A 136,446-nucleotide genomic window follows, 5' to 3' on the forward strand; every position below is an offset into this window, starting at 1 on the left:
TCTTCCTTGCTAATTTTTGTCCTTTTTTTAAAAAAAAAAAATAGTTTTGCATTTTTGTGCATGTGCGTTTCTGTATATGTGTGTACCACATACACGGGGTGTGTCGGTACCTGTAGAGCCTAGAAGAGGGTATTGGATTCCTTGAAGCTGGAGTTAGTTATAGGCAGTTGTGTGCCATCCAACGTGGGAGCTGGAAACTGCACTTAGGTTCTCTAGAAGAACAGGAAGTAGCTGTTAGTTACTGAGCCATCTTTCCAACCCATATTTGGTAGTTTTGTGTTTTGAGTCCTAACATGCATATTTAACGAACGCATACAAGAACCTCCATGTAGGTAAGAATACAGCCGTCACTTACTGAGGGCACATTCACTAGGGCAGGCAGGGAGAAGTTGGTCCATCTGCCTGACCTCAAAACCTAAACCCATAACCCCGTCATAACAGTGCATCCAAGCCTTTGCCCACGCTGGCTGTGTTGAACGGGTTTGCAGAGCCAGAGAGCATTTCTTGCTGCAGGATTGCTCTGAGAAACGATGACAAAGGAGGGTTTAGGTAACGGGTGGGTGGGTGGGTGGTGGGAGGGGGGAGGAGAAGCTGTTAATTTTGGATCTGTAATTCAGACTGCTCATTAAATGGCAGAGATGTCACTGTGCCCATCCTCTCCATTCACCTTCTGAACTGAAGAGTCCGAAGCTGGCATTCCTAGACAGGAAGAGCTCTCCTTCCCATGCTTATGAACCCTGGGGACAGTGGGGCTTTTCCCAACTCACCAAGGAGGACTCTGGCTTGTAAGCCTCCTGTCGTTCAAAGGAATCACCCCAAACCATGTCCTCAACATCTAATCAAGAGTTTCATAAAGTGGGAGGATTTACCAGGAAGTGTCTTTTAACCCAGGCATTCTCCCAGGGACTAGAATGATAGGACCTCACTGGTACCTCATCATCTAGATGCCTCATTTCTTCTTTCCAGGTCACTCAGACATCCTTGGCAGTAATGACTGCTAGTTCCCAGCCCCTCATATACTAAATTCCTCTTCTGTAGTTAGAGTTTTCCTGCCTGACCCAGTCAGGACAAATCTCTCTTACCAGCCAGTCCCACAATCGCTCAGACCCAACCAAGAAAGCACACAGAAACTTACATTGTTTACAAACTGTATGGCCGTGGCAGGCTTCTTGTTATCTGCTTTTTCTATCTTAAATTAACCCATTTCTGTTAGTCTATACTTTGCCACATGCCTTGTGGCTTACCAGTGTCTTTACATGTTGCTTTTCATGGCGGCGGTAGGCGGTGTCTCTCTCCAGCCTTCTACTTCCCAGAATTCTCTTCTCTCTTGTCCCGCCTATACTTCCTGCCTGGCCACTGGCCAATCAGAACTTTTTTTTACACAGAGCGATATCTACAGCACTTCCCCTTTTCTTTTTTTTAAAGGAAGGTTTTAACTTTTACATAGTACAATTACATATAACAAAACAATTATCTAGCAAGAATTACAGTTACAATATTAAAGAAGATATCCTATCTATCTTATATTTGTGAGTCTAAGGTTTTATATCTATCTTATCTTGTATCATAACTGAGGAAATTATAACTATCTAGTCTTCAACCACATCAAAGACCTCAGAAGGATATAATATTACCTGAGAACCGGGAGAAGGATGTAAGCATTTTTCAGGAGTCTTGCAAGAGTAGACAGAGACAGCTGGCAGCCTGGACAGTCACCTAATGTTCCTTTGTAAAGTTGGGGCATCTGTCTTCAGCCCACAGGGCTAGAGTCTCTTGGTCACTTCTCTCAGTGTCCTGTAGAATGTCTGGCCGTTTCCTCTGCGAAGCAGGAACCTGAAGGACCATTTTGTCAAGCAAAGTTTAGTGGTCACCTTTCTATGGGTCCTGCGTGTCCAGTCGATCAAGCAGTCCAGGCAAGAACAGTTTCTAGCCCAAATGGCTATTTTTGCCAAGGTGAAGATAAGATATGAAGTGTTTTCAATGCCCATCTTCCTCTCTGAAGCAAATCGGTGCTGCCAGGAGCAGACATGTCTCACTGTCCAGAAAGTCTAAATTTTAAAAATATTTTAAATGCCATATTCTGTAGGTCTTTGAAGTATTTGAAGATTACCTATCTATCTGAAATATCTCTGTGTATACCTAGAAGACTTAACTAACATGGCTACGAGTATGATTATCATAGATGACTAATTATCAATCTATTTTTAATTATCCATTACAATTTTAAATGAGCTATATAAACATAATACCTTAAACAAGAGTAGAAATATATACACAATATAACAAAATTAACTAAGTTTGTATCAATAGACTAAAATCTAAACCAATGTAAAACATTTTAAACAAGTTGTTGCTCTTTAGAAGTAAGTTCCCTAATCTACCCTTTCATCCTATTATATCTATATCATATCCCCCTTTCTTCTTTAGAAAGAGATCTCATTTATAATCAACCTGCTTTAAAGAAAAATATTGGTTTTTCTCTGTCCCACACCAGAGGGCTCTTCTGATTTGGGACACAAGAATCTCTTAACCATTTCTTTTAGCAATATGTCTGGGTTTAGAGAAGGAGTGAGCCAATTCCATCTCCAAAGCCAGCTTGATAATTTGGGGAATGTGGGCGTAGTTTCTCTTACTACTTCCTGCTGGAGGGGGGCGCTGTATCTTATGGGGATACAAAGAAAATTTTAGGATTATAGAGTAGTCTATTAGGGTGAACCTCTGAGCCAGTTGCCTTGAAACCATTCTGGATGTTGGATCATCTGGGGCATGGTGTCATCGGAGACCTTTCAGGTGGTCTTGGCTGATGAAACCTGATGTATCTTAATGTGGAACAAATCCATAGCCTCTGGCTTTCTGTGGAAACAAAAGCAGAGACTCTTTTCCAAAGTAACATATCCTTATATGCAAATTTTGAAGTCAAGGTACCTTTAAAATTTACATATTTGTTTAACTCAACAGTTTTTACGATCAAATCTTTTTCTGTAGTTAAAAATCCCAAAGACAACACAAACCAGATTCTCTGTGTAATATCCATCTTTGTAAGACTGAAACGCCACTGTGGCTGCTGGCTCCACCCACCTCAGCTTCCCAACATGGCGGTGGTACAGTTTACCGCCAGCTCTGGGTCTGAAGCCATGTGTACCATCAAGTATCAGAAGCAGTTCTATCAAAGCAGCACATAGCCTAGAAATCTTTTCTTTTAACTGGCAAAGGCTAAATCCACCATGCAGCAGAGCAAAGTGCTGCTTGTAGACTCCTCATTTCCGCCACACTGCAGGTCAGACGCACACGCCAGGAACCCACCATAGTAGCTCAAACTGGCACGCTGCCGCTAACTTGAGAGAAACAACTAGGAAGCTGTTTTTAGCTCTGTTTTAGAATCTTTTTTCTCAGGTTTTAGGTGGAAACTCTTGCAAACACGTTGGACGCCATTTGTAGTTAGAGTTTTCCTGCCTGACCCAGTCAGGACAAATCTCTCTTACCAGCCAGTCCCACAATCGCTCAGACCCAACCAAGAAAGCACACAGAAACTTACATTGTTTACAAACTGTATGGCCGTGGCAGGCTTCTTGTTATCTGCTTTTTCTATCTTAAATTAACCCATTTCTGTTAGTCTATACTTTGCCACATGCCTTGTGGCTTACCAGTGTCTTTACATGTTGCTTTTCATGGCGGCGGTAGGCGGTGTCTCTCTCCAGCCTTCTACTTCCCAGAATTCTCTTCTCTCTTGTCCCGCCTATACTTCCTGCCTGGCCACTGGCCAATCAGAAATTTATTTACACAGAGCGATATCCACAGCACTCTTCATCTGCCATGTTTGTGTTAGTTCTACCTAAATTGAAAATCAAATGATTAGTTGCACAGCCAAATTAAAGTCCCTAAAAATCAGTATTCGAGTTAGATACTGTATCTACACCTATGAAAGATTATCACATTTTCTCATGCCAGGAATATTTAAGTGGCCCTGGACCACCATATCAAAATCACTTGACAGCTGGTTAGCGACACTTATTCCCAGGCCATGCCCAGATACTGAGTCAGAACCCCTGAGCATGGACCCATCAGTGGAGACCTTAATGAAGCCTGTCAAGAGATCCTGGTGTATCTTATATCTGAGGCCCAGGTCTCACTGTTGGACGTTGCTGCTTACATTTTACAAAGGACTCTAAAGTCTTACAGATTTGGAGTGAGCTGCCCACCGTGAGTATGAGTTCCAACCAGGTGGGAGCACATCCCAACCTTTCCTATTGGTGGAAACTTGGCACAGAGAATGAAGGATACAAATGGCTGTTTCTATGGAAACAGCAGGAGAGTCACTTCAGTTATTTAGGAAGTCAACACTCACCAAACTTGAGTTTTGTGCTAGTTGCCATGCATCAAATGTCAGTGTCTCTTCAAATGCTTACATGGAAATTCTAATCCCCACAGTAGTGGTGGCAGGTAAAGGGGTGATTGGGGCACCAGCCAGAGCCTTCATAAATGGGGTGAGCGCCCTTATAAAAGAGCTACTCCTTTCATTTCCTATGGACACCAAGGAACATCACAGACAATCAACCAAGAAGCAGCTGCCTTTTGACGCCAACATGGGATCTGCTGGTGCCTTGATATTGGACTTCTAGCCTCCAGAACAGCAGGCAGTACATCTGTGTTGCTTATAAGCCACCAGTTTGGGAGACTAAAGGACTCTGCATAAATATGTCTTCTCATTTCTTGCTTATCATAGGCCGTGCTAGGGAAGCATTCTGAAAATCAGATCAGGTGGGATAAGCAGCTCTCACCATCAGTAAGTTCCAGAGAAGAAGCCGAATCCTGCTAAGTCTTTCTCTAAACCCCTCACAGCTTCCCTGGGGCACATGTACACACTCAGCAATTCTACGCTTCCTTGTGGCAGAAAGACCAGGAAACCAAGGGTGAATTCGTGTGCATCAGCAAATGAAATCACTCTGCTCCAGGGCTGAGAGTCCACCTCTACAGCTCACCCAACACCCCAGATCACTTCTCCCTCCCCTCCCTCTCAAAAACCACCAACTTTCCCCTTTCTCCTTCTGAAACAGGGAAAACAAGTTCTTACCAAATTGGACATGTTGAGTCTCCTTCTTTTAATACCTTTCCAAGGAAGCAGAGCCCTAGGTGGGTTGTGATGCCAGGAGCAAGATGAATTGCCAATTGGAAGCTTAGCAATATTCAATGAGGATTATCTTAATGCTATGGATGCCTTCAGCCAGCTCCCCACACAGAACATGTACACGCCCTCGAAACTGGCTTGGGATTACCAGCAACCATCCAAATCGATGGCTGAGTTGATTTGCAGGCTCTGGGTGACGTGTCGTAGAATGTCTGTGAAGTCAAAAGCAGAAGGTGAGAGTCTGAGATTCTTGGTTTGTAGGTTATCTACAGTTTCTCAGCTATCATTGTATACTTTGTACTGGTTAAATATTTTGCTATTTCTTTTCACTTAAGGACAGTTTTTTTTGGTTTTTGTTTTTACTACTTGATTTACAGATTCAAAGAGCTATAAGGTCGATAAGATTGTCCTAAATCTAAAGGCAATCTATCACTCTCCAGTTTAAAACCTGTGATTGGTTCTCAGTTGCTTTTAGAATGGAGCCCAGAGGTCCCAGCCTAGTTTACAAAGCACTCTGTGGTTGACCATGATCCAGTCCCAATGTCTGGTGCTCCTATACACCTCTGCCTAGGTTAGGCAGTGCACAACCAGTGCCCAGAAAGTCCCAGATCTTTACACACTTCATCCCTCTGCAACTGTTAGGTTCCCAGCCTAAAATCCTCCTCCCACCCCCACCAGGATTAACCATCTTCCTCTCATCCCCCCAAAACTTCTTTGGGAATGTAAACCTTGACTTTCAATGAGCATTTTCCAAAGCTGACACTACTTTTCACACTGGTTCACAACTATCTACTTACTTCTGGGTCAACTCTGAAGACAGGAGCTTCATGAGTGTCTCATCAAGACCAATCACAGTGCTAAGCAGCTAATAAGTACTAACAACATCATTGTAAACAAATGAACGATCACCTCAGTCTGTTTATTGTACTATAGGGATTGAACCCAGGATCTGTGCATTCTAGGAACATGTACTACCACTGAACTAATAGCTTTTATTTTATTTTATTTTTTTACCTCAGTTTGAGATGGTCTTGCTAGGTTGCCCACACTGCCCTGCCTCTGCTTATTCCAAATAGCTAAGATTATAAACATGGGTCATGTATGCCCAATATTTATATTCCCTGCAGGCTCTGGATAGAACCAATGCAATGAAAAATATGGTTGTTTTTGTCCAATATCCTTGAAAAGCCAGTCCTACTCCCATGGACTCTTATGGCCCAACATGGTCAGAGCATCTCAAGGTTACCAAACCCCACTCCAAAACTTTATTTTAGATTAGTTCATTTCTTTATCTAGATAAGCCCAGTTACATTAACCAACTTTGAGATTCTTGAAATCAGTAATGAGGTTAGATAAAACTCTGGTATTAGTTCTAGGCTGGAACTGTCTAAAAACTAAGTTTGATTCAGAGCTTTCTAATATAAGGCCATATGTTCTATGTATTTGGAGATTTTGCAGGCATTGCAGAAAACTCAAAGGCAAATATAAGTTGATGAAAATAGGTAACTGTGATGATTAGTGTTGATTTTCAGTGACAGGATCTGGAATCTCTTAAGGTGACAAGTCTGCAGGCATACCTATGAGGCATCATTAAGATTTGGTCAGCCTCTGTCCATAACCTTTGGGAGGTTATCGAGATTCATTGAGATAGATTCATCCGAAAGGAGGGCAACACCATTCCTAAGCTTGGGTCCTGAACTCCGTAAAAAGGAAGAAGTGACCCCTCAGGTTCGGGAAACGTCACAGAAGAGGAGGCAGGAAGAATGTAAGAGCCACCAGATAGGGAACAATGCCATAAAATGCTGTCTTCTGGATGTAGATGGCCATTATACTCATGAACTCACTGCAGCTATGGTTATCAAGACCAAGGCAAGAAGAACAGTCAACACTGTAACAGGTAGCACTAATTGGGCTCAGAGACAGAGGATGGGGGAGGGGGAGGGGAAGGAGAGAACATGAAGTTTCAGGAAGAACATGTTAGAGGTGCCTGGGATAGTGAGGGGAGAATACACAATGTTTACATGTATTAAATTGCTAAAGAATAAAGTAATAGATATTTTTAGAAGACGGGAGGAGGCAAGCTGGCTTGAGCATCCATCTCTGTCTGCTTCCTGACAGTAGAAGCAGCCTGATTGGATTCTGCCATCAGGGTTTTCCCACCATGATGGACTAGACCTTCAAGCTGAGATTCCAAATAAGCCCTTTCTCCCTTAAGTTGCTTTCATTGGGATATTTTATCACAGCAGTGAGAGAAATGACTGACATGAAAGTGGAAGATGGTCCCCTAATGCTGGCCATCAGTACAATTCTCCAGAGACTATTGGTAAGCCCACTTTTTCACCTAATATGAAGTGAGCCTTCAAGACAAAGCCATTTGCAGCTGATAGCATACAATGTGTTACTTAAAATGTGTTTTTAGCTTATAAATAAACACCAAAGGCTTTCACATGACTGAAGTCTTTTTATGAGGCTCCCAGCTCCAGAGGTGACAGAAGCAAACTGGCTATAAAAATAAATAAATAAAATAAAATAAACCATGACATGAAAAGGTCCACAGTTTCCAGCTAGTCTCAGAAAAAAAATCTAAAAATCTGCTATACCATTCCCAAGGATAGCCGAAGTTGAGAGACACCAGTTGCTTGCCATGAAGTGTGCCCTTAAGGTTCTCATAGTTCCAGCCTGGCCTACTTACCAAGCCGGTCTGGCCTCCATATGCTCTGGAATTTATAATCACTGTTGTGCATCTTTACAAAGCTCTTCTGAAGGGCTGCGGAGATGGTCCAGATGGCTCAGTCAGCAAGTGCTTGAGGACCTGAGTTTGGATCCCCAGTAACCACATAAAAAAACAGGACACAACCAGCACATGCCTGGAATGCCATCACTTGGAGGTAGAGACTGGAGGGTGGCTGTAGCTTTCCAGCTTTCCAATCTAGCTGAATCAGTAAATTCCAAGTTCAGAACGAGATCTTCTCAAAAAATAGAGTAGAGACTGGTGTAGGAACATTGACCTCTGACTTCAACATACATGCACATGTGAGTGCACACACACACACACACACACACACACACACATACACACACACACACATATGAACATGTACACACACACAGAAACTTAAAATATCATGTTATGATCACCAACTACAATCATCTCTCTCTTTTTTTGTGTTTTGTTTTGTTTTGTTTTTCGAGACAGGGTTTCTCTGTGTAGGGTTTCTTTGTGGCTTTTCTGGAACTCACTTGGTAGCCCAGGCTGGCCTCGAACTCACAGAGATCTGCCTGGCTCTGCCTCCCGAGTGCTGGGATTAAAGGCGTGTGCCACCACTACCCGGCAATCTTATCTTTTTTATTAGGTCAATTTATGTAACTCTACCCATGTGCTCTTCTGTACATTTACATTTGTGTATAGACAACCAATCCTTTTCTGATGGAGGTGTAGGAAGCTTCACTTATTTTTCAAATAAAAACAACAGTGAGTTCCTTTCTTGTGTATCCTTATGCACATTGTTCTTGGATGAACTTCTAGATGTAGAGGGATAGTAAAAGATAATGCACATTTAAAATTTTAATAGTAGGGACTGAGAAAGGGGCATAGTTGGTAAAGTGTCTGCCATGCAAGCATGGTGCCCTGAGTTCAGATCCCCAGCACCCACATAAAAGCAAAGCATAGTGGTGCAAATCTTTAACTAGAGTGCTGAGGAAATAGATATAAGCAGAACCCTGGAACTCACTGATTGGCCAGCCAACATAGCCACCCTGTTTCATGTTCTTTCTGTCTTAAAAAAAAAAATCACACACACACACACACACACACACACACACACACACACACACACACGCACGAACGCACACACAAACACAAACACACACCCTGAAAAGAGAAAAAAAATAATGGAATCTATTTTGTATTGGCTAACTATTCCTGAGCATACAGCTTCCCAGGAACAGCATGTGGTTAATATACCCAGTGACATTCCTTAGAAAACTGATTTTCCCTCTCCTGGCAGCTAATCAATTACAAATAGCATCTTGGTTAGGGGTGGGGCTTGGTTCCCACTTCCCCTTCTCTGTGTTGGAATTTTGTCTGGTTTGAAGCTGTGCATGTCTTGTGCATGATGTCACAGTCTCTGTGAGTTCATATGTGCATCAGTCCTCTTGTGTGAAGAAAACACTCTTTCCTTGGAGTTGTCCTCTAGCTTGTATAATCTTTCTTCATCCTCTTCCAAATAGATCTCTGAACCTTGAAGGGAAGGGTGTGATACAGACATCCCATTTAAGGTTGAGTGCTCCAAAGCTTCTCATTCTCTGCATGTTGTCCAGTTTTGGGTCTCTGTGCTAATTACCATCTACTGCAAGAAGAAGCTTCTCTGATAGTTGTTCAATGATTCTCTGATATACGGGCATAGCAAAGTGTCATTAGGAGTAGTTTTATAGCTATGTTCATTTAACAAAATAATAATAATAATAATAGATTTCACCTAAAGCCTATGACCTATCTTCTCTCAAGTTTTTGGCCTCATTAACAGTGTCAGATATGGGTTCCATCAAGTCCAATCAAAGGGGGATTGGTTACTTCCATAACATTTATGCCTCTATTGCATTGGTGAGTATATCTTGCAAGCAGGTCTGGGCCACTGTTATAGCTTACAGAGTTCATAGCTGAATGTTATTAATGATTATGTTTCCCCTCTGGTAGCATATATAGTACCTTCTAGCACTGTCAATGCTAGTCAATAGGGATGATGCTTCTAGTTGAGCACCACATCAATTTCTTCATGTTTAGAGACAAGTATGTGTATCCTCAGCAACTGAGTCTTGGTGTCAGTTGTGGAGGGCGGTAGCATTGTCAATAGCCTGTAGTTTTTGGGGACATCTATGGGACCCATCTGGCCAATGACTCAAAAAGATGTAGGAGGAGTTTTCCTGTCCTGACCACCTGCTCCCAAATAACTGACACAGAGGCTTAATATTACTTATAAATGCTCCTTTGATAGTTCAGGCTTGTTACTAGCTAGCTCTTACACTTAAATTAACCCATATTTCTTATCTATGCTTTGCCACGTGGCTCATGACTTGTTACCGCATTTTCTATATGTCTTGCTTCCTGCTTCCTTGGCAGTTGGGGGTGGGGGTTCCTCACCTGACTCCATCCTTCCTTCTCCCAGAGTCTTCTGTGTCTGGCTGTCCCGCCAATATTTCCTGCCCAGCTCCAGGCCTGTCAGCTTTGTATTAACCAAAGAGAGCAATATATATTCATAGTGTAGAGAAGGATTATTCCACAGTAAGATGTAACCCATTCCTGTCACCAGGGGTTTTATTTGGTAGCATATGATGCCTAGTTCGGGACATTGTCTTGCCCATTATATGGTGGTTCTATTTAAATTGCATTTGTGTAGATAGATAGATGGATGGATGGATGGATGGATGGATGGATGGATGGATGGATGGATGGATGGACGGACGGACAGACGGATGGGTGAGTGGGTGGGTGAGTGGGTGGGTGGACAGACAGACGGATAGATGGACAGACAGATAGATAGATACAAATGCAATTTAAATATATATGTCTTATTCTGTTTTTCAAGACTGGATCTCTCTGTGTACATTGGCAATCCTGGAATAAGCTCTGTATACCAGGCTGACCTTGAACTCACAGAGATTCACCTGCCTCTGCTCCCCAAGTGCTGGAATTAAAGGCATGCACCACCACCACCTGGCCAAAATTGCATTTGTATCCCTTTTTATTTTTTAAGACGCTTCTACAATAGTAGGTTTCCTTGCAGCTTTTCAAAGGACCTTTAGTGCACACAAATTTTTAATAGAAGAGTACTTACCTAGCATGTGCACAGCCCAGGATTCGATCTTCAGGACTGCGACAACAAAATAAACAACAGTGTTAAACTGCCCAGTTGGTTCGTGCCAATGAAGGAGTATTTGAGATTGGAAAACAGCATGAAGAAAGGAGCTGCCTACCACTTCAGCCCTCTTCCTCAGCGACCATATCTCTACATTCTGAGTCCCATGGATATCCCAAACATATTCCACACATTCTTAGTCCAAGCCACAGCTGACTGACCCCAAAGTAAAACCACAGATAGACAAGTCAGACCTAACAGAACAAACATTTTTCAGACTTGAAGCTGAAAAATAATTTACAGTCCAAAACTGGTCATAAGAACAAAATGAGCTGATTCTGGTTAACTCTGTAAGATTCTTTATTTTTAACTTTAAAACAAATAATTTTTATCCAAATATATTGCATCAACTAGTCTTTTTTTACTTTTCTGGCATATCCCTCTCTTTTCTTAGATAAGATCTCCTGAGCTAACCCAGGTTGACTTTGACCCTCAGTCCTTCTGTCCCAGCCTCCTGAGTGCTGAGATGGCAAGTGTGCACGCCACACCCAGCCATTCCTTCTGTATTCTCTCCCTTTCTGTTCCAGGCTTATTTCCCTTTCTTCTGGTTATAAATTAACCTGAAGTTGTTGTTACATTTCCAAAGACTAGAACTCTACTGACTAGAACTAAAATAAAAGTCTGGGATCAAAGTTACTTTAAGGGCTTGAGTACACTAGCATCTCTTCATGTTACAACTCCAGTGAATGGGCTACAGGGAGATCCAGAGCACAGAATTGGGTCTGAATCCTGTGCTCCCTTTGCGGAAAGAAGCTAGAGTAACACATAACCTCTCTAGGACTCTGTTCCTCACCTGTAAGATAAGGGCTAGAATTCTTAGCTCAGAATCTGGCAGAATGATGATAATTGTTATTGTTTATTCTAATGTAACAGCCAACCCCACCCCCATTAAAGTTCTCCAGAGTGCTGCAGTGCCCAAGACAATGGAAGAAGCCTCCAGGCAGTCACTCTCTGGATTGGCAGTCATGCAAAGGCCAAATAAATAACATTTGGCCTTTGGTAAAAGCCAGGAGTTGGGCTCAGTTTTAAACTGTACTTTAGATGCAACATGATAAATAATAAGAGGCCAGGCATAGGGATAATGGGTAACCTTGACTGAGCACTCACCCTGTATCACACTCTTTGAAGCATTTTATGAGCATTCTCTGTGTGTATGTGCACAACAATCCCATAGGGTGTTATTATTGCCATCCTGCATATCACGCTTGTTTACACAAGGTCTCATGTAGTTCAGGGTGGCCTTGAATTCACTCAGTAGCCAAGGATGACCCTGGACTCCTAATCCTCCTGCCTCTACCTCCAAAATGCTGGAATTGCAGAAGTGTGTCACCACACCCAGCTTTAGATCTAACTCTTACCTAATAAGATGGCTAGGGTCACCTGACTCCAGAGGAACACAGCCAAGACAAAAAAACAAAAAACAAACAAACAAAAATAAACAAACAAACAACAAAAATCGAGATGTTCTCACCAATATCTTTTGAGCACTTTCCATATGGTAGGTATTGCTCAGGGTGACACCAATGCATATTAAGAAATGTGTTGCTCACAAGCCTGAGAAGTAGATGCCACTGATTACAACTTGTATGGGTGGGGCTTGGAGCTACTGAACACACAGGATCATAGAGCTGTTGGTGGTGGGGCAGAGTATCTCCAGAGTATCTCCAGATGCCCAGTCCTAAACCTTCTCCTTAGGAATGCCATCCTCAGTGCTCCGCAGATATTTACATCTACTGATATCAGGCACAAGGTGGTCAGACATGGTCCCTGCTCCAGGTGATGGAGACTATGTAGGAGAAAAGTGATTTACAGGAAAAAGCAAGTAAATAGGACAGAGTCGCACATAATTAACGTATAATTGGCACCACTCAGGAGCCCCTCAGAAGTGTCTACTTGATTTGACAAATGTTGCTTACATTTGGTTACAGAAAAGTAATTTCATTTAAAAATTAAAGTGTCTCGTGTCATCTGTGTCGTCCTTGAAGTTCAGACTCTGGATGGACGTCTAGGAGTAATCATAGCAGTTGGCATGACTCAGGTTTGCAGTTTCCCTACCAGTATAATCAAAATGGCAAGACTGGTTGCACAACAGACCCGGCAAGTCATCAGCTTTTGCACAAATCTGCTCAGCGTATGAGTTAAGGCTCATGGTTTTAAACAAAGCATTTCTGATTTCATCAGAAAGGAAACAGTAAAAGAAGAGAGGGTGTCCAGTTAGGAGGGAAGGGCCAGCCACAGCCTTCTTTTTGCCAGGCAAGGTACCTATTCTGGATTGCTGTTGGCCAATTATACTTTCAGGAAGTGTAGAATTCATTGTCTTAATGGTTATTCTACCAGGTGTAATGGACAGGTTGTTTGGATTATAAGATATACTTCTCCTCATTGCAAATGTTTTAGTAAATTATTTAAGCTATTTGGGGGTTTGGGTTTGTTTTGTTGTTTGTTTGGGTGTACAGATGCACATGTATGCAGAGGCAGAAGTCAGCCTTACATATCATGCTCAAGAACTATCAAACTTGTTCTTTGAGATTAGGTCTCTCACTGGGATCTGGAATTTGCAAGTAGGCTAGGATGGCTGGCCAGTGAGCCCTAGTGACCTGTGTCCACCCCCAACCCCCAGATCTGGGATTGCAAGCATGTGCCATCACATTTAGCTTTTCAAGCGGGTTATAAGGTCAAACTCGGCTCCCCATGCTTGTGTGCTAAGCACTTTACTATCACTGCAGCCTGTTTCGGTATTTTGTTTGGTTGATTGGTTGGTTTGGTTTGATTTTTGTTGTTTTTGTTTATTGTTGTTGTGGTTTACAAAGAAAAAAAAAACAAAACATGTATCTCAGGCTGGCTACAAACTCACTATGCATCAGAGAATGACTTTGAACTCCTGATCCTCTCCCCTCCACTTCTGAAGTGCTAGGATTGCAGTGTGCCACCATGATCTAATATATATTCATATATATATTTTTAAAAGTTACAAAGATGTGTAAGCAAGCTAAAACAATAAAAAATCAACTAATAAGTCGAGTTATCATTGGTGACTTTTGACATGCATTCTCCTAATCATAATGTTGTATATCTGTGCATTGTTTTAAACTGACATTGACTCTTCCAGGCATGGTGGCACACTCTTGTTACCATAGCACTTGAGACACTGCATCAAGAAGATTGCTACCCTGGACTACAGCATGAAACCCTGTCTCAATAAACAAACAAAAGAACCCTTTCTAAAAACAAAACAAAAATAAGTAAATAAAATGAAGCAGCCTGGAATCACATGACTTTCAAGTTTCTATTCACTTAGTTCATGACATAAAATATACCCCTCTCTATCATTTCTAATAGTTGTGTAGCATTCCCGTGTTTTTAACCAGTTTCCCAGTGTGGCATATTAAGGCTGTTTTTGACTGCTCACTAACGCTGAGAAATGTACTTGGGTACATGTCTGTTATGCCAAAATACATTTCTGGATGTGCAGTGGGTGAACAGGATATATTTATATAGCTATATGTATACATGGATGTTTTTTCACAAGAGTTTGCAGAAATGGTACAGAGGACCCCTTGTACACTTCCCACAGCCTCCTCAGAAATGGCCTCTTATAGAACATCATAAACACGAGACAATGAACATTGGCACAGTATGAACAGCAGGACTAGAGATTTGCTTGGGATTTAGCAGCCCAGTCATTGTCCACTATTGACAGAAGGGTAAGATGCATGCTTACCTAATTTTCTTCTTTCTGTTCTCACGCACTGCCTTTAAAGTTGCCTTCTAGTCTCTGGAGAAAACATGGATGTGCCTAGAAGGCTAGCCTACTGAAAATCAAGAGGCAGATTCTCACTGGAGGCAAAGGTGGGCAAAGTACTCTTCATGAAACAGAATGGGCAGGTTCTCACACCCCTCCAGTGACCCCAGGACCTCTTTTAGTCTCAGGGTGAGAAAGTCCTTGTTGCCTCACTCTTTCCCTCCTGACTTCACCACAGAAACTCCAGTCTGGGGCTGGTCTTCGGCCTCGTGCTAGCACTCATAACTCTCCCTTTTCAGCTACTCCCACCTGCACATTATAGCAAGTGAATCTGTTTGCTCATTTGCAGAAGTATTTTTGAAGTTTCCTTTTGAGATTTTTTTTAATCAAAAAAGTGATTTAATGTTTTTTTTTTTTAACTATATTACTATGAGGAGAGGCACAAAGGTGGATGCAACTGTGAGAAGGGATGGGTACATTCATTAAAGTGTTCTAGTCGATATAGAACTGGCTGGTCACACAGACTGCCACATTCTTCCTTGAGGTTAATTTAGTATAGAGGGAAAAGTCTTTAGCTTTCACACCCACTGTTAGAGAGGTGCCCATTTTCTACATTCACTCTACTCCCTGAAGAGTTCCAAAAGTTCCCAAGGACTCACTGGATAATCAAACTAAGGGGGCTACTTCAACATCAGGAAATAGCACATCTATATTTAAATATTTTAATGCGAATGCAAATTTACACTAAGCACTGAAGAAGGAGATCGAGAAGTGCAAGCCTCTACCAGAATGCAGAGAGAGCCAAGAGAGGCTTCCTGATGTCATAGTTCTAACTCAGAGAGCTAGAGTTCATGGGAACGCTTTTGATGAATTTAAGGACTTATTATGAACGATTAAGTTTATGGTAGAGATCCTGAGGATATAAGCACTAAGAGCAGAAAATGAAAAGGACTAACGTGGGCCAGTGAGATGGCCTCACAAGCAAAAGCTCTTGCTCCACGGGTCTGACCACCTGAATCTGCCCCCTGGACCACTTGGTGGAAGGAGGGAACTGACTCCTAGGGGTTGTCTTCTGATCCCCACATCTGTGTCATCACATACACACACACACACACACACACACACACACACACACACACACACACTACTATTTGGCATGTAACTAAAATTATAATTCCAAAATTACATCCAAACCAAGTGCACTTCTTTTGTGATGTAATCTTCACATTGAAAGAAGTTCTCTTAATCTGAGAGAACAGCTGGTCCCTTGAAGGTAATTTACTCAGGCAGAAGTTAGAGACAGGCATTTGTATGGTGCCCCTTGTGGATGTACAGTGATCAGATCACAGGGCTCATCTCAGGAACATCACCCTTGATCCATGAAAGGAGAAGAGAGATGAGAGCTTTCTCCACTAGCTATCTTCACCTAAGAAGACTCCTACTTCTGGATCAGGACTCTATGAGTGTGATCAAGTTCCCAAAGGTGACCCACATGGTACCATCAGAGAACATCTGGGAAGTTCTAGGAAGAAGTATGTATATGGCAAAATCTTCAGACAAGACACTAAGTGGCACCTACCTGAATCTGGTGCAAATTCTTAGTTCAAGTAAAAGGTAGACTTGGAGCATTCAATTTTGACTCCAAAGATGTGTCTGATACAATGCAGGTTTGGGGTTCAATGGCCTAAATATGATGTTTTTGGTTACAGTGTTTCAAGTTGTCCTTGAACTGGCAATCTACTGCTTCAGACCCCTCAAGGGCTGGGATTACAAGCACAGGGCACTATGCCTGATCTCCAAACACAACATTTTAAAAGCATCCTTCATTCATTCTCTCATGCATTCATTCTCCCAGTCATAAGTCCATTCTCACACATTTATTGAACATCAACTACATACCAGTCTCATACTTGGACAAGAAAATGCTTCCTTCCCTTCTGCTCTGTTTCGGAGCATTGGACATTAACGGATGATTAAAGTACTAAGCTGCAATATGAAATCCTTTACAAAAGAGAAGATAGGACGACAAACCCACCACTCACAGAAATCAAGATCATTTCCCAGAAGAAGAAGGGGCATTTAGTTAAAGCTCAAAGTCACAGAGAATGTGAAATAGGGAGAGAGACAGGGACAGAGAAACAGAGAGAGACAGAGAAACAAGGAGAGAGAAAGGGAGAGGGAGAGAGAGGAGAATGGCAGTTCCTCTGGAATATAGACAGGATATGTTCGCACAAGCTCAGGCAGATAAGCCAGATCATACACGGTCTTACGGGCCAGAAGAAAGACTTGGATTTCAGCCTAAGGCCAGTAGGAAGGATGTTGAATAGGGGAACCAAACGATCAGATCTGCCTACTTTTAGCATGCACTGACATGTAAATACAAGCAGCCTAAACTCATAAGTACCCTGCAGATACTAAACAAGCCTGGAATCACCTTGTAAGTTGTGCTGATGGTGTAAGTGTGGTGCAGGGGGCCTGGAGTCTGGGAAGGAGGCAGAGTTCACTTTTTTGTTTGTTTTTTAGGAACTAGCTAGTTGTCTGATTTGATGCCAAGGTAGTGCTTGGGAAAGCCGGAATAAAATCCCCATCTAAATCCACCCCTGTCTTCCAACACTTCAAAAGAAAAGGTCTTTTTGAGACTACAGTCTCTGTGGGGGGTGTTAGGGACCACCTACAGGTGTGATTTGAGAGTCCCTCCACCCCCATCCCACCTCCACCATCTGCTCCCAGTCAGTGTAAACTTTCTCTGTCCTTCTCCAGTGCCCCAAAACCTACCATCCTCACTCTGTGGTTTTGAATTTCCAACTGCCAACCACACTAGAAAAGGGTCACTCACTGGTCTGCCCTGCCTTCTTAGAACCGAGTGGATGTGACTGAATTGTCTCAGGAATGGTGGACTCCAAAGAAATTTTGAGACCCCTGACTGGGCAGAAACAGGGAGGGGCTGTGGAATGGGGAACACCAGAGAAGGTGAGAGTCAAAGCACCCCCGTTTCCTTTATTCTGATCTTCTCAGGTTGCTCCCGAAATCTGCTGATGGATACATGTGGTAGACTTCGTATGAAAAAATGTATGGACTTATATAGTAAAGATACATGAATAGATTTATGGTACTACAGGATTTTGTAACATGAAAACTCGGGTTCAAGTCATATGTTTTATAGCTCTGGAAACATTGCATCACCTCCCACCTAGAGTGGCTGGAAGACCCAATAAGACAATTTGCTTAAAGTTTTCTCACTGGTGTCGGGCATATATCAGGTTATCTATAGCATTTCTATTATCGTTTTACATAGTCCATGTTTACATGTACATGTTCCTTGTGCAAACCCGCGTGTGCGGATGTCAGGGAGATAGAATGTGTTTAAGAATCTGAGAGAGAAGGAAGGAACACTGTGAAACTCTGCTACAGAAGTGTCAGTGTTGGCGTGTACTTTCTGGAAGGCGAGGGGACTGCAGGGCCGTTCACAGAGGAGCCGAGTGGAAAGGAGATTGAAGAATCAGCAGGGAGCTTCAGACTGCCCTCGTGGGCAGACACGGCAAAGCTGAATGGGATGGGATGCTGTTGGAGCTCAAAGTGGGGTCTGGAAAAGTGGACACGTGTGAGAATGTCCTGAGACGTTACAGCCTGCGACCAGAAGAGAAGACTGCATGTCCTCCTTCCAGACATCTCCTTCATTCTGAGCTTCATGCACATTTGATTTTTTTTTTTTTTGAACTGACATGGAAGAACACAAGAAAGACAAATGCCTGAAGGCTTCTTGATTCCCTCTTAAGATTTCCCCAGGAGCTGTGTCTAAGTGATTTCCTGTGATAAAGAATTGTTGTCAGGCAGGGTATTCAGATCAGTGGTAAAGTCCTTGCTAGCAAGTATGAGTCCCTAGGTTCAATCCCCTGCTCCACACCACACCCCCAAATTGTTATCCCAATGCTTAAACGTAAGAGGATTCAATAGACAGAAAGACAGAAAGAGGACAGGGAACAAAAAGAAAAGAAAAAAGAAAGGGAAATGGATTTGTATTTGGGGGTAGGGGACAGATTTTCACAATACAGCCCAGGGTGACCTCAAAATCATGATCCTTCTGCCTCTGCTTTTCCAGTAAAGTAACGATTACAGGTGTGGACCACGCACCCAGCCAGAAGATGCCAGAAGGAGGAGGTTATGGTGGTGGAGGAGGAAAGAAGGAGGAGGTGGTGGAGAAGGAGGGAAAGGAGGAGGAGGGGGATGACGGGGAGGAGGGCGAGGAGGAAGAAAGGAGGAGGGGGAAAGAAAGAAGATCCAGTTTCTAGTGGCAGCTTTTACCCTCACTCACCAGGCAACTTGAGAGAATCTCTTGATCTCTCTGGGCACAGCTGCCTCATCTGTAAGGCATGCTGATTGGTCAATCTGGGTCATTATCTCCTGACTTCTTGCCATCCCTCCGGTGATGAGGTCGGGTGTCCTCAAACCCTCTCTTCTCTGAAAGCCTGCTCACTCCACGACACAGGAGTTAAGAGCACAGACCACCCACATTCCGTCTGATGACACTAGTCGGTCGGATGACCTGCCTCCCTGTCCATCTCAGCGTCCTCATCTGGACGGTTAAGGTAAACCGTAGTGGTGTCCTCAAGCTGGTAAAAGGGGTAAGCAGGCAAGTGCAGGCAAAGTAGAATAGTGGCTGACACACACAGGGGGCCACCCTGCTGTTCTGTAGTGTTCATCACCTACCTGTTCAATTGGACTGCTTTGCAACTTCACATGAACACATTATTGATGAATTTAAAAAATGGAGCTTTAGCATCATTTAAGGGGTGTGGGATGGCTACAGGAACTAGCAGAGGAGATCTGGGATCATTCCTTTTGCCCTTTTAAAAGATCTTCCTGTGCTCCAATTTTCAAAGTATGCACGCGCACACCCACTCTTTTTTTTTTTTTTATTTATTGGAAGAAACCGAGCCAAAGATTACTGAAGCCTCTCTCAACACAACCTTCAAGGAGTGATTATCTAAGACCAGTATTTTACGAGAGGCTACCTTATCTTTGAACCACAGCTATCTTTAATATGTTTGACCTTCTCAGAAAATCCTCATAAAAGTTTAAAAATAAGCGTGACCCCTTGGCATGTTTCTTACTAAGCAACTTTAAGCTGCTCGAATAGGCGAGAAAATGGCGAAAGTGGGTCCACAAACTGTCCACTGTTTGGTCCTAGCTTCTGTGACATCAAGGATGGTTAACTCCCGGCTGCTGGCAGTGACAGTGTTAACAGCGTTGGGTAAGGTGATCCCTTGAAACGGGAAGGACTTTGTGGAAGTTTTCAAAGCTCAGCAGCTGGCTGCCCAGCCCTTCCGAGGAAAAGAGGCTGGCCGGTTAGAAGGAGCAGCCCCCTGGAGCCCCGAAAGGGGCTAGCACATTGCAACTGAAACTATAGACACAAGGTTAGTGGTCCCGTGCACCTTTCCAGCGCGCTGACAACTTTGGAGAAGAGACCCCCCCCTACCCCCATCCCCACCCCGACCCGGCACCGCCGCCCCAAGGCGCGCTATCTCTGTTCAGCGCACCTCACTTCTGCTCTGCTAGCAGCTGCTGGGGGTCACCAGCCCTCCTGCCAAGCCCACCCGGGGTGTCCATGGACGGGAGCCTGGGCGTGTCTACCCGGGAGACCTCTCAAAACCGGAAACTTGGTTTTCAGGCATCCGAAATGAAACTGTTTCTAAAGCCTGGATTGTTTTCAGACCACACACACACACACACACACACACACACACACACACACACACACACACACACACACACTTACACACACTTGCCGGTTCACGCTGTTTCCTCTGGGTTTCTGTAGGCTGTGACCACAAGCCTGAATTCCTTTCTGCTGCAGCTGAAAGCTGGCCAGTACAATTGTCAAAGCAGCTAAACAGGCCACAGGACTTCTTCACCTGGTAGGAGGAAGAATATCTCTGGCGCTACACTAATCTGGGGTGGAGGAAGGCATGGAGGAGGAAAGGACAGGGGAGAAGGGAGAGGGACAGCGGGACAGAGTTAAGGCAAAACAGTATTGGCGAGTAAGGATTTTTCTTGTATATTGCTCGAACAAAATAGTGGAGGGAGAGAAGTCTACACCTGCATGGGAGTCAGTCGATAAACACCTCTCTAAACTCATTTGCTGTGCTGCAGATAGAAGACAAGCCCATGGGGGGTGGGGGGAGGTAGGTGGATATCCTCACAGAAACTGTATTGTCAGGGCCTTCGTCTAAGTTAAGACTGCCTGTGCTCCAGGCAGGAGAAAGCACCCCTCCAGTCCTTCCAGCGGAGAAGTAGCTCCCGCCTCAGCTGGCTGGTTTTCTCTCCTTGCTGGGGCCCTCCACTCAGAGGCAATAAGCTTTCAGTCACTGTGCAGAACTAACTCCCTCTGATCCCTGCAACAGGCACAAGTCTTCCAACCTGCAAGACTGAATCAGAATGAGTCACTTGAAGCTCCCGGAACAAAGTACTTGCAGCTGCCTCTCAAGACACTGCCTCCATGTAGGTAGGACACACCTCTCAGGGCAGTCACATTTTTTTTTCCTCCTTCCTTCAAACAGGCAGGGAATGCTGATGCTCCCAAAAGACTGCCTCTACCCGCTCAGCTCTCAGCTGCCCCTACAATGTGAATCCTGCTTCTCCAGATCGGGACTGGAGTTTTAAAATAAAATGGATGATTTGACGTTACTTGATCTCCTGGAGTGCCCTGTGTGCTTTGAAAAGCTCGATGTCACAGCCAAAGTCCTGCCCTGCCAGCACACCTTCTGCAAACCATGTCTACAGAGGATTTTCAAGGCCCACAAGGAGCTGAGGTGCCCGGAATGCAGGACCCTGGTGTTCTGCAGCATCGAGGCTCTGCCAGCCAACCTGTTGCTGGTCCGTCTGCTGGATGGTGTGCGCTCAGGACAGAACTCCTGGAAAGGGGGCTCCTTTCGCAGGCCACGAATACTGACCTTGCAAGACAACAGGAAAACCAAGACCAGCCCCAGAAGTCTACAGGCCAGCCCTTTCCGGCTGGTGCCCAGTGTCAGGATCCACATGGATGGGGTAAGAGAAAAGTTGCTTGCTACTACCATGTACATTTGGAAGTTGGTTATGTGTATTCTGAGAGCTAGGGAGCAGACTTCCTTCATGTAGACAGACTTCCAGCAGAGTGCAAGAGATGATTCCCCAGAAATCAGTTTACTGAGACACTATGGGGAATCCAAACCTATATAATCCATCTGACAGTTCATCTCAGAACTTCTAACACTTGCTGGATTCTCTTTACTTTTTGTCCTGAGGGAGTTTGAGTGCTTGTAGATAATCCTTTTCTGGTTTTTCACATCTGCGGCTAAGGAACCAGACCAGTATATAGGAAGTGCCCTGAGAGTGAGGGATAAAGAAAATAAATTCAACTACAGGTTGCTTTTGAGATTTTGGAGAAGTTTCCCTACATCAGGTGTTGATTGAATTTTACCTAAGTCTGTCTTCCCATCCCTGGTCATAAAGTGCCATTGCGATGATAATCATTCATAATCGATTCGAAGCTGTAAGAGATACTTGACGCCCAAAATCACGCAAGAGGGAATTGTCTCTGTGGACTGATGGATGGTAAAGGGTACGATATATAATAGAATAGATGTGTATAGGAACACTGCCAATGTGTCTCTACAAAGTGAAGAGAACACACAAAACGCTTGCTGGGCAAGGGCTACAGTACAGACCCAGTCAAATGCGTATGTACTTTTGGATTACTGATTAAAGTTTCCCATGTTCCTCTGTTTATCCCTGATAGCACACCCCAAGGACTTGATCTGGGCTGCTGTGCAGGAGCACACCTCAGGAGGAGGATGAAGTCCTGTGAGTCCAGAGGGGTTCTTTGCTTTGTGATCCCTGGACTCCCAGGACCAGAATGGACACAAAGCTATGGTTTAAATTGTTGGCATACTTAGGCAATCAAAGACTCATTCTTTGAAGTCCTGCCTAAAGCAAGCTTTAATGCTGGCAGCAGGGTCCCAAGACTGCTCTGAAAAGTAGTGGTGGGTGGGAGCATTCAGCGGCACTGGGTTCCCTCCTCACACAGAAAGGCTTGCAATGTGCATTCACATCTGTTTCCTAAGGTTTTCTTCAGAGAGTTCAGTCTCTTGGAGTTCACTGCACCTTTAAGCCACCCATGTGGTAGGGTTGTATGTGAATATTCAAAAATGAGAGCGGGAAGTTGGCGTGGTTTCCTCGCTGAAGGTTTGTTTTTTTGTTTTTTTGTTTTTTTGTTTTTGTTTTTGTTTTTTTTTTTTATTGCTGTTGTGCTTTCTGTAGGTGAACACATTCCAGAAAAGGGATGGGTGCTCATTCCTCTCTAAGTCTCCTCAATCAATCAGAATCCACAGGCCTGCAAAGGTAGAGTAGGGCAGAGAACAAACTTTATTCAAACCTGACTTATTAAGAGAAAAGATGTCTGTCTCTGGGTTGGCCAATCGCCCTTGAATTCCTAACACCTAGATACCTCTTCTCTCCCCTTCCCTATAAATGTCTGTCTTGCCTTTCAGGAGAGGGTCATCATTCACTAAGGAAATGTTGCCTGGAAGAAGGCAGGGCCCCTATCAGCAGCTTTGCCTACTTCTGTTCGGGTGTTCATCTTCCCCATGTTGCTAAGGAAAGTGCATACACAGTTGCCAGGGGCACACCATACAAGATTCACAGAGTGCTCCTCCAGAAGGGGGATTGAGAGCAGAAAATAGGAAGACGTTAAGATAGTGGGTGTCCATGGGGACTTGGAATGTGGGGCGAAGGAGACAGTGATGGGTCTGTGCCTAGTCACCAAGCTGCCCTGGACCTAGGCCTGTCATCAGGGCTGAAGTGCAGACTCAAGTTCTTGAGGACTCATGCTTTCAGAGAGAAGCCAGGTTAATAAACATGTTTCCCAAAGAGAGGAGCTGGCAGCCCACCAATATCATCCCATTCATTCATTTCTTCCTTTGAAGAATTCATCTCATGCCTCTTGTCTCTTGATGGGATATGAGCAAGCCCATTCCCGGATGTTAGCACAATGTCATTCTACAACTTGTTTCTGCTTGTAAAAATATAACTAGCTTTCCTGTAAGTATGAGACTGCCATGCCTTCCAGTTAGGGCATGGATGCTGCACTCTGAGAGTGGACTTGCAATATCAGTCAAATACCCTGGAGTTATTTGCCCTTTCTGCCTCAGTTTATCCAACTGAGCCAACATTCAATAACATTTGCTCCCCTCATCCCTTCTCTAAGACACTGTGAAATTATCTTTGCCACATGCTGTATCACCATGGAAAACATCTGCCAGGGAAATGCAAAGCACCATCATTATCATTAATTTAAATGCACAGTATGACTTTGGGCAGGCCACTTAAGCTGGCTGGGTCTCAATTTAAAATTCTGTAAAATGGGAAAATGTATTATAAAATCCTAGAGCCACCTTGACACCTAACTAATTAATGTTTGCAAAGCCCTCTGAGAGCCTTAGATGAAAGGCATTGGAAGATTGTTATCATAGTAAGTATCACTATTGGCTGTTTATTGTGCCCTGCCATACATGAGGCATTCTGCAAAACACAGGAGTTATAGCCCTTGCAGGAAAGCGGAACAGGCATTGTTATTAAACATGAGTCTATGGTGAACCCAGACCAGAGTAATACTAACTCTAAGTACTCCCCTGAGCAGGGAAAATAATCTGTTGTTGTAGGGTACCATTTTGTAAAACACCTCTTTCATAGGCCTCCTTCATAGCCTGGCACGCTGAAGGAGTTCATTTTGCTTCCTACCCACAAGCTTTTTAAGCCCCAAGTCTGTTCTGCTCGCCCAGGCTCATCCACCAAACAAGCTCATCAAGATCTCTTTGTTGGCTCGAAGAGGCCTGTTGCCTGTTGTGCCAGCAAGTATGTTAGGGTGGAACCAATAGTCACACCTCATGCTGCCAGCCCAAGAGAGAGAAAAATTAGCCCATTGTGCCTACACATCTCAATCCCTCCCAAGATGATTGTGTAAAAAGAAAACTTGAGAAGTGGCTGCAGGCTTTTACAGCATGCAATTATTCCACACAGATGAGGAGCTCTGGTGGGTTCTTTATTAAAAAAAAGAAAAAAAATCCCTCTGGTTCTTAGTCCAATACAGCCAAGCCAAAGAAATTGGACAAGCCTTCAAAGGGATTATGAGTTGCCAAAGAGTTTATCTCTTTTCCTCCTCATTCTGTTTAATAATATTTTTGAATGAAGACAGGTAATAGAGGTTTTGAGAAATTAAGAATCCAAACCCTGAGTCTGCTCTTTCAATGGTTGTATACTTTGACTGAGTCACTTAAACCTCAGGGCCTTCAATTCTCCATCAGCAAATTGAAGATAATAGTAGTACCTACCTCAGAGGGCTGTTGTGAGATATAAATGCAATGATTCATATCCATTAACTCTTAGTGCATTGACTGGCTTGCATTGAATGCTCCAACAAATATTAGCTGTGATTGTTGTTGAAGTGACTCAACACTTTCTACTCAAAATTACACGCCCTCTCACCCCCTTGTGAATTAGGTGCCACCCCAAAATGGTTCTTGGTGCCCTGATTATCTGGCTTGTATGGTTTTCTTCCAAATGATCTATGGCCCATAATTCAGGTATGTGACTTCCCAGTTTGTGCTGGCTTTGAAGCTCTATTCCAGAACCCTTAGAAGCTATGAGTTAATGGGAGGAAGAAAGGTCACAAACTTCACATCTCTGAATAGTTAAAAAAAAAAAAAACATTAAATTTTTAAAACCATGCACAGAAAGCAAGTATCTGGTTAACCTCCCAAGTAACACTGATTCTCCATTAACTTCGCATTTTCTCTTTTCTCTGCCACTCTCTCTTCCCCATCACAACTGTTACCACCCTGAGTCAGGGCTGGACTTTCTCCCTGCATTGTTAAGCATGGCGGCAATCACACCCCATATCGGCGAGAATACACCTGCTGTCACCACACAGAGACCAGGTGGCTTTGTCATAGAAACTTATTCAGCTGCTGTTGCAAGCAACTGAGGAGGAAAAATGAGGTCAAAAAGCACCTAAGGGAGCTGAGGTCAGGCGGGAACCACAAGGTGGTTGAGCCCCTTTCTTGGGTCTCAGAAGTGTTCTAAGCAGTAATACAGATGGTGGGTTTTGCTAAATGTGCAAAGAGATTAAATCATTCCAGTCCCTAAAAACAGCAAGCAGGTGACACTTGGGACGACCATATGTAGCAGGTAGAAAAATTCAGGAAGGTAGAGGCTGCAGCTGAGAAATCAGGAGACACGGGTGAGTCTCCGGCTCTACTCATATTTATTTGCGAAGAACTTTGGGGAAAACATAGGGTCCTGAATGTCGCTGCTGTCATGCACCCTCAACGCACCAATTCCTAGTTATAACCCACTCTCCCTTTCATTGCTAACCGTGTTCAAGGATTGCTGCTCAAATGGCGCTGCCTTCGTGCTGGGATTTAGTATTTGTTAGCTGTGAAGCCTTAGGCATGTCACTTCCCATCTGTCATCAGTTTCTGTATTGTAAAAGAGAGATAATAATGGCGTGCATACAGCGTAAGGTCATGATGAAGTTAAAATGTGATGATGCATATTGAGAGCTTAGCATAAGTGCCTGGTACCCAACATGTGCTAAGCCAAGATAGCAACAGTAAATCATAAAGCGCTGCCATAGAAAAGTCTGCCGACAACAAGGCCCTCTAAAACAAGTGAGCAAAGCTTATGTGAGCTCACAGAGACTGGAGCAGCGAGCACAGGGGCCACATGGGTCTGCACCAGGTTCCTCTGCACAAATAAATACTAGAGCTTTCAGTTTAGTACTTTTTCGGGACTCCTGAATGTGTAAACAGGTGGATCTCTGATTCTTGTGCCTTCTCTTGGGGCTCTTTTATTCTTGCGTTGGCTTGGCTGGTCTAACTTCAGTACGATGGTTTTCATCTTACCTTGTTGTTGTTGTTGTCATGTTTTGTTGTTATCTCGCAGAAACCTGTTCTTTTCTAATGAGAGACAGAAAGGGAGTAGATCCAGATGAGAGAGGAGATGAGGAGCAACTGGGAGGAGTAGAGGGAGGGGAAACTCTGTTCAGATAAAAAAGAAAAATTTAAAATACAATAAAAAAATAGAAAAGTCTGCTGGTACTGGGGGGTTGAGTTATATACATAAATATTGAAAAATTAAGTAAAGAGGGCTTAGAGAGGATATCAAAAGGAAAAGGTGTTCTCAAGAAGTCAGAGCTATCAGGACAGCATATCAGTAGATGCCAAGGCTTGTGGGCTGAGGGCAGGTGTGGCTGTGCCAGGGCAGCGTGAGGAATTCCGTGGCAAGACACAATTACTCTGAGTCTGGATGGGGGTAGTGCAATGTGTATGAACTGAAATCATAGAAATGAACACCAAGAAAATAGTCAACATACAACATAATAAATTTTCAAGGGATATTGAAAAGGGGGAGTGTGGTCTGCATACTGTTCTTGGTGTTTCCTGATTCCTACCAGGCCTCCTCTGATTTCCTCTCTCCTCCCTGTGCTCTGGACCAGTTCGGTGATGGGAAGGACTCTGCCATTGGCCTGATGATCAGGGTGATTTTTGCAGGGGGCTCCTCCCTGTTTCAGTGAGCCCAGTGTTGCATGACTTCCTGCAGTTAGCTAAAGGTGTCTGGCTCTCTCCCCATGGGTGGCCTCAGCTCTGAGGAAGGTGGGTGGGGCATGGAGTTCTTAGTCAATGTCAATTATCCACCACTAGGGAAATGCCACCTCTGGATTAGCATATGCTTTTGTGTTGCTTTACTTTCTGCTTATGAAAGGTTGCTGCACACGTGTCTCATCATACCATAAAGAGGTTCGGGAGAGAAAGTACTTGAAGAGCTCATGACCCATGAAGAGAAGGCTCATCTGACCTATTCCAGGGTTCTGCTCAAACCAGATGAAATACACGATCCTGTCTTTTACATTCTTCTCATTTTTGCTTACTCCAGAGACCAGTCTTTCACACCTGTGAACTGTAAATCCTCAGTGACTGTCCCCCAGAGCACCAGGTCAAACCTCAAAGCTAGAAAGTTCTTGTCAGAATAGTGTTGTGATTTCAAAAGACTTGAGCCTCAAATGAACTGGGAATCTCTAAGTGGGAGATAGTCATAAAAACCACTTTGAAAACTCCTCTTCCCCCTCCTGCTCTTTGGTGCTGGAAATGGAACCAGAGGCCTCATATATGCCTAGTAATGCCTGGTTACTATGCTGCATCCCCCAGCCCCTCTTGTTTGTATTTTATTTTAGGGGAAGGTTTTGATAAGTCGCCCTGCTCCTTTTGAGTTTACTCTGCCTCAGATGGGCCTTGAGCCTGCAGTCCCCTTGCCTCAGCCTCCCAGGCAGGCAGCATTGCAGCCTTGGGACACTAGGGCGAACTCATTCCCCAAATTTCAATGGTACTACATTGCTTTCTCCTCTCTTTCATCAGGACCTTAGTGATAGAATGAATTTGGAAAAGTGCTGTCTCAGAGTTCCTATGCTCAGTCCATAGGTTTTTTTTTTTTTTTTTTTTTTTAAGATTTATTTATTATGTACACAGTGTTCTGTCTGCATGTATGCCTGTACACTAGAAAAGGGCACCAGATCTCATTATAGATGGATGTGAGCCACCATGTGATTCTGGGAATTGAACTCAGGACCTCTTGAAGAGCAACCAGTGCTCTTAACCTCTGAGCCATCTCTCCAGCCCCCAAACCATAATTTTAAACAACTCTGAAACTCACTATCTCTGTTCTCTGCGGTATTCAGCTCCTACTGATTTCCAGCCACAGGAGCTGTGGTAACCTACACTGTGGAGTAAGGATATCGGCTTCCCAGGGCTACCTCTCCAACTCTGAATGGCTAGAAACCCAGCTATCAGCATGCAAGAACAAACCTGTATATAACAAGTGTGTCTGTGTATAAATCAGATATTGATTGTAAGGTGATTTTATTATAAGACATACTATCTGTGTACTTATAGCATATGGGGGGGGGGCGGACATGGCCATAACTACTCATAGTAAGACACATCCGATTTTAGGAATGCTCAGGTATTCTAAAAGCAGTCTTGCCTCGGTCCATTTATATAAAGTGAACTGTAACGATTTGGAGGTTAATGAAGATGTTTAGTGTAATTGTATGTAATTCTATCAAAATTCACCATCCTATATACTTAAACAGATACATCTTTATACATGTTATAATTCGATAAAGTTGATTAAGACAAAGAAGACTTAGACTCAAACTTACAGTCTGTGAGAATGTCAGGTAGTGAGGTAGAGCACTTTGAGGGGAATGAAGCTTGGTCAATACAAAAATACTCCCTACGAGATAGGCATTTTTTAAAGATTAAAGGAGGGCTGGGTCAAGGGATGAAAAGGCGGAGTCTGACCTGAACATGTGGCTGCAGAGAAAGGCAGGACTGAGATATACTGCGTTAGAATGGAAGCTGGAAGAGAAAGAGGACACAGATGGAGACGGGGCACCGTGTCCTGCTTTCTTATCAGGGTGACTGGATACCACTTAAAAGGTGTATGTCAGTCGCTCCCTGTAATCAAGTCTTTCCAATAGCCATGGCAAACTGGCTACATGTCAGCAAGTGGTCTTTCAGTTGTATCATCAGAGACTTGATAGATTTTATACAGCCAAATGAGATACAGTTAAACAGTGCTCCAAGGTGGTGGTGGCTACGCACGTTGGGAAATGGAGAAGCAGCAGGAGGGCAGAACCATTCTTCACTGTCACATGGTCAGGTCACCTAGCTAACCCAGCTCACAGCAAAGCAAGTGACAGAATCCAAAGCAAGTGATAAAAACAGCACAAGACACAGTCCTTCATGAGCAGCTTCCCACAGTGTGGTCCTTGTCAGCTACACTGTTGATGCACCACCCTAGGGCTCCAGCTCAGAGGCCAGCCTGCTCAGTGCCTGCTGGGGGGTTCCTCAGTGCCCGCCACAAACAGGCCCTGTCCTGACAAGTCATGTTAGGAACTGTCACTGAATCCATCTCAGATTCCTATCAAATCTGCAGTCTTTTTCCAAGACACCAAGAGAACACAGAACTCATCTGTCAATACTGTGCTCAGAGACCCTAGCCTACAGCCTAACCCATGGTAAGAACTCCAACGTGCTTACTGAAAGTTAGAGTAAATAAATAAATGAGTTCATGTCTCTGGTAGACTTCATGGAACCACGGGCTAGCTCCTTGCGGTGCATAAATGAGCCCTTGATGAATTAAGCCATTACAGAGCTATGCAAGGAATGGACTGCACCCTATATTAGGTGCAAAGCACATGGTGCCTGAAATGCTCTTGACATGAGTCACCTCTTTAAATACCTTTTTAATGTTGAAAACATGGTGGGTCAGGTTCAAAATCACTTGGGTCATGAATTGCTAACCTGAAGACAGGAACTGCCATTCTGCATATGGCTAACCTTTGTCATGCACCACGAATCCACACACACTCCTTGGTTCTTGATAGGTGCACTTCATCAGAGTTAATTGGCAGTTAATCCCACAAGAGAATAGACTCCAAAATAATTTGCCTGAGTTCCTTCCCCCAGCGCCTGATATATGTCTCCCCACATCTCGTGTGTGTGTGTGTGTGTGTGTGTGTGTGTGTGTGTGTGTGTGTGTGTATGTGTGTGCATCTGTGTGTTTCTGAAAGCATTTAAAATACATATTCCAATTTTTTGGTTACTTCTGATTAGGCTTTCCCTAAGATAAGCAAACAAGATAGTGTTGTGGCTCAGAAGAAAGGCCCTGACATGTACTGGTTGTGTGCTTCTGGGTAAGTTACTTAGCAACTCTGAGAATTGTTGGTATCAGATAGAAATAGCAGGGCACACCTCACAGAATGATTTGGAGAATTGTCAACGAGACCATTTTTATAAAGTACCCACCCAATGATCTCTAGCTCCTAGCCAGGTTAACTGTGGTAATGCTTATCCAGGTAGCCTCACGTATCTGTTAAAAATGCTATCCCACTTACCATCTAAATGGCTTTTCTGTGCTGTGGACATGGAGGCAAGCATGATTCTGGGGGCTAGGGAATGCCTTTCAAGTACAAAGACTAGATTTCAGTCCCCAGAACCCACGTCAAAATCCTACTCATGGGGGTGCACTGGGGAGGCCGAGGCAGGAGAATCCCCAGGGCTCACTGACCTAATTGGTGAGCTCCGGTCCAATGAGAGACCTTGTCTTTTAGATACATCTATATTTTTTTTTATTTTGTTTATTTTTATTTCATGTGCATCGGTGTTTTGCTTGCATGTATGTCTGTGTGAGGGTGCCAGATCCTCAGGAACTAGAGTTACAGACGACAGTTGTGAGTGAGCTGCATGTGGGTGCTGGGAACTGAACCTGGGTCCTCTGGAAGAGCAGCCATCACTCTTAACCACTGGGCCATCTCTCCAGTCCAAGAGACCCTGTCTTAAAGGAAGTGGATAGCCTTCCTGGGAATGGCACCTGAGATGGTCCTCTGGCCACCATACACATGCACAGGTACTCACCCACACACCCACACATAAAATAATGATCCCGGTGCTGCTTGAAGGCTAAATCAAGAAAAATGCTAGGGATTGTCTAGCACTGGGCCTTATATTAAGCTTTTGTAGGCACATGCTGCCTTTCTCTTTGACATCAGTGAAGATGAAAGCAAATGAAACATGAGCTTTGTCCTGAAAGAGCTGAATACGCTAACCATGGTGATGCAGTTAATAAATCCTAAAAGTAGCACAGTGTGCTAAGATAACACGGGTGAGGGATTTGTCCACTCTTCCAACACAGACCGTGTAGAGTGGGTGGCCTGTGTGTAATTCCTGGGGCAGAGCACTTCAACCCACAGACTCTCATTTCATGTGTTTTTAATGCGTAAAAACGAATTCATTGTTGTGCCTATAAGTATTTATTTGTTTGTTTGTTTGTTTATTTATTTTTGGTTTTTCAAGATAGTGTTTCTCTGTGTAGCTTTGTGCCTTTCCTGGATCTCGCTCTGTAAACCAAGCTGGCCTCGAACTCACAGAGATCCGCCTGGCTCTGCCTCCCCAGTGCTGGGATTAAAGGTGTGTGCTACCACCGCCCGGCCTGCGTGTGGGTATTTTCCCTGCATGTAAGTCTGTGCTCCAAGTGCATGCCAAAAGAGGGAGTTAGAGCCCCTGGCACTGGAGCTACACACAGTTGTGAGCCACCATGGAGGTGCTGGGAATGGAACCCAGGTCCGCTGGAAGAGCAGCCAATGCTCTTAAGCGCTGGGCCACCATCTCTCCAGCCCAGAGACTCTCACTTCATCTAGATGCAGTTGTTGATGTGAGTGTTACTGGAACCTCTACTTTATCCACGGTCGTTCCAGGCTCAGCTGGTGCTGGTATTACTATTTTAATAGGAGAACATGACTGCAGATCAACTTTTAGCATCCCCATACTAGCTATGGGAGAGTTCAGGGAAGTGATCGAGGTTGCACTTTTTTTTGTTTTAACTAAATTTATTTATTTTACATCCTAACCACAGTTTCCCCTCTCTCCTCTCCTCCCACTCCCTCCTCCACCTCCACTCTGCTCCCTAACCCCCCTCCCCACACACACATACAAATCCACTCCTCCTCTATTTCTATTCAGAAAGGGGAAGGCCTCCCATGGGTATCAACAAAGCATGGCATATCAAGTTGAGGTAGGACTAAGCTCCTCCCCTCGTATTAAGTCCCAGCAAGGCAATCCAGTATGAGGAATAGGTTCCCAAAAGCCAACCAAAGTGTTAGGGGCAGCCCCCGCTCCTGCTGTTAGCAGTTCCACAAGTAGGCCAGGATACACAACTGTCACATATATGTAGAAGGCCTAGGTGAGTCCCATGCAGGCTTCTGGTTGTTGGTTCAGTCTCTGTGAGTTCCTATGAGCCCTGGTTAGTTGTTTCTGTGGGTTTTCTTGTGATGTCCTTGACCCCTCTGGCTCGTATGATCCTTCCTCCTTATCTTCAGCAAGATTCCCTGAGTTCAGCCTAATGTTCAGCTTGGGTCTCTGCATCCATATCCATCAGTTACTGGATGAAGCCTCTCTGATGACTATTGGGGAGAGTCACCAGTCTATGAGAATAACAGACTATTGGTAGGCATCATTACGTTGAGAGGTTTTTTTTCTCCACTTGTGTTTGGTTCTATCCTAGGTCTCTGGACCATCCAACCTCTGGGTCCTGGAACCCCAGGCAGTGTCAGGGGTGGGCTCACTCTCGTGGCATGGATCTCAGGCTGGACCAGTCACTGAGTGGAGACACTCCTACAACCTCTGAGGTTGCACCTTTTTGTAACACTCATGGTCTGCGTCACTAATCATCTAAGCTCTGATGGATGACGTTGAGTCTACAAACTTCAGAATACACTGAAGCATATATGCTGAGTATTGAGTCCTGATCCCCTGGCCCCAAGGCTTCTGGTTTGGGAAAATGTGTCTTTGGGTACCATTCGGGGTCAAGAGAAAGTCTAAACAACTTAGAGCGTTCAGTATAACCCTTCCCCCAAAGGGCTAACAAGAGGACACTTGTCTGGAGAAGAAGAAATAAAGCAGATAATCCCCCAGATCTTGAAACAGACCAGCCAAACTGAGGGCATCCATCAAAGGGCCACAGATAGGAGAGCAAGAATGAGACATTCTGCCAATCAGGAAGTTGATCCACATGGCTGGGATCACTCAGGGGTCTGTGTAGCCTTCATTCCTCTGGGAGTCCAGTCCTCCATCTCACATCCCAGGTCAGTCTTATACTCTTCCTGAGATTCCTAGGGTCCCCTGTTGCTACCCACTAAACGTCCACAGCCTGCACAATACTGTTTCTTTCCCACTGACCTTAAGCTCTATGGGTAAGAAAATGTCCTATCTTCCTCTGTATCTGGTGAAGCCAGGAATTGCAATCATCACTCACTAAGTAGTCATTGAATGCATAATGTTTAACATACTGTAAGAAACCACAGTGAGATTCATCAGCCTCAAGGCTGGAGAATTCCTGTTCACTTCCCCCTGAGGCTAGCAGAAGGATATATAACATCCATTTTTCTTCCAGAATCCCTACCAGCCACTGTCTGGTTGACAAGGGTGTTTCTTGACTTAGGTCCAGGTGTGCTGGAAATGGCATGTAAGTTCTTGCAGAAGATTCAAAGGTAATTGGATTTCAGAAGGTTTAAAAAAAAAAAAGAAGAAGAAGAAGAAGAAGAAGAAGTCAAACCAGAATGGAGCAGATTGCAAGAAGAATACCAGGTGACTAGCATGTCTTCTGAGTAAGTCATCCTGGTTTTTGCAGAATTAGGAATGATATCACCATACACATAAAAGTATTTTAAATGGTTACCAAGGCAATGCAACAGAATCACTGGGCACAGAACAGGAATAGAACTGTGCAGGGCCGTATTCAGGAATGCTGTTTATCTGCAATATTAACAAGCTGCCTGGATATGAGAAAGCCAGGGTGACAATAAATCTTATTTGGGATTTTTGCTTAATAAATAAGAAAAATGGATCAGGGAAAGAGAAAAATCCTCTTCCCTGTTCTCTCGAGAAGCAATAGAGGTGATCTTCCAAAACTCAAGTGTCTACTTGGAGTGGAGAATTCCCATGGATAGAGGAAATCCAAGGCAACTGGCTCTGTGCTTAAAGGAAGGTAGAACCAGGTGAGAGGATGGAGGGGACAGCCATGCTGCCTCCCTCCTGAGAGAGTAAAGGTTGCATACAGGATGCAGGAACCAGCATAGTCACAGAACAAAACTTTCCCATCCCTGCCTTCTTACTCCCCTTTATATTGGAAAAAAAAATTTCACATTAAACACCATTATCATCATCCTCATCATCCTCATCATCATCCTCACCCTCCTCCTCCTCATCATCATCATCTTGGTTTTTCCTAAACAGGGTTTCTCTGTATAGTCCTGGTTGTCCTGGAACTTGCTCTGTAGACTAACTGGCCTAACTCAGAGACTTATATTACCAATTAACTGTATGGCCGTGGCAGGCTTCTTGCTATCTAGTTCTTACATCTTAAATTAACCCATTTCTATTCATCTATACCTTGCCACATGGCTTGTGGCTTACCAGTATCTTTACATGTTGCTGGTCATGGCAGTGGCTGGCAGTGTCTCCTGACTCAGCCTTCCACTTCCCAGAATTCTCCTCTCTTTTTGTCCCGCCTATACTTCCTGCCTGGCTACTGACCAAGCAGCACTTTATTTATTAACCAATCAGAGCAACATATTCACAGCATACAGAACATCCCACAGCACTTCCCCTTTTCTTTTTTTCCAAAAGGAAGGTTTTAACTTTCACATAGTAAAATTACATATAACAAATAATTATCAAGCAAGAATTATAGTTACACTATCTAGTCTATTTGAATTTGGCAAAACTAAAGAAGATAACCTATCTATCCTATATTTGTGAGTCTAAGATTTCATATCTAACTTATCTTTTATCATAACTAAGCAAAATTATAACTATCTAGTCTTCAACTACATCAAAGACCTCAGAAGGATATACTATTACCTGAGAAACAGGAGAAGGACACAAGCAACTTTCGGGAGTCTAGCGAGAATAGACAGAGACAGCTGGCTTCCTGGACAGTCATCTAAAATTCCTTTGTAAAATTGGGGCATCTGTCTTCAGCTCACAGGTCTAGGGTCTCTCAGTCACTTCTCTGTGTCCTGTAGAATGTCTGGCAGTTTCCTCTGTGAAGCAGGAACCTGAAGGACATTTTGCCAAGCAAAATTCAGTGGTCATCTTCCTATGGGTCCTGCATGTCCAGTCAATCAAGCAGTCCAGGCAATAACAGTTTCTTGCCCAAATAGCTATTTTTGCCAAGAAGATAAACTCCATATAGAGTGTCTTCAATGCCCATTCTCCTCTCTGAAGTAAATTGGTGCTGCCAGGAGCAGACATGTCTCAATGTCCAGAAAGTCTAAATTTTTAAAACATTTTAAATGCCATATTCTGTAGGTCTTTGAAGTGTTTGAAGATTACCTACCTAATTGAATTATATCTATGTATACCTAGAAAACCTAACATGACTATAAGTTTGACTATCATAGAAGACTAATTATTAATCTGTATTTTTTTAATTATCCATTACAATCTAAATGAGTTACATAAACATAATACCTCAAACAATAGTAGAAATATATATACAGTATAACAAAATGAACTTCAAATTTGTATCAATAAACTAAAATCTACAGCAATGTAAAACATTTGTAAACAAGTTGTTCTTTAAAAGTAGGTTCATTAATCTACCCTTTTATTGTATCATATCTAAACGATCCCCTTTTCTTCTTTAGAAAGAGATTGCATTTATAATCAACCTGCTTTAAATATGCAAAATAAACATAATTTCCTTTACTCCCCAACGAGTCTTTGGAGGTCTGCAGTATTTCTCATTTTTCAGATGTTAGCCGCAGGGCCAGGACTTGAACCTGATCTTCCTGAAGCCAAGGCTTAGGCACTGAGTAGGGCAACCAAGGGGACCAGGAACACTGGATGTTTTCCTGGAACCTTGTGGAGCCTGCACAATCTGGCATTGCTGGTCGCTTCCTGCTGGTACCCATCTCTGAATTCTAATGCTTCTGAGAAGCTTCCAGAATGAAGCTTAATCCTTGGCTATTGCACCTCCATGGAGATGTGTTGTCTTAACAAGGACTGCTTGGTCAGAAATTTAAGAATCTCAATCATAAAAATGAGTCTAGGTGAGTAGAGAAGGAGATAAAAAAAAAAAAAAAGAGGTGAGATTGGGTGAAATAAAAGAGGAAAACAGAGGAGAGAGGTAGGAAGGTCTAGATGTTGGAGGAAACTGCATGAGGAGAACAGAGGGGGAAGCCAATCAGAAATCAGATGTGCAAGAAAAGTGTGGGATGGGGGGAGATATTTCAACAGGAGTCATGACAAGCTCTGGTCCAGAACTAGTCTGCTTTCCCCCAAAATATAAACAGTTAGAGCAAAATATTTATGTTCCGTTCCCTACAGAAACCTGTCATCTGGGCAGGTGGCAGGAAGCCAAGCCTGAACGTCAGGAAACTCAGCTTGTACCCCTGTCTCAGCTGCAAAGCAATCATGTGACTTCAGATGTATCTGTGCACAAGCAAACCTTAGCAATGAACTATGGTTTGGAGAGAAATTTCAAACTCTCCTTCTCAATATTCTAGCATTCCAAATTTAAATTTTCCCCTTCCAATTTTAGAGAATATGTAAAAGAAATGTAAAATTTTAAGGAAATTTTTAATTCAAAGTTTCTCAGGAAAAAAACAAAAAACAAAAATATCCTCCATCTTGAGCCCTTCCAGTTTTCAAGGGCCTAGGATGATTTAAGCCACAGAGCAGTACCTTTTCACAACAGGAAAACTAAGACTCAGGAGAAATAAGACACGTGTCCAAAGCCACTCATGTATACTGACTCCAAATCCACACTCTAGCTCAGTGGGTCACAACCCCTTGGGGTCAAACAACCCTTTCACAGAGGTCACCTAAGACCATCAAAAAGCACAGACATTTATATTATGATTCATAATAGTAGCAAATTACAGTTATGAAGTAGCAACAAGAATAATTTTATGTCTGGGGTCATCACAACAAGAGGAACTGTATTAAAGGGTCACAACAGTAGGAAGGTTGAGAACCACTGCTCTAGACATGCACACCGTGGGGTTTCAGGGTGAAGCTCTGCTCACCTGTGCAAGGAGTATGATTGGCACACAGCTGTTTCCTGACCATGCATTCATGTATTTTTCCCAAGTCCTGTTACCAGTTAAGTCTTGATACTCCCCAGCCACACACGCAGGGTCTCTGTAAGTCATCTCATTCTTATATTCTGGAATCTTACATCAGAAAGAGTTTCTGAAGGTCCTCTAAAGCCAGCTGGCTACCTCGCCCATGCTTCAATCCTCTCTCTGGTTTCCCAGAGAAAGGTCCACCTGTAGGGCCTGAGTGTGCTCTATCCCCTCCACCTCCTCCTGAAGTTGAGTCACAATACACATCTGTTCCATCTTAAACAGGAGCCTAGAACTTTTTGAAGGCAACTCAGAGCACATGCATTTTATTGTCAATAATATCTTGTTATCAGTCTTAAATTCTTCTAACTGAAGATTTCACTGACTTCAGCCAATTGATCTAGTTTTAAGTATTGTTGACACCTGGGGCAGTATAGAGCAATGGTTAGGAGCATGAGGTGGGGGTGGGAGGGCTTTAAAGTTGCTTGCACGTGTGTTTGATTATTTACTTGGAGTTTGTAGAGCCTCTCAAATGTGTATATTGATGACTGTTTCAGTGATGGGAAGAAACATAGCTCCCTAAAGGTGCTCATGTCTTAATCCCTAGTGAACAACCCATGTTAACATCATAGATTAATTTAGGTCACTAATCAGATGACCCCGAGTGAAAAGAAAGCCCTGGGTTATCCTTGTAGGCCTGACATAACCAACTGTTCACACAATGAACAAAGCAGACAGAAGAGGTGCTCAGAGTGAGCTGATGTTGAAGAGTCAGCACGTTCATGCTGACTTTGAAGGTGGAGAAAGGGGGCCTGAGCCAGAGTACAGGCCATTCCTGAAACTGGAAGCTGCAGGGCAGTGAAACGCCCCCTAGAGTCTCCAGAAAGTGGCGCTCCCTGCCCACATCTTGAGTTCAGCCCAGTGACTTCCAGGACTGGTGACAAAGTCCTGTTGCTCTTAGCCAGTTACTTGTTAGGACAACTACGGAGACGTCACACAGTGCTCTCCAAAAGTTCTGCAAAATTCTTCAAATACAATTCCCAAATACCATCTTTTACTTACACTCTATCCTCCATATCTCTTGACTCATCTTAAATATTTAGTATCTTTTTATTTTGGTGATTACTTAAAAACTGTTGACTCTGGTTCTACCGTACATCAACTCATATATTTATCCCTATAGATAATTCTTATATAAATGTAATTGAGTTATATTATGCACATCTTTAAAAGAAAGATGTACTTCTACTCAATATTTTATTATAGGCTTGAAATTTCCATTTTAAAAGTGCAATAAAATTTTTTTGATCAAAAATAAATTTTCATTTTCTTTATAGTTGTCTTAGTTAGAGTTATTATTACTGTGATGAAACACCATAACCAAAAGAAACTTGGGGAGGAAAGGGTTTCATTTGGCTTATGCTTCCACAGTTCATCATGAAGGAAGTCAGGACAGGAATTCAAGTAGAACAGGATCCTGGAGGCAGGAGCTGATGCAGAGGCCATAGAGGAGTGCTGTTTACTGGCTTGCTCCCCATGGCTTGAAGGCTCAACCTTCCTTCTTATAAAAACCAGGACCACCAGCCCAGGGATGGCACCACCCACCATGAGCTGGGCCCTCCCCTATCAATCACTAATTAAGGAAATGTCCTACAGGCTTACCTACAGCAGGATCTTATGGAGGTGTTTTCTTAATGGAGGATCCCTTCTCTCTGATGACTCCAGCTTGTGTCAAATTGACATAAAAATAGACAGTACAATGGTCATCTGTTGAAATCACTTTTGCTAGTTTTCTTCAGTCTGTCTACCCCATTCAGGGTGACCAAATATACTATTAGAACCCTCTTAGGTTAATTAACATGATACATAAGGATTTTCTGATGATTGATAAATACATATTTATGTGTTTATGTATGTTTACTTCTGTTTTGAAAAAAATGACTTTTTTATCTTAGATTCCAAATGCCTCATACTTTAGGCTCAATTTTACTTTCAATAAAGTTAGTAATTAAGAAAAGAAAGAAGATGAGCTGACTGAATTAGAAATGGTGAAGGGCCCAGAAGAGATGTTATTTAGCAACACACTTACACACACATGCAATTGTACACACACACACACACACACACACACACACACACACATCAGAAATAATCACAACTTGTGATGCATCTACTGACATCAAAAGTCACAAAATAGAAGACACAAAGCCCTTTGTTGAGGGTGGTGAAATAAAGTCTCCACAGAGGACACATTTATGATGATACCTGAAGAATGACAGGCAGACAGCTCCATGGAGACCAGAGAACGAAAGCAGAGCTGACTGCCTTTAGCCAAGAGCAGAGTCCTACTGGAGTGAAATACAGATCCTTGGAGCTGGCTCAGGAGACTTCACCCTAAGGACCTGGGGCCAGGTTGTCTTCTAAGGAGGACCTATCTAACAGATTCTTCCCATGATTCCCTGAGGCCTGGTCTAACCCGGGTGCTGCAAGGGCAGTCTAAACCATGCTTTCTGATTACTTTCCTTTAAAATGCAAGTGATAAGGAATCATAAAACACAGGTGTGAAAAACCTCTTAAAGAAGAGAGGGTAATAAAAAGACATCTGCTCCAATGTCTTACTAAACAAGTGTGGAGTGTACTGTTTAATGAGAGAAATGGAGATTCCAAGGTCACACCGTGTGCCAGTCAGGTACACAAGGAACAAACCCTAGATTTTCTTATGCTCAGTCATAGCTCTTTGAATTTTCCCAACCTACTTTGCCTCTTCCACAGGCCATTTGATTCATTTGCCTCCAAAGCAAGTGGCGCCCTAAAGGATATGTTTGAAATATAAACCTATGGAGATTATGGCTGGTGCTTAGCCACAGGGTGCCTTCAGACCTCCGAGCTCAGCAAATAGGTGTATATATGGCCTCACAGTTCATGCTGATTTCTAAGTAAGACTCCAGGAAAAGGGCAAGGGATATGCTGTCCAGAGAAACAGCAATAAAGTTATCTTTAAAATGTAATAGAGATGCCATGAAGAAGGTAAGCATAAGCTCTTAGTGAATATGCCTTTTTACCTATTATCTAAAAACATGTCTTAGGCAGTATTTACCCAATATGACTAAATTCGTTGGGTTTTGGTTTTTGGTTTTTTAATGTTTTAAATCATTTCCAAAGAATACAAAAAAAAAAAAAAAAAAAAAAAGACGCAAAAGGGGTGAGCATTTTGGGACTCTGGGTATATTAATTTGCTCTCATCTCTGTTTGCCAAAACTCTTCATTGCAAGTGACAGGGGCCACCTCACATGGGCTTAAACAAAAGTAGAATTTGTTAGCTGATAGAAGAGAAAGTTCAGTTGAACTGATCTCCACCTCTGAGGACCCAAACAGTTCCAGCAGATTATCGTTTTTGACTCTACTTCTGGCACATATGGGCACCATTCTCTCCACCTGAAAATCATGTTCTCCATGATTTAGTTTGAAGATGGTGAATCTGCCAGGGTTTTTAGTAAATAGTAAAATCCACTTGTGGAAGAGGAGGTAAGCAGAGGCCCAACAACCACAAAAAAAAAAAAAAAAAAAAGAAAAGAAAAGAAAAGAAAAAAATGGTAGGCAGTCACAGAGATTTAGGGAGGCTGCTGGCTTCCACAGTACACCTTGCTCACACTAAGAACAAGGCTTCCCCTTGGCCTAGTTCCAATGGTATATTGGAAGTCGAAGCACTTAGAGTAGGGAAGGAGTCTTGCTTGATCTTTTTTTTTTTTTTTTTTTTTTGCATTACTAATTCCCAACTTGAAAGTCAAGTTAGGTGCATCCTACTGACACAATCTAGATCCCTAGCTAACACACACACACACACACACACACACACACACACACACACACACACACACAATCAAGGCATCAAAGAGCCGAGACTCACATCATTCCAGCACCACCATCTCAGAAAGGAAGCCTCTGTCAATATTGCCTAGTTTGATAAATGATGCTTAATTAAGATCTGCTGATCTCAGATGCAGAGATCCACAGCCAAGCACTGGCTGAGCTCCAGGAGCCCAGTTGAAGAGAGGGAGGAGAGATTCTATGGGGGGGAATGGGGGGGTCAAGATCATGATAGGGAAACCCACAGAGACTGACCCGAGCTCATGGGAGCTCACGGAATCTAGATCGACAGCTAGGGAGCCTGCATGGGACTGACCTAGACCCCATGCATGTGGGTGACAGTTGTATAGCTTGGTCTGTTTGTGGGGCCCCTAGCAGTAAGACCAGGATCCATCCCTGGTGCATAAGCTGGCTTTTTGGAACCTATTTGCTATGGTGGGATGCCTCTCCCAGCCTTGATGCCGAGGGAAGGAGCTTGGTCCTGCCTCAACTTGATATGCCATGCTTTGTTGACTCCCACAGGAGGCCTTAGCCTTTCTGAGGAGTGGATGGGAGAGGGGTAGAAGAAGGTGGGGTGGGGAGAGCAGGAGGAGAGGAGGGAGGGGAAACTGGTTGGTATGTAAAATAAATTTAAAAATTCAAAAGAAATTAATAAAAAGATCTGTTAATCTGATACTGCCCAGAAGCTTTTTGTTTGTTTGGTTTGGTTTGGTTTTTTGGTTTTTGTGGGGTTTTTTTGGGGGGGGGGGTGTTTTTGTGTTTGTTTTTTTTTTTCCGAGACTGTTTCTTTGTGCAGTTTTGGTGCCTGTCCTGGATCTCACTCTGTAGACCAGGCTAGCCTCAAACTTACAGAGATGCACCTGGCTCTACTTCCCAAGTGCTGGGATGAAAGGCGTGCGCCACAAACCACCCAGCCCCAGAAGCTTAATGATGCTTGGGTCTAAGTCCAAACACTCTTTTATGTCTGAGATTGACAAAACTAAGAAGAAATCAAGTCCTATCTGCCCCTGTTCTCTTCATGTCTCCAATATCTGTCACCTGGACTTCTGCTTAAAGACAGACAGACTACTGCCCTACCTCACTTGTGTTTAACTTCTGGTTTCTATTTTGTGAGCAGAAAGAGAGAAAGAGAGAGAGAGAGAGAGAGAGAGAGAGAGAGAGAGAGAGAGAGAGAGAGAGAGGAGAGAGAGAGAGAGGTAGACTATTTGTTTTTTAAAAAAAAAAGGAGGGGGAGGGCTGGTGCTGTTACCAGTGGAACTCTGCTGAAATAGAAAATGAGGCTCTCACCTTTGAAGAATAGTAACAGGATGTAAAATTGCTATTGGCACTTTAAGATTCGTTAGCAGGGTCAAAGTGTGGATCAAAAGAACCCAATAGGAGAAGCAGTTAGCAGTACTCTGTTTCACTGGAAAACAAGGCAAGCATTTAAAATGCAGTCCCTCAAAGAGCCTTCCCAGGTAGGGTCATATTTGGTAGCAGCAAGAAACTGATGGAAATTTTATACAAATGCTGGAATGAGCTTTGCTAACACAGACTCTGACAGTGAACACTGCCCAACCTTGACTCTTGCCAAGTTGCCCATGGAGAGAAAATGAGAGGGCAAATTGATAACATTCTTGAAGACAGCAGGATTCTTCAGGAGTCACCATCTTCCTGCATCCATCTTCATCTAGCCGCCTCATGACAATCTCAAAAGGAATGTAGTCTGAGAAACCTGGGGGAGTCATCTTCAGCTGCCACAGGGGCAGTTTCCCTTACTTGGTGACAGACAGAAGAATGTAATGACTAGTTAGAGTTGTTTTATTTCTCACAAACTTTTTTGTAAGAACCATTACCTCTTTCTGGCCCCAGGAAGAGACTAGAGAGCTGAGGAAAGAGGACATTTCCCAGGTAGATGAAGGAACTCTCCTCAGGATTCTAGGTACAGACCAGAAACTATTTGAGGATTCTTTGGAATGCAAGTTCTTGAATACTTAAAATACAGGACACAAGCAATGTAAGGAGTGGTAAAAGAATCTTAGTAGCTTTTATTTGAAGAAATTTCAGCAGTCACTTGGCCATGGACAGTAACCACAGGGGTTTTTATCACTAACTGAAGTAATGAACTAAGGTGACCAATTCAGAAAGAAAGAAAAGTTGTCCAAGTCTGAAGTTAATACCTATTAAATCAACTTATCTAGAGACATGATCTATGTTGACTCAGTTTATCAGCTCTGCATGGAAGGAATTTTCCACTGTAATTTGCAAAATTTCTCCTCAAGTAAACTAAGGGGGAAAAAATGGAGGAAATGATTTTCAGATTGGCCATTCCGTGTCCCAGATGAAGAAGGGACCCTGAGTACTATAATCTGGCTCTGGGTCTCTCTCAGCTCTGTCTACTGTTGCTTGGTTCATTCCCAAGCAGATTCTTTGGGAACAAGATCCCCACAACCAACATCTACAGCATTGTTCAAGGGCTTAATTATAGAGAAACTGTGGTGTCTTCCACGGCAGCTCTACCACAGACACTCCAGTTCTCTTTGCTGGGCTCCTACATGCCTCTGGGAACCACACCCGAGTACAGGGACTACTATGATTGGTCAGAATGAAATCATGTGGTCACTCCTGAAGCCAAGAGACCTGAGCATGGTTAGTTAGCCCACTCATACTTCATGAACTAAATAGAATTTCTAAGGAATAAATTTAGAAAATGGTTCACCAAAGGAAGAAATTCTGTATGGATGGACTCTCTCAGGAAGAACATGGTCAAGTCCTGAGTGTGTTCTCAGAGTCAGTAATACTTCAAAAGGAAAATAAAATTCTGTGAAGCCTTATCTGGCTTTCTACTCAACCCCTTTACCACCCCACAGCTCTGGCCATTGAAATCCTGTCCACAACTTTTAAGGTTTTGTTTAAATACCACACAATTAGGAAGGAACCCCTTTGGCCTCCTGGGACTGTCTACCTCTCAGACCCTAAAGCAAGAATCACTTGGCCCGTTCACTCATTCATTGCCCTGCCCTTATTGTCTTATATAGGTGTGGTTATGTTCTTTGCCCTGTCCCACATCACCACCATCTACATTATAAAATAAAGTAAGGGAGCATAGAGGAGGAAGAAAAAGACTTGCCTGGGATAGCACTTCTTCTATGCTAACAATTTACCTCCCTCTTGTTTACTTCTCAGTGTGTGTGTGTGTGTGTGTGTGTGTGTGTGTGTGTGTGTGTGTGTGTGTTGAAACCAGTGGCTTTAGCGATCCTGCTTCTCTATCATTCTCTCCCTTTTTTCCCGTAGGGCATCTCACTTAGCCTGCAGCTAAGCTAGCAGCCAGCACTCAAGTTATCAGGTCCAGCTCTTTGTGTGAATGCAAGGGACCAAACTCAGGTCCTCGTGCTTGCATAGCAGCATTCTTAGCCACTGAGCCCTTTCCCCAGGCCCTTGCATTTGCCTCTTACATGTTTCTTACTCTGGAGTTCCTAACTGGCAATCACTTCGCAATATTCAACTATTCCCTTAAAAAAAAAAAATCACTTGCAATAGAGTAAATGCTAGTATGACTCTGCACACAGGCCCGCACAAGTTCAAGCCAGACAAGAAAATCAACAAGAGAAGGAGGAAGTGGGTACAGAGCCCCATCCCTAACCAAGAAGCTATTTGCAATTGATTCCTGCTAGAAGAGGGGAGGCTCCTTTGCTCCAGTGGTGTGGTGCTGGGTATAACACTCATACTCCAGGACAGGCCCCATGGTTAGCAGTAGTTGGATAACCCAAAATGGACACCATGTTTTTTGTGTGTGCTTTTTGTTTTGCTTTGGGTTTTTTGGGGGGAGGGGTATTTTGGTTTTGGTGTTTTGTTTTATTTTGTTTTGTTGCTGAGAGAGAGAAAGAACATGAAGTTGAATGGGTAGTGAGGTAGGAAGGATCTGGGAGGAGTTGGGGGAAAGGAAAAGAACATTCTCAAAATGTATGGTGGGAAAAGCCAATAAAATTATATTTATAAAAAATTAATCCTGAATCCATGCTAGATGTATGAATTACTAATTATATAGAGTTAGCTATAGTTTCTGACATCAACTTTCCCTTTGTTCTGATGAGAAAAACATCCACACAATAAAGGGGTTAATACCAGTGAGGTCATAATAAACATTTCATACTAGAAGTTATTATGACCACACTGAAAACAGATAAAACATATTTTTTATTTTACTTTGTTATTGTATTTATTTATTTATTTATTTTGAGTCAGGGTCTAGGATGTGTAAAAAATGAAGTAACAAGCCATGAGCCATGTGGTGAAGCATAGCTAAGAAATATGAGTTAATTTAAGCATAAGAGTTAGCTGGTAACAAGCCTGAGCTATTGGCCAAGCATTTACAATTTATATTCAACCTTTGAGTAGGTTATTGGGGACCAGGTAGCCAGGACAAGAAACATCCATTTACAGAGCATGATTCATTTTAACTATTGCCTAGGATGCTTCATTTCCACATAAACCTCTCTGCTCTGGGGATGATTAGACTCCAGGTCCATCCCACCATTTGTTACTGGTTCCCAATTCCACCAAAGACAGAGGCCTGGCCTAAATAATGCCAAGTACCTTACCCACTAACTCTAGGGTTCCCTAGAATCTCCTTTAGTTGCAGAGCTTGTAATGTGTGTCTGCTTATCAATGAAAAGTCCCTGAACTTTGGTCATCATTAAGCTGACTTGCCCTAGTCCACTGCAACTGTGTCTCCTTCATAGTCCACAGCAGGGCTAGCTTTGGTCCTCACAAAGCACACTCCAGTAAAAAGACATTTTCTTGTATGCTGGGAGAATAATTAAAGAGAGTGGCAGACTCATTTTTAAGCTTTTGTTATTTCTGACAAGACTGTTAAAAACAAAAACAGACGAACTAGCTTTCCATGACCAAGTGTATTTTTTTTCCAATTTTCCTCCTATAAATGGCATGGCCCTGTTTTGTCAGTGGTGTTTACCCTCAGGCTAAGCTGATTCCACAGACAAACATCAAGTAAAAAGTGCTGTGGGCTCTCTTAGTTGTATGGGCCTAGGTCAGTCCCAGAAAAATGGGCAATCGACAGGCTGTATTACAATTCAGAGCTGTTCTGAGACACTATCCTGTCACTGGCTGGATCCATTATTGTTTTTGGACGAGGGTTATGGCAGTTTTCTATTAAACTGAGAGGAGATGAAAATGGGGATTCGATTGTATTCATTTAAACAAACATTGCCTATTACGTAAGGTGCTTAAGCTTTGGCATTGTGGGTTTTCAAAGTTGAAAAGAATCAAGATAATTATTATTTATGCTAACTATTCCAAATATCATTCACTCTTTCAACAAATATTTACTTATCAACCACCACATGCCAGACAGACTATGAAGTCAGAGGTAAACATGGGGAGAAATAGAGATGTGGCTGGTCTCTGTTCTCATCAGAGAGGTGTCCAGCATGACACACACAAACAGATCATCTTAAAGTGTGGTTAGAAATAAGAGGGGAAAGGCCTGGGTGCTCTGGTCTATTTCACGAGGAATATTTAGGGCAGGACTTAAGTACGAAAGAATGAAAATTAGTATCAAGGTTCAAAAGGTGAACTTTCTAAGGAATTGGGGATAGGTCAAAATGAAAAATAGAGAATTGGGCAGAAGTGTCCAAGACAAAGCCAGGGGGAACCTCCATGAAGGGGGACTGAGTTGTGAGAGGATATGTCTTTGGTGAGGAAGGAAAGAGGGGTCATGGGAAGTGTGAGGACCAAGAAGCTATCCAATTAAAAAAATGGGGGTGCCATTGAATGATTATAAACATGAAGAATATTGTCCAGTTTGCGTTTTGTAAAGATCTTTCTAGCCACCTTCTTGAAAAGAGGAGGGCAGAGTGGCACAGGGAGGCATAGCAATGATACTTGATGTCTGAAGACTCAATCTCAATGGTGACAGCGGTACCTAGGGTTGTAGGAATGCACAAACCAGGGATGTGTTAGCATTATGGGCATCCCTGGCACACTATGAGCACACCATAAATGCTCATAGTAGTGTTTCTGGGCCAGTGTATGTTACTTGAATAAAATTTCATTTTTTTCTCTTCTGAGAACCCCAAGAAAGTAGTTCTAGTTCCCAAGGACAAAAATAGGCTTTCCATATCCAGCAACAGGTCCACCCACTGTCGGGAAACACGTGAAAAAGGGTCGCTGTGGTCTGGCACCCAGAACAACCTCTGGGATACAGATGAAGGAATGATCCCATTCTTTAAAAACAGTGATTCATAAACAGAGACTCAATGAGCCATCAAAGGCTTTTGTAGTTTAGTTGAAAACAATGATGTGATAGAAATTCTAGTCTGAGCTGAACATCATTTCAGGCTTATGTTTAGGGGACTACTTCAAAACAGCAGGTAATGTGGAAAAAGACTCCAAACCTTTAAGTAAACTCTAAGTTGATTCTTTTCTGTCCCTCTATGCATTTTTAAAATTTTTTAAAATTACATTTTATTTATTTATTTGGGGAGTCCGAACATGTGCCTTGGCATACACTTGGAGATCAGGTGAATTCTAGGGGTTCAGTTCAGATCAGCACGCTTGGCGCTGAGTGCCTTCACTCACTGAGCCATCTCGCTAGTCCCTTAGACATTCAACATCAGTCTGTGAGCACCAGCTTGGCACAGCAGTGCTCTGTTGATGCCATCCAGAATCAGCAGGTGCCTCAAGGGAAACAAATGGACCAAAATGCCAAGAAGGGAGCGATATTTCCTGAGCCTCTGTAGTGTGTGTGCCTGAGGGAGGAGCTTGTTCCTCTGCTCTCTGGGGGAAGAAAGTGATGCTGCATGAGTCTTGGGCATCCACATGATTATAGGCACTGTGAATGACAAGTGAGGATTATGAGCCTGTGTTTAATCACAATGTGAGACTTGTTCTGTCTTTTCCAATCATCAGACCTTAACTTCTTTCAAGATACCCATAAACTCCCTACACCAAAAAACAAAACAAAACACCACTGGGATGTTTGCCCTATGGCAATTTCCTAAAAATGTCCCTAGTCTTCTTCAGAATTTCAAGAGAGCCCCATGTTCCTGAAACATTAAAAATTTGGTCTACTCTCTCAAGATTTAAAGTATTTTACTTATTAATTTAGTAATGTCACTGTGAATCACTAGTGAAGTGTTTAAAGGATTGTACAAAGCCTTAAACACCATGACATTGTTTATGAAATAAAAAGAAAACTTGCCGGGCGGTGGTGGCGCACGCCTTTAATCCCAGCACTTGGGAGGCAGAGCCAGGAGGATCTCTGTGAGTTCAAGGCCAGCCTGTGAGTTCCAGGAAAGTGCAAAGCTACACAGAGAAACCTTGTCTCAAAAAACCAAAAAAAGAAAAAAAAAAGAAAACTTCAGGAACACCCCAAAGTACATCTATAGGAACTTAAATAATCTTGTATCTCTATAGCCATGTTTTAATTGAAACAACCCTAAATGTGCTATCAAAGCATGTCCACACAGCACTATATGTTTGTGTACCTATGTGGGGCTTTATGTCCATAGAGAAAAGTTTAGGATATCATCCTACTTTTATTCCATTAATACGAATCATTTGCACGATTTCATGTCAAAACTAAAAAGAAGACCTCAGGATATTGGGCCAATAAAGTGTTTGCTGCCCGAACATGACCTGACTTTGGATCTCAGTGTGCACACACACACACACACACACACACACACACACACACACACACACACACACCTGTAAGCCCAGCTCAAATTACTGAACCTTGCTGTCTGGCCAGCCTAGGCAAATTAGAGAACTTCCAGTTTAGTGACAGACCCTGTATCAAAAATCACAGCATGGTCTACAGAGCGAGTTCCAGGACAGTCAGGGCTGCACAGAGAAACCCTGTCCCCTGTCTCAAAAAGAAAAAAAAAATCAAGTGGAGAGTGACTGAGAAAGACACTTGACACCAACCTCTGTCTTCTACATGCACACAAGCACAAATGCAATCACCTGCACCAAACATCACACACACACACACACACACACACACACACACACACACACACACACAGGTCATTGTGCCCTTTGCCTGTAATCTCAGTATTTGGAAGGCTGGGGGAGCAAGACTGAGAGTTCAAGACCGGTCTGGGCTATGCAGCAAGTTACAGGCCATCCGGGGATGCAAAATGAAATCCTGTCTCAAACTAAGTAAGTCTATCATCTATAAAGAAAAGAAAAATTAATTTTGAATATATATTTTACTTTACCTGATTTATCATAGTAGTGTTTCAAAATACAATAATACAAAAACTATTCATGAGATATTTACTATTATTTTTTCCATCTTAGTAAAACAGTGTCTTCAAAATCCAGTGGAAGATTTTTACCCATAGTACTGCAGTCACACATGACTGACAGCCGGCTTATAGTCCAGTCTAGAAGCACACACATCTAACTGTGGGTTCAGGTTGTCTCCAGTGAAGAGTGGGATCAAGAAGAAAGCGTCAGAGCAATTTCTATTTTCCTGATGCACCCTCTAGTTCAGTGGTTCTCAACCTTCCTAACGCTGGGACCCTTTAATACAGTTCCTCATGTTGTGGTGACCCCCCCAACCATAATATTATTTTGTTGCTACTTCATAACTGTAATTTTGCCATTGTTATGAATTGTAATATGAATGAGCATCTGTGCTTTCCTGTGGTCTTTGGTGACCCCTGTGAAATGGTCACTCCACACCATCCCCTAGGGGTTGCAACCCACAGGTTAAGAACCACTGCTCTAGCATCTCAATCTCCTTATTTAGAACATTCTAAAGACTAGGAAATGGAGACTTGAGAACAGTACATGACTTGTTTGCCCACATTCCTATTGCCTGTCAGGGCTGGCACTGAAGTATCCGCTGGACCCTCTGTTCCCCTAACAAACTGAAAAGGCAGTCAGTAAAACACAAGGAGATTTGTCTGTTCCCAGGCTACAGCATGAGTTCACTGCCACAGGGACGTTTTCTAAGAGAGAAGTGAACATTATAGATTGGGTGTCTATTAAGAAGAAGCTCCAATAACTTATGAGCATGAAATTTTCACTGACATGATTACAAATGCAATTTGATCTTCACATTATTCCAGAGCAGTTAAAAATGGAGGAAAGCGATCTTTGGGTCATTCTCAAGTCATCAGGAATATTAATGGGTGCTGTGTTCCAAGGCCTGTCAAGCTTCAGCACTCTGGAGCCTTTGGGGTTCTTTTGGCTTGGACTGCTTCTTCTCTGACCAGAATTCTGCTTTCTCTGCCAAGAAACTATAAATCCAGCCCAAGGCAACCTATGACTATCACCTTCGTGGCTGCTGTAGAACTTGAAAGCCCTACAGAGACTCATAATTGTTCTATCTAAAAATTAAGCCCTTGAGCTTGAAATTTTTTTTCTACCACCAAAAGCAGGCTGGTTGGACTTATTGATTTGTAAGAAGGTGAAGCAACAAGCCAAAAGACAGTAGTCTGCCTGGATTTAGATGTCAGAAGACCGCTGCTCTGGTTGTAGGACCTAGTTGAGGGAAGAGATGAGTGGCCAGTGAATGTGTTATCATTTCACCTTCAGAATGACTGTACCAAGATGGCAGGTATGGAAACTGAAATCTAGAGTAGATAGGTTGTTTTTCATGGTCTCCCAGCTTTCCAATGGCCCCAAAGTTTATGTTTACTGATTAATACTGTGCCAATCACTGGGATGAGAGTGAGTAAACAGAAATATAAAGTACCCAGGTTATAAAATAAGAATGAAGATGTTTGAACACCCTGTCAGTCAGTCCACAAGGATTGACAGAATGCCAGCTGTAGCCTGCCATGTGCTAGGTATCAAGTACTGAAGAAGCAAATTTTGTAGTTTTGCCTGACTCTAGCAGAGCACTGATTGTCAAGGCTTTTACATCTAGGATGGGCAGACTAAGATACGAGTCCCACAGTTAGGACAGAAGATGTAGACAGAGAAGTAGCAACAGTAGAGACTAACAGTCTATGTGTTTAGTAAGTCTTAACTAGGGATACATGTGCCTTCTTTCTCAGTCCCATGAGAACAGCATACAGTTAATATTATTACCATCCTCCTCACCTTAGGGGAGGACGCAGGCCAAGGTCACCTACCTTAGGGGAGGACGCAGGATGTGAATGAGACCTTTTTCTCTTCAAAGAAGAAGATGCATGGATGACAGAGACAGATGGGTTTTGTGGGAACTTATCTTATACTTCTCACAATCCAATAACCTTGAGCATGCTGCTTGTAAGGTAATGTGTCCATCATTCACATACATTTCCTCATTCACTCTTCCTCCAAACCCTGTGTGGCCATTTTATTATTATGACCACCTTACAAGAGATCAAACCAGCGCTCAGCAAAGTGGGGCCAAGTTTCCAGGATCACACACATAGAAAGAAGAAGCAGGGCCCATACTCGTTTCTGTTAAAGACCATAAACCAAGCTTTGACTGTGTGCTTTAGTCTGAGAAGTGAAGTAAATAAGAGAAGAGAATAAAAGAGGGAGTGGAGGAAGGAGCAGGAGAGAACAAAGCTTCTAAGCCATTTGTAAATCCATTCCGGAAAGAGCTGGCAATCAGGGCCTGGGGATGTTCGGTGGCTAGAGTTCTCATCCCAGATGAAAAAAAAAAAAAACAAAAAAACACTAGGTTCAATCCCAGAACTCAGAAGAGGAAGCAGGAAGATCAGAAGTTCAAGATCAACATCAGCTACACAGTGAGTCGCAGGCCTGCCTGGGCTATATAATATATTATCAAAAAAGATGAGGCATTGAGGGGGGGGGGGCCTGGGGAGTGAGAAAAGAAGGAAGGAAAGAAAATAATCCATACATCTACAATGTATTGTTGAGTTTCTACGCAAACCATGCAACTAAACACATAAACTCAAGCTAGAGCTGGTAGAGGCCTAATTAAGGATCATGCTTCTGAACCTTCCAGGCCCATCTTAGCTTTGCAGGACCTAGAGCCAAACCCTGCAGCCAAGCTGTGTGCAGAAACTTGGATGCCCAGCTCAAGCAGGCAGCATCTTCCATGCACGGTCTGCCAAGCTTCTGCAGGAGCACATCTGGGCTCCAGCAGCAAGGCCAAGGTCCGGGTTTGTTTTTCACAGCTCATTTGCAATGTCCCATTCTATTCCTGGACACTCTGTCCTTCCCGACTGACATTAGAGCTCCGTTTCCCAACAGCCACTTTAACGAGATGGCTCCAGAAGTGCTGCTTGGCGTCAGACCTGGGAAGCCAGCATTTTCCAGCACCTGCTCAAAGAAGGGTGGCTGGACACAGCATAGCTCTGACTCCCCTCTTGGTTGGCTGAGCCTCTGTCTTAAAGGGGTAGTTGCAGATGCCATGGGATACCTCGTGCAGACACGGGTGACTCACAGCCATGCAGGGGAGAAGGGATTTGAACCTCAGATTCCCGTCTAATATTAACACAGGACAAGCAAATCAGCTAATCCAGCACCCACCCTAGCTGCCTTTACTCTAACATGGCAAGGAAAACAACAACAACAACAACAACAACAACAACAACAACAACAACAACAACAAAACCCACTGGTTCCCTCTGTGTCTGTCTAGTTCACCTACCCAGAAGCAAATCCCGGAAAAGCTACATTCTGTGTTTCTCAGTCAACCCTGCTAGAACCCAACCCACTGATAAACTTGCTTTGAGTTCCAACTTTATGCAGAAGCACCAAGACCTTAGCACACAGAAAACACTGTGTGTTCTCATACCTGGGGTAGTGTCAGCTCAGCTGTTTTCCAGTTGTGGGGCTGCCATCCAATTCTGTTCTGTGTTTCACGTCCCTCATCTGTCAAGGGAGACAGCAAAAGGTCCTCCCTCACGGGTCACCATGAGGCTTGGAATGTGTACATCATTACACTGGGACACAGTAGCATTTGGCCACTGAATGTTACTGTGGTAGGCACTGACAAGAATGATTGGCAGTAGACCAATCCACAGCCTATCGCTAGCCTTCCAGAGAGGCAGGGTTATATCTACACACATCTTGTGCAAAGGAATTCTACTCACTGACGAGCCCCAGCTTCTAGGACAGTGTTGACATACACAGGCACTTGGTAAATTTGGTGTAACCCTCACTTTACAGATGGGGAAATGGAGTATGGAAGAGGCTACAGATGACTATTTTCAAACCATCCGCTACAGCTGGGATGTAGCTGGGACTTGAGTGCAAAGCACTCTGCCTAGAAAATCCTTGTTCTTTTCACAATAGCATCTTGTCATTTATAAGTGATTTATAATCATTTATTGAGCATATTTTACTTTTTGTGGGACTTTGGGGGGGGTTAGTTTTTCATTTGTGTGTGTGTATGTATGTGTGTTGAGTTTATTAAACACGAATTATGTGCTCAGGGATATGGGATTTATAATCATGAGTAGTAAGTTTTACTCCCTACTCTCAAGAAAGTGAGATTCCAACTATCTGCAGGAATTCTACTCTAGAACTATGGATACAGCTCAGTGGTCGGTGCTTGCTTGCATTTGTAAGCCTGAGGTTTGATTCCCTAGAACTGAAAAGCAAACCAACCAACCAACCAACAAATGTTCTATTTCTAGAATCATGTCTCTGACTCCCTGAGTTCACACAAGAACAGATGATAAAGGCCTTTGGTACATTTTAAGCTAGTGTGCCTTTTCTGTCTCCCAAACCAGAGATTGTAAAAGTGACCTCTGAAGCCCATTGGTTTTGTCCATTTCTTCCTAAGACTTTGGCTAGTGTTACTTGAGAGGAAATTTTTGCAGGGAAAGCTAACTGCACAAACTTGGAGTGTCAGGTCACCCCTTAAGTGTTTCTAGATCCCATGACTATCCCAAGAGAGTCTTTATGCATTTGCATACAGAAGCTACTTAGAAAAATGCAGCCATCATTTCAGGAAACATGCCATCAATTCAGAGTTTGTTTCATTTTCTTTCCTGGTTGTGTTTCTATAATATTTGGGAGCCAGAAGGAGTGTGTGTGTGTGTGTGTGTGTGTGTGTGTGTGTGTGTGTGTTAATCAGCTCTAAATTCATGTGTTGAATCCTATGGGACAGGGTGAGCAATCACATAATTCTACCTCAATTGGAGAGAAGTTATAACTAGTTCACTTGGGGTAATTATAGGGCAACTTTCTGCCAGGATTTAAAGATAGACTTTGAAATGTTTGTTTTTTTTCACTTGCCTACTGTTATGCGTAGAGAGAGGTTCCAGCTCCTGGGACACTCGCCAGAGTTAAATGAGGGCTAGCTAGAGAAAGGCACTGAGAGTCAGTTCTTGTCTTCCTATGCTCAGGGTGCTGGGGACACAGATTCTTCCTATCACATTGGTCTCTGTAGAGACCCCAACAGAATTATGACAAGATGCACAATGCACAGCTTCAGAGATGTGTGACTCTGGGTCAGCAACCACATCCCAGGGAACTGGTAAGACGTTTAGATTTGGGGTCCCACCTCAGACCTACTGCATAAATAAGCGGGTGAGGAGAGCAACCTGTTTGAATAACCCCTAAAATGATTCTGGTATACTTCAAAATGTGAGCATCACTTTTCTAGTGCCATGGTGTTCAGCTTAGTAAATTTGCCCCAAGATTTCACTAAAGGAAGAGCTGACTTAAATGAAGCATGTTCATACACAGCCACACAATTCATGTGTGCTTAGTCATATGCAGTCATGGAGCCTAAGACGTGTAACCCAATGGATGTCTGTGTTTGAAAGTTTAACAAGTAATTCAGGGAGATGCAATGTCTGTTCATTTCCAAGGCGTCAATCAATACCTCTCCTGCCTTCAAGCAATCAACATGCTGTCAGTCAACTGGAAACTTTCAAGAAAATTCAACAATTGGTTCACATAAGCCCAGGGAAGATGATTCCAACTCACCACTCTCAAGAATTAACTTCTTCATCTGTTCTGTGGATGGACAGCAACAGTATCAACTCACGGGGTTTTTCAGAGGATTGAGATGAGAACACAGGGAAGTTGCAAAAAATAATGGTAGCAGAAATGTATAGAGAGAGTACTTCCCTTTTCCAGGTACTTAACATGTACTGTCCTATTGAGAGCTCACAGCCATGAGAAGCATACTGGTAATTCCTTTTACTTCATGTGTGAGAAACCTGGACCCAAACAACTAGTCCAAAGTCACACAGGTAGCAAGTGGGAGAATGAGTGTGACTACAACCCAGGGGTCAAAGAAAGTCTAGGCCAGTTCACCAGTCTAGGCTTTCAGTCCGCTATTAACAACCTGCTCTACACAATTGCTTCCAGGAATTCTAAGACGATACTACAGGAAAAAGTCACAAAACTAAGGCTACCAGGTCCATGGCAATAGGTAGTTTAGATCTTGCCTAATGTACACAAATTACCACTGCGACATTTTAAGCTCCCAGCATTCCAGAAGAGAGGTGTCTGTGCATACCTTTATCAGCACTGACAATTCCTCTGATTTTTGAAAGCTTTTTGTTATGAGAGTTTGTAAATATAAAGGGAAAACAATAATAAGGGATGTTGAGTACTCAGCACATACTCACACAGTTATCAATCTGAGGTCTTTCATAGACCATCTACACTCCATCCACTGTCCTCCGATTAGAATGGAATTGAGCTCTTCCATTTGAGCAGCTGCCTTTGAAAGATCAAGATCTATTCTTTAACACAACTTCCATATCATAATCACATATAAAAATTCAGTCTTGGCAAGAAACACTCTCACGCACTGAGCCATCTCACTGGTCCTTCGTAATTTTTTGATAGATGTTACTTGAATCAGGATCCACCAAGTTCCATCTGTTAAAGTTAGTCAATACTCTTAAATTCTTAAATCTGTAGGTTTACCCCCATAACAAACCTACTCTTGTTTTTCACATGCAAAAATTAGATTTCCCTGAGACTCTCTAACTCCTGAAATTTTCCTATTGCATCCCTGGGCCATCAGTGCATATGTTCACCTATTGCATCCCTGGGCCATCAGTGCATATGTTCACCTACTACATCCCTAGGGCATCAATTGGATATATACACCTACTGCATCCCTAGGCCATCACTGGATATGTTCTTCAGTCCCTGAAGTTCTTGTAATGGACAGATACAAGCATATGCACCCTGCATAGTGGCCACTAGCACATTTGGCCTGTCTTCATTTACATGAATTTGAAGTATGAAATTCAGTTCTGACATTGCACTTGCTACAAGGCAAGTCTACTGACTGCACAGGAGGTTCCCCTCACAGTAGGAAGTTTATTGAACAGCGGTGCTTCATGAAGTTTCAACAGATCCTCTGATGCCTGTCACCTCATTTTTTTCCCCATGCACACTAAATGGCAAAGATGAACACTCTGAATCTAGTTTTACATGCATACTCAGGTCATATAAGGGACGCAAGCAGTATGCGCCAAATTCTACTCCTGTCTGTTTTGAGTGGCAGCATCTGTGTTTACAGAAGGTGATTAGATGCTATAAGGAGAGCTTTGGCTGTGTGATAAAAGGCCAGCAGTTCCCCAGCATGCAAGCAGCCTGGCCCTTTCCTGCCTCCTCAGATGGAAATTGAGAGAATTTGTGCTATCTGTAAGGCTCAGCTATTAAAAGGCTTGCTGCTTCCAGAATAACCTTTCCTTGCAGATGTCTCTGGAGGTTTCTTCCTTGCTGTATTTTTGTCTTAGCATGGGTGCAGAAAGTATATTACCTAGCACACTAAGCAGGTTTCAGCTTGCTCCTATGACACTTTGCAAAGCTCAGGAGGAGGGGGAGCTTGTCAGTGTACATGATTCACCCCACGGAGAATTCTAGCAGGAATCTAACCGGCTCCTTAAAAAATCTTAACAAACAGGACCTGAGAGATGGCTTAGCAGTTGTGAGCACTTGTTGCTCTTCCAAAGGATCTAAGATCAGCTCCTACAGTGGGTAGTTGTTCCAGCTTTGACCTGGAAGTACTGCCCCAGTGAGGCTCCCGGTAACTCCCACACCTATCTATGACCTGCCCCTGGGGTAAGGCCAAGATAGGAGCCATTAAGACCCGAGATCCAGAAGTGCCAGGTCTCTTGGTTCCTTGTGATTCTGGATGCTGGATGGTAGACAAAGCAGAATTCTCCAGAAAACACCGCTGGACTGCACCTCACCTCTCCCAGATCCTGTAACCAACCTCTTTACTGGCTGTAAGTTACCCCCCCAAATAAACCTCCTTTATAACTACTTGGAGTTGCCTTGATAAATCCCCCAATAAGTTCCCATCACCCTCATGGGGCAGCTTATAACCTTCTGTAACTCCAGCTCCAAGGGACCAGACTCCTTCTGGCAACTACACTCATACAGATACACACACATATAAATACAAAGAAATGTTTTTTAAAATGAAAGAAACCTCAACCAACTTACAGAGAGTTGATATTTGGGATTTATAGTAGGAAAGAATGTGAAAATGTTGAGGTTAAGTAATCATTATTAATGAATTCATTTGTTTTAAAAAACGTTTATTGGGTCAGACACTGTGTTAGGCATTAGGAACACTAGAGAGGTAAGTAAAACTTTCAGACCTTACTAAAACTGGTCTAGTGAAAGAGGCAGGTAAATACACAAGACACTTTAATGCCAATTGACGGATGCCATGGTGGAGAATGCCATTCAAGCAAGTGAGAAGATCCTTAACTCAACATGGCTATTCAAGGGTGTGATGTTTAAGCCAAGACCTAAACAACAAGTAGCAGTTGTGTAGTAGAGGAAGAGGAGAGGGAGAACATTCTGGAAAGTACTTAAGATGTAAGAAACCCTGAGTCATGAGTAGTACAAAAAGAAGCTCCAAGGGACTGCAGTGGGCAGTGTGAGAGGAAGATGCCCAGGGATGGTGGACATGAACAGAAGAGACTCAGCAGTGTGAGCAGAGCCAAGTCATGTGTCCTCGTGCCTCAGTTTCTTCCACAACCAAATGGGCATAATAACATCACACGGTGCTGCACCTAGAACCAAGTGATGGTGGTGCAAAAGTGTGTTGCCAACTGTACTTTGAAGTCCTACTGTGGAAAGGCAACGGTGCTGGGCTGTGGCAGTATTTCACATCTGAGTGTAAATTCAAGGGTCCCTGCACAGGTGCCTTGGAACAGCTTCTGTCGACTCCCAAGAGTAATAGTGCCCATCTCCTCCCAACACCACGCTCAGTGACATCACATGGGTAAACGAGGCAGGAATGCTCACACTGGGAAATTTGACGTGTGCTCAAACCGAGCCTTTCTGGAAAGGTTAATTTACATATTGTTTTGAGTGAGTGTGAAAGGGTTGAAAACAGGAGAGACTCCGAACACACTTGCCAAGAAAGGCTTTCCCACAACCAAGAGTGACGCGGATCTGGTGTGACTTTGAATGCTACAATTCTCTGTCATAGGAGACAGGCCCACCCAAAGTCAGCCCACAGGGACAAGACAGGGAGGGCCACTTCCTCATGCCAATCTATTTTCTGTCATGGCAGAGGAGTGTCAGTGACACCCAGCCCATGGACAGGAGCTTGAAGCCTCTGGGGCCAACAGCTGCTGAGATCTGCTTTCTTTGGCGCATGTGGCTAGCAAGAAATGGGATTTCAATGTTCTGAATCGGCAGAAAAAGATAGGTCCTTGCTGTGGCCTGCTCCCTTCACTGAAACAGACATCTGTCAGCTTTTGTCACTCAGCATGGTTACCTGCACAGGAGATGGGGGACTTAATGCAGAGAGGCATGCTGGGAAAGAAAATGTCCACCACAATCAAGAATCTCCAAGGCAGATGCCTCTAGAAAACCTTGAACAAGAATATAATTCAAAAGTTCGTTTAAAATGATGGGACCTTTTCAATGGGCAGGGTTTTTTTTTTAAATGTAATATTTGTCTGTGGTTAGCATGTCTGATTAGTCCCCACTTTCAAGGAAATTGCTAGCTGTATATGATGTAGTTTCATAGGGGGAAATGCTGTAAACAAAATGGTGCTCAGGAGGGATGGCTTGATTGAATGTTCACTTGATCATTCACTTGTTCACAAATTAATGAGTGTTTACTAGATGCTGGTAGAATGTCAGTTCCATAAAGGCAAAAGTTGGGTCTCTCTTATTATTGTGGGTACTCAAAAAAGAATGTCTGCTGACTGCGAGAGTGTACACACCACTGCCAGGTACATAGAGGATGAGGTGAATAAGTTAGTGGTTGCTGAACAGAACTCAGTCTTATATGTGGACAAATGAGCCAGCAATGACAACTCAGGGAGACGAGATGAATGCTGTACTAGAAGACGTATAGGATGGCTCACACACAAAAAAGAGGTACAATCTAGCAGGAAGAAAAGAAGGTGCAGGAGAGTATGTCTTAATAGGTCCTGTGGTGGTTCATCTGCAATGTCCGAATACCTGGATTTAGAGTCCCCTGGGAGACCACACCTCATACCCATAGGCATCTGCATGTGCACACACATGCAAGTCTCAAAGACATGTAACTTTGTAACAACAGATGTTTCCAGTTGCACTGAAACATTGAAGAGAGCTAGTTTTCTCTTCAAAAGTCACTTTCCCCGGTGGTCTGTTCCAGTGTTGTGGGGGCTATGACTGTTTCTTTCCCTGCCACCACAGCCTGTCCAGGTGGTGGCACCCTCACTGGAAATTCAAGAAGGATCAAAAACATACATAAAAAACAGAATAGCATACTGAACTGCCTTCTACCCATGACTCCAGTCCAACATGAATCATTTGGACACTTAGATTTCATCTCATCCATTACCTTTGTAGGGAGAGGATTTTAAAGATACTTCTAGAGTCTTTCACCTTTAAAAAGCTCTGTTATCTTTAGAGTTGGAGGAAACAGGTGTTTTTTTAATCACGTTTTTTCTAATCAGATGAAACTAGGTGTAGAGAACTTACTGCTTCATCCAAGGACATGGTGAACGAGCTCTGGTTTCCACATAGAGCCCACATCTAGAACTTTAGCCTGGATGGCCCCATTCTCAGAAATGCCCTGCTGTTGATGGGCTCTGCTGTCATTCACTGTTCCTCTTTCTTCTCCAGACACCTCCACACAGAGGTGATGGGGAGCAGTAAGTTAGAGAATAAAGCCCGAGGAGAGCAGCCAGGACATTATTTTTTCCTAAGCTAAGGGAAAGGTGGAAGAGTAGGAGGGCCATTTAGCTGCTTTTTCCTCACTCTGCATGATGAGTTTGGCTCATTTCTCCAGCCACATGGAAAAGGAGATATCTGAAGTATGCCACACTTCTTGGAAAAAGCTTTCTGTGGAAACAGAAATAATGGGAGTGAACAGATCTGCTTCCAAGCCTGAGGGAGATGATGCTTTCCCGGTCTTTCAGGCTGCAGGGCACCTCCTATCTGTAGCTGGAGTTTTCTCCAGTCCCACCCAGGCTCGCAGCCGCTCAGACCCAAGTAAATACACAGAGACTTATATTACTTAGAAACTGTTTGACCATGGCAGGCTCCTTGCTATCCAGTTCTTATATCTTACATTAACCCATTTCTATAATTCTATACCTTGCCATGTGGCTCACGGCTTACCGGTATCTTTACATCTTACTTCTCATGGTGGTGGTGGCAGCGGCAGCTGGCAGTGTCTCCTGACTCAGCCTTCCACTTCCCAGAATTCTCCTCTCTGCTTGTCCCATCTATACTATACTTCCTGCCTGGCTACTGGCCAATCAGCATTTTATTTATCAATCAATCAGAGCAACACACTCACAGCATATAGAAAGACATCCCCAACACCTACCTACCGAGGGATGCCTTCTGCCCTCCTGAAGGAAGAGAAGGTGATGGACACCCATGGTTTCTAAGGAGTTCAATGCTGTCTCTTCAACTATCAGCAGGATTTGGCATGTAGCCCACTTCCAAATCAATTCTGAGTTATTGGCTGAGAACCAGCTTGTCTTTGGAGCCTGGGATACAGCAGTGGACATCTCTGGCATTATCCTCAACGGTAGATTAATGAAAATCACTCCAAATCAAACTTGGGGAAATGTTTCAGGAGAAAACAGGAAGATACATAAATGGCAGACTTTAAAAGGCAGGGACAGATTGAGCACCCTGCTCTCTGCCCACATGACACAAACCCCTGCTTCCCTTCACCTTCTGGCTACAGGCACTCAGGAAGTTGGGAGGTCAGGGGGCAGTGGGGAAGAGGGCTGAGCATTTGGCTGGTGTCTTCTTGGAATTGGGAAGAAGGATGCCATGTCTCCACATGGCAGGAAATGGGTACATAAAGAGGACCTGTGATGTCCTGGTACTGAAGTGGAGGCTAGAACAAAGGGCCTCAGACAGAAAGACAGACAGGCACACACAGATAGAGAGAATGGAGGTTTAGATACAGCTGTATGAGCAATGCTAATCTTCCTTGCTGTCTCCTTCCTATCTCAAGAACTCTTGTTTCCCAATATTTTCTTTTGTTGAATGTACCCTAACTTGCAATTTTATATTTATTCATATACATTTGTTTTTTGTTTGACCAAGTGGACTATGAGATCAAGCAAAGGTTTTGTACAATGCCTGACATGGTGGATTTTCCATTATACTTGAAAGAAAAACAAATGAATGACAAATAGAGCTGAGAAAGACAAGCCAGGGGATGTTAACATCAGGTTGTTTCCTCCTTTCTCGAATTTCTAAGCATCCTGATTTGTGTGGTATTTATTATTGCCACACATTCCACTAAAGAATCTGCATGGTTTGTCTCGTTAGTCCTCTCAACGTAGCCATGAGGAAGTATGTCCAAGGGCCCCAGGATACCTTCAGATCAACAAGTCACTGGGAATTGGTGAAGCTGGTCTATTCCAGCTAAAGGATACAGAATAAAGTAAGCCGTGGAAAGGGGCACATGAGACAGAGTCCAAGAAGGGTGCCGTATAGTGCTTCCACAGGGCCGCCCCCCACATAGGCAGAGAGGCATGCCTGTTTCCCCTTCAGTGAGTGAATCAGGACAATCTGCCATGTAGGGATGCTCACCCAAGACCTGGTGTCTAGGAATCTCACTGGAGGCCATGTAAGGGCAACTGGCCACCTATGAGATTTACCATAGTCTCCAGCCCCTCCAGAGATCAAGTTTCTTCTGCTTGTCCTCATTCCAGCATTAATGACGTTGCTACCTTGGACTGTCCAGCAGGCATGCAAACCAGCACAAAATCCTAAATTCATTTTAAACACTATGAGACCTGTGTGTGTGTGTGTGTGTGTGTGTGTGATTTTCTGTTTTGTAACTCAATCGTATGATCCTTGAGTATGAACTTTGTAGATGGCATTGTCATGTTATTATGTAAAAGGTTGGGCACACCTGGTTCTAATGTGGCCTGAGGCCTTCTAATCTCTCTGAGCAAGCACCATACTCTAATATCTTAGACATTACCTCTCAGAGCAAAAAGTCAGACCTTTTTTTTTTTTTTTTTTTCCAAAACAAGGTTTATCTGTATAGCTGTCCTGGAACTTGCTCTTAAGACCAGGCTGGCCTCAAACTGAGAGATCTGCTTGCCTCTGCCTCCCAAATGCTGGGATTAAAGGCATGCACCAGCACCACCTGCCTTAGACCTTTTATTAGATTGTGCAAGGTTTGGATAAGCTTGCTGGAGTGTGGTGAGCATAGGGAAGTAGAATCATTGACCCTAATTTTTTAATGCTGTACTCTAGGAATGAGGGAAGCCTTGATTTGGCCAAAGTCACAAAAGCTGAAATACAAACCAGTATTTTACTTGACTGAAACATATATGTTCTTCTACCATATAATCTGGCTATATCATACTTAGGTATGTACCCAAAGAACTCTTTGCCCAACCACAGAAATCCTTGCAAATCCATACTTCTTGATTTTTTTAATCCACAAAATAATCCAAGAATGGAACCAGCCCAGATGTCCATCAACAGATGAGTGAATAAAGAAAATATAGCACATATACAATGCATTCTTATTCAATCCTAAATAAAATCAAAATCAAGGCATTTGCAGAAAATGGATTGAACTATAAATCACAGTGGTCAGTGAAGGTAGTCAGAGAAAGAAAGATAAACACCACATGTATTTTTTCATATGAAGGGCCTATATTTTAATTTTTTATATCTGTATATATGGGGATAGGTCATAAAGCTAAAAAGGGGGCCATGAGAAGATAAAATGTGGTCTTAATGAGTAAGGGGGAAACATATGCATGTGACATGAACGTAGACTGTAGTCTACCAGGAGGAGGGAACAGTAGGAGAGCTCTCTCTCACCATGTGATGCCTGCTGCATGGCATTATCCAGCCATGAGGCCTCAACCAGATGCCAAGCAGAGACCAACACTGTGCTCTTGAAGTTCAAGAACCACAAGCTAAATAATTTGTTTTCTCTATAATTTTTTTTATAATTGCTCTATAAATTACTGTGTTACTTCCAGTGATAACAATGGAAAACAGACTGACCACTGTTTCATGTAATCTCTGGTTCAGGTATTGCCTGTGGCTTCTCTCAGGGAGGTGTATCTACTGGTTAAGAAATAACACCCCAGTTTGCATGTAATATCTGATCTGGACATCAGCGGGCTATAAGAATAAGTAAGAATTAGTCTTCCTCCATGTAAACATCAATTCTCAAGAAAGATACTAGTTGGCCCCAAATGGTGCCTATGCCTGCCCCCTACCATCCATTTTGAGGAGCAACAAAATCTGTTCTCTGACTGGCTGGTAAGGGCCCCATGATGCAACGTGAGGTGTGACTAGACCAAATGTCATCATGTGTCTGCCAGAAGATGGAGACAAGCAGAAAGTTCCTCAGCAAGGGCATGCTTCACACACAGAGAGAGACAGCCCAATGTGTCACTGCTAATTCTGCATACCGCTGTTTATTTCTGAGCTCTGGCAATCATCCAGCCATCCAAATCATGGCCCCAGAGCTTCAAGGCAACTGAAAAAGAGAAGCAAACTGACAGGTCTCAGAAACAATCCTGCAGCTTTTTTTGTTTGTTTGTTTCTGAATCTCAAAGAAAGGGACGCTTTTTAGGCACACATGAGCTTCCATTACAAGATGGATTATGGACTCTTCCGTGAAACACCATGACAAAGTTGGATGATGACCTTTGAGTCTTCCACTCTATTTCCCCACCCCACCCCACACCCCTGCACCTGCAGAGACAAAAAAAAAAAATTATGAGCCATAAAAGCTGGTGCCAAGCTCACAACGGGTAATAGCTGATGCAGAACTTAGAGTCATTTTCCCTGGAGGGAACAGTTGAGGGCCGGATAGAATCAACCATCTGAGACTCTTCAGGTGCTTAGCTTTTATGTGAGGGCTCTGGAGTTCAATAATTCATGCTAATGCAGCCAACATCAAGGCAATTGCGTTCACACTTCATTCAGATTTTGATTACTAAACAGTCCCGGTAACTTTTATAATAGGAAAACACTCTGGTGATCTAGCTGGAATGGGAGGAGTGTGGCTGAATCACCAGGGCTTTGGGGTCAGAGGAGCCCATCTTTCTTGGGCCTGGTGTACCCTGGCTGGGTGTGGACCTTGTCTGGTGACATTTACCATTTCAGAAATTCCTAATCAATAAGATATAGTTACACCACTTACTTCACAGGGTTGTGAGGCCACAGGACTGAGATTAACAGATGAAAAATTCAGTACCATGATGTAAGAAAAACTTCAGTGGCCTGAAAGAACCCTGAAGAGTGTCCATTTCCTCCTCTCTCCAAAGTCGGTCTCTGTCTCTCCCCATCTCCCCCTCGCCATCCCCTCCTGCCTCCTTCCACCCTGGCTGCACATAGAAGACAGTGTTTTCTGTCACTATAATGGGAGTCCCAAGAATAAACAGGGGACATATTATCCAGAAGGGAGAACAAAGATGGAAAGCCTTGTGCTGAATATAGACTCTGTAATTCATGTCCACAGTGCTTCCCCATGTTGAGGAGGAATGGGGAAAAGCAGTGAGGAAAATGGAGACAATTAGCACCAACGCAGACTTCCAAAGTTGAGGCAGCTTCAAAGGAATTTAGGCATTTTAATATAACTTTGCTTTAATACACTCCCTCGGTCCTCATTAAAATATATGTGCCACTTGCGCTAGAAATCTCTTCCCGGAAGAAAAAGAAGAAAGTGGGTTAGTAATTTACAAACTTATATCAAATCTCCATTGCCCCCATTTGATTTAGGAAAAGATGTAGCTCAGATGAGTAGCATCAAACCTAGATAGTAGGAAAGCTTCCTAAAAATTAAAATGCAGCTACAAAAAAAAAAAAAAAAAATCCTACTCCAAGAAAGACTAAACAAATAAATCAGGGCTTGGGTCTGAGGTATGTGTTTTCAACATCTTCCAGAATTCTGGTACCAGTAAACTACAAGTTTCATTTTGAGAAACATGAGCTTAATGATTAAGACTGTGGACTTAAAGAGACTCTTACGTTCAAAACCTGAATCCACTGCACCTCACTTTGTGAATTTGGGCAACTTTTAACTTTTCTGATTTCAAGTTTTCAATGGTTGCTGTGAGAATTGAATAAAATACATTATGGAATAGTAGTATCTGGTGTGTATATAAATATAAACATATATATAACCATTATTGTGTAAAGGACCTATATTCTTTTTGTTTCTTTATCATTTCATTCTTTTCCTTTTATAAATCCAGAATAATAATGCTTTAAGATAAAAGTTTATGCAGCTTTCAAACAAAAGTCTAAAAGTGAAGTAAGTAATCCAGGGCAGTATGGCAGAGCCTCTTTCCCCTTTGAGAAGTGGCCTTCATCCTCCTGTTTCAGGATGGCTGTCAGAGCTCCTGCTGCATTCCACACAGCAGGATAGAGCCAGGGAAGGGAAGACAGTCTCCAGCTGCCAGGAAGACTGAAAAGTGTGACCAACCAGTATTCCACGTAGTCATTTGCCCAGAAAACTGTGGCTTGTGTTTTGATGGAAAATTGGAGAGAAGGAATTTGGAAGGACAGGTATTGATCCCTAGTGTCTCCAACCCAGGATGCCTCACAGATTCATTTTTTTTTTCCTGGGGACCCTCTGCTTCCGTTCTTCTGCGTGCTGGTTTCTCAAACGGCATCTTCCTCAAGGCAGGTCGTAATTACTTGTCCTACTCAATTGGGCTAATTTTCTTTCCAGATACCTTCCATAGCTGTACACATACCTCACCAGTGAGCTTTACTGTATTCTTTTTCCCCCCAATTTTGTCTAATTTTAATAGACAACACAATCATTTCATTATAAGAGTTAGAAACCAGAACTAAACACATAGGAGAAAATTCAATACCAAAAAAACACTGGCCCCTGGAAATAATCTCAGTGTTCTGAGGAACAGATATCTAACATTTCCCCAAGCAGATAAGTAAGTATATGATGAAAACCTAGTCTGCACAACTGTCTTTGACTTTTATTACACTGAACAGCATATTGAGAGTGACGCTTCATGCTGAAGGTTATAGATCAACATTATCTGCTTTAGTGACGACAGAGCTGCCCATGTGAATGTGTTGTTATACTTTATTCAATCACTTCCACATCTTGCTCACTTGCCCTCTAGTTACCTTCCCCACAGTGAGCTGTGTCCTAGTACTTCTCTCAGCCCCAGGCTCTCCTTAAAATATCCACAGCTCAGTCATCCCATTGTCAAAGGGACGCAAGCTCTCCTCTCTACAATCTACTTGGAGTTCCATTTTCAAATGAGCGTCCTAGAGCCAGAAAATCCCAGAAGACCTGAATTAAAGCATCCAGCTCCACTAGGAACAGCAAAATATCCCAATGCAAGGGAACTGTTTCATTCCACTGCCCAGAAAAGCACACACAAATACCTCAGGTGAGAGAAAGCTTTTGTTGGAACCTGAGTTGTTAGAACTTTCAGTGTGCCAAGCCAACCTCAAATAAGACCACATTGAGGGCATTCCTATGTGGAGAAAACAATCTCAATTAGGAAAACGAGAGAGAGAGAGAGAGAGAGAGAGAGAGAGAGAGAGAGAGAGAGAGAGAGAAACATTCGACTGCATGAATTATTTAGGCAGATGACTGATCTGACAAATGATGATTCACAAGCTGATTTTTTTTCAAAAGCTATGATTGATTCCTGAGTAATTGTTTCCTTGTCTCAGTTGAGTTTCCTAATGATCCAAATGTTCATGAGGTCTACAGTTTCTGAAGAGGGCTGGAGACAAATTATGCTTCTCACAAACCACTTCCTATTTGCAGGTGGTTTCCACTTCCATTTTCTTCCCATCAATGCTGAGGAGCATGCAGAACTGGTGTCATTAGTTCCCCATTATACATGATGCTAATAAAGGAAGACATTCACCAAGCACATATTATATTCTAGGCAAGACATTAAATGCATTATGGATAGTCTTTATTGCTTACAAAAGTCCTAATGAGGTAGACATTCTACTAACACCCTGTTTTACACATGAACATAGTTCAAAAAATATTAAACAACCCTAATCACACAAGGAGAAAGAGGTACAACCAGAATGCAATATCAGTATGGACCCAGAAAGAATCACTGACTCATTGCACTGGCTGGTTTTATGTCAACTTGATACAAGCTAAAGTAATCTGATAGGAGGGAACCTCAATTGAGAAAATGCTTCCATAAGATTAGGGATATAAACAAGCCTGTAGGATATTTTCTTAATTAGTGACTGATATGGGAGTGCTCAGTCCTTTGTGGGTAGTGCCACCCTGAGCTGGTAGTTCCTGGGTTCTATAAGAAAGCAGAGGGGTTGGGGATTTAGCTCAGTGGTAGAGTGCTCACCTAGCAAGCGCAAGGCCCTGGGTTCGATCCCCAGCTCAAAAAAAAAGAAAAGAAAGAAAGAAAGGAAGGAAGGAAGGAAGGAAGGAAGGAAGGAAGAAAAGAAAAGAAAAGAAAAGAAAAGAAAAGAAAAGAAAAGAAAAGAAAAGAAAAGAAAAGAAAAGAAAAGGAAAGAAAAGAAAAGAAAAGAAAAGAAAAGAAAAGAAAAGAAAAGAAAAGAAAAGAAAAGAAAGCAGGCTGGCCAGGTGGCGCACACCTTTAATCCCAGCACTTGGGAGGCAGAGGGAAGTGGATCTCTGTGAATTTGAGACCAGCCTGGGCTACAGAATGAGTTCCAGGACAGGAACCAAAGCTACACAGAGAAACCTGTCTCAAAAAACAAAAATCAAAAAGAAAAAAGAAGGCAGGCTGAACAAGCATGGAGAGCAAGCCAGTAAGCAGCACCCCTCCATGGCCTCGGCATCAGCTCCTGCCTCCAGGCTCCTGTCCTGACTTCCTTGGATGATGAACAGTGATATGGAAGTGTAATCCACAGGGTTTCTACCCTTTGCTCCCCAAGGTGCATTTGGTCCTGGTGTTTCATTACAGCAGTAGTCACCCTGACTAGGACACTCAGTCAAACTCGTAGCCGTGAGTCAAGTCTGAACCATATTCCTGGTTTCAGGACTAACAACAAAAGCTCTAGACTCAGATAGCCTGGGTTCACAGCTGATGTTTGCTGATATTCACCATTCCCCAAGTGTGTCAAAACCACAGTGTCTCAGTCAGCTTCTTCAGTACGCGGGATGGTGAACTTCGGTCTCCAAAGGACTGTGTTGTTTTCATTTTCTAGATATGGCGAATAGAGCAGCAATGTCCCACACCTGAGAATTGGGGAACATTGTGGAAGAGGGGCAGAGAGTGTAAGAGCCAGGGGATCAGGGAGTTTGCTGTGAGGTTGTGTCTCCTACTCATATCAGAAGCTGTTCCCAGGGGGTCTCACCAACATACTACCCAAATAAAAGCAGATGAGGCCACTGGTTTTTCCAAATAACTTTGGAGTGAGATGAAGATACATACATATAAACATTGATTTAAAATTCTTTCTGGCATATATATATATATATATATATATATATATATATGCATAGAAATAAGTGGGGACAATCAAATATAGCCACAAATCAAAGTTTAAGCCAAGATGTTGCTAAGATGAATGGGGGAAAGCCCATGAAGCCTCAACCCTACACAAAGAACTCTAGGCAACTGGAGGATCATGGGAACAGGAGAGGTGGTCCTCCCCAGGGAAGAACACACCAGCTGGTTGTCCAGTCCCAACCCATCAGCCCTGAAAACATGCATACAAGGAACATTATCTGGGCTGACTGACCTGGTTGTACTGGCAAATACATATGTGCATGCAAAAACAACTGGTGAAGGAAGAGGCCATGAATTTGAGGAGAGTGGAGAGATTTGGAGGGAGGAAATGGAGGGGAGAAATGTGGTAATTGTATTATAATCTCAAAAATTAAAAAAGGAATCTTTGTCTAAAAAAAAGAAGGGGTTTACTATGATGGTTGCTGTTCGTTGAAAATTTGACAGACTCCAGAATCATCTAAGAGATGGACAGCAGGTGCTGAGCATACCTATGAGGGTTATTTTGATTATGCTAACCGATGTGAGGAGACCCATCTTAATTGTGAGTGGGACCATGACTTGGCCAGGAGATGATCCTGGACTGTGTAAAATGGAGAAAGAGAGCTGAGCACTTAGAAGCAGTCATTGCTGTTTCTTGACCAATGTTGTGATGTGAACAGTTGCTTCCAGCTTCTGCTGCCATGCCTTCCCCATCATGATGGGTACCGTGAATTGTGAGCCAAATGAACTCTTTCTCCTTAAAATTATTTTTGTCAGAGTACCTCATCACAGGACAGGAAAATAAATAAGGCAGCTACCTACACTAAATGAGCTGGATGGTCCACACACAACGATCACTAGCAGCTGGTTTGAGACCGTCCATCCCTCCAGCCCTAAGCTCACTTGCTATTTTCTGGTCTGGGCCACTTGCAGGTACCTCGAGCCAAGGCCTTGTGTAACTACAGAGGGAAGAATCCTGGTGACCTGAAGTTTAATAAAGGAGATGTCATCCTCCTCCGGAGACAGCTTGATGAGAACTGGTACCAGGGGGAGATCAATGGGGTCAGTGGGATCTTCCCAGCCAGTTCCGTGGAAGTCATCAAGCAGCTGCCCCAGCCGCCACCACTCTGCAGGGCCCTCTACAACTTTGACCTTCGAGACAAGGATAAGAGTGAGAACCAGGATTGCCTGACCTTCCTCAAGGTAATGGCAGACCACATACAGACAATGGGAGAAGCCATAGTCCGTTGTTTAATACTTGCTGATTTTTTTTTAAAGAGTATGCCTGCATGAATGCACTTGTGCATGCGTCTGTGTGAGTGTGTGTGTGTGTGTGTGTGTGTGTGTGTGTGTGTGTGTGTGAGTGTGTGCATGCACACATGGAAGCAATGTGTGTGTATGATTTCAACTACATGGACTGTGTATTAGTCAATGTCTTATTGCTGTGAAGTGACATATGAGCATGGTAACACTTATAGAAGAAAGTTTTTAATTGGGGCTTCAACTGTATTTTCAGAGGTTGTTGTACCATAGATGTCCAAATCCCCTCATAGAAACCTAAGTTGGGGTTACCTTATTAGTTGCTGCTGTGACAGGTCAACATGCAAGTACATGAAGTAGCACTGTTATAATTCCTCAACAAAAGTCCACAAGCCCATTCATTTAGCAATTTCTTTTAAATATATTTTAATCTACTTTCATTTTATGTATGACAGTGTTTTGCCCACATGCATTTATGTGTACCATGTGTGTGTACCTGGTACCCATGGAAACCGGGAGAGGGCATTGGATCTCTGGAACTGGAGTTACAGATAGTTGTGAGCCACTATGTGGGTGCTGGGAACCGAACCTGGGTCCTCTGCAAGAGCAAGTGCTCTTAACTACTGAGTCATCACTCCCTCCCTCCACCTGACAGTTCAGCCACTGGGAACAAAGTGATGGAGCAATGTCCCTCCTCCCGTTGAACCGGGAGTCTAATGGAAAACACACACATCAGTGGGAAAGTGTGACAAAGAGCCCAGAGCAAGGGACGTTGTCCACTCTGTCACTGTGGAACACTGACACTTCATTAGAGAAATCTAGGGTAGTCCTAAACCCAGCATGTCCAAAATCAACCAAAGATCTTCTCTCTACCAAGTGTTGTGGCATGTCTGTAATCTCAGCATTTGAGATATTGAGGCAGGAAGATCACTAAAGCCAGTCTGGGCACCATAGCAAGTCTCTCTCAAAAAAAATAAATAAATAAAAGCAAAAGCAAAAACAAAAAACAAAAAGAGGGTATGGTAGCTAGAGAGATAGCTCAGTAGTTCAAGGAGAAAACCAACTCCCACAAGTTTGTCCTCTGACTTGCACACACACACCATGGTACATGTCACACACACACACACACACACACACACACACACACACACACACACACGAGAGAGATTTATAGCAAAAAGGGTTCCTATTAAGGTATTAAGACATCACATGTATGAAGTAGGAGAGCAGACAAAATGAGGGGACAGTACCAGAGGTCAGGATGCTAGAGTGTGGGAAAAGGCACAAAGTGGGTGCTCGGTCTCATACTTTGATTTGGATGAGGGTTCGTGCCTATAGTTGACTGTTCCAGCTCACTTCCAAGACTTAAGCACTTTGTTGAATGCATATATGTATGTCTTGAAAAGAATTTAAATCATATTTATATGCATATCAAAAAGCATCTAGAAAAAAAGTGTCAAGCAAGCTGTTAGCAGTGGCCGTACCTACACTGTGGTGGACAGAATCCACTCGCTTTTCTTATCGATATTTTGGATGTTTCTGCAACTTTACATGTAATCTTTTGTAGCGAGAAAATTTTGAATGAAAGCTGCTTTATTTTTGACATATTAAAATGGTGTCAGTTCCAAAATGTCTTCAAAATGGGAATGAAAGTCATTCCCCTTTGCCAAGCTAGAGTTGTATCACCTATGGCTTCTTTCTTGGCTTCTCCATCAGGTTAGTTTAAACAAAAACCACAGATTCTGCTTGGCGTATTCTGAGTTTTCCTACCAGGTTCCACTGATCCTCAAATCCCTTCCACTCCTCTTGGAAATCTTGGTGACTCAAACACTGCCTATTATGATGGCAGAGGTATTTCCCACACAACCTACTGAAGAGCTATACCCTTTGCTCCCTGCTACAACCTGATCTCCATGGAAGATTTCATCACCTGAAAGTGCAGGGTAGAGCTGACTTGAGGCTTCTCTTTCAGGATGACATCATCACAGTGATCAGCCGAGTGGATGAGAACTGGGCAGAAGGGAAGCTGGGAGATAAAGTGGGCATCTTCCCCATCTTGTTCGTAGAGGTATGTGAGTCTCCCATCTACAGCTGAGTCAAGCATGCTCAAAAGTGTCTGTGTGCCCACCCCAGTAACACCTGAGGGAAATTTCTATTTAACATGAGGCTTAGAACTCACTGGACCCTCTAAAGAAAAATTCTACACAATGACATTCAGTTCTGGTGAATATGGAGAAATAGGTATTTTCCATTCTGTTTCTTAGAGTGTAAAGTGGTCAAATTTCTCACATTGAAATGCAAGTTCACCTATATATTAAAAAAAAAACTTAAAGTGTGCACTGCTTTAACAATTAACAATTCCACATCTGAGAATTGGCTATAAGGAAATATTTAAATAAACACATAAAGTTGTTGGTACAAACATACAAAATATTTGCCATAGCATTGTACATAATAGTGAAATATAGAAATAATCTAAATAATCAATAGTGAAGATTCACTTTGTCGGGGAGGGACAGAGTCTCACTGTGTAGACTAGGCTGGACTCAAACTCACAGAGATTCACCTGCCTCTGTCTCCTGAGTGCTGGGATTAAAGCATGTACCACCACTACACCGGGGCTACTCTTTATTATGGGCCAGAAAAATTTTATATATACCATTTAAATGTTAATAATATTGTGAAATACTAGTTATTATTGGAAAATATATGATTTGTTGTAGAGTTGACAACAAATTGAATAAGTATAGAATTTTTTTTCAAATCCTCAAGATGAGAAAATTCTGGAGATGTGTCCAAAACAATGTGAATGCACTTAACCCTGCTGAACTAGACACTTAAATGAATGAAATATTAGAAAACACATAAAACAATAAAACAAAGTTGAACTAAGTTGAAAGCAGCTCTAAAAATGTGTGTTTGTGTGGAAAAGCAGGGAGGAGATTGCAATGACTTGCACCAACATTTACCAACATATCGGGAGTAGTGATCACTAGATGTAAAATTCTAGATGGAAGCCAGAGGTTGACATCAGATTTCTTCCTCTTCAGCCCGCCACCTTATTTTGTGAGAGTCTTTAGTGAATGAAATGTCATTGTTTTGACAACACTGGCTGGCCACAAGCACCCAGGATCTGCCTGTCTCCATACCCCCACCAAACCCCAGCACTGGGGTTTCAGGCATGTGCCACCACACCCAGCTTTTATACAGGGTCTGGGGATCCAAATACAGGTCATAACTTTTGCCCAACAATCCCTTTACCCCAGCCTCATTTCTGTGGATTTTTTTTTAATGACTTATTAAAAAAAAAAAAAAAAAAAAAGGCTAGGCTATCTGTTTCTCCAGTATAATTACCTAACCTCTAGTCTCTAACCTCACTAGCCACAAGCCTCACCCTAGCTTGAAGCAAGTCATTGCAAATTCAAAAGAGATCTTTCATTGTTTAGCTGTGTTCACTGGGTGCTTACCATGCATAAATGTATTAAAAGTGAGTATCGGAGAGCTATAAAAAGAAGTACCAGGCAGTGTCCCCACCCTCCAGCAGGGTGGAGAAAATAGGACTGAGACATAATTGGGGAGAAGAAGCCAATTCTTCATTGCATGAAAACCAAAGCAGGTTCTGCAGCAAAGGGTGTATCCTAAGCATTGTCCAGCTTTCAAGGTGTTGGGTACGTCCTTCACTCAGCCAGTCAAAGTAAGAGTGGAGGGAAGGGGTGGGGGGATGCAGAATGGCTGTGCTTTAGTGTGTACACTGACAGGTATTCCTCATGCTTTGTCCCTTCCTGGGCCTCTTCCTGGTTCACCTGCCTTGTGTTTCCCACCTGTTCGAATTTCACTCATTCTGTGCGGCTCTGCTGGGAAGAAAAAAAAAAAAATGTCCAGAACATTTCAGCAGTCAAATGAACCTTGATTGGTTTCTGTTTTCTCTACATATGTGGCAGGTGTGTTGGTTGCATTTTATAGGCCAGCTAACACAGAACAGGCTCTCCATATTAAAAAAATAATAATAAAAATAAAAATAGCTTACCCAGCTTATGTAAGGCCTTGGGATCCAGTAACAATACAATAATTTTTAAAGGCATGTAATTGAATAAATGAGAACCTATTTGAAGGTGGTTAGAAAAAAAATAAACCACTCATTCTGACCCTGCTGTCCTGTGCACTCATTTAGTGTTTTTTTAGCACCTGCTCTATCAAGGTCCACACAAAGTTCTAAAGACACAGGGTAGATATGGGTCCCTCATCCCAGAGAGCACACCATCAGGCACTCGGGTAATTGATTACAAGGATGATGGATGATGCAGAGAAAAATGGGGGGAACTGTTAAGGGGTCGTGATGTGCAACTTCATCTGGGAGGTCAGTGAATGCCCACTGAGCTAATTGAGAAGCAGTTAAGGTTAAGTGCGTAGGTATGGAGGAGGGAGCAGCGACTGGGGGCGTAGACGTAGCAAGAGGATCCAGAGACTGCCAGATCCAGAGCCAAGTCACCAAGCCAAAGAAGTAAATTGTAGTAATTACAAACCATTTTGTAAACAGAAAAGATTGGGTGATGATGGCATACTAAACAGCCCCAAAGTCTCAGTGGATCAACAAAGAAAATGCTGTTTCCTACCTACGTTGTATGTTCAGCAGAGGATGCTGAGTGGTTCTACTCACAGCCACCTGGGAACCCACACCAACAGGGCTGGGCTGTCTTTTAGCTGTGACATCGGGATCATGTGTCCTTCCTAGTTGCCACAGGAGGGGAGAATGGATTGTGTATTCACAGTTGAGAGCCTCTGAAGGAACACTACTCACATTCACTCACTGCCCATTGGCTGGACCAGTCACGATGCTCCAAGTCAGTAGAAGAAAGGGGACCACATGGGATATATGGTGAAGATCCATTATATCTTACTATTATAAATTTGGATTTGACTTAGAGATCATTGATTTGATCAGACTTGGTTGGTTTTGTTTAATTGCTGTTGTTGGTTGGTTGGTTGGTTGGTTGGTTGGTTGGTTGGTTGGTTGGAGTTGACTTATTTTGATTTCAGACAAGGTCTTGTTGTATATCCCATGCTAGACTAAAACTGAATGAATGGACAGCACAGGTTAGCCTCAACCTTCCTCAGCCTCCCAAGAGCTCTGATTGCAGATGTGAGCCATCAGGCCCAGACTTTGGTTTCTGGGATACAATGGAAATAATAAATTTGAAGAGAGAGAGAGAGAGAGAGAGAGAGAGAGAGAGAGAGAGAGAGAGAGAGATGAGCAGGCTGCTGCATGGTTCCATTTGGAAACGATGTAACTCTGACTGCTAGAATGGAAACAAATTGGCAAATTCAAATTCTACCTCTTATGAGGATTTGGCAATTGCAGAGGTGGAGGACATGGGAAAGAGAGAATGACCTGGCGCATCTCCACTTTCTGATTTGTGTGCCTAGGTCAGTGGTGAGGCCATTTGCTAGGTAGAAACAACAAGAGTGATTAGGAGAATGTTCACTCCCCCAGACCTGTACTTAACTGAACACATTGGAGGTGGGAGACTTTGGTCTGATCTCCTGCATTATTTTGAGATGCTTCCTCATAGCTTTGGGGTGAAGGGATAAGGATTAATTTCATCACCTGTTTCTGAATACTGCTGTTTTCAAAACTTCTGTATTTAATGATTATTCATTTGGATACTCTCACTACCAATTCACCTCTAAAATTAGTAATTACAAGAAGCCTCAGAATTATCATTAAACTAGCCACGGCTTCATTTGTTCTCCTAATTACTAGGAGGGAGGAAGAAGATAATCAAGTGGTTTGTCTAATTGGGAACCTACTTTTCAAACATTACTTCAAATCTAAATTGAGCTTTTTAAAGCAGTACTTAAAGTTTTGACTCCAGTAATTTCATTAAGAGCAGCACATGCTAAGAAGTCTTTAAATAAAGTTTGTGTTGCCAGTGCTATGCAGAGCAATAGAAAGGAAGGCTTTCTTATAAGGATAACATGGACCTTTTTTTTGGTGCATAAATAAGACTGTTCCTGTTAATGCATCGTTTGATTTATTGAGCAGCACCCGCACAAAGGATGGTTAAACAAAAGCTGAGCTTCTTCCCCCGATTCTTGTCAGGACTTCTCCACAGGGCTGTCTCAGTTGTGTGAACCTCGTACGGCCCAATGAACTTCAAGGATATTGTTTCAAATGGGTGCAAACCTAAGAGCCACACAGCCCCTCCCCAGCTGAGCTGTCAGTCATGCTGGTGGAGGACAGGGTGAAAGCAGATTCTCACAGGGCCCTTGTGGTGTTACTGATAAATAATAATAATAATAATAATAATAATAATAATAATAATATAATAATAACAATAGAAAAGTGATGGTGCTTGTGATATTCCAGCTACAGATGGCTGAAAGGAAAGTCACTCGTTCAATTTGAAGGGTATCACTTGTCCTCTTCCTGTGCGAGCTGCGGAGGAACAGGTGCTGTGGGGCCTTGCAAGGCTTTGTCCTTAGTCCAGGATACCATTAGAGCCTGCCAGAACAAAACAGATACCTTGCTAATTAGTATCCCTACTTCTCATCATTACTTCTGAAGAATTTTCATTATTTTATATGGAGTAAAACCTGCTTTTTGCTTTTTTATGTATCTGGATCTCTGTTTTTGATAACTACATATAATTATAGAAACATGTTATAGTCAATATATGGAAGAGTTCCAACATGCCCTCCAAATTCCTCATGCTGTGCCATCTTGTCTGTTCCTTCACCTAGTAACCAGTGATCTATTTTCTGCTCCTATGGCTTTTTCTAGAATGTTCTATAAATGGAACCCCCATAAAACATAGCCTTCTTTCATTTTGCTTAACACAGTTGACATTCATCTGTACTGTGCCATGTGTCCATAGCTCATCTTTTTACGAGTGAACAGTGTCCCAAAGCACAGATGTTCCAGAGATAGCATCTGGGGAGATAGTTCTGTCTGTTAAGTCTTACCATGCAATCACAAGGACTCGAGTTCAATCCCAGAACCCAGGTTTAAAAAAAAAAAAAATAAGAAAAAGAAAAAATGGTTATGATGGTACACACTTGTCATACCAGCACTGGGGAGGTGGAGACAGGTGGATCCCTGGAGCTCAGTGGCCAGCCAGCCAGCCTCATTGGCAAACTCCAGGCCATGGAGAAACCCTTCCTAAAATCCAAGATGGGCAGCTCATGAGGAACCACCACTGAGGGTGGCCTCTGACCACCACATGCATTCACACACATATATAAAACATGTATAAATCACCACTCAGTCAATTGGTAATAAATGGCGTGAGGTTGTGTCCCCGTAGTTGGCAACTCTGAATGAAACTGTGGTTTGAGAATACATTTTTCCTTCTTCGCATAATTACCCAGAAGTGGGATTGCTGGATCAGATGCTAAGTATGTGTTTGTGAGAAACTGCCAAACCGTAACATGAGCTTTGAAAAGCATAAATCAGATCATGTCACTCCTCGACCCAGACCTGCCAGGAGCTTCCTGTTACACTGAAAATAAGTCAAAGCCTCCTGAGTCCTTGTGCAATCCGGTGCCTGTCAACCCTCCCCATCCCCTCACCTGCTCCCTTCCATCCCTCTCTACTTCTTTCTGCCTGGCCTGTTCACGTCCTCATTTCCACACAACCGGCTCGCTCTTGCCACTTACCTCCGCTTAAACGCCACCTTCTCAGAGGCTCTTTGTTGATGCCCCCCCAACCAGTGTGAAGTGCTCGTATCCCCCACTCACTCTCCCGTTTACACTGGAAGACATTACCATCTGACAGCTTCTTGTTTACTAGTTTACATGTGGGCTCTGTCACTGACATCACTCCTTCTGGGCCTCAGCTTTCTTATCTTTGAAATGGACTTTTTTTTTTTTTCAAGTGCACTGGGGAGATGATTAGGTGAGCTCACATGGTGAGCTCCAGGCCAGGGAAAGACCCTGCTTAAAAACACAAGGGCAATTTCCCCTGAGGAATGACAGCAGAGGTTGACCTCTGCCCTCGATATGCACACACACATATATACACAAATATGAGCACAATGACGCTAAGCACCTACTTAGTAAGTTTTTCACAGTATAGCAGGCTCTTTCAGACAAGAATCACCTCTTCTTCCAAGTCTTCTCCCTCCGCTATTTTAATCCTCCGCAAATTGTCATTTAAAAAGTTCTTAGATGGGAACATTCTTTTTTCCCTCTCTAGTTGAACGTCTAAATTAGAATGAGACATGTCGCTCTGGAGAACAACTGGCGACTATTGTAATAATAGGAATTTAACTAATCATCCTGAGACTGAAGCGCTGATTCATAGGAACCCTCACTCTTTTTCAACAGATTTCATACTTCCAAAGGCTGTAAGCCCCCAGGGGCCTTTAGAAGTAATGAGTCGGATATTAGGGAAGGCTGCAGTGGCACAGTAACATAGCACTGGGCTAGCTGATCCGACACACCATTTGTTACAGTTCCAGAAACTGTGCTAGCCAGCTGTTAAACAGCTGGCTTATTGATAACACTGCCCAACCGGGTTTTTCCATCCTTTTGGGTGTTTTGTTCCTCCCTAGGTGATTTACCAGAACAGCTGATGTTAGAGACAAAGAACAGGAAAGTGGAGAGATGCCGATATTTGAAATAGGAAAAAACAGGTTAGCAGAAGGATGAGTCAAGGTCCTGAATGTGTGTCTACTACGTCTCAAAGCTTATCAAATGTCTGAACTTCAAATGGATAGAAGACAGAATGTGTTATTATTTTGACCAAAGGATGGCCATCTGAGCCAGCTACTGACCAAAGGATGGTCATCAGAGCCACTGACCAAAGGATGGCCATCTGAGCCAGCAGCTGAAAAGCTAGCATCAGTTGCCAATGAGTGTGAGACTTAGCTACTATACTATGTCAGAAAGTAACTATCCCCCATCCTCTTATCTTTGCAGCCAAACCTTGCAGCAAGACACCTCTTAGAGAAGAACAAAGGACATCAGTTATCACGCACGAAAAACCTGTCCCTGATGTCCTCACCATCCAGAGGCAAAGCAACCAACACACTCACCCTTCGAAAGAGCCCTGGGTCCAGGAGGAAGGGGTCTGGGCAGTTCTCCATCACAACAGCTTTGAACACACTCAACCGCATGGTCCATTCTCCTGAAGGTCACCAGATGGTGGAAATCAGCACCCCAGTGCTCATCAGCTCTAGCAGCCCCTCTGTGCCCACTCAGCATGGGGACAAGGCAGACTTTCCTGCCAACTCTTCAGGACAGGTAAGGAGTAATCTGCTGGCACCTTGGTGGTAGGCAAGAGAGCTTCCTCATGTCACAAGCACTGTTGGATGCTAAGTACTTGCCAGGCACTCAGAATACATGAATATTAACTGAAGCCATGTGTACTGTAGATACTTTTGATCTCATTTTATCCTTAAGCATCCAATAAGTTAAATATGATTATTATTATCCCTACTTTACAGGTTAGGAAACTGAGAGTTCAAAGGATTAAACAGCTTGCCCAAATTCCCAGATACTTTGCACTTTTCAGTTGTGTGGTAAACATAAGTGCCTGCTCATCAGAAAACTTTCCTCTAAGGAGATGTTGGTAGACGCTTTTCAGACAGGGTTTTGACGTAATATGAGACTTACTGTCACATCTTCTGCAATAGCCTGGGCATCACGTAGAAAAAAAAAAAAAAAAAGGAACCTGTGTGTTAGCAGGTGTTTCTCAGGATAATGATATAATTTGTGGGTCTGATACCCATTTCTGCATCTTTGCATTTTATAATTTTTTTAATGCAAGCCCCTTGCTCTGAAATGATTAAGAATTTCAAGACAACAACAATAGCATATTAAGTCAGGTGGTGGCCCCAAGTGACTACACAAGCCACACACCCATGGAGCCAGCTTGGATACTCTCACAGTGGGCACCCAATGAGATAATGGGCATAAAGCACTCAGTCTAAGGATGTCTGCACATGCTAAGCTCCCAGTCAGCACTTGTTCTCCTTACTATTATTATTAACCCTACTCGCTGAGATGCTAAGAAGAGATAAGCCTAGGTGAGTTGCACCAATCCAGAAGTTGAAGTATTTCCGACAGCATGTGGCTATTTAGGCTGAAGGGCACTTTAAGAGATGAAGGAGGAGAGGTATGAGGCAAGGTAATTAAGAATGTATTGGGTGCTCAGCTAAAAATGCTCTTTGGATCCATGCAGGTGGCAACTTGCAAGGACGAACTTCAACTTGCACTGGTGTCTTTTTTTTTTTTTTAAGAAGCTGTAAATCTTGTTTTTAAACATGAATTTCTACCTTGGGATTAAATGGCTTAATTGGACTCTAATCCCTTTATTACAAGACAGGGAAGAAGGAGAAAGTCAAGGGCTCCTCAAAGACCTGTGTACTGGTCTACAAGAAAAACAATCACCTCCATTAACACTCTATCTTATACCATTGTCTGAGTTGCTAAGAGTGTAGCCTCTCATGTAACTGATCCCCAACCCTGTACTGCATCTCTCTCTCCTCTCTCTCTCTCTCTCTCTCTCTCTCTCTCTCTCTCACTCTCTCACACACACACACACACACACACACACACACACATTCACTCCATATATACTCTTATTTTAAAAAAATCTGACATGCATTCTAAACACATTTTTATGAGTATATACATGCCTTGTTCCCAGAGTTGTTCTAACACACACGCATACACAAACACATGAACACTCTAAAACAAGAACCTGATGACTCACATGAAGCTGGAAAGTCAGAAGTTTCTAAAGCATTCTTTATATAGAGGCATGGGTATAGAAAGTGCAGCCCACACTCTGTAAAAATAAGTGAGTGAGCTCAGCCATGAGTTGGCTTTTCAAAAGATGTATCCAAGAAACCTGTTCTCTGTGCCTTTGAAATTTTTATTCCTGGACGTTTACCTCATCCACTAAGAGGGTGAACCAGAGTGGGAGAATCCCAGTAGTACTCAAAACAAATCACATTTCTTCCAAATATGCACAAAGAATGATAATTCCAAACCACAGCATTCATGGGGAATCACTGGGCAGTACCAACAGCCTTTTTTTCAATGCAGATGGTTGTAAATGGTGAATATTTTTGTGTAGATGGCACAGGTGTTGTCAAAACATATTCAGAAGCCCCATGTACAAGCTCTATCTAAAGATAAGTGGGGCATTGAACAAACTCTCTCTCCCACTTCCTATTTCCTCTAACATTGTTGAGAGCCTGGGTTGGTCTAGCCCACCAAGTTCTCCCTACCTTCCCCACACCATATCCTCACACAATATTTAGACCAAAGCAGATATTCAATAAATCAAATGATCAAAATAGTTTACTTAAGTATCTGGGCACTAGATAGTTAGGGAAACCTGAAAGGGAGAGAACTTCACAGATTACTGTAACTCTTTCAACTAATAAATACCCAGAGTTGTGGGAGCCCACAAAGGTTTCCTAGTGAGATCTGAGCTTGCTTTATATAGCAAGGCTGCAGTAGGGGATGGCTTGACCATGTGCATGGTCACCAGGTGTCTGGGATGGTCTATACTTCGCCGTGCTGGGGGAGAGGTCTTTTGCTCCACCCTTTGGTACTCCTTTAAAAAGCCTATCTAATATTTCCTGCTGCTTCTACTCAAGAGTACTCTGGGGAAATGTGGGGGCAAGATGGCCCCCCACATGGAGTGTGTATAATGTTCTAGTAAACACAGTGAGTGAAGAGATCATGCTCCAAAAACAAGACAGTGATAATAATCTAAAATATTTTGAAGCCTGTATGAGACAGATGGGTGGGTAGATGGTAGAGGCATAGATGGAGGGATAGATAGATAGATAGATAGATAGATAGATAGATAGATAGATAGATAGATGATTGATGGAGTCAGATAGGTAGGTAGGTAAAGGCTGATAGATGATAGATGGGTTTGATAGATACAAGATAAACTGATTAGACGTATAGACATACAGGCAGACAGATACACGATATACTCTGATAGGACAGAGTCCAGTCTCCAAAGCCCCGCTGTCCATACTACAAGTGTGGTAAGAACCTTTAGGGGGAGTTACAAAACCACTTTACATCAAGGTAATTAAGGACCCAGAAGGAAAATGTGTAACACAAATCTTAAATTGTCTTATTAATAATTAAAAATATATACCTTCTTATCATCTCAAAAATGATTAGCCAAGTTCACATAGTAGAGTCTACCTTGATCTTAGTACTGTCTAAGATGGGCATTTCACTGTGCTGTCATCAAAGACCACCTGAGCATCATCATTAAACCAATGTGGCTTATCTTAAATTTACATCCTCTCTTCTTGGTTGGCCTCCTTAGTCTCCTTTTTCACCCTCAGAACTTTCTATTACTCTGTCCCCACATGTCTCCCAGTGGGGGGGGGGGACCCTGTCTCCTCTCCACCTAAAGGCTTTCATTTACTGACACTTTGTTCCTTACAAAACACCAGCTGTGCCCAAGCATTCATGCTGTATGTTGCTAAGGGCATTGACAATAAGTTGTTATCAAGGAATCCACAATCTAGCAGAGATTCAAAACTCAACAGCTAACTATAGTGGAGACCAGGCTCTCTAAAGTGCGATGAGGACCCTGATGACATCCACACTGCCTTAGGTGGTTTTAGGGACTCAGAAATTAATAACACAAAAGAATAGGATGAATAACCCATTCCTTTTACAGTGTTCTATGGGGTATTTTAGGATACCAAGATCTCAGCTCCATACCAGCCTACCTGTAGCACCCCCTCTCCCACAAGCACTGACTACTCGGGAATAGCCAATAAATAAGGAAAAAAGAGAACAGCCTCAGATCCTGTAGGAAGTCACTGCCTCACTTGTAAGTAGAGAAATACCATGTTTCCACTTTGCTGTGTGGAAGTGCCTCTCTAAGCCTTATAAGCGATATCAATTTTGTGTTCACATAGGAAAAATGGAAAAATGTTTGGATACTTGATTTAAATTTTCCACATTTAAAGATCAGTAAGTTAATAAAGTTACATATGTAGACCTGGAAAAAATAACTACAAAAGTGGGCTACCATACAGATTAGATCATGCTTATCCCAAGTAAATGCATGTGTAACCAGAGCATGCATGCATAACCAGAGCATGCATGCGTGGCAATCCTAGAACTCACTATGTAGACCAGACTGGCTTTGAACTCACAGAGATATGCCTGCCTCTGCTTCCCAAGGGCTGAGATTAAAATGCACCACTATGCCCTGCCAAGAATACCTGAGTATTATTCCGTTATGTGACTATGTAGTAAAAGGTTCTTTTTTAATATTTTTTTTAAGATTTTTTTATTTATTATTATGTATACAGCATGTATGACTGCAGTCCAGGAGAGGGCACCAGATCTCATTACAGATGGTTGTGAGCCACCACGTGGTTGCTGGGAATTGAACTCAGGACTTCTGGAAGAGCAGTCAGTGCTCTTAACCTTTGAGCCATCTCTCCAGCCCCCTGGAGGTTATAAAATATATCTAGCTTCCACCAACAAGACAAAAAGGAGGTTGAACAACAAGGAGCCATTTTACAAAATCAGCCTAGAAGTCATCCCAGTTAAGTGTCCTGATTCCCTCTGTGAAAAAACAAGGTTGGAATTGCCCAAGTTTCATCACATAACTGTTACCTTCACACCAAAAATCAGAGAAAGGGATTGCATTTTGTCTTTGTCTTCATGTCTTCCTACCTGTGAGAAGCCACTCAACAGTCCTGGCTAGACTCTGCAGTTCTAACCTGAAAGATACAGCACAGCTGTAGGCTGGACATGGCCACACTTGAGAATGACTCAGAGTCAGACCTAAGCACTTGGAGCACTGAGCACTGTGAGTGTCTCATCTTCCATTAGGGTCTTTCACTCCAACTTGGTGCTCAGGGCTGCACAAACGTATTTTTACCAAATATTAAGATAATCTCTGCCTTGGACTGACTCTGTCTGTCAGTCAGTCTGTCTGTCTCTCTCAATGCAAAGTAATGCTTAAGATTCCTATCTAACCCCACCCCTAAGATTATTTACAGAGATAAATGATGCTAAGATTCCTAAGTTAATGTCTCCCCAATATAAATTTCATTCATTCTACATTCTTACTCAGTAAATTCACATTCACAAATGATGTTTGTAGATCACATGAGAATTGTGTAGTCTTGAGAAATTGCAGGAAGAAAAAAAGTTTGCATTGAATGGACTCCCATCATCAAACATTCTATTACATACTACCATTTTCTGTCCAGAATACCTTTTATGAGTCTTCGTGGGTATTTGAATTATTCTCATGAATTATCAGTTGATGTCTTAGAAGGAGCTCACTGACAGGCATTTGAAAGCAGAAAATAAACCAAGGCCCCACCTGTCTCTGTTCCCCAAGACAACACAGGGTGAAGGACAGCTACTGGCCAAGTAGTCTCATCAGTGCTGAATGGAGAAGCCATAACAGTCTTTGAACTGGGCCCCTCTCCTCATGCCAGGCTGAGGCTTTAGACAAGTCAGTAACCATGCTGAGCTCCAGTCTTCCATCAAAAAAGGAGCATGCTTGGGGTTGAATGATCTATGTGGGAGCCTGTGCCTGGAGAAAACTGATTCTCCCTCTCTCAGCAGCCATTGACCACCCTTCATCTAGGGATAGGACCTTGTAGAATTTCCTTTGTCCACATTGGACAGACAACCTATTGTTGAGATTTTTATGGGTGCAGCTATCCAATGCAATGGGCTCAACCCTGGACACATGTACATTCAAGCAAGACTAGATGCTTCCATAAGTATTATTTATACAGAGAGAGAGAGGAGAGGTATAGATGTAACAATAATAGAGAAAAGGTCATGAATTTTGGAAGGAAGTTGGGGGGACATGGGAGAAAACCAAGGGGATAAGGGATAGAAAAAATGTACTCAGTGCTCTTGTATAAGGTTCTCAAAAAGAAAAGATAAAATAATTAAAATATTTAATTTTTTTAATAAGTATACTCTGATTTATAAGGTTGCTGGGAAAATCAAAAGACAGTAAATGTAGATAGAAGCACTTGGCTCTCAATTTTATTGTTATCTCTTTTCAAATTTTCTTAGTAATAGGTTGCCATATTTCTGTCCAATCTTTGCTATGCATTTTTAATTTTTTCACAATGAAAAATTTCAAATCTATATAAAACTTTTAAAAATATTATAATAAGCCCACTCAGGCCGATGTCTTCCCCCAATCTTCCTCTGCCCAACTCCTTCATTGAATAAATCGCAGCCCCAACCAACTTCAGGTCAAGTTATCTATTGTAGTAACTGTGCCGTTTAAGATATTTTAGCACTATCATAATGTTCTCAAACAGCAAACAAAACTGTCTTTTATATTTTCTTTACTTTTTTTTTTCCTGAGGATCGAACCCAGGGCCTTGTGCTTGCTAGGCAAGCACTCTACCACTGAGCTAAATCCCCAACCCCTGTCTTTTATATTTTCAATATCGCATGTTTCCATTTCTACTCTTGCCTTACCAACGTTCTCCTGGGTTGATTTATGCAAATGAGATACAGATGACATAAGCACTTTTCATTGGCTTGATACTCCCCCACATTTATTTCATTCTATACTCTAACTGACCTCCTCATCCCTCCCACTGTACATGGCTTTGGGGGACAAACCATTTGTCCTCCTGAATTCAAAAACTTCTCAATACTGCCAGTTGCATCTTCATGGTGGTTTTTGATTCTTGTTTGCTTTGTTTTGTTTTGTGACAGTGTTTTATGTAGTCCATGTTTCAAGGTTGATCCCTATAAGCAACCTGTATTAGTACTTTATTAGTACTTTTTATGGCCAAATAACATTCCAGTGTATGGAAATGCCATAAGATTTAGTTCACTGGTTCATTAGCTGGTAGGTATTTGGATAGCTTCTATTTGTCTATTATCAATAATCCTGCTAGGAGCATTTGCCTGAAAGTTCTTGTCTAGGTACATTTTCATATGCAAATAAACCTAGGAATGGAGCTGAGTGTTCCTTCATATAGTAGTTCTCTTTCACAAAACTGCTTGCAAAACTCACAATTATTTTCCAAATTGAATGCACATTTTACATTTCCACCAATATAGCACAATGGTTCCAATTTTTCCAGTTTTTACCAACATGTGTTTACTGTCTTATAGACTATAGCCACCCTAGTGTATATGAAGAATAGTATCTCATTATAAAATTTTGTTTGTATGTATTTGGTTTTCCTGGTTTTGGCTTTTTGTTTTGAGGCAGGATCTCACAGGTCTTTAAACCCGCTATACCCACTATCCTCCTGCCTCAACCTCCCAAGAGCTGAGATTATAGGTGCATGTCACGTGTCTTACTGCAGTTTTAATTTGCAGCTCTCAGATGATTAATGACATTGGGCAAGTGTTTCTAAGTTTACTGAACAAGCATTCTTTGGAGAAAGGCCTGTTTGTGTTTGTTGTTCATGTTATAATTGAGCTATTTGTCTCTTTTTAATTGAGTTGTAAAAGAGTTCTTTACATATTCTACAAAAAGTCCTGGATCAAATATATGACTTTCAAAATTGTTCTCATTCTGTGGGTTGCCTTTCCACTTTCTCCATAATATTTTTTAAAGCACACACAAAAAAGTTTTCATATGATGGTATCTAATTTATCTACTCTAGGAAACTATTACCTAACCAAAATTTAATATTTAACTTTATTTTTCTTTGATGGTGTTTTACAATTTTACCTTTTACATTTGTGTCAAGTGCAGTTGGTTTTGTATATGCTATGAGATTGGAGTTCAAATTCATTCTTACCATATAGATATCTAGTTGTCCCAGTAGTATTGATTAAAAAGGCCATTACATGCCCATTTCGTTAACTTGACACTCCGATTAAAATTTAAATACTTATCACAACACATCAAAAGACTTGAAACATTTGATTACATCTCCTTTCAAATTAAAATGTGTTCATATTGAGATGTCACCAGCCTGCTCCATTGGTTACCACACTCCCCATGAGTCTTTCTACCTAATGATTTGAACATCATTTCATTCTGGGTAGCAAAATGGTGACACTCCAAATCCATCCTTCCTGCTGGTTTTTTTTTTTTTTTTAAACTGCAACACTTCTGTAATGTTGACTTCTGCTTCCAAGAACACCGTGTGTGTCAGACAGCACCCAGAGAGCTTTCCCTGGATGTCAGATGCTCACAGATCAGGGACTCCAAAGCTCACGTCCTTGACCCCCATTTGTTCCTGAGCATTCTCTAGCTCAAAAACAGGACTCATTTCTCACTGATGTCCTGCCTGGCGTGTTTGCCATAACTGAACTGCTAACCCTTTTTCCACTAGCTGTTGCCAGTTGGACTCCACTGCCCTGACTATCCGTGCCAATCCCCCTGTTTACATCCTTATCATTGCCCTCAGGCCCGCCCAAGTGTCCCAGGTTCCTTGGCTGTGTGTTCACCCCTTTACCCTCTCCAAGGTCTAGTCTCCACACATGGGCCAAAGCCAGGAGAAGAAGGCCTGGATTTGTGCAATCTAAAGAAGAAATGGCTTCAAGGTTCATTCCAAATGTGGCTTTGCATACCAGAATTGTGTGGCTGTGTTCAGAAGTAAAAAGGAGCATAAATCAAAGTATACAGGCTGTGGGAACATACAATGAGAAAGCTCTCATATCTCCTGGACTGTTAAGACACTGCATACCAAAATCATTAGAACAGTGGTTCTCAACCTTCCTAACACTGCAACCCTTTAATACAGCTCCTCATGCTGTGGTGACTTTCCAACCATAAAATTATTTTCGTTTTTACTTCATAACTGCAATTTTGCTGCAGTTATGAATTGTGATATAAATATTTTTTTGAGGCTAGAGGTTTACCAAAATAGGGTTGCAACCCACAGGTTGAGAACCACTGCACTAGTGGACCCTGTACACTTGTGACTATTGTGTTTTGGTTTGGTTTTCAATCTCTCTTACACAGACATGTAGATAAGAATCAAAAGTCAAGAATTTGAATTGGTCAGAGCTTCTTGCTGTGGATCTTGCCATCTCCTATCTAGGTGACATTGAACTAATGCAATGAGCCTCAGTGTTCTCTTCTGCAAAACAGGCTAAGTCTTCCCATGAAGAGTCTCTGCCAGAGTGTGCAGTAGCTTGACGAGCTGTAGCCTTTGCTCTTCCCCAAAGCAGGGCTTTGAGAATGCCATTGCGGGTTGGAGATTTAGCTCAGTGGTAGAGCGTTTGCCTAGCAAGCGCAAGGAAGGCCCTGGGTTCGATCCTCAGCTCCAAAAAAAGAGAGAATGTCATTGCTTTAAGAGTCAAGAGATCCCTAACAACTGTTAGCAAGGGCAGGGAGGGGCGCTTAATCTTGTTTTACATGTAACAAAACTGGCATGAAGTGGTCCTTCTTAACAGACTCAGGCCTCCTCGACTCATCAAATAGACACTGGATTGCTATTTAAAACTGAAACAAGGGGCCTACTGTGTAAAATTTGGTGCCTAGCCCTTGAGCTGTGTGGCCCCGGGTGGCAGTGGTGACTGTCTGCACAAGAGCCTAAGAGAATGGAATCCTCTTCAGCATGGCCCTCCAGGTGTCCAGCCTGTCCAGGTCTCAGTTTCCTCATCTGCTAAGGAGACAGGTGACACTGACCTGACACAGAATGATGTGGCTTCACTACTTGACAGCGCATCTGAGGGCAGACAGGGAGGGAAGAGCCGTTCCTGTTCTGTAGTTTAGGATGACCGTTGTTGGGATCCCTCCTCTCTGCCGCTCCTGTTCTGTAGTTTAGGATGGCCGTTGTTGGGATCCGTCGTCTCTGCTGCTTACACACACCTTCTCAGAAGTCACATCTGGTGCCATTCCAGCTACTGCAGTGTTCTTTCTCAGCCTCGATGAGGTGAGGGTCAGGAAGGATTCTTCCCCTGAGACAAAGAGCTGTGCAAAACTCCAGGCTTTGGGATCCCCAAGATCTTAGAAGGGGTTCACTGTTTCTTCCTGAACTTCTTCCTCAGTTTTCCAAGTCCTGGAGACAATGACCTGGATTGACCAATGGGAACTGACCCTCTATGAACGTCCCCTGTGTTGTTATTAGGTCAAACCAGGAAGCTGGAAGCATCCTCTCTACCTCTGCCTCAGGACTGACCTGTATAGACTGGCCTTGCTGGGAGTATGAGTCCTCAGCTGTGCACTTCAAAGGAATGACCTGCTGGAGGCAGTGTGGGGGGCTTCCGGAAGCCTCTTTGCTTCCTTCACAGGCAATGATCCCTCCAAAAGTGCTGGAGTCTAATTTGGTATTCTGTCCATGTGTCCCCTGGGACAATGCCACTTGCTAAGCTCAGTCCCTCAGCTATGTAAATCCATGCAAGGAAAACCAAAAATACACACAGGAGAAAAGACTTTGGAAAAAGGAGATGTAGGCTGAGATAGGACCAGCTACCTGTCCATCATTCTACACACACACACACACACACACACACACACACACACACACACCCTTTAGCTTTATCGGTGAGTCCTGTCCTCAACTGGTGAGTGTTCTAAGCCAAGAACGAGCCCTGTTTTCCTCTACAGCCTGTAAGTGGAGCAGTCCATGAAGAGCTGTTAGCTACCCACAGTGTACCAAACACTTGAGCCACACACAGATGTCACAGAAGCAAGGCACTTACTTGATCACTGACTGAGCTTAGGGAAGCGTAATCTCACAAGGTAGACGCATACTAAAGTATTAAGTATTGCTTTCCTGGTTATAAGTATGCAAAATGCTATAAGGTCTGAGGGTAAGGCATGAAGAAAATCTGAGATGAAGGGTCGACCTGGTCTGGGAGGCAACAAGGTTGCCTATGGGAAGTAGTGTTCAGGTGGAGACCGAGAGGTTTTAGCTGTCAAAAGGCCAGGATCCTGCTGCAGCTTCCCCTGCCCAGCTTCCAGTCTGTAAAGCACTGCCTGGCCCCTGGGGCATGGTCACTTGTGTACACTTCCAAGCACAGCCCTGCCCCACTCCCCAGGGTCCTCTAGAGAAAGCCTCTCTGGTTTCTGGTGACTAGAGCAGGTTGGGTAATTAACCTCGCTTGCCTCTTTGATTCAGCACTTTTCCAAAGAGTGGTTAAACTTGACATCATCGCTTTGCCCAATTAATCCTGGCCGGCAAACCACTGAGGAGACCCAGCCCTGTCTGGGTGAGAGAGGGAGTGGCCTAGCCTGCACCTCAGCATTTTCACAGAGATTCTTGAACTCTGAGGCTGAGTGCAGGGCTCACCGACATCAGACTCACACACAGTCCCTCTGTGCGACTGGTCACCCTCTTGTGGCAATAAAAAAAAAAATGCCTCCAGATGTGGTCAGACATCCCCTGAACTCAGTGTTACCCCAAGATGACAGTCACTGGTGTGCAAAGTATAGACCAGATGCGTGACTAATGTGAAATAATGGCAGTTAAGGCAAAGCCTGAGTGGAGACAAGTACCCTGTCTGAACACTCCAGCAAGCCATGCTTCTCAAACACACTTTGGGAGACCATGGGAGCTTGGGGGAAACCTGGAAATTTCCAAAGGTGGGGCAAATAGGTGTGTCAGTGTTCTGCCCCTGGACATGTGCAAGCACACTACCCCAGGCCTGAAAGATTCTAGGGACCAAATCACCAGAACAGGTCCACTTTCCACTTCAACTCAATCCGGAGTCACAGAGGAAAAGGGACTCATTTTGTGAAAGATCCAGTGCTATAATCCTAAATACCACCCCCAACTCTAGGTGTTGCTGATAGATAGCATTGCTTCCATTTTAAATATAGGAACCGCAACCCAATCATTAGCTCAAACTCATTCAGTAGGTAGCTTTCAAACAATGGATCAGAACCCAGGGTTGGCTATCTTCCCAAGTCTTTCCCTATACCAGCAGCTGAAGAGTAGGAATCTCAACTATCCACAGAAATGGTTTGAGAATGATTACTGGGAAGTAGACAGGCAGGGTGAGAAGAAATACTGTAATTGATTAGTAATGTCTGTCATGGCCCAGACACATGAAATGAGGCACATTTGCCATGGAACATGTGTATAATCTAAGATTCCATAATTCTACAATCACTTTATTTGTCATTTTGGGGTGGCTGTACCGAGTTAGGGGTACATCCAAGTTTGTTGAACAAACAAGCTACTCTGTACAGACCTTCTTCAAGAATGGAGTTTCCATGGGGGCGGGCAAAGAAGGGGCAGGACTTGCTACTGTTTCCGTAGAAAAGAAAAACCTGTTCTCCATCACAGCCCTTGTGAACAACTTAGCAATTTTACTTTTGGTATGTAACAATATTCTAAGAAAAGAAAACAACAGGGAAAATTCTGAGAAAATGGGGCATTTTCGTTCATTTAAAAAAATTGCTCATTGTATTTCAAAGTCCGAGTCTAAGAGATATAATAACCAACCCTTCTCCCTTTCTTCTCACTGTAAACCATCAAGCAAGCAGTGGGAAACCGGACGGCTTGGTGAACAATAAAACCTGCTTACATAGCAAAGAATGCTGAAAACACTAGTGTGTCTGTTTCCAAGACTCCCTTCCCATGCTGACTACTAGGTAGGGCACTGGGCACAGAAGGGCCAGGGGAAGAAAGGAGACCAAATCTTTACCACTGGCCTGGCTCTGCTCGAGTGCGTCTTCCTGCCACTTTCCTCACAGCCTTTGCCTCTCCCTTCGTCAGACTAGCTAAGAACACTTGCTGACATTAAGCTTCTGTCCACAAACATGGTGGGCCTGCCACGTGCCAATTTTTCATTCATCTGGGTACAAGTAACTGAGGCCTGGTTCCATGCCAAGCGTGGACGTGCAGTTAGGAAGCAATCCCCAGACAGAAGTGAGCAGGCGCACACACTGGATCGCAAGAGAGTCAGCTGCTGGTTGAATCGCTCACCTGCCTCGGCGCAAGGGGCAGAACACAACTGGGAACCTCCTGGCCTTCGTGCCTGAGCCTGGCATTAGACACTTCCCAGCCAGTAACCTAAAGAAAGCAGCCTCGGGCTGCAGAGACCGCTCAGAGGTTAAGAGCACTGGCTGCTGTTCCAGAGGTCCTGAGTTCAATTCCCAGCACCCACCTGGTGGCTCGCAACCATCTGTAATGAGATCTGGCGCCCTCTTTTGGCTTGCAGGCATACATGCAGACAAAACACTATACATAATAAATGAATGAATGAATGAATGAATGAATGAATAAACAAACAAATAAATAAATGAGAAAGCAGGCATACATGCAGACAAAACACTATACATAATAAATGAATGAATAAATAAATGAATGAATAAATGAATAAATAAATAAATACATAAATAAATGAGAAAGCAGTCTCCAGGGCAGGGCTGCCCACACACTGTTACACCTGGAAATCATCTTCCGCTCATTTGCTTCTTTGACCTAAAACAATACTGATAACCAGCAGCCTGTGGGCCAAGTGCTGCCTGCTCCCTGCCTGGAACTGGGGTGTGTGTGGAGGGGGATCAGAAGAGTAGTACTGCATGATGGGTAAGAATTAATGTTTGTTTTCAGTATTCAAAAGTAAAGTTTACTGTCCCACAGGTAGGCTCACTCACTGAATATTATCTGTGGCTGATTTCACACCACCATAATAGAGTTGGGTGATTTTGACTGAAACCCAATGTAAAGCCGAAAATATTTCCTCAGTACTTTACATAAAAAAAAAAGTTGGGTGGCCCTGAACCTTGATCTTTCTTCTTTTGTAAGGCTTTGTGAGCATGTATGTCTGTCACTTTGAGCCCTGTAGGGAGGAAGGAATACTAAATACACAACCTGACTATGCATGCGGAACCTCTCTTACTTCCTACCTTGTTTGGGAGTTTGCCTTCATGCTATCTTTCAGCTTTTAACTCCACAAGGCCAGGATACCTGGTGCCCTCCACCATTGCAGGGTTAAGTCCTGTCGAGCCTGGCAGGGCAAGAAATTTAGTAAAAGTTAGTCGAATACACAAACGGACAAATGAATGAAGCCTCTTGGATGTATCTGTGCCTGTGTGTGTGAACCACTGAATGTCAGCAAGAGACAGAATGAATAAACCCTTTGGTGATGGAGGGAGTCAGTAAAAGAAAGACATGGATGAGTGTCTGAGTGAGGAAATTCTTGTAAGGATGAGCAACTGAATAAGAAATAACATGAATGGGCTTGGAGAGATGGCTCAGCAGTTAAGAGCACTGCCTGTTCTTCCAGAGGTCCTGAGTTCAATTCCCAGCAGTCCCATGGTGGCTCACAGCCATCTATAATGAGATCTGATGCCCTCTGCTGGAGTGCAGACATGCATGCAGAAAAAATACTGTATACATAACAAAAAAATAAATATTTTTAAAATGCCAAAATATGGCAAACAATACATGAATGGAGGAGAGGAGTCTCTAGGTGGGTGACAAGTGAGTCTAGGCTTTGTGGGTCACACACAGGAGACAAAGGATGCTGGTGCCACATTCAACTGGATTCATCATTTTGTCATCCTGGCTCATGCCTTGCCAGCAATTTTGAGCTTAATCGATACCCTCCCTTGAGGACAGTGTGCCCATGCTTTAATATTTAGGTTTTATCCCCAGAAGGGCAAAGTCACCTGCAACCCTGGGCCTCAGGCCAGGCCACCATGCTCCCTAGAGTGTGGCCTCCCATATATAGGAAGAATATGTTCCCAACCCCAGTTCTTTCCATGTATATTCGTGAACAGTACAGACCCCAAAAGGTAAGGGGCTCCACAAAAGTACACATTCCAAGCATGAGGTGTGGGGCAATGTGTTAGTTGTGGATGAATTTCATAGCCAAGTTCATTGTAGCCAGATAGTAAAGCAGAGTTCAAAGGAAAGGTCACTGGAAACATTTCTCATTACCTCTCCACCTCCAGTTCCTTTAGAGACAGCATTTAATTAGCCTCCATCCCTTCTTCTTACATTTGCTGTACCACCTGTGCTCCTTAGTGGGCAGGCATCATGAGGGCAGAGGCGTGCACAGGGAAAGCCTCTAAGGGTTTGTTAGGAATAAGTGAAACAGCCTGGAAAGCTAACCCAGCATCAGCTTCAACCAGCATCCAGGATGTGGTCCCTTCACCCTACAGTAGACCTGGCCTGACTGATGTTAAACTTCACCAGTGACCATCAGCATGCCACTTGCCCTCCTCGAGCTCAGGATTAAAATGTCTCTAAGGTCTGTTCTGGCTCTCACATACTGGGATTCTAAAACCAGAGGCTGTGGCTAGAGATATGGCTCAGTGGTTGAGACTGTTTCCTGCGGGGGACCTGAGTTCAGTTCCAGTTCCCACATTGCATGGCTCACGCCATCTGTAACACCAGCTCCAGGGCCTCTAACATCCTCTTCTGGCCTCCATGAGTACCTGTACACACATGCACCCACACACAAACAGACATATACATAAATAATAAAATCTTTTGAAAAACAATAAAGCCAGGGACTTTTGGCTTTTTAAGATTTATGTAATTAATAAAAACCAAAGGCCCTTGGCCACAGCTTTTAAAAATAATATTGGACTATTAGACAGGGGATGACCATTTAACCTGGCCATTGACCAGGAGCAAAGCGGCCCTAGGTATGGTAACATCTGTTTTGACCAATGAGCACTGTGTGTGAACCAACCCAAATGCTGTGACTGCTCTCCCTCAGGCTCTGCTCTGTTGCTTATGTCTTGTGAAATCCATAAAGAACACTCATAAAAGCTGCAGGAGAGGGATGGCTGGGAAATGTCCCAGATGCTTTTGTAGGACTCTCAGAAAGTGAGCCAACCCGTCCTGGCTCAACCTAGCAAATGAAGACTGGAAAGTTAGTGAGGCTGTTGCCTGTGGTTCCAGTCCTCACTAACCTGTCCTCTGAGAACTCTCCAGTCCTATCACCGGCACGCTTGGTCCTACCTCCAAACTGCATGTGCTGACTTAGACATTGCAGGTGACACTCTGTATCAGACTGTTCAAGTTCAGATCTTTCTTAAGTTAAGATCCTTGCTCTGCTGACTACCTGGCCCTGTGGTAATATGTTCACTTTAGCAACCTTGTCAGCAAAATGAGAATGAGGAAGAAATGGTAGCACTTAGTGTGGAACACTAGAGGAGCAGAGACAAGTGGATCCTTGGGACTCCCTGGTCAACCAGCTTAGGCTATTGGGCCAGCTTCAGACCAATGAGAGACCCAAAACAGACTTGGTTTTAAGACTCTGTGCTTATTTAAATGCTGTGGTTACACTACAAGCTGTAACACTTCAAGTGGACTGTTATAGTAAAAACAAAGGTTAATTAATTAATTACTAAGGACAAACCAAATCATTAAGGATTTGGTGTGCTCTGATGTTTCAAAAATATTATAGTGCCCACCATCTCTGCCTTGGAACCCAAATCGTTCTGTAAAGGCAGCGGATCCTTGGGCTCAGGGAAGTGTAAGGAAGGCAAAGGGTGGAGGTGGCAGGACAGAAGACATTCTGTACCTGACCAAATAAGCCAGCTCAGGGGAGAAGACCTTTGTCTTTGTGGTTTGACTTGTGAGTTGGATTTGGAGCTTTTTCCATATATGCCAATTCGAACCACAGCTGTAGAGAAGCACTGGTCTTCCACCTTCCTTAGAAGCTCAAGATGCATGAGAATAGCACACCCTACCATCGAGAAAAGATTCTTATATACATGTTCCCAGACAAAAGACCAGCTGCCCATCTCTGGGTCTTCTGTAAGGGAATTTGATCTACTGTGATTGACTCTTGGACCTCCTTTTAAAATTTGGTCCTACTGAGAAAGCCCTCTTGCCTGCCTCTTTTTTTCCCTCACTTCTCCATAGCTTGCTTTCCATCTCATAGTGGCAGGAGGATTGCTTTTAAACTCATGGCAACCCTCCTGCCTCAGCCTCCCAAGTACTGGGTGTAAAGTTACAAGCTTTAGAATGTAATTATTGGGTCCACCTATGAGCTAGGTATGATACAAAGCACCCTCCATTGTGTGAGGTACCTTGTTTTCTCCCCACAACCGTGTGTGTGTGTGTGTGTGTGTGTGTGTGTGTGTGTGTGTGTGTGTGTGTTTTGGGGGGGTGGATGTATGAACGTGAGAGTGCACACGTGTGTGGTATGCATCCTGGACACCTTTTAGAATAATATAACCATTAAAGAAAATGAAGGAAGGTAAGTGTGTTGCAGCACCAACATGTGGAGGCCAAGACGGGGTGTCTTGAGTTTGAGGCCAGCCTAGACTATAGATCCAGACCCTTTCAGAGAGAGAGAGAAAATAAAAGAAATATTGATTGACAGGAAGAAAGGAAGGGAATTGAATTTTCACAAAAAAAGAAACAAAACAACAACAACTTGAAACACTGACAGGTGGGTATTTAAGTTCTTTCCCAATTTTGAGGCAATAATGTTTAAACACTTCCAAACATGAAAAAGAAACCCATGTGTTTCATGAAGACTAGAATATTCTTTATATTAAAAAATAAATAAATAAAAACATGGGGCTGGAGCAATGGCTCTTGCAGAGGATCTGAGTTAATTCCCAGCACCTACATAGTGGCTAACATCTGTCTCTATCTCCAGTTCCAGAAGGCCTGATGCCCTCTTCTGACCAGTGAGGGAACTGCATGCACATGGTGCAAAGCAGTGAAAGGAAAAGACCCATACATACCCAAAAAAAGTAAATAAAAGTGGAAAGAAAATTAATTCCACTAATACATCATGTTAATGAGTTAAAGAAGAAAACCTATGTGACATTTTAAATAATACAGAGGAACCATAGTATGGAAAAATAGTACATGTGTTAATGCTTGATAGAATTCTATATCTATTTATTATGTGGTAGAAAATTTATCAAGTAGGAGTAAACTCCTTAACAGAGTTCAGTGAGAGGGATCTATCAAAAATCTATAGCAAATACCTTGTTTAATGGTGAAGGTTCAAACGGGACCCTGCCACACTTCTGATCAACCCTATCTAGGGGCCTGGCCAACAGACTAAGCAAGAAGTAGTTAAGGTTGAATATTTGAAGAAAAACTTGTCATTATATGAAGATTATTATGTCTACGTAGAAATACTCAGAAGAATCTAGAATAATACATTGAGAACAGATACGTCATTGTCAAGGTTACTAGTCTCAAATTAGTATTTATAAACATGTTTCTGTACACCAAAAAAAATGAAGGTAATTTTCTTTTGGTTTTTGTTTGTTTTCTTGCTTGCTTATTTCAGAGTCTCTCTCTAGCTCAGCCTGAATTGGGACTCACCATGTAATCTAGGTTGCTTTCAAACTCATGGCAATCCTCCTGCCTCAGCCTCCCAAGTACTGGGTGTAAAGTTACAAAGCTTTAAAATGTTTTTGTTTGTTTGTTTGTTTGTTTTTCTGAGACAGGGCCTTTTATAGCCCAGGTCAGCCTTGAACTTGGTTTGTTCTAGAATGGTGACCTTGAACTTCTGATCCTCCAGCCTCTGCTTTCCCAGTGCAGGGATCACAGACAGGCACTAGAATGTCAAGTTTTCTGCAGTGCTTAGGCTCGAAAAAGACAAATTAAGTGGTGAATTGTGTCATGCTTTTAGCCAGGAAAACTCAGTATTTCTTTTGAAATGGAGTCTTGTCCAGGTGTGGTGGCCCACGGGTGGCACTCAGGAGGCTGAAGTGGGCAATCAATCGGCATGGCCAAATAGCAACTTCTATGCCATCCAGGGCTACATTGTCTCAAACGGTTAAATAAAAAGGAAGGAAGGGAGGAAGAGAGGGAGGGAGGGAGGGAGGGAGGAGGAGAGGGGAGGGGAAAGAAAAAAGAAAAGGAAAGGAAAGGAAAGGAAAGGAAAGGAAAGGAAAGGAAAGGAAAGGAAAGGAAAGGAAAGGAAAGGAAAGGAAAGGAAAGGAAAAGAAAAGAAAGGAAAGGAAAGGAAAAACGAAAAGAGGAGATGGAAAGGGAATAAGCGGGGGAGTTGAGGAGTGGCCCCGGCTGGCCTTCAAACAGGGTGCTTCTATCAGAGCTTCCGGAGTGCTGCGGTTATAAGTATGTGCCATCACACCTACATTTCAATATCCAAAAGTTGTTATACTCCCCCCCACAATTTATCCACAAATTCAACACCTCCAGAGTTCGTTTTCATGAAACTCAAACAGTAACTCATTAGACAGATTCAGATTCAGACCGAGTCACGAAAAGCCAGAGAAGGGCAAAGGGACTTCTAAAGAGAAGGGGCGGGGTTTGTTTGGGGCGGGGTTTGCTTGGGGCGGGGTTTGCTTGGGGCGGGGCTTGAGGCCTGCTGATCCGCTATCGGGCCTCTTCTTTAAAACCTAGTCATACTTAGCAACAGCTTCTTCTAAGCCAATGGAACGTGCTAGAATGTGGAGACGTGATTTATGGCAAACAGTTCCGATGGTCAGAAGCAAAGAATGAGCTCTAACGCTGGGCTAATTGGGTATCCATGTTGGCAAAGGATGAAATTGGATTCCTCTCTCGTCAAAAATCAATTCCATGTGGACTAAAGAACTTATATATGAAAGGTAAAACCATAAAACTTTCAGAAGGCAACGTAGAAGCATACCTCACGACCTTAAGATTAAAAGGCATCTTAGCCAAGATTTTTTTTTTTTAAGTGAGAACTGTACGGCAAAATACTATATAATTACTTCCGTCCATCAAAAGATGCTACATAATAAAAAAAAATACAAGCTACAAGGGATTTATAGCTAAAAATAATAGAATTCCACAACTTAATGAGAAAATAATAAATAACCCGAGGGCTTTGGAGAGACAAAGGATAGGAACAGGCATTTCAAGTAATAAGATGGTCGGTAAACATTTGAAAACAGGGAAAATGAATAAACTCAAATTCATTGGCATTTCAGAGATGTGAATGTAAAACCACAATGATCTAGCATTTCACCCCCACCACATGAGCAGATAGATATTAAAGAGCTGAGTGTTACCTCATGCTGGCAAGACTCTAAAATAACAGGAATTGTCATTAGTTGCTGGCAGACGTGTAAATTGTTACCGCCACACTGGGAAACAATTTGTTATTACCTAATAAAACTGAACAGGCTCCTACCCTACGGCCCATCAATTCCATTCCTAGGTGTATATCCTGGAGAAACTCTTGTCCATGGGCACAGGGGACATGTACAGGAATGTTCAGAGCAACACTGTTCATAACAGCCCCAAATTAAAAGCCGCCCAAATGACATATAAACGATAGAATAGTCCCATGGTGGTATATTCCTGCCATGAAATACGGGACAGGAGCCACAATACACAGCAAACCTCCCTGTCACGGAATGAACTTATTGTGTGGTCTCTCATGCGACGGCCACAGCAGACAGAACAGAGAAGCGCATGCAAGGATGTGTGCCAGCGTGGGAGAAGCTACCCAGAAAAGCCCTGGAATGATTAGCTCACATTTTAGCACTATGACTATCTCTAATGCAGTGGTTCTCAACCTTCCTAATACCGTGACCCTATAATACAGCCCCTTATGTCGGGACCACCAATCATAAAATTATTTCCTTGCTACTTTGTCACTTTATTTTGCTACTGTTAGGAATTGTAATATACATATAGGACGTGCAGGCTATCTGATATGCGACCCCTGTGGGTCATAACCCACAGGTTGAGAACCGCTGCTCTAGAGTTGGGGGAAGCCATGTGGCTATTGAGATGCCGAGAGCTGTATTCTGAGTTGAGTGGTGTGGAGACACGCATCACCTATACTATTATGTAAGTGGTACACAAAATCATACATCCACTTGCTGTGCACATGATGTATTTATGATTTAGATTTTTTGTTTATTTTGTTTTTTGAGACAGGGTTTCGCTGTGTTGCTTGGCGCCTTTCCTGGAACTCACTTTGGAGACCAGGCTGACCTTGAACTCACAAAGATCCGCCTGCCTCTGCCTCCCAAGTGCTGGGATTAAAGGCGTGCGCCACCAACGCCTGGCTTGATTTAGATTTTTAATACGAAACAGAAGTAACAAGAAAGAGGAGAGAGTAAAGGACAAACACAGCGTGGCCAAAGAGACTGCATTGCTGAGATGAAGAGCAGGAGTAGAAGAAGGTGCGTGGTGGCTTGAATAAGAAGGACCCCCGTAGACTCATATATTTGAATGCTTAGGGAGTGGCATGAGGAGATGTAGCCTTGTTCAAGTAGGTGTGGCCTTGTTGGAGGAAGTATGTCACTGAGGGTGGGCTTTGGGGTTTCATATGCCCAGTGGTTTGCTTGCTTCCTGCTGCCTTCGGATCCAGATGTAGCACTCTGTTATCTCTCCAGCACCATGTCTGCCTACATGCCACCATGCTTCCCGCATAAAAATAATGGACTAAACCTCTGAACCTGTAAACCAGCCCCGTTTACGTTTTCCTTTATAAGAGTTGCTGTGGTCATGGAGTCTCTTGACTGAAATAAAACCCAAACGAAAACAGAAGTTGGTGCCAGGATTGTGGGATATTACTGGAACATACTTGACAACGTTTTGGGCAGGTGTGCAGGAGGACTGTGGAACTTTGGGCTAGAAGAGCCATTGAGTATTCAGAGTTTGGTGAACTGTTTGGTTGGAGATTTGAAGACAAGACTGTTGAGAGCAGTGCAGATAATGACGGCCTGGCTTGTGAAGATTCAGAGGGAAGCAGAGATTCAACCAGGCCCTTTGTGTGAAGAATCTGTGGTTCTGGTCAGATGGGGCTGAAGAATAGGCTGTGATTAACTAGAGACCAGGACCACTAAATCACCATTGTTTTAATGGTATAATCAATGCGGGTTAGCTGGAGCTGAGAAATTATTGGTGATTAAGAAGACCAGTGCTGGATGGTGGTGGCACACGCCTTTAATCCCAGCACTCCAGGAGGCAGAGGCAGGCAAGATCTCTCTGAGTTCGAAGCCAGCCTGATCTACAGAGCGAGTTCCAGGACAGGCTCCAAAGCTACACAGAGAAAACCTGTCTCGAAAAACAAAAAAGAAAAAAGAAAAAGAAAAGAAAAAAATGACCAGCATCAGTGAGGTGAAATCTTCTGGGAATTGTTTCCTGAGAGCACACAGGAGCTGTGTTCCAGAGGTGGCCAAGGTTGTACCTCGAGCTGGTAGCCGGACTTAGTAATGCAAGAGTCACCCAGGTGGTACTAGTTTTGAAGGCACAAGGGGGCATGGAGAGCAGCTAAGGTTTGGCATTGGGAGAGGCCAGGAGAGGCCATTGGTAAAGGTGCAGCCTCAGTAGTAGTTGAAGACCCAGAATTGAAGGGGCCATGGAGAGAAGTTGAGGCTTAGCACCATGAAGAGATCCTATGAGAGGGTGCTGGTGAAAGTGCAGCCCAGTTACAGCAGAAAACCCCAGCACACTGGAGATGCCTGTAACATGAATCTTAAAAGGTCTTATAATAAAAATTAAAAAAAAAAAAAACCAGAGCCAGATATTGGGGTAAGAAGCAAAACAGCCAGCCACTAGCTTACTTCTACGAAATCCTCAGCCTCAAGAGAGAGCAAGTTCCTGTTTCCTCCCACCTTATATACCTGTCCTGCCATATTACTTCCTGGGATTAAAGGGGTATGTCACCACTGCCTGGTTCTGTTTCTTTCTAGTACCTGGGTGTGGCCTTGAACTCACAGAGATCAGACAGATCTCTGCCTCCTGAGTGATAGGATTAAAGGGGTATGCCACCACTGCCTGACCTCTATGTCTAATTTAGTGGCTGGCTCTGTCCTCTGATCCCCAGACAGTCTTTATTGGGGTGCACAATAATATATCACCACAGGTGCCAGAACCATGGGATGACCACCAAGAACAGCAGCCGCTGTGGGAGTGAATCCTGCCCAAGATTGGAAGACAAGCTGTGTGTGACGCAGAGGGCAGGGCTGGAGAAGTGACTGGATCTCTTTGAAGGAGCCCAGAAGATTACGAGTGAATCCAAGACGTTGGACATTGCTTTGATCCAATTGTGACTGTGCCCTGGTATTTCATTCTTAAAGTAAGAATGTGTTTAATTTATTTTTGATTTTATGGGATCCCATAGCTGAGATTAAATTTTAAGAGATTTTAGGCTGTAAAAGAGACTTTGAAATTAATAAAAAAAAAAAAAAAACTGAACTTTAAAGTGTTTGAATTTGTAAAGACTGTGGGGCGTTTTAAGTTTATAAAATGTTTTATATTGCGATATTGGTATTAATGTGTCTTCTTAGGGAATGAACAAAAAAGAAAAGGTTGTGGCTTAACAGTGATGTGTTTGTGTGTCAGGTTGCCAAGAAGTCAGTTGTGCTGGATAGTTTTATGTCAACTTGACACAAGCTAAAGTCATTTGAGAAGGGAACCTCAATTAAGGAAATGCCTCTATAAGATAAGCACTGTAGGCAAGCTTGTAGGACATTTCCTTAATTCATGAGTGATGGGGAAGGGCCCAGCCCATTGTGGGTGGTGTGATTCCCCTGAGCTGGTGGTCCTGGGTTCTATAAGAAAGCAAACTGAGCAAGCCATGGGGAGCAAGCCAGTCAGCAGCACCCCTCCATGGTCTCTGCATCAGCTCCTGCCTCCAGGCTCCTGCCCTGTTTGAGTTCCTGTCCTGACTTCTTTCAATGATGAACAGCGACATAGAAGTGTAACCCTTTCCTCTTCAACTTCTTTTTTGGTTATGGTGTTTCATCACAACACAATAGAAACCCTAACTAAGACAGAAGGTGAGATTGGAAAGGGGAAGCAGGAAAATATTCTAAGATAGTTCAGCCTTTCAAATGCTTGCCACACAAGTGAGAAGATAGGAGTGATCTCAGTCCCTCTCGTCATCCGCCTCCATCTGCCATCTCGCCGTCTCCCGGGGTCTGTGGACTCCCAACTAAGAGACCGACTGTCCTTCGAGTGGGGGTCAATACAATCACCACCTTGGTGAAGAACAAGAAGGCTCAGCTGGTGGTGATTGCCCACGATGTAGACCCCATTGAGCTGGCGGTCTTCCTGCCTGCCCTGTGTTGAAAGATGGGGGTCCCCTACTGCATCATCAAGGGAAAGGCCAGGCTGGGGCAGCTGGTCCACAGGAAGACATGCACCACTGTTGCCTTCACACAGGCTAACTCGGAAGACAAGGGTGCTCTGGCTAAGCTGGTGAAAGCTATTAGGATCAATTACAACGACAGATATGATGAGATCCGCCACCACTCGGCAGGCAATGTCCTGGGTACTAAATCTGTGGTTCAGATTGCCAAGCTGGAAAAGGCAAAGGCCAAAGAACTCACCACTAAAATGGGTTAAATGTACACTGTGAGTAAATCTAATTACAAACTTATCTTCAAAAAACAACAACAACAACAACAACAAAAAAAAAAAAAAAAAAAAGCCGGGCGGTGGTGGCACACACCTGTAATCCCAGCACTCAGGAGGCAGAGGCAGGTGGATCTCTGTGAGTTCCAGGTCAGCCTGGTCTACAGAGCTAGTCCAGGACAGGCTCCAAAGCTACAGAGAAACCCTGTCTCAAAAAAAAAAAAAAAAAAAAAAAAACACAAAACACAAAACAAAACAAACAAGTGAGAAGATAAGTTCAACCCCAAGAATCTACATAAAAGACCCAAATGTAATGGTGTGTACTTGTAAACCCAGAGATGGCTCACTGACTGGCCAGCCTATCATGGTCAGCAAGCCCCAGGTCCCAGTGAGAGATCCTGTCTCAAAACACAAAGAAGTGGGGGGGGGGGGGGGGGGGGGAGAGGGAGACAAGGTAAGAGCTGATGAGATGGCTCAGCAGGTAAAGGTGCTTGCTGCCGAGCCTGATGATCTAAGCTCTAAATTCTACCCCCAGGACCTATATAGTGGAGAAAACCAATTCGTACAAATGGTTTTCTGACCTCCACTTTTGTGTGTGCGTGCATGCACACACACACACACACACACACACACACACACACACACACACACACTTTTTTCTTTAAGCACATCAGCCTGTTAAACATTGGGAAGAATCCTAGAAGAGTAGGCAGAGTTCAGAGGCTTCTGTCATTGCTGTTCTGGTTTTAGCTGGAAGAAATGAAAAAGATTCAGATTCATGTTCTGTAAGTTATTGAGTATCCTACTAAGACTTTGTGTGTGTGTGTGTGTGTGTGTGTGTGTGTGTGTGTGTGTGTGTGTGTGTGTGTGTTAATACTATCAGTAGTGAATGAGCAGGTTGGCTCATATCCTAGACTTCATTTTAAATTGTTCTTGTCCTAGTTAAGTAACTGTTGTCCCCCCAAAGTGTCTCAGCTTCTGATGGAAAATAAATGGGGATTAAGAAGCTACCTCTGGTAAGGACTACATTTGCTGATACTTATAAGGCACTTAAAAGTGTGGGGGAAGAACTAAGTCCTGAGTCTCTGTTAGATGTCCTGTTGTTTTAAACGTGCAGGTTTTCATACAGGGGCTGGGTGGGGTGGGACAGGAGATGCTCACAGCTCTGATGGCTTGAAGTTGACACCCTGCCATACTCTGCCCAGGCCATACAACACCTGCTCCACCTCACTCTACCCAAGGCCACAAACCAGAGAAGTGGCTGCATGGGCTGTGCTGGGCATGGCTGTTGTCAGTGTGTCAGGCTGCTCTGTGATTTGTTCACCTACCTGGCTTGGGGTGCTCACTGGTTCTGCTTGGCTGTCTCTTCTGTCTGTTTAGGTCAGCACATCTCACCCTGCACCTGCCTCCCTGGGACATTCCACAGCCATGGTCAGTGTGCCCAGCTCCCAGCAACACCTCTCAGCTAACATGTGAGTAAAAAGCTCAGCACCCCCTCCTCCAGCTCTGGCACAGAGATCTCATCTTTACAGCCCTTTGCCACCTAGTTATTCTCCATGCCCAAACCATAGCATCCAAACAGCTATCCCCCACTCCTTTTCCACTACGGATGGTGATGAGCACGGATGAGAAAAAAAAATGCAGATTAGAAACTACAGCATTGCTAGGAGATTGAATATTGAGCAGTCTCTATTGTCTCCCTTCAGGTTTAAAATATTGGGTCATAAATTAATATTGACTTACTATAATCAGTAAAAAAAAAAACAATAAATAGACTCAGCATTGGAGATAAGAAAAACACTTGCAAATATGATCCACTTTGATAACGAGTTTAGGGGTATCTCACAGTCCTTAGGATCTCAAAGGACTACCAGGCATGTCTAACCTGCAGCCTACATGCCACATGAGACCAAACAGAGCTATGGATACAGCCCAACACAAAATCATAAGCTGACATAAAACATTATCAGATCTATTTTGCTTTTTTTTTTTTTTTTTTTTTACTTTTGTAATTGTAAACTCAATTATACAGTTCTGGGGCATAAATTTTGTAGATGACAGCATCATGTCACAATGTCAAAAGCTTGGACACGCCTGCCTGAAGTGACCCTGAATCCAGCAAGGCAATCAAGTTCTTCCTTTAATGCCTCTCATGAGGCAGCTGTTCTCATGTCCTCAGCCTGAGCCTCACTGTTCCCTGGTGTTCTCACGACCGTGACTCATGCTTGGACGCCACCTACCTGACTTCTGTGTGAACTTTAGAATACAGTGTCTATGTTCTCCTCACTCACATTTTTCCATGATACAAACCCATTCTCCTCTACCTACTGTCCAGGCAGTGGAGTCACTGTGTGCAAAAATAATAATGGTGATCACCCTTGCCTCTGACTTCCTAATGTGCACTTCACAGGCGGTTCCTAGAAGTCAAACAAAGCCCTCCTCACAGTCCCGCAGAGGGTTTCAGAGAGGCTTTTGTGACGACTCTTGTCTCCTCGAGCCTCGCTGTCCTCAGAAAAGCAGCAGACAGTAGTGAGAAAGCACTAAGGTAGACTCTCACACACCTCTCCCACTGATCCTGTCCTTCAAGTCTCTTCTGTGCAAGAGGCCAGTTCCCCATTGTCACGGTGTTCATGGTGGCCTGTCTGATTTCCAGCTATGTGGTGCCCTATGGAGCGGAGAGACGAAGGCAGGGTGTCCACTGGCATGTCAGCCAGGTTGTTCCCCTTCTGTGTGCCTTCCCATGGTTAAGTTTCCATTTTTAACGGTTTTTGTTGCTAGATGCTGGCAGGTGAGCTATAGGACTGGCCTCCCCCAGCCCTCCTCAGCTCTGTGCCCTCCTTAGCATCCTCGGCTTCCCTTACGAGCTCCTTGTGTTTCCAGGTGTGTAGCCCTGCACTCTTACTCAGCCCACGGACCTGATGAGCTGGACCTGCAGAAAGGAGAAGGCGTCAAGGTGCTGGGGAAATACCAAGATGGCTGGCTGAGGGGTCTCTCCTTGGTCACGGGGCGAGCTGGCATCTTTCCAAGCGACTATGTCATCCCCGTTTTCAGGTACATCTCCAGGGCCCTTCTGTGGGTTGAACTGATAATGGACCCAGTGCCTTCAATAGAGTAAAAGCCAAGACGTAGCTTTTGCCTTCGTATCCCATTAACCTACACACAAAATATTTATAACGTTTCCCCTCAGAGGTCTCACTGGTTTTTCTTCACATGCCTGGAACTTAGCCAAGTTGGCCTCAAACTCACAGTCGTCCTGCCTCAGATCCCCAGGTACTAGAACTACAGATGTGAAACACAGCGCCCAGCTTTGCCTCATTTAACTCTCTGGCCAAGCAAAGCGCCTGGCGTATAGTACTCTCTAGATGAAGGCACTGATCTGCAGTGAAATAGCTTGCTTAGGATTGCCTTTGGAGCTTTCTGCAGCCGAGTCCCAGACTTCCCACATCACCTCTGACACCAAAACAATACCATTGACCAACTAATTGGAAAATGTGACCAAATGCCTCCCTGGAGCATCTTAGGAAGGTTCTCAGGACACTCGAGTAGGAGGCAGAATTTCCATGGATTCAGACCAGAACTTGTCCAGCCATGCCCCGGATCAAAGACCAGTTACCCTGAAGGAGCCCTTCCTCTTAGCTTTCCCTGTGACATACCTAATCAGTGCCACTGATGGGGGTTTGTCCTGCCTCTTCACGCTATGCCCATCAATTCACACAGTCCTCAGATTGATTATGATTCCTCCTACCTCTACCCTCACCTGCCCAGCTATGAGGCAACAAGGCCCTTGTCACCCACTAAGCCCTGCCTTTATGACATATCAAAGGTCACGAACTCCAGGAAAGCGACAGACTCTGTGAGCATCAAGGTCCCATTGCCACTTTGGCAGACCTTGCTTTAGGTGGAGCACTGTGTCTGGAGAAGGGCAGCCATGGTGAGGAAAGAAGAGACTGCAGCCTGGAAGAGACTGAGAAAGTGGGGTGGTTACCTGTGGAACACAAAAGACAAAGGGAGCATGACGTGTGCCAAACTACACAGAGGCCATGAGTGGCACCAGACGAAAGCAGGGAATACAACTTGGAAGGTTTGGGTTCCATAAAAGACTCCATTCTTCATAGACAGCCTTTCTGCCACCTGGCTAGCTGGTGAGGCAAAGGATCACTGTCTAGAAGACAGCAGACAAAGATGAGGATCCTTAAGGATCAGAGTTACATGAAAAGGGTTTTTTGTTGTTGTTTTCTTGTTTGTTTGGGTTTTTTAATGTGACAGACGTTGGGACAAGACATCATAGCTATTCCTTTCAATGTAAAGTGCTTAGAAGTTGTTGGGAGAACGGCAAACTAAAACTGATGCTGTCATCTCCTCAAACATATTTATTGAACGTTTTTATAGATTTGATATGTATGAGCATTTTTGCCTGCACATACGCATGTGCACTGTGTGTAGGTCTGGTGCCCTCAGAGACCAGAAGAGGGCACCAGATCTCCTGGTGCTGGAGTTACAGATGGTTGTGATCCACCATCTGGGTGCCAGGGACCAAACTCAGGACCTCTGCAGGAACAATGAGTGCTTTTAACTACTGAGCCATCTCTCCGGTCCCTTAATGTTAACTATATATCCATACCTTTCCTGGACCTGGGAAAATATTAGTAAATACAACACACACATGCACGCATCTACATGTGTGTGTGTAAGGATCTGGCCTTGCCGAGAAGAAACGAGAGTGAGGGGAATGGGGAAGTAAGCCAAGCTGATCTTGAAGAGAAGTACATTCCAGGCCACAGAAACGGCAAGTTCAAAGGTCCTGGGGTAGGAATGTACCTGCCGTGAAAACCAACTAGACTGGACAAGAGCAAATGAGAGGGAGACCAAGAGAAGATGAGGTCAGAATGGTAAATGGGGCCAAGTCATCTAGAATTCTTAGGTCATAATAAAGGGTTTGGTTTTTAACTTAATAGCAGAGTTTTGAGCAGAAGAGTAGCATGATCTAACCTGTGTTTACCCATAATCTCTCTGTTTGCTGGGTTGAGAATAAACTATAGAGAAGAAAGAGTAGAGACAGAAAATCTAGCTAAGAGAATACCCTAACAATCCTACAGAGAGGGTAAGTCATCACGCTGTCAGCATATGTGGTGGTAATTTAAAGATGCAGATTCCACAAACATCTTAAAGCTAGAGGGCATCAGTGGTTTTCTCACACTAAGTATCAGGTATGAGGGGGTAGAGGATTCAAGGTGAAGGCGAGGTTTTTCCCCTCTGGTTAACCAAAAGAGAGTGTCTCTTTTATCTGGATGACAGGATGAAAACACAGAAGGGTTTGAGCTGCGGGCACACAGACACTTACTTCACAGCAGATTAAGCGTGAGGTGCCTATTAGTAACACAAGTAAAGATGCCGGTGAGCCACTGAGTAGACATGTCGAGTATTGAAGAGGGAGCCCTGGTCTTGAGATGCTATTTAAAGCCATTAATTAGATGCGATTAGGTGAGATCACTGTGGTGTGATGGGGTGTCAAGAGACTAATAAGGCAGCCAGAAGCTAAAATCCTCAAGGAATAAGAGGAGAGGCAGACCTAGAGAGTAGGAGATTACAACAGCTGCCATTGGGTGGTAGAGTCTGATAAGATGAACGAAAGATGAAAGAAGGTACTGAAAGAATTTAGAATGACCATGAAGGAGCAGTGAGGGACAAGGAGGATGCCGATCTTCTGTAGGATCAGACTGCCAAGGTCTTTGCTTAAGGCCTTAGCCCAGAGCCTGGGATGAATCATCAAAGTATTGGTATGAATGAGAGTGATCATATATTTACCATCTCTACATGAATATTTCTGAGGAAATATAAACTGAGGAAAGTCTTCAGTGTCTTGAGATAATTGGGATGTGTGGTCGCCATGTGAGTGTGGGACTCCAGCCTACCAGAGCCCCTGCCTCCATCCTCTCGCCCTTGGTTTTCTCTTGGGTAGATACCCGGTGCCCTCAAATAGTCCGTGTAGATCTGTACTCACCCCTCGGAAATGACTGCATGCCAGACAGTGGTGGGGTTCCAGTGCTAACAGGTTGACAGTGAGCTGAGCCTGTCTCCAAGTCTGCAGAAATCTGAACATTATCGGATCACGAGGTGTGAAGGCTGGGGCATGGTTTTCTCATGGGGAAGGGGCATTCCCAAGAAGAACAAAAATCTCTGTTCCTAAGTGCTGTTGGGTTAGAGAGAATCTGGGTGTTCTTTCCTTGATGGTATTTCTCATACGAAGAAAGCTCCCGTCCTCACTAACCTTAGAGGTGAATGGCATTTGTGTCCAGCTGGGTCCACCCAGCCCTTGGGTCCTACCCACCCTTCCATGTGTTATGTTTAATCCTCCCAGTCCCCAGAACTGGAACATACTGTCCTTTGTCACCTTTGTTTCTGCTATTATTACCAAGTTCTGCGTGAGAACCCAGGAGGTTGGACAGCACCTTCAAGGCTCCTTTCTGCTCTTTGATACCTGCCTTCTTTGTTTCCGATCTACATTGATGACTCTGTAGTGCCATTAGTGCCTTCCGTATATAAAGCCAACAACAGTCCAGGGCTCAGAGATGTGAGGTGTCCCCTGGGCACTGAAACCTTTGCTTTTCTAGCATCATGCCCTGACAAACTGAGACACAGTTTAGGGATTAACTACAGCTAAGAACTTACCGGAGCTGAGCATTGTGACACATGCCTATAATCCCAGCACTCTGGGAAGCAAGATAAGAGGATTGGCATGAGTTTGAGACAAGGCTGGGCTATGTAGTGGATATCAAGCCAGCCAGAGCTACACGCAAGAATGTCGAAAAAATGACAAAAATGCCAAGGTTTCTGTTTAAAATGCAATAAGTTGGCCTTTCTAACTGCCCATAGTGAAAAAAAAAATAGTCCAGCTACCAAAGTGTCTAGCTCTTATTGACCACAGCTAAACCTCTGCTTCCCTGAAGTCTCTTCTCTTCTGCCCCTGAAGACATATGCAGGGTTTACAGAGTTGTCAAGTGTCCATCTGTCCAGCACCCAAACCCCTCCTTAACAGCACCAACATCTACTTGAGTCATTGTCCTGTGTGCTCTCAGTAAGCGGTGGTCCTCAACTTTCTCCTCATCCCACCCACAACTAATTTTCTTTTCTTGAAGATTGGTAGTACATGAGAAAGGGTCTCATGTAGCCCAGACTGGCCTTAAACTTACTTTACAGATAAAGCTGATCTTGAGTTCCTTAACGTTTGAATGAGAATAACCCCCTATAGGCTCATAAGGAGTAGCACTATTAGGGGTGACTTTGTTGGAGGAAGTACGTCACTGGGGAATGGGCTTTGAGGCTTCAAATGCTCAAGCCAGGCCCAGAGTCTTTCTCTTCCTGCTGCCTGAGGATCCAGATGTAGGTTTCTCAGCTCTTTCTCCAGCACCATGTCTGTCTGCATGCTTCCATGATGATAATGAACTAAACCTCTGAACCTGTAAGCCAGCCCCAATTAAATGTTTTCCTTAATAAGAGTTGCTGTAGTCGTGGAGTATCTTCACAACAATAGAAACTCTAAGATACGTATCGTCCTGCTTCCATCCCCCAAGTGCTGGGATTACAGGTGTGTGCTACCATGCCAGATTAACTTGGCCAATCTTGCAGTCCTACTTGAAACTTTGAAATGGGAGCCAGGGAAGAAAGCTGTCAGTCATCATGGTGAGGCCAGCAGGAACATCTGATCCATACTCCTGCCTCAGATCCACCACTGAACCTTAAGCTGCCCACTTGCATCCTGTTACCAGGTCCTCCTTCCCACCTGGCTCTCGGACTCCCAATAAATTCCCGTCTGTGTAATTAGGAAGGATGGTTCTTTACTGTAGCCTTCACAGACAAGTATGCCTGCCTTGTGCCTAATGGGTGGAGGAAGGTGACAAGGGGCCATCGCTGCCTGGACTTCCATTCCCCACACAGATACTTTCAACATTTCTTCTTAGTAGGAGGCTGTTTCCCATGGCAAGACCAGCCAAACTGCTATGTGGAATGCTGTCTTTGAAAACAGGACAAGGTTTAATAGCACAGACAGAAAGGGACTCAGGGACCTGTTAGCAAAGCAAACCAGAATATCCTCTCCTCCCAATTAAGCCCAGAATGTCTTTCAGTGTTCTCTGGAAAACAAGGATCATGTCTTCAGGTTTGGGGTTTCCTGGGGATTAATTAATACATGTTAGCAAAGTGCTTTGATGTTAGCTAAGTGCTAAGCTTTTTGCCAAAAGACAAAGAGGGAGTCAGCACTGGATGGGAAAAATCACAATTTAGGAGTTCCTGGAATAGAGCCCAGTGCTGAGCTTATACCTGGTACCATCAACAGTCATTCAAAGAAGGGACTGGTGGAGTAAGACTGACCTGAGCCTAATTAGCTGTGTTCTGTCCTTGCTTCTGTTGCTCCTGATGGAAACGATTTCGGAACTAGTAATACTTTCACCGATAACTAGTCTTGCCTGTTGCCGGTGCACCTTGCAGCAAGTCACTCCTAGAGGCCTCTTTCTCAAAAGACGAACCAATCAGCTGCACTCTGCTATGGAAGCCAGTTGCTGGAGATCTTCATCACTTCCTAGCCTCATCTCTAGAATACAGACTTGTTTTCTCACTAAGAGATTCCTCCACTCTCTATTGACCACACCATGGAGACCAGAGAAGGGTGACAGCTCTGTATTCAAGGTCCCTTGCTACAGGCATCAGCTCTTAGCGCCCTTGGCAGCATATGTTTCTTGGGTAGCATTGGCCACAGTTAAACAATAGCTTGTCTACCTCATGCAACACTGGCTCATTATTATAATACACACTGTGGTTTCTTAATAAGCAGAGTAGAGAGAAAAAGAGAAAGAGGAAGAATGAGGGGAACGGCCTAAAGAAAACCATGGAGGGTAGTGGGGGGGGGCACCAGGAGGGCTTTCTACACCAGGGCCCAGGTGCAGTTCGTTATTTCTGTGGAATTATCAGGGGCTATTTAATCAACAGTGATGGAGTGGTTGATGGGCTGCACATAGGAGATAAGATGCCAGGTTTGGACCAGTTGAGAGGGAGAGAAAGACATGTCAAGTAACAGGGGTTGCAGACTGGAAACCATGGCCATGAGCTTGTTTATAAAACTTTAGAGCTGTTCATGACATCACAGCCCAAGGCTGAAGCATTAGCATCTTACACAGTCACTTCAGGGCTACCAGCTGCCTTAGTTTATTCAGGCGCAAGACAGAGTTTTCTCTTGTCTCTCTAACTAGCCCCAGAGTTGGTACAAAAGTAGGGCTGAGAGCTGGCTCAGACCTGACTTCAGACTTCCAGTCTGGTAGTTGCTCGGACAAATAACCATGAGTCTCTGCCTATCCCCTCTCCTCTGCCTCTCTCTCTCTCTCTCTTTCTCTCTCTCTCTCCCTCTCTCCTCCCCCCCCAGCATGTGTGTGTGTGTGTGTGTGTGTGTGTGTGTGTGTGTGTGTGTGTAAGAGAATGCACATGTATGTGTAAGTGGTTGTGGAGGCCAGAGGTCAACTTCAAGTGTCATCCCTTTGGGATCATCCACCTTGCCTTTTAAGCCAGGGTCACTCACTAGGACCTAGAACTCAACATTTTGGTTAGGCTGACTAGCCAGCTAGCTCCGGAGATCTGCCTGTCTCCACCTCCCCTGAACTGGGATTACAAAATACCCCCAGAATGGCTGGTTTTTTGTAGATAGATGCTAGAGATTGATCTTGGGTCCTCATGGTTTCATTGAAAGCACTTTGCCAACTGAGCCCTCTCTCCAGTCCCATAAACTATATGATATTTTTTTACATCTATAAAGCCATAGCAATAGTGGTGCTATCTTGGAAAACCGTTATGAAGAACTAACCTTAATATGCATGAAGTATCTGGCCAGTGTCTGGCTTACAGTAAGCACTCAACATGTGCTAACCAAAATTGCTAGAAGGAATACTGAAGACATAGAGCAACCATTCAACACACACATTAATCAGCAGTACATGCAAAACACAGAAGCTGTAAAACAAGCCTTAGAAACCCTTACCTTCAAATGGTTTAGCATTTAGTGGGAAAGCTACTAAATAAAGACTTAATAAACAAAATGAGCAAAGTGCAGTGAGCTCGTGTAAGGCCTGTGCCCTGAACTTGGGTTGAAGGAGTATGGGGTGAGGGGTGATCAGAGCTATGTGGAAGAATGAAGCTTGGGTGTGCAAATTCCACCAGGGCCTCAGGAGCCCTTCCCCCTGCCATCAGCACCCACATAGTTATTCAGGAGCAGGGAGGTGGGATCAACTTATACAGGCCTGTGGGTGACAAAAGAATGGGTGTGGGTAGTTAATAGTGACTACATTCATACGGTTGGGGAGAAAAGAAATGGGACTCTTGACTTAACATTTTCTTTCTCCATTTCTTCTCTTTTAAAAAAAAAATAGTTCAACAGCTAGAAAGACGTCTAGTTTTCCAGATTCTCGGAGCCCTACTGTCTACACCGCATGGGCATTACCCGCCTCATCCGTGTCCTCCCAGGGCAGCTTCTCAGAAGGTGATCCCCGGCAAAGCAGACCCTTCAAATCTGTCTTTGTGCCCACTGCCGTGGTTAACCCTGTAGGAAGCCCACCTGGCCCAGGGACTTCAGGACAAGGGTCTCTTCGGAAAGGACGGAGCAGCATGAGAAAGAGTAAGTGGAGGAGGGGAGGTATGTGCCTAGAGGTAAATGAAGGGGCTTCCAATTGGGACATACTGGAAGTTTTTCACAAAAATAATTGGTTTTGAGCTGAGCCTCTGCAAAGGTTCAAGTCCCAAGGGATGAGTGCTTTTATTGAGTGTAGCCTAGACCAACTGAAGGCCACTGTCTGGGTCCACTCATACATACACGGTGAAGGGGGTGATGCCAAACTGAGTGGCACCATGTGATTGCATTGTAGCCAAGGGGGTGCCGCTTGTTACTAAGACCAGCCAAAGACTGACATGGCTGGCTCAATGCTTTTCAGACTGTGTTCTGGAGACACCCCTTGAGTAGGCAAGGGCCAGGCATAGAAGACAAGATTCTAAAGACAGTATTCACAACCCCTGTTTTCTACTATGTTGTTTATGTTATATATGCAGAGGTTTTTTTAAGGCTTCATAAAAGTAAGACTCACATCTTGAACCCACCAGGTCCAACTTTTTCAAGATTGATAGACACCTTCTAGTCACACTCTGTGTACTGTTCCAAGGCTTTCTTTTTTCCTATATAACATCTACACTGAGCACATAGCAGTACATGCAAATCTGTCATTAATACCATGTGGTTATTAATACCTCAACGTATTAAACTTCTGCAGGAGATTTCATTTGCAGGGAATTCAGAAAAGATCTTGAAACCTCATTGTACAAAACAAGAGGGATTCCTTCCTGTCACAATCCAAGTGTGGGACATGTGATTTGTTCTACATCCCCAACTTAAAACTGGCCCTGTGGTCTCTCCTGCCATCTCAACAAGTGATTGAACATGAGATGCAGCCAACCCTGCAGGACAGAAGAGTAGCACTAGCAACAGTATGTTGAAAGGGAAAGTCCCCCAGAACAAAAGAAAGCAAGGGTCTTCACTTACCTGTATTCTAGTCTTTTCCACTGCATTACCTGCATAACCTCTAACTGAACCGGTTAGGGTCCACAGACCACCCCACAAAAGGCCACCACTCACATATGCAAACGCAAGAGCATTTATTTCTCCAGAGAAGAATTCTTACATGCAAGGGTCAGCCACACAACAAAATGGCAACAACCCCCAGAGAAGCTCACAGGCTTCTCCTATAAACAACCGGGAGGGGATTAGGTCATCCTAAACATGATTGGCCAAGCAAGCAGCGGCCACATTAATATTTTTCTGATTGGCTGGGGCTGTAAGTGCTGAATCATGCCTGGTATACAATATCTCCCTCCCTGCCATAACAAAAACAGAAACTAAAACAGAAACTGAGATCTAAACAGAAACTAAACTTAACTGAAACTCAGGCCTAGTAGAGGCTGGGGCCAGGAGAAGCTCACCTTGGTGTTACCATGGTCTTTCATACCCACCTGTACCTCCTGTTTCAGCCTTCAGCCCCTTCTTTCTTCCTTCTACTGATTATTCACCATACCAGCATTGTACAAGTGACTGTCCTCTTTATTTTCCTCATTTGTAAATTGGAAATAATAATACCCACCTCATTATCCTCCCTGTGTTATACAATATTGGCATAGTACCCCTATCAGATTTAACTAATAGACTAACCATACAGTGTCTACCACATAACAAGCTCTTGAGAACATGGCTTTTTTTATTGGTAAAGTAACTTTAATTATTAGTATATAAATCACTTCATTACTACTACAACTAAGCAGATTATCTTCGGTCCATCTACATCATGAGCTTGTCTAGGGTTGAAATGGTCCCTCAGTCTAGACCACTTAGCAACACAAAAAATTGCCCTCCACTTATGAGAGCTCACATTTGTTTTTAAAGATTTATTTATTTATTATGTATATGGTATTCTGCCTACATGCATGCTTGCAGGCCAGAAGAGGGCACCAGATCTCATTACAGATGTTTGTGAGCCACCATGTGGTTGCTGGGAATTGAGCACAGGACCTCTGGAAGAACAGCCAGTGCTCTTAACCATTGAGCCATCTCTCCAGCCCTAACTCACATTTTTTTTAAAAATACACTGCCTCTTCATTGCTGTGTAACTCCTGGAGCTTTGAGTGCTTGTGTTGTATGCATAGGTAATAAAAGAGCATTAGATCTCTTGAAAATTGGAAACTAACCAGCTAACCAGATAGGCAAGAAGCCAAATTGACCCCATATCCATGGAAGCCAAGGACATGTCTGCTTGGTGTTGTTTTGCCTTCCCTAATTCCAGAAGCTTTTTTTTTTTCTCCCTTTTTCCAAGGTGAGGCAGGTCAAGCTGTCTCTCCAAAAGCTGGTGCAGCTCAGGGGGTTGTCCAAGGAAAAACAAATATATAAATGGAAAGGTCAGACTCAGCCAACATGCTTGCAGCAGCTGAGAATACACCTGGGCTCATTGTCCACCATAACTTCCTGCTTGATGAAGGTTTACAACCACAACACAGAGTGTGGCATGGCTCAGGGCCTCATTTTGACTTTGATTCAAACATGTGTCCAAGGCAGTAGTGGCACACACCTTTTACCCTAGCACTTGGGAGGCAGAGACAAGTAGATCTCTGTGAGTTCGAGGCCAGCCTGGTCTACAGAGTGAATGAGTTCCGGGACAGCCAGGGATGTTACGCAGAGAATCCTGTCTTGGGGGAAAAATGTATACAAGAACTGTTAGGAAAGACCATCATCAATAATATGTGGTTCTTCAAATGCTTGGAGACCTTTTCAGAATGGCCCCACAATGCTTTGCAAGAGTAACTCCTACTCTTTTCTCCAAAGTCAAGGAGCCTCCCATATCCTTGATCACCTATAGAACTTATGCCTGAGGGATGGGGCCTCCTCCTTAGAGTCTCTTGGGGAGGACTTGGTTCCCATTAACTTAGAAAGGATTGTCTCAGTGTCTCAGTAAGTCACAGACCCACATAATCGGACTTTTACATTGCTAGGGCACACTGTTCTGTCCGTCACATAATAGTGACAGCCAGTAAACATCTGTGACTTCAGGCACTGCCTAGCAGTTTGTACATCTTGTAAGATGCAATCCACACTCTGCGTTGTGGTTGGGAACCTTCTCTGACAATGAGTACAGGTAGTGTTCTCAGCTGCTGCCCCACCCCCATGCTTAAAGGTTTTATTAACCATTTCTTCAGAAAGTGAATGGTGGTGGCCTCCTCTCCCTCTTCGGCTTTCCTTCTCTGCTGTCTGTTCACTTTGTGCTCCTCACTTTCTTCTTTTTCTTTGGCCTGCCGGCCTCTGTGTCTGCTTCTCACTGTGAAACTTGGTGTGTCTGTTTCCCTAGCCATCCTAAAGGGCTAGAGGAAGAGAGAAGGTGTGGCGGTGGTGGGGATTTAGGGAGGGATAGACACACGTAAACTGAAGCAGCACACCTTTAGATACTTCACACAGCGTTCAGTTAGACATTTACCTGTTGCCAGCAACAGCAAATAGCACTAAAAAAAGAAGAAAGAAAGAATAGGTCACGTTTGAAAGACCCCCAGGAGTGTGTGAGCCCAGTCACATTAGGAAAGCCCTTACCTATCTATTCTGGGAGATTGGGACACATTGCATACCCAGCCCACATGCAACCTCTGATGCCTGCTCTGTCATCCCCCAGATGGATCCTTGCAGAGAGCAGTCCACTCAGGAATCCCAACTTTCATGGTGGGATCCCTCAGGCGCAGTCCCACCATGGTGATCCGGCCTCAGAAGCTCCAGTTCTGTCGGCCACAAGGAATGACCTCTTCCCCAACACCCATGATGGTGGACATGGGGTCTAAACCTATTTCCACTGGGGAGCCTGCCCCGACCTGCATCAGCAGAGGTGGCAAGACCAGAAGCCACTCGGCAGCCAGTTCCCTCATCATGGAAGGCAAAGAAATACCCGTCAAGAGTGAGCCGCCACCCAAGCCACCAGCGTCTGCCCCACCCTCGATCTTAGTGAAACCAGAAAATTCAAAAAATGGCATCGAGAAGGTAGGAATGGAGTGACACTGGGAGCCTGACCCTTTAACCTCCCAGCTTTACACACCATGAACATTGTCAACCACACTGGCAGCCGCCAATAAGATCTTCACACACAGCCAGGCAGCGGTGGCACACGCCTTTAAGCCCAGCACTCGGGAGGCAGAGCTAGACAGATCTTTGTGAGTTCGAGGCCAGCCTGGTCTACGGAGCAAGATCCAGGAAAGGCGCAAAGCTACACAGAGAAACCCTGTCTCGAAAAACCAAAAAAAAAAAAAAAAAAAAAAAAAAAAAAAAGAAAGAAAGAAAGAAAAGAAAAAAGAAAAAAAGGTCTTCACACACAATGCACCCCCACCCACTCACACCAATCACACCTTCTGCTTGATAAACATACTCCTCATTCCCTTGACACATGCTTCTTTTACGGTCCAGAAACGGCCTGGAGAAAACATGGCTTGATTTGAATTACCACTCTGGTTAGGTGGCTCTGGCCAAAACACTTCACCCTTCTGGGGCTTTGTTGATTCATTCATTATTTACTTATTTGCCTATCCATAGAAATAATAATATAGGGGCTAGAGAGATGGCTCAGCAGTTAGGAGTACTTTCTGCTCTTATAGAGGACTTGGATTCAGTACCTGGCACCCCTGCGGTGACTCATAACCACCCACAACTCCAGTTCCAGATTTGATGCCTCCTCCTGACCTCTGCAGGCACACACACATGGTACACATACAGACATGCAAACAAAACACACCTATAAACATAAAATAAAAATAAATCTAAAAAATGTTAGGTAAATAAAAACAAACCTAAAAATCTAATGGCCGTACAAGGGCTCGGAGATGACCTTATGTAAAATATGTGCGGTACTTACACAGGGTGTGATACATACTTTTTCATCAGATGACAGGGAAAACTAAGACAAGAGAGAATCTAAGTGATGCCAAAGTCACATTGAACGATAATTCTAACTGCTAATTTATTGGGGCAGCTTTGATGTCCATCAGATCTGTTAACATCTAGTCTGGAGATTTTTGTGCTAGAAGACATAGACTTTTATAAGGTCCTTGAAGTAAGAGAGAGGATGAAAAGGAGAAGGTGACATTAAAGGAATCAGGTGATGGTCATCCCAATCCTTCAGCTTACTGAGTATCACCATACTCATCAGTCATATACGCCTCACGACCACCCTCAGCACCATCCCACCATTGCCCACTCCCTACAAAATGGATGGGATGGATCCCCTCCTATTTGTTAAGCCTTTACTAACTACTAAATATGCTAACAGACACCATGCACAGAATTCCATGTGTTCCATCTCATTAAACCTCAATGACAACCCTCTGAGGTAGGTATTATTTTCATCCTCGTTTAGAATGAGGAAGCAGAGGCTTGGGGAGTTAAACAACGTTGCCCAAAGCTACACAGCTGACATCTGTATCCAATATGAAAGCTCAGGTTCTTTCCACGAAGCTTGTGCAGAATTGCATTTGGAAAAGTTCATGGTGAATGACAGAAGGGTTGGGAGTGTTGATTCCAACTTCTGATGTTCATGCAGTCTAAAGGATTCCATACACAAGTCATCACACACAACCCCCAAACTCCGAAGTCCCAAGCCTCCACTGCAAATAGTGGGAATCAGAAAGTATGGGAAACTTGAAGATAAAAAGGAGAGAATTTCATGGAACAAAGAAGTAATTCCTAGGAAGTACCATAGAAAGAACACTTTATTAATCCCTGGGTCAGTGACTAGCTAAAACATCTGCAATTGCCAAGCAAGATGCACAACTACCTAGGAGACAAGAGAGGCAGCAAAGAGAAATGGGACATCAAGCAAACTGGAGACATTGCCTCATATAAAGGGAGCTACTCCTCAGCTTAGCCAGGTGTTGCCAGTGTTGATAGGCCCAGAGTTCCCGATCTTAGGTTACTTCTGATGTTTCCGTTTAGGTTTTGTTTGGGTTTTGAGACAAATTTTCACTGTGTAGTTCAAACTGGTCTGAAACTCTCAATCCCCCTGTCTCAGCCTCCAAGTGCCTGTGCTACCACACTTGACTCTGAATCTTCCATCTTTGAAAGACACACACGAAATGCTGGTCTGTCTATTTATCTCTGGTCTGTATATTTGTCTCATGGTCTTAATGAACGGGGATGTCAGTCAATGCTCAGAAGGCTGGATGGTCATGGCAGGTGTCCAGGGAACCAGGTCTGTGATGAGCATTCTTAAGGCAATTTTGGAGACCTCTAAGAGGGGTCTGGAGAACTGATGAGGAAGAGCCAGGCCTTGAGATAGACCTTAAGGAGAAGCAGAGGGGAGAGAGGAAAGGTGAACCTGTATTTTCCAGAAGGGTCCTTTTGAAGACCACTGATGACTCTATTTCTCTTATTCTTAAATTCTTCTGCCTCAAGAAAGGCCTCCTTGAGGAGCTGCCTATTGGATGCTACTCCACTGCCTCAGCAGTTACTTCTCTCTCATCACAGCACTGGTTATAATTTCCCAACGGGCAGTGTGAGTTTGTTCACTCAGGTCAACCAGACTCCACAGGGTACATTACATGATGCACAGTAGACACAAGTGCTGGCTGAATGAACACCACATAAATGTGGCATTCTGAGTGGAGACAAGTGTAGAGAAACGACACAAATCTTATCGAGGGCTTGGGGCCAGAGTACACATCTCACCCATAGTCCTTGGCTCTTCTTTCTATTTTACAGCAAGTCAAAACCGTGAGATTTCAGAATTACAGTCCTCCTCCCACCAAACATCACACCTCCCATCCCTCTGGAAAGCACGAACAGCCCGCCACCTTGAAGGGGTCCCAGACTGAAGCAGTCCCCTCAGGAGCAGAGATGACCATCCTATTTGCCCATCGAAGTGGCTGCCACTCTGGACAACAGATGGACCTTCGGAAAAAGTCAGCTATGGGCAAGACCATGCCCCCAGTGTCCACTGCTTCATCCACACAGACTGTATTTGCGAGCAAATGATTCTCTGGGTGGTTTGTTGTTGTTTTTTTTTTTTTTTTAGACACAAAAGAGGTGAATTACATGTAAATACAGTCTGCCTCCACTGCAATGCATCCTTCTCTTCTTCGAAGGATGAGTCTCCTTCATCTCCCATTTTAACCCGAAGGAATGGGAAGGTGGGAACTCCTACCTGGGTTGGTTGGCTTTTTCTCCCCATCTCCCACCCCACCCCATTCCTGCCCTCAGGGCAGAGTTTCTCTTGTGAAGGCCTGGCTGTCCTAGAACTCACTCTGCAGACCAGGCTAGCCTTGAACTCACAGAGATCTGAGATGAAAGGCGTGCACCACCACCACCCAGCGTTTTTCTAAACTTAGTGATTTGATACAGCCAAAGAGTGAGGAAATGTTGATGTCTGTGCCTCCCGCATGCAGGGTTTGGCCTCCTGTCCTTGTGCTCATTGTAAAATGTCTTTGTATCCCAGGACAGCCAGAGGATGGCAGTGCTGAAATTGTTCTCAGGGTCTCTTTAACCTCATCACCATCCCACGCTCTTTTCATCCTACTGGAAAAGCCTCTGCCATCTTCTGAGGCTGAATCTTTTTCATTCCCGAGTCACCACTCCAGCTGCAAAGAGGAAGGGGGGGAAGGGGAGGCAGTATGGTACGAGATGGACATATTGAACATTATAAGAACCCACTAAAACTGAAGGGAGCGACTTTCTGAGTTTGCTACAAACAAGACCAGAGAGAATGCTGACTACCAAATGCCAAAAGATTATCACACGTTAAGCTTCTTGGCCTGTTTCTTCCCATAAATTTCTACACAGTAGATGAGCAGGGAGCAGGGAGAGGCAGATAAGGGATGTGTGTGGTATTATAGACTTTTCATCCTTCCCCCTCAAAGCAAAATGTGCTTCAAAGCAACCTTGAATGGGCAGTGAGTTTAGATCTGTGTTCTGATTCCATTCCAACATTTTTGTTCTCCCTGGCTCCTAATCATTTGGGGCAGATGACTCATTTCCCCTATGGGACAATGTAGGGGACAAGAAGGGGTGTTCTTGGAGGAGAGCTGCTACCAAAGGAAGTGGACAGAGAAGGCCTGAGAAGAAAAGGGAGATAGGAGGAATAAAGGAAGTATCATGCAAGCAACAAATACAGAAGAGACGGGCAGGAAGGAGGAAAGAGTGAACTTCTCAAGGAAGGATATAAAGCAGGTGTGGTGGAAGCCATGTTTACAGTACTGACAAAAAGGGGAAAGGGGGCAGAGTCTGCCATGGAGAAAAGGTCAAAACAAAGTGACTCCACATTGGGTGGGCTGGAGTGAGCAGGTCCAGCCAGGGAGCCTTGTGAACAGGCAAGGGGAGCAGGGGGAGGTAGCTCTAAGAGTCAGGGCCATGCTCTAAGACAGCCCATTAGTTCTCATTAAATGTAATTGTTGTGACTTAACATTCATCACAGGCCCATCAGTGTGGACACTTTGATGCATAAATGCCATTTGCTACTAAGGCTGGGTGCCACTTAAGGGAAAAAAAAGGCAGGTCTAATTAGCCGTTTACCACAGACAGTTCTTGCCGGTCTCGGGATTGCGAATATACATCTTTTACCCACCCACACACTTGGCAAACTCAATTATCTGTAGGCTTTTCCAGACATTAATAGAATAAAACAAAACCATAATCCTGCCCAGGAATAGGACACACGTGCCAGAGTTTTGGAGCTGGCGAAGCCCACAGTAGCATGTTATTCTTGCATTTCTGTGAGATTGTGATTCATGTCTACACCATGAAATCAGCATGCTCACACTCTGTACCTTCCTGACTCAGGACAGCCATCCAGATGGGGAAACGGTCCAGTCACAAGGGCAGAAACACACTGTGATTTGTCAAGTATGAGCACCTGTGCCTCACCTTTACCCCAGAAAAGCTTTCTCATTAAGTATAGCAAGTCCCTCTGCTCCCAGAGTGGCAAGTATCCAGCTAATGAGCCAGCTAATTCTTCAGCCCATTCTTCGGTGGCAACAGGTCCAGTTTTTTGGGGTTTTTTTTTTTGTTGTTGTTGTTTTTTTTTTTTTTTTTATGTTCATGGCTATCAAGTAGATTGTTTAAAGGGCAGCAGAGAAGGATATCTATGAAATAGAAATGTATATGGAACATGAAACAGAAGGTTTTCACTTCCCGCTATCTCTACAGGATAGCCTCCCTGAGAAATGGGCATAGCTATAAGGATTACCGCCTCCATGGCATCCAGCGAGCCTCCCATCCATTCTCACAGTCAAATGCCTCCCAAAGCATACTGCAAGAGCTTTGTGAGTGCTGGAGTGGGATAGGCTGATGATAGTTCTAAGTAAAAGTTGATTTCATGAACATGGTTGTTTTTTGTTTTTTTTTTTTATGAAAATGGAACTTTATTCATGTATCAGCTCTACCATAACATTGATAAGTATATTCTGACAGTTGATTGTAAACAAAAGCCTATTGTGTTTTCTCCAGTTAGTTTTTTTTAATGTTCTCTCATATATTACCTCCTGACAACAGTTTCTCCTTCCTCTACTCCTCCTAGTTCCCAGCACACACACCTCCCCTCTCCCCCAGATCCACTCCTCCTCTGTTTCCCCTCAGAAAAGGGCAGGTCTCCCAGGGATGTCAATCCAACACAACATATCAAGTTACAATAAGACTAGGCACAAACCTTCATATCCAGGCTGACTGAGTCAAGGCATCCAGTGGAGGAAAAGGGTCCCAAGAGCAGGCCAAAGAGTCAGAGACACCCCCCACTCCTATTAGAAGTCATAAGAGCAGCAAGCTGCACAACCTTAACGTATATGCAGAGGACCAAGGACAGACCAATACAGGATCTCTGATTGTTGCTCCACTCTCTGTGAGCTCCTATGAGCCCTGGTGAGCTGACTCTGTGGGCCGAGTTCTTCACAAGCGTCTTTCACTCCTTTCTTCCACCAACATGTCTGACATTTACCTCCACCCTGGATACAGCAATGAGAATCACACACTCATCTTTGTCTACACTTACAGTAAAACTCTGTAGGGCGACAAAACTGTTCCTATTATAGAGCCAAGGAAGGGGGAACTTGAAAAATGGCCACAGACTGGCTGAGGCAAGGCTGAGAACTCAAACAATCATGGCCAAGTCCAGCTTGGGACTGTAGTATATGAACCAAAAGGCCACCCTTCACTCTAGGACAGTGAATGAGTCCCAAATGCTAGCAGCAACATAGTGCATTTTTGTCTAGAAATTCAGAAAAGAAGCGGGCTCTGCTGGACACAGAGTTCAAGGTTCTGCTTATCACTTTCTAGGCAGGCTATCCCACTTAATCACACAGACATTCCTTTTCATCCATAGGGGTGATAGTGCCAACCTCACTGCACTATTGTGGAGATTTCCTGAGAAAAGAAAACAACTTAAATGAAGCTTAATGAATACCTACAACTTCTAGACTTGGTTGTTTTTAAGAAAATGGGACTGCTGAACCTGGTGGCATACACCTTTAATCTTAGCACTTGGGGAGGCAGACAGGAAGATCTCTATATGAGTTCAAGACTAGCCTGGACTACATAGCAAGTTCCAGGCCAGCCAAAGCTAGATAGTGAGACCCTGACTCAAAACACACAAACAAAATCAACAACAACAACAACAAAAAGGACTTTAAAATTTCATGTGGGAATGTCTAAAACAAAGGTCTGTCCAGCACGGTGGCATTAAAAGGAAATCCACACAGCCTGGTCTCAGAGCTCAGAACACAGTCTGAAGCCTGAAAGAAAGTCAAGAGAAAGAATGAGCAACAGACAAACAGGCTTCTGAGTAGAAGGAAAGCTTTGGCAATTGGGCATCAATGGAGCCATCAAGCCAAGCTCCACTGACAAATCTGCCCCTTACTAGAACATTCCAGAAAACCAACGCTCCAAGTCTGAAGTGAAAATTCCTGCCTGTACGCACTACACCTCCCAGCTAAGAATCAGAGGCCTTAGAAGGTACCCTGTTGTTGCTTCAGGCTCAGACCCTGGCACCTAAGGGGTTAAGGGCAGGATTTATTTGGAGGAAATGGAAGGACAGTTGAGAGATGACAGTGGACCATGCCTGAAAGGCAATATTGAGAAAAAAACTAAATAGCATCAAAATCCTCCATCAGAGCTCATCTTCCTTTCTTGCATGAGTTCACCCTCATCCCCACCCTTCACCCATCTCCAAGGTAGGGCTCTTGGAACAGAAGAATTTGAAGCAGTGTCACTTGGTGAGTCAAAACACTGACCCAGTGACTCTGAGTCTCAATATCTCTTGAAAAGTCGGAATGTCCACCCACACCAGGTCTACACTGTATTGCAGCAGCCTAAAACAGCTAGGTCAACAAAATAGCCACGGATCTGTCCGCTGGCCAGTCCCACGGGCCTGCTTCACTCATGCACGTGACCTATGCTTGGTTTAGGCATATTTCCCCCTTGGATCCCATCCCCGAAGTCCTAAACCCCTCTAAAGTTAGAGCTGAATTACTAAAGATGAGTTGCCCTAGGATTCTCAGATCTCCCTAGTATAGTGGTCTCAATCTGGGACCTTGAGAGTCATAGTCAGCAATCTTTAGGTGAAAACCAGGCACTCTTAAGTTTTTAACAAGCCCCCCAAGTGTCTCAGAAGAACACAAAGGAAGAGGAGCTCCTCCACCTCTGTCGTGGGCAGGAGCATGGCTACACCAGTTCTTAGAACAATGAAATAGGTCTGTACCAATTACTGAATGGCAGATGCTCAAAGCCACTTGCAGCTCCTCCCCATCCCACACCCAGATTTTCCCCCCAGACCCTCTCCTCCCCTCCACCACCCAGCATCTAGCCAGACCCATGGAGTTCTTCACCATCAATCCCTTCTCCATTCTGATTGGCTAGTGCCTAGGTCTGGTTACTGGAAGCCTGACTGTTGCGTTGATACAGAACAGGGCCCAAGAGGTCACTCAAAAGGAGAGCACACTGCCAGAAAGCCCTGGATTCTGCCCAACCCCATCCTGGCTCAGGAAAGAAGCTGACTAGGTGAAGGTGACCTACGCCCCTGAGCCTGCCTCTTCCAGCTAACACTGCAAAGGCATAAGCAATGCTTGCATGCTTCCCAGCAACTCCTCACACATGGTATTGGCAGGTGTGGAAATCATTTATCTCAAAGATGGCCAGGCATCCACCTTTATCTTTTTCACCCCCGCCAGCCACAGATAGACCCGCCACGCACCTCCAGACTCCCTAGGAAATGAAGAGCTGGGACAAGAAGGATGGCAAATATGCCCTCACAGCTCCCCTGCCAAGACCACACATTTGGCAAAATGGCATCACCAACATTGGGGTCACTGATGTTTCCCTTGTTTAAGCCTCGAAAGGAAAAGACTCCAGTCTTCCCTTTTGTGGAGAGAAGAGAACATTCACAGGTCCAGCCACTTCTGATGTGACTGTGAAAGATGGTTGCTTAGGGTACAAGTTTGGGAGGAAGGACTAAACCCGTTAGCAGCGGAGATTCTTGCGGCAGGTTGGTGTCATTGGGGATAAATCATGCAAGGACATTTTGCTTAAAATAGAGCAATCGTAAATGATCGAGCTGTCTGCCACAGTTATGTCCTAGACCAGTGCAGAAACAAAATGTTCCCAGGAGGCCCTCAGTCCACTGATCTACACTCTGACAAAGAGAAAACTGCAGAGGTGGGATCCAGGGTACACCTTCAAATAAAACACCAGGGAAGTGGGGAGCAGGAAACAGTATGGCAGACAGTGGAGTTATCCATCAGTCACTTTGGGCCACATTTTAGAAGTGATAGGAACACACTAGTTAATAGGAGACAAAAACAGATTATGGCTCGCATCACACGGTGTGAGATTTCTTGTTTCTAGATTGGGGCTTCTTCTGTTATTTCCCCTTTTTATTATTAAATGTTACATATATACAAAATAGATTTAAACCATTTTATGATTAAATGAGATCATAAAACAGCCATATCTGGTACACAGCTTTTTCAAGCACAGTAATTGCCAGCACTATTGAGGTCCCACTGTGTACCTCTTCCCTCTCCTCTCCCTCCCAACCACCGTCCTGAGTCCCATGCTTAGCTTTGCCTTGTAATTTTCCCACACACGGGGTGAGGGTGGTGTATGGGATTCTCAGCACTCCCTGCGGAGATGCTCAGTAAACAGTCAAATGAATACGGCAACACAATGCTGTAAACAGCCCCACCTGGCTCCTGCCACTGGGATTCCAGGGCTTTGATTTGTCACTGGGAACAGATGAACTGACGTGTCTGGTTTTGAGATGATGCTAGTTATGGGGATTTTTCAAGCACTCTTCCAAGGACAGATGTTTGTTGTTTCTAAGTTGAAGCAATGCCTACATTGTTTGAGAATGGGATTTGGGGGCATCTCTCTTCTGAGCCTTTGCCTAGCACCACTGAGTAGGCAACTATGGAAACCAAACTAATCTGAAATTAAAAGTGTCTTGGTGGTGGTGGTGGTACTGCTGCTGCTGAGATGATGCTTATGATGATGACAATGCTGTTGATGCTGATGCTGAGCTCAATGATGACGTCAAAGAATTCCCATAAGAACCCTGTGAAGTATGCAGAGAAAATTTGTTTGGGTTCCCAAACTACAGATCAGAAGACTGAGATGCAGAATGTTGTAGTTTCTTGTGTAAGGTCAAAAAATCAGTTGGCTATAGAGTGGAAACTAAAACAAAACAAAACAAAAAAACAAATAACAAACAAAACCACAGCCAATGAGAGGGTTGTTGTCATCATTTACTCAGCACCAGCAATACACAAAGGGTTTTACACGTTTCATGCATTCCATCTAAACCTGCCCTAGGAGAGGTGTGGCTTTGATATCATACCATTGTAGAGAGTGGAATTAAGGCTCGGGATTCAAATGACTCATTCAAGGCCACAAGGACCAAAATATAAACTCTAAACCCAAGCCTCCCTTGTCTTCAATGGCAGGTACACACACACTTCTAATATAGTTGAGGTTGGAAAAGAGAGACCAAGGGTCAGTGTTGCTGGGATCACTGAGATTAGGCTCGCCACAGGCTGAAGGTACATCTCAGTGGGTCAAGCCTTCCCAGAGTAAAACAAAGCAAGATCTTGCCCAAGAGGCAGGAGTGAGATGCTGAGGTGGGGGTAGAGCCTTCTAAGAAGTCTCAGCTGGAGGGAAGTTAACTGAGAAGGTTCTGCCCGGAAGAGTGCTGAGGGCAAAGCTAGACCTTCTGTAAGAGCTGCCAGCCACAACCCAGGACATGAAACAGGACGCCAAAGCAACAGTGGCCATTTTGCATTCCTGAAACCACTCCCTCTCCCTGATATTATTTCTGGCTTCACCTGTCCTTGCACTAAATGACACAAAGCAGATTCCCAGATCAAGAAGGATACAATTTCCAAAGAAATCTGATTTTCATCTCCTCTGAGAACAAGAGGGCTCACGGTGGTGACATCTTCCAGTGTCCCACACTAGTGTTTATACAAAGTTCAAAGGCAGCAGTGCCCCCCCCCCCTTAGAGGTAAGCTGATCATGCAAACAAGGTCACTGCTGACAGACAAACACTGAGGCCTGGTAAGGACTGGGACAATGTCAGACAGGACGCAGGGAGAAAGCAAGAGGCATTTGCAGACATTACTTTGTGCATGGCATGCAGTTTGTGTGGACCCCTTGGAGCCAGCGCCAGCTTGATGGGCTGACTTAATGGAAGCTACTGTGACGTGAGGGTGTGACTGCCATAGATCACTGGGATCCTGCAGGCCAGAGTCGTCCTAAAGTCCTTCCCATGAGAACAAGGACTCCTGAACCATGTGAGGGGATCGTCAAAACTATTTATTGACATTCAGGAGACCCGCACAAATAAGCACACAGGAAGCCTAAGGAGATTGCTTTAACACACAGGTGTAAAGTGTGCTGTCCTTGAACAGGCTGGTGAGGATTAAATAACACGAAGGGCCTAATGTCATTAGCTCTGTGCCAAATGCACAGAAAGTACCCTGAAATGCTGTCATTATCTGAATGCATTTTCTCCTCTAATCCTCAGAACCATCCCATGAGTTAAGTGCCGTGTTCCCTATTCACAGATCAAACAACTGAAGGGGATAAACCGTTCATTCACCTAAGGTCACACTTAGGAAGCAGCAGGCGACCTCTTTTTGCCTCTCAGATGAGCTGGTAGATACATGAGGTTGCAGCAATATGGCAGTTATTTTGAAATGCATTTCAGGCTGTCCTCACCAGTCCTTTCCAGTTATCTCTGTCTGTCCCGTCACCAGCTCATCTGAAGGAGGTTTAATGTTTAGGGCTGTCTCTATCTCAGAATGCAGTTTGTAGGTTCACTGGTCTCCCCTAGGGACTTTGAACTTCATAGGGTAGACATGACTTGTGAAATGTCCATTCTGATTTGCAAATGGGTCTGACAGGGCAAGCTTCCAGCTGGCTGATGATTTTAGTAGCAACTCCTCCTCTTTGATACCAAGTAACAGAAATCAAATGTCTCTGGCACACCTTGCCGCTCAGAAGATGAAGATATTCTTTAGTTAACCCCTGCTGGCCTATGGGATCTGGACCAAAATCTCTATCATTCTATTCCCACTTAGCGCCAGAACACTTGCTTCCCATATTTAAAAAAAAAATAAAATAAAATAAAAATTTTAAAAAACCTTATTTAGTCTACTCATTTTTCATTCAGCCGTACTAACTGAGCACCTACTGTGTGCCAGCAATTGTTGTATAGGATTGGGACACCACAATAAACAAGGCAGGCCAGCTTTCCACATCCTTGAAGGGAGCACACAGTAAACAAACACACACAACTGTTACAGGACAGAGGTTTCTTCTTTTATTGGAGACAGAGTTCCTGGCTGTCCTGGAACTCACAGAAATCTGCCTGCCTCTGCATCCTGAGTGCTGAGATTAAAGGCATGTGCTGCCACCACCCGGCTACAGTAATGATTTCTTGAAAGGACAGTGGGAAGGGAGATAGGTCCTCTTTTCTGACAAGAGGGAACTTTGTAGGAAAGACAGTCTCTGGAGATGATTCAACATAAAGGTTGTTTCCCTCTTCTTCACCTTCACCTTCACCTCCACCCGTCACTCTGGACTCCATCTCTAAAACAAGAAGCTTGGTCCAGGCACCAGAAACTTCAGGGTCTTAGGCACTCATTTCCCAGCGAACCAACTCCCAAGGCTCTTTAAGACAGTGACTGCACAACTCTGTCAGGGGCCTTTCAGAAAAGTGTAAATCACCGGTGATTTAGAATTGTGTATACAAGCCAGGCTGTAGTCTCCTTGCCTTTGATCCTAGCACTTGGGAGGCACAGCCAGGCGGATCTCTGAATTCCAGGCCAGCCTGGTCTACAGAGAGAGAGATCCAGGACAGGCACCAAAACTATACAGAGAAACTCTGTCTTGAAAAAAAAAGGAAGGAAGGAAAGGAGGGAGGGAGGGAGGGGAGAGGAGGAGGAGGAGGAGAAGAAAGAAAGAAAGAAAGAAAGAAAGAAAGAAAGAAAGGAAGGAAGGAAGAAAGACAGAAAGACAGAAAGAAAGAGAAAAAGAAGGAAAGAAGGGAAGGAAGGAAGAAAGGAAGGAAGGAAGGAAGGAAGGAAGGAAGGAAGGAAGGAAGGAAGGATTATGTATACAGGCATGAAATGTCATCTCTTTATTACAGCCAGGGTAAACTTACTGAAGTGCCACATGCACCAATGCACTCAGAAAAGAGTCAGTGATGACAGTCTCTGCCCTTCCTTGCCTTTCTTCTTTTCTCTCCTCCTCTCTTTCCCCAGTTTCTCTGACATTGCACATAAGAGCCCAGGCTGTAGAATTGGAACACTTCAATTGCATACAAAGAATGACTTGCTGTGTGCCTTTGGGGAGTCACATTACCCCCCTGACACTCAATTCTCAGGTCGGTGTAATAGGATTAATTTCTGTTGTTATCTCTGTTTTATAAACTGAAATGTATGATTTTTAAGAACTCTAGGAAACTGAGACAGGGTATCTTCTTTTTAATGGCAAAAGGGAACTCTGGTTATATGTGCAACAAGGAGCCACCACTTTGTGATATGTTCCCATGTACAGAATTTCCATCCTTTAATCAAGAAGCAAGATCATGATGCTTAGCCTTCAAGGAGTCTCTTACATTTATAATACTATCTTTGAGCCAATAATTCTAGAACCCCTGCTATGGGCCAGTGTTCTGCATGCTTTACTTGTATTGACACTTGAAACACTTCCCGACAACAGAGTACTATCACAATCCTTGTGTTACCAGCAGGGAAGGTTAGGATACAGAAATTAATATCCACAGGATCACAGGCTGGGGACTGATGGAGTTTAGGGGGAAGAAAAAAAGCAATCTGCATCCAGTCTGTGGCTGCCAACTGCTCACCACCTCATCTAAATGATCAGTGAAAAGCTTGCCTCAAACATCAGGGTTTGTCTCTTCAGATAGGCTTGTCTTCTGAGCACTCAGTATGTAAAGAGTTACTACCTGCCCAGTCCTGAAAGCCCTGGCCTGTAGCTCTAAGAAGGGCTGCTTCCAGGTCCTTCGTGATTCTAGCCTAGGAAAATGCACATCTCCTCTAGTAATGGGGTTTGCAGGTGCCTATTAAAATGTCAATTGCTCTCAGAGTCGGAATTCTTTCTACATCATTTGGCTCAACCTGGAATGTCAGACTAATGTGGCAGTGGCCTTCCCTTGACAGTCCTTCCTTATGACATCCCAGACCTTGCTCTCAGAAACACTACATCACAATCAATGTCGTTAAAAAGGCAAACAAATCAACCCGCTTTTCATGGAACCCACCCACAGTGCTCTCCAGTAACCTTGCCTTCCCTCTGAGAGGGACATTCTTCCCCCATCTTATACTAAGACTGAATGTGCTAGAATGTGACAGAATAAGTTTCTGTTGTTTCAAGACACCAAGTTTGTGGCAATTTATACACCATCCCTCAGAGGCTAGTGTGGCAACCACCTGCCTTGTGAATTGAGTATGTCATCTAGTTTTTGTCAGGTCAACAGCACGGAACGGAAGAGCCCAAACACCTAGTAACTGAGTGTGTGTCTATAGACAGCTTTGCTACCTCCTGTGTCTCAGTTCCTCATGGATAAGAGGGCTGTGAGGTTATAACAAGTCAAGCCATGTAGCACTGTGTGGAGCGAGTGGCATTAAGGACTCAGTAAATACACCATTTCTCTCTCTCTTCTCTCTCTCTCTCTCTCTCTCTCTCTCTCTCTCTCTCTCTCCCCATGGTTTTTATTTATTCATTTTTTATATTTTTGATTTGGCTATCTTGGAACTCACTCTTTAGACCAGGCTGTCCTCGAATTCAGAGATTCTCCTGCTTCTGCCTTCCAAGTGCTGGAATTAAAAGCCACCACTACCTGTTTTTTTTGGGGGGGTGGGGTGTAAATGAATGGAACATAAATTCATAATACCAGTCAACAAGTTTATGAGAGGAGATAAGTCGTAACAAAGTAAGCATACTGGAAAGTGTGCTTATAATAATCATAGCGTAGCTTAACCTCTGTAAAGCACCTGGTCTACATCCAGAAGACTTCACAACCGATGGACACTTTGAAGTAAACCTAGCTCTAATAAACACAAACTGAACTATTTACAATATTATAAACTGAAACATCCAAACCAAAAGAAGGATTGGAGAAAGAAACTTTTCTTAGGAACTATAGAGAAAATATCATACGGGTAAAAGGAAAGATATATTAAAAGTAAAAACAAGCGAAGATTAAACCTTGTACCTTTTGCAAAATGAGTTAACTAGAAAATCCCTAAGAGAACTTCAGGTAGAAGCCCTGAAACCAAACGAGCTACCTAAGAGCAATTTCAAGAATAAGCCCATCTATGTAGCAATAGTGGGACAACTTCTAGGTAGAGGTGAAAAACCTAACGAGCTTGGTGATAGCTGGTTACCCAATAATGACACTATTGATAATTTATGGCTGTGGTGGTTTGAAAGAAAATGGCCCCCAAAAGGAGTGGCACTATTATTAGGTGTGGCCTTGTTGGAGTAGGTGTGGTCTTATTGGAGGAAGTGTGTCACTGTGGAGGCAGGCTTTGAGGTCTCATATATGCTCAAGCTATACCCAGTGAGACAGACCATTTCCTGTTGCCTGTGGATCAAGATGTAAGAACTATTAGCTCCTTCTCTAGCACCATGTTTGCCTGCATGCTGCCATGTCCTGCCATGATGATAATAGACTAAACCTCTGAAACTGTAAGCCACCTCATTGAAAGTTTTCCTTTATAAGAGTTGCCATGGTCATGTGTCTCTTCACAGCAATAAAAACCCTAAGACAATGACTATCTTATATTTGTAGTAAATTGTACTAATTTCTATTTATAGTCAGGGCATAAAGTTTCTTAACTGCTGAGCTATCTCTTCATCTAGTTGTAAACTTTCTTTTAAAATTAAAAAGAAAATTATTTTATGTGTATGGGTGTTTTGCCTGCATGCATATCTGTATACTGTTTGTATTCCTGATGCCCATAGAGGCCAGAAGGCATCAGATTCCCTGGAAATGGAGTTACAGATGGTTGTGAGCTGCCATGTGAGTGACTGGAGATGAACTGGGTCCTCTGAAAGAGCCAATGCTTTCATGCCTGAGCCATCTCTCAAGGCCTGCAAAGCTTCTTTTAAAATTAAATTCTACGTGAAAATGGAGTCAGTTAAATAGGCATGATAGTTCACACCTGCAATCCCAGCGCCTGGAGGATTAACTCAGGAGAATTGCCATCATTCAAAATAAAGTAAGTTAATAGCATAGCTGGTAGGTAGATGTAGCAAACACTCTGAAGAGGTAAAACTCTGATTTCAAAAAAATAATTGTGCTAATTCTTATTCTTGTACATTGTGTTGTATGTTCACTCATGGTATATGTGTGCCATGGAGTATATGTGGAGACCAGAGGGCAACTTTTGGGAGTATTATCATGGGTTACAGGGATGGAACTTAAATGATCAGGCTTGAACGTTAAGTGTTTTTACTAACTGAGCCATCTCAGTGGCCCAACACTAACAAGCTCAAAGTGCTCTGCATATTTTGAGTTATTCAACCCTTAATATTTCTTCTTGATGAACACTTCAGAAAAGAGGTCTGAGCCCCAGAAATGCAAGTGACCTTCCCAAGGCTCCATTGCCCCTTAAGCTCACATGGTTGGTTGCTCAGACCAGAACGTTCTTTACAGAGGTGAATTCTTCATGGTCACTTTGCCAGTGTGTATTGTCCCTGTCCCTAATCATTTCCACAAAATCACTTTTGGATGTTCAGAGCAGTTGCTAGGAGCTGGACCTCTTGGGGAAAAATTCAATGCTCTGTGTTGACATTTAACCTGTGATCAACCAACAACTGAAAAAGCCAGCCCTGGCAGAGAAGATGGTTACATGAAAATAGCCTGTTTTCATTGTTTTATGCCAAAACACATACCCCAGGCTCCATGGGCTCAAATTGGCAACATACTTAGTTTTGGCCAGGAATCCTGAAGTAACCTCTGTGCTTTCACACAATGGTCTGAAGAAAGCAAAGATGGCCAGGACTCTGGTACAGCCTGCCCCTCTGCTGATAGAAAGGGTGTGTGTTAGTGGACCTTTCCCCTAGGGAGTTCCTTTTCCATTTGCTGCTTCTGATCAGTAAAGAGCAAACTTAGTGTTTCATCAGAGACAGGTCCAGGCAAGTCAAACTCAGGGCTCTGAAACACTATATCTACCACAGGATTATAGAACTTGAAACAATTTATAAGATAGTTCTTTGCACATAGTACAGAGTAATCCTGAAGGGAGATGGCATTGGGCCATAACTCATGATTTTCTCTAAAAGAACATGTCAAGGCCAAGAAAAACAACTTGACAAAAACTTGTGCTCCCTATGAGCACCATTATCCAATACTAGATGTTTCTGTGACAGATAATAACTGATATTAAACATCCATCAGCTGCATCCACTCACCATCTGTGTGAGTTGGACAGAACAGAGACCCTGGCCCTGGTATGGCCCTAGGGGACACTGTGTGTAGATCAGCTGGTGCTACTGTTGGCTTTTTTCCATTTGTCAGGTGGTCTGAGGATGCAAGACAAGAACTTCCCAACTCTATGCAATCTGTGAAATTTGTGGTACAAATCTGAAAATTACCCAACGGTAAAGGCAGAGTCTGCTTATCATAGACAAATTCCTTTCGGTTTTACCAGGATGCAAACTGTGGAACAAATCTCTGATGACTCCCTGTGGGGCTGCGAATGCCAACACACAGGCAAGAGACGTTCCAAAGGAACCTGCACAGAATGTCACGCATCACAAACCCAGGACACAAGCCAACAGAAAGCTCCTCAACAGCTCTTCTATTTACAGAATAAATAAGGACAGAGGCTGCATTTTTTTTTTTTTTTGGATACTCTTAACTTTCTGGAACAAAGCTATGAAAAGTTTGGATGTCCTCGAGTATCCATTCTCTAGTGCAATCATTTTTTTAAAAAAAGATTTATTTATTTATTAGGTATACAGCATGTATGACCAACCAGAAGAGGGCACCAGATCTTATTACAGATGGTTGTGAGCCACCATGTGGTTGCTGGGAATTGAACTCAGGACCTCTGGAAGAGCAGTCAGTGCTCCCAACCTCTGAGCCATCTCTCCATCCTTAGTGCAATCATTTTTATCTGTTTAAGTATTTCATGTAGCTAGAATGTACTTATCCCATATTCCATAATGACTTTCTGCATGACGCCCCTGTTATGAACATTATTTACAAACATATTAACTCAAAAGTATCCCCTTTTGGTCTTTAAAAAGCATTGAATTTAAAAAAAAAAAAAAAGAAGTAAGCAAAGATAGAAGACTCTTTAGCATTTCTGTTTGAATTTCTGGACAGGATTAATATTTCTCCCAGTCTATTTTCTTGATTCCTTTTCCACCTAACTGACACTGCTTCTGCTTGACCAAATGCAGAAATAAGCAACGATTTCTAGATGAAACTCAGACTATCGTAGTAGAAATCTATCGTAGGCCAAATCATGCCTGACTTGATTATAATGTTCAAACATACTGCTTTGCTGTCTGTCACCCAGCCACTGTTTGGCCCACGATTACTTGTACTCTGTATAATGGGATGGAGTCCAGACACGAACACCTTAGAAAGCCAGGAGATTTTCCAAGCTTCTAGATTTGGCTAGGAGTGAATGGATTTGGTTTACTGCCTAACTCAGGTTCAAAAGGTGAACTAAATCTTCATAAAACCTTTCATAGAATCCATAGAAGGTTTCCAAAAACAACAAAACAAAACAATAGTCTAATGT

At 43.5% G+C, this 136,446-nt stretch overlaps 1 protein-coding gene across 2 annotated transcripts; it reads left to right on the forward strand.

Annotated features, from left to right (window-relative positions):
• Positions 1-20,089: 20,089 nt before the first annotated feature.
• On the forward strand, positions 20,090-121,156 carry Sh3rf2 (SH3 domain containing ring finger 2). 2 transcript variants are annotated; one of them, XM_036205015.1, is made up of 10 exons: positions 20,090-20,196; positions 21,340-21,826; positions 70,103-70,372; positions 72,402-72,497; positions 79,349-79,672; positions 104,968-105,059; positions 106,468-106,638; positions 113,997-114,241; positions 117,819-118,177; positions 120,884-121,156. In XM_036205015.1, exons 2-10 carry the CDS (start codon positions 21,449-21,451, stop codon positions 121,154-121,156), a joined length of 2,208 nt encoding a protein of 735 aa, XP_036060908.1. In that variant the 5' UTR covers positions 20,090-20,196; positions 21,340-21,448. The 2 variants fall into 2 exon arrangements, with proteins under 2 accessions (XP_036060908.1, XP_036060909.1); XM_036205016.1 differs by lacking the exon at positions 20,090-20,196 and adding an exon at positions 20,678-20,697 and having other exon boundaries at positions 21,184-21,826.
• The last annotated feature ends 15,290 nt before the right edge of the window (positions 121,157-136,446 follow it).

Source organism: Onychomys torridus, chromosome 13 (genome assembly GCF_903995425.1).
Source record: "Onychomys torridus chromosome 13, mOncTor1.1, whole genome shotgun sequence".
NCBI lineage: Eukaryota > Metazoa > Chordata > Mammalia > Rodentia > Cricetidae > Onychomys > Onychomys torridus.

Bases quoted from the DNA above. Each gene is read 5' to 3' on its own strand.
- Sh3rf2 (XM_036205015.1), top strand. From the start codon at position 21,449: ATGGATGATTTGACGTTACTTGATCTCCTGGAGTGCCCTGTGTGCTTT. The intron at 105,060-106,467 runs GTGAGTAAAAAG...TTGTGTTTCCAG, and splicing joins CAACACCTCTCAGCTAACAT to GTGTGTAGCCCTGCACTCTT. The intron at 114,242-117,818 runs GTAAGTGGAGGA...GTCATCCCCCAG, and splicing joins ACGGAGCAGCATGAGAAAGA to ATGGATCCTTGCAGAGAGCA.